At 53.1% G+C, this 115,671-nt stretch overlaps 39 protein-coding genes across 39 annotated transcripts; 23 read left to right on the forward strand and 16 right to left on the reverse strand.

The window, feature by feature from the left end:
- Positions 1–391: 391 nt before the first annotated feature.
- CONPUDRAFT_156110 (uncharacterized protein) lies at positions 392–968 on the reverse strand (the record flags this gene model as incomplete). The annotated part of the gene is made up of 2 exons (XM_007773001.1): positions 392–649; positions 699–968. 2 exons carry the CDS (start codon positions 966–968, stop codon positions 392–394), a joined length of 528 nt encoding a protein of 175 aa, XP_007771191.1.
- Positions 969–1,250: 282 nt separating this feature from the next.
- On the forward strand, positions 1,251–1,659 carry CONPUDRAFT_156111 (uncharacterized protein; the record flags this gene model as incomplete). Its single annotated transcript, XM_007773002.1, has 2 exons — positions 1,251–1,362; positions 1,493–1,659. 2 exons carry the CDS (start codon positions 1,251–1,253, stop codon positions 1,657–1,659), a joined length of 279 nt encoding a protein of 92 aa, XP_007771192.1.
- Positions 1,660–4,612: 2,953 nt separating this feature from the next.
- CONPUDRAFT_60560 (uncharacterized protein) lies at positions 4,613–5,856 on the forward strand (the record flags this gene model as incomplete). The annotated part of the gene is made up of 3 exons (XM_007772918.1): positions 4,613–5,273; positions 5,352–5,570; positions 5,618–5,856. 3 exons carry the CDS (start codon positions 4,613–4,615, stop codon positions 5,854–5,856), a joined length of 1,119 nt encoding a protein of 372 aa, XP_007771108.1.
- Positions 5,857–6,689: 833 nt separating this feature from the next.
- On the forward strand, positions 6,690–8,419 carry CONPUDRAFT_156114 (uncharacterized protein; the record flags this gene model as incomplete). The annotated part of the gene is made up of 10 exons (XM_007773003.1): positions 6,690–6,826; positions 6,987–7,065; positions 7,171–7,222; positions 7,298–7,427; positions 7,501–7,586; positions 7,659–7,702; positions 7,761–7,814; positions 7,874–8,054; positions 8,113–8,174; positions 8,231–8,419. 10 exons carry the CDS (start codon positions 6,690–6,692, stop codon positions 8,417–8,419), a joined length of 1,014 nt encoding a protein of 337 aa, XP_007771193.1.
- Positions 8,420–9,165: 746 nt separating this feature from the next.
- On the forward strand, positions 9,166–10,935 carry CONPUDRAFT_74873 (uncharacterized protein; the record flags this gene model as incomplete). The annotated part of the gene is made up of 5 exons (XM_007772964.1): positions 9,166–9,213; positions 9,271–9,366; positions 9,405–9,598; positions 10,267–10,321; positions 10,603–10,935. The coding sequence occupies 5 exons, from the start codon at positions 9,166–9,168 to the stop codon at positions 10,933–10,935; spliced, it is 726 nt and encodes a 241-aa protein (XP_007771154.1).
- A 5,914-nt stretch (positions 10,936–16,849) lies between these two features.
- Positions 16,850–17,788, reverse strand: CONPUDRAFT_138540 (uncharacterized protein). The gene is made up of 3 exons (XM_007773004.1): positions 17,735–17,788; positions 17,564–17,675; positions 16,850–17,505 (listed from the first exon to the last, which is right to left on the reverse strand). The coding sequence occupies exons 2-3, from the start codon at positions 17,650–17,652 to the stop codon at positions 16,938–16,940; spliced, it is 657 nt and encodes a 218-aa protein (XP_007771194.1). The 5' UTR covers positions 17,653–17,675; positions 17,735–17,788; the 3' UTR covers positions 16,850–16,937.
- Positions 17,789–18,828: 1,040 nt separating this feature from the next.
- Positions 18,829–19,206, reverse strand: CONPUDRAFT_36415 (uncharacterized protein; the record flags this gene model as incomplete). Its single annotated transcript, XM_007772897.1, has 1 exon — positions 18,829–19,206. A coding segment is annotated over one exon (378 nt), but the record flags the coding sequence as incomplete, so codon positions are not given.
- Positions 19,207–22,494: 3,288 nt separating this feature from the next.
- On the reverse strand, positions 22,495–23,966 carry CONPUDRAFT_83654 (uncharacterized protein). Its single transcript, XM_007773005.1, has 3 exons — positions 23,617–23,966; positions 23,451–23,555; positions 22,495–23,388 (listed from the first exon to the last, which is right to left on the reverse strand). Exons 1-3 carry the CDS (start codon positions 23,852–23,854, stop codon positions 22,646–22,648), a joined length of 1,086 nt encoding a protein of 361 aa, XP_007771195.1. The 5' UTR covers positions 23,855–23,966; the 3' UTR covers positions 22,495–22,645.
- Positions 23,967–24,410: 444 nt separating this feature from the next.
- Positions 24,411–26,664, reverse strand: CONPUDRAFT_107826 (uncharacterized protein). The gene is made up of 4 exons (XM_007773006.1): positions 26,409–26,664; positions 25,359–26,344; positions 24,796–25,304; positions 24,411–24,727 (listed from the first exon to the last, which is right to left on the reverse strand). The coding sequence occupies exons 1-4, from the start codon at positions 26,626–26,628 to the stop codon at positions 24,709–24,711; spliced, it is 1,734 nt and encodes a 577-aa protein (XP_007771196.1). The 5' UTR covers positions 26,629–26,664; the 3' UTR covers positions 24,411–24,708.
- A 1,598-nt stretch (positions 26,665–28,262) lies between these two features.
- Positions 28,263–29,199, forward strand: CONPUDRAFT_167186 (uncharacterized protein; the record flags this gene model as incomplete). The annotated part of the gene is made up of 2 exons (XM_007773007.1): positions 28,263–28,279; positions 28,333–29,199. Coding segments are annotated over exons 1-2 (867 nt in total), but the record flags the coding sequence as incomplete, so codon positions are not given.
- A 3,099-nt stretch (positions 29,200–32,298) lies between these two features.
- Positions 32,299–32,655, forward strand: CONPUDRAFT_42611 (uncharacterized protein; the record flags this gene model as incomplete). Its single annotated transcript, XM_007772900.1, has 1 exon — positions 32,299–32,655. A coding segment is annotated over one exon (357 nt), but the record flags the coding sequence as incomplete, so codon positions are not given.
- Positions 32,656–33,942: 1,287 nt separating this feature from the next.
- On the forward strand, positions 33,943–35,144 carry CONPUDRAFT_156121 (uncharacterized protein; the record flags this gene model as incomplete). The annotated part of the gene is made up of 3 exons (XM_007773008.1): positions 33,943–34,078; positions 34,128–34,205; positions 34,261–35,144. The coding sequence occupies 3 exons, from the start codon at positions 33,943–33,945 to the stop codon at positions 35,142–35,144; spliced, it is 1,098 nt and encodes a 365-aa protein (XP_007771198.1).
- Positions 35,145–35,453: 309 nt separating this feature from the next.
- On the forward strand, positions 35,454–36,719 carry CONPUDRAFT_127572 (acyl-CoA N-acyltransferase). The gene is made up of 7 exons (XM_007773009.1): positions 35,454–35,530; positions 35,644–35,713; positions 35,788–35,875; positions 35,960–36,135; positions 36,205–36,330; positions 36,382–36,574; positions 36,639–36,719. Exons 1-7 carry the CDS (start codon positions 35,510–35,512, stop codon positions 36,685–36,687), a joined length of 723 nt encoding a protein of 240 aa, XP_007771199.1. The 5' UTR covers positions 35,454–35,509; the 3' UTR covers positions 36,688–36,719.
- Positions 36,720–36,950: 231 nt separating this feature from the next.
- CONPUDRAFT_156122 (FAD-binding domain-containing protein) lies at positions 36,951–38,944 on the reverse strand (the record flags this gene model as incomplete). Its single annotated transcript, XM_007773010.1, has 11 exons — positions 36,951–37,343; positions 37,397–37,469; positions 37,524–37,681; positions 37,736–37,861; positions 37,918–37,968; positions 38,018–38,035; positions 38,089–38,219; positions 38,276–38,504; positions 38,558–38,593; positions 38,646–38,749; positions 38,812–38,944. 11 exons carry the CDS (start codon positions 38,942–38,944, stop codon positions 36,951–36,953), a joined length of 1,452 nt encoding a protein of 483 aa, XP_007771200.1.
- Positions 38,945–40,724: 1,780 nt separating this feature from the next.
- Positions 40,725–42,496, forward strand: CONPUDRAFT_107839 (uncharacterized protein). Its single transcript, XM_007773011.1, has 3 exons — positions 40,725–41,033; positions 41,106–41,213; positions 41,281–42,496. The coding sequence occupies exon 3, from the start codon at positions 41,290–41,292 to the stop codon at positions 42,316–42,318; it is 1,029 nt and encodes a 342-aa protein (XP_007771201.1). The 5' UTR covers positions 40,725–41,033; positions 41,106–41,213; positions 41,281–41,289; the 3' UTR covers positions 42,319–42,496.
- A 130-nt stretch (positions 42,497–42,626) lies between these two features.
- Positions 42,627–43,993, reverse strand: CONPUDRAFT_156124 (PHP domain-like protein; the record flags this gene model as incomplete). The annotated part of the gene is made up of 5 exons (XM_007773012.1): positions 42,627–42,937; positions 42,992–43,071; positions 43,130–43,536; positions 43,600–43,772; positions 43,831–43,993. 5 exons carry the CDS (start codon positions 43,991–43,993, stop codon positions 42,627–42,629), a joined length of 1,134 nt encoding a protein of 377 aa, XP_007771202.1.
- A 507-nt stretch (positions 43,994–44,500) lies between these two features.
- On the forward strand, positions 44,501–45,249 carry CONPUDRAFT_145467 (uncharacterized protein). Its single transcript, XM_007773013.1, has 2 exons — positions 44,501–44,973; positions 45,030–45,249. Exons 1-2 carry the CDS (start codon positions 44,692–44,694, stop codon positions 45,081–45,083), a joined length of 336 nt encoding a protein of 111 aa, XP_007771203.1. The 5' UTR covers positions 44,501–44,691; the 3' UTR covers positions 45,084–45,249.
- A 448-nt stretch (positions 45,250–45,697) lies between these two features.
- CONPUDRAFT_127584 (glycoside hydrolase family 5 protein) lies at positions 45,698–48,028 on the reverse strand. The gene is made up of 6 exons (XM_007773014.1): positions 47,632–48,028; positions 47,384–47,577; positions 47,178–47,325; positions 46,299–47,111; positions 46,022–46,243; positions 45,698–45,971 (listed from the first exon to the last, which is right to left on the reverse strand). The coding sequence occupies exons 1-6, from the start codon at positions 47,783–47,785 to the stop codon at positions 45,910–45,912; spliced, it is 1,593 nt and encodes a 530-aa protein (XP_007771204.1). The 5' UTR covers positions 47,786–48,028; the 3' UTR covers positions 45,698–45,909.
- A 1,745-nt stretch (positions 48,029–49,773) lies between these two features.
- CONPUDRAFT_127585 (uncharacterized protein) lies at positions 49,774–51,356 on the forward strand. Its single transcript, XM_007773015.1, has 3 exons — positions 49,774–49,998; positions 50,054–50,260; positions 50,321–51,356. The coding sequence occupies exon 3, from the start codon at positions 50,377–50,379 to the stop codon at positions 50,971–50,973; it is 597 nt and encodes a 198-aa protein (XP_007771205.1). The 5' UTR covers positions 49,774–49,998; positions 50,054–50,260; positions 50,321–50,376; the 3' UTR covers positions 50,974–51,356.
- A 95-nt stretch (positions 51,357–51,451) lies between these two features.
- Positions 51,452–52,713, reverse strand: CONPUDRAFT_138551 (uncharacterized protein). Its single transcript, XM_007773016.1, has 4 exons — positions 52,280–52,713; positions 52,085–52,221; positions 51,889–52,016; positions 51,452–51,732 (listed from the first exon to the last, which is right to left on the reverse strand). The coding sequence occupies exons 1-4, from the start codon at positions 52,659–52,661 to the stop codon at positions 51,588–51,590; spliced, it is 792 nt and encodes a 263-aa protein (XP_007771206.1). The 5' UTR covers positions 52,662–52,713; the 3' UTR covers positions 51,452–51,587.
- A 340-nt stretch (positions 52,714–53,053) lies between these two features.
- On the reverse strand, positions 53,054–54,238 carry CONPUDRAFT_138552 (uncharacterized protein). The gene is made up of 2 exons (XM_007773017.1): positions 53,833–54,238; positions 53,054–53,768 (listed from the first exon to the last, which is right to left on the reverse strand). Exons 1-2 carry the CDS (start codon positions 53,954–53,956, stop codon positions 53,275–53,277), a joined length of 618 nt encoding a protein of 205 aa, XP_007771207.1. The 5' UTR covers positions 53,957–54,238; the 3' UTR covers positions 53,054–53,274.
- A 4,258-nt stretch (positions 54,239–58,496) lies between these two features.
- On the forward strand, positions 58,497–59,807 carry CONPUDRAFT_156131 (uncharacterized protein; the record flags this gene model as incomplete). Its single annotated transcript, XM_007773018.1, has 2 exons — positions 58,497–58,721; positions 58,776–59,807. The coding sequence occupies 2 exons, from the start codon at positions 58,497–58,499 to the stop codon at positions 59,805–59,807; spliced, it is 1,257 nt and encodes a 418-aa protein (XP_007771208.1).
- Positions 59,808–59,879: 72 nt separating this feature from the next.
- On the forward strand, positions 59,880–60,242 carry CONPUDRAFT_156132 (uncharacterized protein; the record flags this gene model as incomplete). Its single annotated transcript, XM_007773019.1, has 1 exon — positions 59,880–60,242. One exon carries the CDS (start codon positions 59,880–59,882, stop codon positions 60,240–60,242), a length of 363 nt encoding a protein of 120 aa, XP_007771209.1.
- Positions 60,243–61,259: 1,017 nt separating this feature from the next.
- CONPUDRAFT_167198 (uncharacterized protein) lies at positions 61,260–63,211 on the forward strand. Its single transcript, XM_007773020.1, has 2 exons — positions 61,260–61,528; positions 61,581–63,211. Exons 1-2 carry the CDS (start codon positions 61,301–61,303, stop codon positions 63,102–63,104), a joined length of 1,752 nt encoding a protein of 583 aa, XP_007771210.1. The 5' UTR covers positions 61,260–61,300; the 3' UTR covers positions 63,105–63,211.
- A 510-nt stretch (positions 63,212–63,721) lies between these two features.
- On the forward strand, positions 63,722–64,549 carry CONPUDRAFT_36261 (DNA glycosylase; the record flags this gene model as incomplete). Its single annotated transcript, XM_007772896.1, has 1 exon — positions 63,722–64,549. A coding segment is annotated over one exon (828 nt), but the record flags the coding sequence as incomplete, so codon positions are not given.
- A 385-nt stretch (positions 64,550–64,934) lies between these two features.
- On the reverse strand, positions 64,935–66,632 carry CONPUDRAFT_167200 (uncharacterized protein; the record flags this gene model as incomplete). The annotated part of the gene is made up of 2 exons (XM_007773021.1): positions 66,378–66,632; positions 64,935–66,299 (listed from the first exon to the last, which is right to left on the reverse strand). The coding sequence occupies exons 1-2, from the start codon at positions 66,624–66,626 to the stop codon at positions 64,935–64,937; spliced, it is 1,614 nt and encodes a 537-aa protein (XP_007771211.1). The 5' UTR covers positions 66,627–66,632.
- Positions 66,633–68,258: 1,626 nt separating this feature from the next.
- Positions 68,259–68,408, forward strand: CONPUDRAFT_20324 (uncharacterized protein; the record flags this gene model as incomplete). The annotated part of the gene is made up of 1 exon (XM_007772885.1): positions 68,259–68,408. A coding segment is annotated over one exon (150 nt), but the record flags the coding sequence as incomplete, so codon positions are not given.
- A 483-nt stretch (positions 68,409–68,891) lies between these two features.
- On the reverse strand, positions 68,892–69,857 carry CONPUDRAFT_156137 (uncharacterized protein; the record flags this gene model as incomplete). The annotated part of the gene is made up of 2 exons (XM_007773022.1): positions 68,892–69,566; positions 69,624–69,857. 2 exons carry the CDS (start codon positions 69,855–69,857, stop codon positions 68,892–68,894), a joined length of 909 nt encoding a protein of 302 aa, XP_007771212.1.
- A 1,169-nt stretch (positions 69,858–71,026) lies between these two features.
- Positions 71,027–72,162, forward strand: CONPUDRAFT_74890 (uncharacterized protein; the record flags this gene model as incomplete). The annotated part of the gene is made up of 4 exons (XM_007772965.1): positions 71,027–71,515; positions 71,688–71,919; positions 71,966–72,063; positions 72,127–72,162. The coding sequence occupies 4 exons, from the start codon at positions 71,027–71,029 to the stop codon at positions 72,160–72,162; spliced, it is 855 nt and encodes a 284-aa protein (XP_007771155.1).
- A 1,253-nt stretch (positions 72,163–73,415) lies between these two features.
- CONPUDRAFT_145475 (alpha beta-hydrolase) lies at positions 73,416–83,984 on the forward strand (the record flags this gene model as incomplete). Its single annotated transcript, XM_007773023.1, has 29 exons — positions 73,416–73,587; positions 73,654–73,858; positions 73,929–74,164; positions 74,233–74,270; positions 74,322–74,376; positions 74,439–74,566; positions 74,625–74,656; positions 74,724–74,907; positions 74,968–75,187; positions 75,248–75,374; positions 75,440–75,676; positions 75,733–75,765; positions 76,176–76,321; positions 76,381–77,972; positions 78,039–80,630; positions 80,745–80,759; positions 80,828–81,254; positions 81,308–81,512; positions 81,576–81,659; positions 81,725–81,900; positions 81,967–82,004; positions 82,063–82,117; positions 82,169–82,331; positions 82,390–82,588; positions 82,655–82,862; positions 82,916–82,974; positions 83,034–83,092; positions 83,163–83,380; positions 83,472–83,984. The coding sequence occupies 29 exons, from the start codon at positions 73,416–73,418 to the stop codon at positions 83,528–83,530; spliced, it is 7,962 nt and encodes a 2,653-aa protein (XP_007771213.1). The 3' UTR covers positions 83,531–83,984.
- A 63-nt stretch (positions 83,985–84,047) lies between these two features.
- On the reverse strand, positions 84,048–85,075 carry CONPUDRAFT_156140 (uncharacterized protein; the record flags this gene model as incomplete). The annotated part of the gene is made up of 8 exons (XM_007773024.1): positions 84,048–84,216; positions 84,272–84,297; positions 84,351–84,391; positions 84,461–84,574; positions 84,637–84,717; positions 84,780–84,837; positions 84,893–84,969; positions 85,030–85,075. The coding sequence occupies 8 exons, from the start codon at positions 85,073–85,075 to the stop codon at positions 84,048–84,050; spliced, it is 612 nt and encodes a 203-aa protein (XP_007771214.1).
- A 1,874-nt stretch (positions 85,076–86,949) lies between these two features.
- On the reverse strand, positions 86,950–89,395 carry CONPUDRAFT_145476 (uncharacterized protein; the record flags this gene model as incomplete). The annotated part of the gene is made up of 15 exons (XM_007773025.1): positions 89,018–89,395; positions 88,860–88,969; positions 88,625–88,784; positions 88,552–88,561; positions 88,477–88,496; positions 88,393–88,425; positions 88,234–88,330; positions 87,937–87,969; positions 87,808–87,884; positions 87,704–87,716; positions 87,555–87,635; positions 87,390–87,503; positions 87,285–87,325; positions 87,206–87,260; positions 86,950–87,179 (listed from the first exon to the last, which is right to left on the reverse strand). The coding sequence occupies exons 3-15, from the start codon at positions 88,661–88,663 to the stop codon at positions 86,950–86,952; spliced, it is 843 nt and encodes a 280-aa protein (XP_007771215.1). The 5' UTR covers positions 88,664–88,784; positions 88,860–88,969; positions 89,018–89,395.
- A 430-nt stretch (positions 89,396–89,825) lies between these two features.
- Positions 89,826–90,451, forward strand: CONPUDRAFT_145477 (uncharacterized protein; the record flags this gene model as incomplete). The annotated part of the gene is made up of 2 exons (XM_007773026.1): positions 89,826–90,024; positions 90,079–90,451. A coding segment is annotated over exon 2 (366 nt), but the record flags the coding sequence as incomplete, so codon positions are not given.
- An 817-nt stretch (positions 90,452–91,268) lies between these two features.
- On the forward strand, positions 91,269–94,900 carry CONPUDRAFT_107862 (8-amino-7-oxononanoate synthase). Its single transcript, XM_007773027.1, has 4 exons — positions 91,269–91,820; positions 91,873–92,869; positions 92,925–93,067; positions 93,121–94,900. The coding sequence occupies exons 2-4, from the start codon at positions 92,101–92,103 to the stop codon at positions 93,484–93,486; spliced, it is 1,278 nt and encodes a 425-aa protein (XP_007771217.1). The 5' UTR covers positions 91,269–91,820; positions 91,873–92,100; the 3' UTR covers positions 93,487–94,900.
- Positions 94,901–97,081: 2,181 nt separating this feature from the next.
- CONPUDRAFT_145480 (uncharacterized protein) lies at positions 97,082–98,852 on the forward strand (the record flags this gene model as incomplete). Its single annotated transcript, XM_007773028.1, has 16 exons — positions 97,082–97,150; positions 97,203–97,281; positions 97,338–97,351; positions 97,399–97,497; positions 97,546–97,555; positions 97,602–97,619; positions 97,678–97,703; positions 97,759–97,784; positions 97,831–97,890; positions 97,940–97,951; positions 98,011–98,026; positions 98,079–98,124; positions 98,179–98,279; positions 98,339–98,398; positions 98,566–98,589; positions 98,720–98,852. The coding sequence occupies exons 1-16, from the start codon at positions 97,086–97,088 to the stop codon at positions 98,850–98,852; spliced, it is 789 nt and encodes a 262-aa protein (XP_007771218.1). The 5' UTR covers positions 97,082–97,085.
- A 4,124-nt stretch (positions 98,853–102,976) lies between these two features.
- Positions 102,977–103,175, reverse strand: CONPUDRAFT_156144 (uncharacterized protein; the record flags this gene model as incomplete). Its single annotated transcript, XM_007773029.1, has 2 exons — positions 102,977–103,104; positions 103,151–103,175. 2 exons carry the CDS (start codon positions 103,173–103,175, stop codon positions 102,977–102,979), a joined length of 153 nt encoding a protein of 50 aa, XP_007771219.1.
- Positions 103,176–103,609: 434 nt separating this feature from the next.
- CONPUDRAFT_107865 (uncharacterized protein) lies at positions 103,610–106,256 on the forward strand. The gene is made up of 4 exons (XM_007773030.1): positions 103,610–103,865; positions 103,991–104,063; positions 104,136–105,034; positions 105,087–106,256. The coding sequence occupies exons 2-4, from the start codon at positions 104,018–104,020 to the stop codon at positions 105,609–105,611; spliced, it is 1,470 nt and encodes a 489-aa protein (XP_007771220.1). The 5' UTR covers positions 103,610–103,865; positions 103,991–104,017; the 3' UTR covers positions 105,612–106,256.
- Positions 106,257–109,828: 3,572 nt separating this feature from the next.
- On the forward strand, positions 109,829–111,669 carry CONPUDRAFT_83667 (uncharacterized protein). The gene is made up of 2 exons (XM_007773031.1): positions 109,829–110,700; positions 110,754–111,669. The coding sequence occupies exons 1-2, from the start codon at positions 109,968–109,970 to the stop codon at positions 111,233–111,235; spliced, it is 1,215 nt and encodes a 404-aa protein (XP_007771221.1). The 5' UTR covers positions 109,829–109,967; the 3' UTR covers positions 111,236–111,669.
- Positions 111,670–111,753: 84 nt separating this feature from the next.
- CONPUDRAFT_145483 (uncharacterized protein) lies at positions 111,754–114,509 on the reverse strand. The gene is made up of 5 exons (XM_007773032.1): positions 114,290–114,509; positions 113,917–114,226; positions 113,210–113,864; positions 112,503–113,155; positions 111,754–112,450 (listed from the first exon to the last, which is right to left on the reverse strand). The coding sequence occupies exons 3-5, from the start codon at positions 113,596–113,598 to the stop codon at positions 111,822–111,824; spliced, it is 1,671 nt and encodes a 556-aa protein (XP_007771222.1). The 5' UTR covers positions 113,599–113,864; positions 113,917–114,226; positions 114,290–114,509; the 3' UTR covers positions 111,754–111,821.
- Positions 114,510–115,671: the final 1,162 nt, after the last annotated feature.

Consider the following 115,671-nt stretch of genomic DNA (forward strand, 5'->3'; position numbering starts at 1 on the left):
GGGGGGGTGGTAGCTCAAAAACGGAACCGCCGATTTCCCTTTAAACTTGGGCATTGGGGTACACCCATAGGGTACTATAAGACCCCCAAGTTTCAGAATTTTTGGACATGCCCGACTTTCAATAATATATCAAAATATGGGTATAGTACGGGCATTTTCGTATGAACAGGACGAGATTGAAGCACCGGGGGTGCTTATATACAAGCGAAGGCGCTTGCTGGCGTCAAGCAAGAAAACAATACGGACAGACAACACAATTGAAGAGTATCCTAGCAGCCTGCCCCCCCATAGTACAATCATCCATTTCTCGGTATTGTATAACGGCAATTGTGTGTAAGCTATTGTAACGTGGGTGGTAACATCACGACCGTATCTCCTTCAGCCGATTCTCTTATCTGCCTGCCTTCTTTCTAGCCTTGGAGTTTTTGAGGTAAATGCGGAGAAAGTCAGATACGACCCAATCACCCTCATATTGATCAAGCTCAGCATACACTTCCTTGGCCTGCAGGTGCGAAGTATCGGCTAAGAACCGGTTGATTATGGGAAAATGATCCACCTCAGCGAACACTTTGGCCAAGTCCTCCGTCTTTTGGGTGCTGAAGGTTTCATGCACATTGAGGTGTTTCTTGGTGAGCTGCTGTACATGTTTCTGGACTACCGTCAATAGGACGACAATGGCAGTCAGATGAAGAACGTACCTTTACGCCCTCATATTGATCGCTAGACCAAGTGAGTGCCTCCCGGAGGGTATATCCACCACAACCGATATGTGTTGCTTCGCCCTTGGGCTTCGGGATACGGGAAGCTACGGGTGGCAAAATGCCAGCGGAGGATTTCGGTTCGTCGAGGGGGAACACTCTCTCGTATGTAAGGCTGGGGAAAAAGAGTAGATGTTCAACAAGAAAGGATTGGGTCGAGGTGAGAGGTGGGTACTGTCTGCGAACGGGTGGGTCGCCGCCTTCAGCCATGGCAAAGGTTCAGCTTAAACGAACGGTCAGCTCGAGTAACACTTCGTCAGAGAAAGGAAGACAACATACAAAGGGTGGGCAACTGCAAAAGCAGGGGTAGCGTCCACCTTTTGAGGGCAGACAACAGAATAGTTCAATCTATGGTTATTGTTCTGTTATTGTGCGGATTGGTACCGTATTGGTGGATTGCTTACAGAAAAGCAGCTGACCGTCCCCATGGTAACTTTGTTGTGCTGATGGGTGTTGTAGTCGGAGAGCGTGCATCCTGGACGTTGTAGCCCCATGGATGCTATAATCCGATGGGGGGGACGACACGAGGGAGGCCCCCAGCGCGTCGGTGAGGGAGGCGGCGCCGGCACCAGGGGCAATGAGCGGGTTGAGGTGCGGGATGGTGGTGAGATGGTCGGAAAGAAGGGGCGTGGGAACCCACTTGAGAGTTTGATATAGTAAATCGTGATGAGGTACAGCCACTCACCCAATATGGGGGGTAGCTGTACCCACTCACAATTTACTATATCAATCAGTCGAGTGGGTTCCCACGCCCCTTCTTTCCGACCATCTCACCACCATTCCACACCTCAACCCGCTCATTGCCCCTGGTGCCGGCGCCCCCTCCCTCGCTGACGCGCTGGGGGCCTCCCTCGCGTCGTCTCCCCCCATCGTCGATCGTCGTTCTCCAGCGTCGAGGTAAGATCTTTTGCACCCCTTAGCCCATTACCTAGCTAATTGTCTCCATACTTGCATTCTCACTACCCCCGCTGCCGCATCCTGTTCCTTTCAACGATCCCGTCCTTCTCGCAATCCCTTCTCGCAATCTAACCGCCATGCATTGTCATTTCAAGACATTCGCCGATCCCGGCGCCGCCCTCGTTTGGATCTCCTCGCGCGTCACACGAGCGCGTCATGTCGGGCTCCTCAGGTGAGTATGCGCCACATACTCATCCCCCATCCGTACTAACACATCCTTATCTTCACGATTGTAGCCTTACCCAGATCATCAAGATCGTCGCCTCCTCCTCAGCATAGCTGGACAGCTCCGGGTTTAGCTAGACTTTGTTCGGCACCTGGTATGTTTTCTTTTCAATTTGTTTTCAGCCGTTGTTGCTCATGGCCCAGCAGATTTGCTATGTCCTTCTGCTCCTCCCTCTTGCCTCCCCATGAGTATGCCCTCCCTCGTCCCGTCCTCGTCCCTGTCACCTCAGCTTTCACGTTCGGAGCGGCGCATCCTCTTGGACTACAACATTCGGAAGGCCTTTCCTTGCATATGTCCCCATGCTCGTCACATCTAGCCTCCGCTTTTGTTCATGTCGCTCTTCTACGATACAAGTACTATGTAATCACGCTGTGGGATAAAAATGAACTTCTTCTACAATACAAGTACTATGTAAAAACGCTGCAGGATTGCTCAGTCAATCCACGTCGGCCTTGTACTGCATCGTCACTAAGATACCACTCAAGCTGTTCAATTGGAGCGTGTCCTGATAACGAAACCGGTATGTCTTGTTCCTGCATTTGTTTCCCTTGTACCTATGCTGACTTTCTGAGGCAAAAGCCTTATATCGCATCGTTACCGAGATACCGCCCAAGCTGTGCAGTTGCATGTCTTGATTACAACGTCGGTATGTCTTGTTTCTACGTTTCCTTCCCTTGTACCCATACTGATCGTCTACGGCAACAGTGGACTTGACTTACACCTATAAGAAGACCGTAACTCATGTGTAAATGGCCTCTCATCCGCCCTCGTTTCAATGTATCACTCCTCCACGAATTTATCCGACATCTCGGAGTCGGACACCTTGCACCCGGACAACGACCCGTCCTCGCTTGTAAGCGCCCTAGACGCCGCCAACCTTGACGAGACACCTTCAGAAGATGGTTCTCTCATTGAGGCTGTACACCATCTCGTCCTTGATGACCCTCGAAGTCAATATCCGGGCTCGCCTTCGCTCCAATCGCTCCGGGACCCTCATACGGATGCGGATCACTCGTACCTGGATGTACTGCCTCAAACCTTTGGGGAGAATGCCACCTTATCCAACACCTACGCCGAACTTGTTTGCCTACATCATCAACTCTTTTGATGGATGGGCAGTACAGAAGCGATACTCCAGGGGCTAGACAAGGAGTCTGTCCACAGCAGAGCATTATCCCATCTCGCGGCTGATGACATGTGGGCGATGGATGTCCTACAGTCTCAACTTCTTTGCTCGCCGTCAGACAACCCTACCGTTGATGCCTTGCATCTTTCCATCTCAGCAAACATCAAGGAATATATTGGTTTGCTTTGCAATAATCATCACATTCTCGAGTCACAGTCCGATGAAGTAGTTTCCCCAAGCGTCATCGTCAACACTAGTACGTCTTTTTTCTTGGTCAACCAAGCGCTTGGTAAAATATTTTGTATAGAATGATGGTACACCGAGAAACTACCGGGCATCAACCCTCTGGTCCTCCTCTCCATGTTTCTTGTCCTCGTCTTAAATCTCTTCGAACACGCTACCCGCACATGGTGCAATGTGACACTTGCACTACAGCGCTTTCAGATCCGAACCACCTTCACCAACCCATTTGCAGGCCAAACCCCTCGCAAACTAAGCTATTGCGAGTCTCAAGTTCTTCAAACACTGCCGACTGACTTGCGCACGGTTCACGCCCTCTTCGATCTCAAGCCTCGCCTTCGCCAATACGCTGCATGCCCCGAATGCTCCTTCCTTCACCCACCCACTGACAACAAAGGCCTACGTTACCCTGAAACATGTCAGCAGATGCACCAATTTTGACGTGAAACTCGTCAGTGCGGAGTACCTCTTCTCCGTACGGCTGGGCACGGCTCGCACTCCGCAGCCAATCTACCGATCCGCCCTTTCTGCGTCAACAATTTCAACCAGTTTGTCAGCAATCTTCTCAGCAGGAAGGGCATAGAGGGTGTGGATAAAGGGACCGTGTTCAGCGTGCAGGAGGAGTTGCGAGACATCAAAGACAGGTCGTGTCTTAGCAAGCTCCCTGGGCCGGATGGCAAGCCGTTCTTAGACAGATTCAAGCGGCCCGAGCTTCGTCTCATGTGGAGTCTCTCCATCAACTGGTTCAATCCGTACATGAACAAGACCTCGGGCAAGACTGTGTCTGTCAGTGCCATTTCACTCGCTTGTCTCAATCTCCCCCCTAGCCTACGATATAAAGCCAAGAACATGTTCCTCGCAGGAATTATCCCCGGCCCAAGGGAGACTACCGTGGAGGAGATCAACCACTTTGTATCACCTGTCATTGACCAGTTGTTGCCCGCATGGGAGCGTGGTACCTGGTACTCCGCAATGGAAGTGCATCCGGATGGGCATTTAGCTCGGTCCGCGCTCGCAGTCTCTGTGAACAACTTGCATGCCAGCAGGAAAGTCAGCGGTTTCGCAGGCATTGCAGGTCATCACACCTGTGCGTTTTGCTGGATTTGTAAACATCAGCTCGGGGATTTCAACATCTCCGGTTGGACGCAACGTACATGTCTGGATCATATCGCAGCCGCGGAGGGGTGGAGAGATGCTAGCACGAAGACCAATCAATCAAAACTCTTTGCGAAGACCGGTGTACGTTGGAGCAAGCTTTTACGGCTGCCGTACTGGGATCCCACCAAGTTGATGGTCGTCGATGGCATGCATAACCTCTTCCTTGGCGTAGTGCACGTCCATTTTCGCGATATCATGGGGATCCACGAGAACGAGGGCGCTGGTGCAGGGGACGTTGTTCCGCTCGAGCCTCTTGACGTGAAGAAAATGCAGAAGTGCAGGAAGATCCTTCAAAGTAACCCGACGCATGCCCAACTGGCAAGATTTTGTATACGTGAACTGGCTGAGGTGGCAGACCAGCGGGGGTTAGTTGTCGAAGGAGAAGGCGGTAAGAAGCCAAAAAAAAAAGTGTTCATTGAAGTGTTACTCGTGCGTAGTCTTAAAGCTCCCTCACACTTTTTCTTACTACATTTGCATCTACAGAACAAAGGTGTTCCGCATAGCTTGCACTCTTTGCCACAACTCGACTATACGCCTCTCGAGGATGTGTTAGGAGAAGAGCTGGTCGAAGAATATGCATTACCTTCCGAGGATGAGGGCGTGGTGCTGCGGTTGACTCGAGCTGAGCTGGCGGGGATCTGGTCGGTTATACAAGACGTCGTCGCCCCGCCATGGTGTCGTGGTCCCCCGAAGAACCTGGGGTGTCCCGGCCACGGCAAGCTGAAGGCTGATCAATGGCAATCATGCCTTGAGTTCAAACTGCCCGTCGCTCTCATGTGGACATGGACTCACACTCTCCCAGATGCTAGTACGGACAGAAAGGAGCTGCTGCTCCACGCAACCTTCCTCTTAGCCATCGCCGTATGCTATGCAACATCCCACTGAGTTACTGCCGAGCATGCATGCAACTACACCCACCACATGCAAGCCTACCTGCGCTTCATCGCGCAAGCCCTCCCGCGTTACTCCTGGCGACCCAACCACCATGCTTCCCTTCATATTGGCGAGTTCTTGCTAAGATACGGGCCCATGCATGGCTGGTGGATGTTCCCCTTTGAACGGTTGATAGGTATCTTGCAACAGGTGAACACCAATCACAAAATAGGTACGCTTTCGCGTCTCTCCATTTCTTGTTTCTCAAGACGGCTGCAGGGATGCTCGAGAAAATGATGCTCGAGACATTCTGTACAGCATCAAACGCCAAAGCGTTCCTACAACAGCCGTGCTGCCCTGCACTTCTGCAGCAGTGCTCACCGGTTCTGGAGCGCTGCTGGGGCCTTTATCAGGGCGGGACGCTCATGACCGACATACGCACCATCATGAGCAGCGACTCCATTGAGCGCTCCAAGTCCCAAGTCGCATCAGGGTGTTCCATCGTCTCTCCCGCATGATTGAGGCAAGCATGGAGTGACGCTGACACTTATCTTGACTTCCCAGCGCACCTCAAAGCGCTCCCGGAAAAGATTCTGGTCCATTCCAGGTACACCCTCAACGGATTCAGTTTCGCAACTGCGAGCTCTTCGCATTCGAATAGTCAGATTTTCTTTACGGTTGGTTTAGGTGATCAAGTGCCCACGGCGATCAAGGAGATCCTATGTGTTGGCTCCAATAAGCAATCCGCCCCCAGCCTTTGAGACATTTTTTTCATTGTGCAACAGTTCATGCCTCTCAACGAAGGCAAGTTGGACCCTTTTGCGCCTTATGCTGCGTTTGGTGCTTCCCTCTGGAAGGAGGACCTAGCCAAGTTGTTAACCGTTGTGCCTGCTTCAAATCCTCTGTGCCATGCTATCGGCAAGAGGTGGACAAGTGGAAGGATCATCCTCAAACCGCTCTCGAAGGTATGTATACTCAACGCAATGCATCAACGTAAACTTACATATGCCAACAGGATTTCTAACTTCACCTCGGGCATGGGATTTGTGTACTGAAAAGACTGCACCATATTATGTGCCTGCTATGCGTGTACTTTGTATCTTACACCTATCCTCGCTTGATCCTCCTTTGCTCTCTATACATGTACTTTGTACTACCACGATACAAATGACATTGTGACGAACCCCTACCAGGTTCCCCAGCTCCTGTTGTCAAATTCTCGTCAACCCCCTGTGATCTGATCAGTGGGTGGCTGTGCCTCACCTCGCGTGGAGGTACAGCCACTCACCCAATTGGGTGAGTGGCTGTACCTCATCGCAATTTACTATATCAAACTCTCAAGTGGGTTCCCATGCCCCTTCTTTCCGACCATCTCACCACCATCCCGCACCTCAACCCGCTCATTGCCCCTGGTGCCGGTGCCACCTCCCTCGCCGACGCGCTGGGGGCCTCCCTCACGTTGTCTCCCCCCATCGTCAATGGCCGCTTGTTCGCTTCGTCGGGGTAGACAATCTCGCTGAAGCTCTCTTGTTTGAGGTAAGATCTTACCCACCCCTCAGCCCATTTACTAGCTAATCGTCTCCATACTGGCTTAGGTCTTTCACCACCTCCGCTGCATGCTGTTCCTTTCAACGATCCCATCTTGCAGTCTAACCGCTCTGCATTGTTATCTCAAGACATTTGCCAATCTCGGCGCTGCCCTCATTTGGATCCCCCTTGCACGTCGCGTGAGTGCAAGCGCGTCACATCGGACTTCTCGGATGAGTACATGCTGTGTATCCATCCTCCATCCGTACTGACGCATCCTTATCCTTGTGATCATAGCCTTACAGATCATCAAGGTCATCGCCTCCTCCTCAGCATCGCTCAATAGCTCCGGGTTTAGTTAGATGTTGTTCAGCACTAGGTGTGTTTTCTTTTCAATTTGTGTTTGGCCGTTGTTTGCTCATGGTCCAGCAGTTTCCTCACTTCCTTCCACCTCACTCAACGGCAATGCCATTTCCATCGCCGCCCCCTCTCTCTTGCCTCCCCATGAGTATGCCCTCCCTGGTCCTGTCATCATCCCCGTCACCTCCACCTCAGCTTTCACGTTCGGATCAGCGCACTCTCTCGGACTACAACATCCATTCGCACACCCTTACTGACTATCCACATTACCACAGAAATCCCCCTGACCAGCAGCGCCTGATCTTCGCTGGGAAACAGCTTGGCCGAATGTCCCTCAGGCAGCCCAGGAAGCTGGTCAAGAGTACGTGGATATCATCTGTACGCAACCCATGATCATATTCGCGTTATCACTTGACTCATAACTACGCCCTAGCTCTCCAGATGTCTGTCCTGAAGCCGCCTAGGCTTGCGCCTTCCGTTGGATTGGATCCAACGTCATCAGCAGAGTAGCACGCGGAAGCTGAACGTTGCTCAGGCAGCCAAGGAAGCCGGTCACAAGTACGCGGAGCTCAGCGCTGCAGAGAAAGAGGTAAGCCTATCATCAGTACTAATTGTCTATCGACATGGCTAATTGTTGATACCCTAAAGCCTTACAAACACAAGTCTGCAGCACTGAAGCAGGAGCGCGAGCGCCAGAACACCGAATACATGAAGACGCTCACTCCAGACAATATCAAGCGAGAGAATGCCTATCGCACTGCTCAGCGCAAGGCCAGCAAGTCTCGCAAGAGCAACCTCAAGGACCCAAACACGCCCAAGAAACCTCTGAGTGCATATTTCATGTTCTTGCAAACACATCCGCTCGGATCCTGCACTCGTCCGCGAAGTCTTCGGCAACAAGCAAGAGATGATGAAGCAGAGTGTTCTCACGGCTGGCGATGAGCATAAGGTGAGGGTCGATGTCTTGTCCTTTTGTGAATGTGATCTAATACCCATTTCTTGCAGCCGCTTTTGGCTCGAGCCGAACAGGAGAAGCTCAAATACGAGGCAGCGCGTAGACTCTACGAGGAAGGTACTCCTGCTCTTGGCACCAATATCAACTTCAGTATCCTGCCTCAGTCGACCGACAGTCCTTTCTCCACAATACAACCAATCAAGACTGAGTCGTTTGGCTCCTTCACCTCAGATGGCTAAGGTGAATGGAACCATTGGTGTGGCGAGTTATGAATTATGAACTTGTATATCGGCCAATACCCTTCTTTCTTTCTTTCTTTGTTTCTGGATCTCTTCTGGCGGATACCACATTGCGTCTCATTCCCAGTTCCTCGGTTATCCCATTGTCACGACACCGGACTTGTTCATGATTACGACCCCCCGATTTTTGTATTGATAGCTCTCCCCATCCCCCCTCATGTTTCTATACATGTATATGACTTGATATCCTGTTAATGACCAAGTGTTGGTGACGCATATGATACCCCACCACACCATCCACATTCCCCGGTGCCGAGGTCCGAAGTCCCGGGCACAGCGGGGATCCACTGCGGTGAGTTCACTCCACCCCTGTAATTGTATCGTGTCCTGACATGGTTGCACAATAGAACATTTTCTCCATTTTGTTATGTCTAGAGCAACTGTCCTTGCACCCGTCGCTGGCGGCGTAGATACTCCTCTGATGGCCTCTGTTCGGTCACGATGGAATAGGCGCCGAAGATACTCGAACAAATATGAATAGTTACCCGTGCAAACCGAGAAACAAAAGACGCACCGTGGCATACGTTCCATCAATACACTATTGTGAACCCGTAATCATCACGCTGTGCTCACTACACATATTTAAAGACTTCTCCCTTCTTTGATCTTTGTACAACCCGACCTTCTTTCCACATGCGAAACATCAAACTTCTCGTCTCTGAACGTTTCTCAACCTCTCCAAAACAATGTCCTTTTTCTCCAAGATTGTGAAGACATCAACTGATGCAATTAGGGTATAGTTATCACTGCATATGCGCACTGTATCCCATAGAAACTAACCCCGCTTGCAGTTCTTCCACTCACTTGCCCTAGGCACGCCCGTCAGCACGCCCATCAATGACGATATCTTACAACCTGGAGGGACTTCTGACAAGGCAGCCCCTGCCGTAAGTCTGGTTACATCTCTTTCAACTCATGCTCATAGCACCGCCTGCAGAGGAAGCGCAGGGCCAGCTTTCATGATGGTGATCAAACCCCGAAACAGATGAAGCTCAAGCAGGAACTTAAACATACAAGCAAGAGCCCTTCCAAAAGCCCTTCTCAACGACCCAAGCTCAACAGGACGAGCCCCCCAAAGCAACAGAACAATGAGTTCCTTCTCAGCGATGGAGTCCTTCGGTGGGCAACCAAGCAACAGGTATGTCAGAATTATGTCTAGTATTCGACCCTTTGCGGCTTTATTGGTTCATCCAGAAGCCCTCGCACTACGCGGTATTCCTTCTCTGTAAGGTCTACAAGTAAATACCGCTGCACACGTCTACATGGCGCTAGGTATCCTATGGGTAGTATTAGCGCCTTCATTGCATCCGTGTGACTCCGTGTTCATCGCATGAGTCACGTCATGTAGCTTACGTAGCCGTCCTACATTACCGTGGGACTCGGACTATATAGCTTTACAAATATGGTAGTGACTTCACACGCTCCTGTCATATATATACAGTCGCTACCATGAATATCATCTAAGTCTTCTCTCTCCACCGAACGACTACCATCATCAGCATACCAGCTACCAAGCTACTCACTCAACCTTCAACACTAACAGCCCGGTGAGTTCGCGCTCTTATAGACTTCCTAGCTATACTCGCGTTCATCCTTTGTCAAGGTAAGCCGCTAACGATTCGATATCACTTGCTTGCTCTTACCGAGAGATTTGAGTTCCCCAATAGTAATGATGTTCAAAAGTGCACACATAACTGGGTAGTTCAACAGCACGTACATCTGCAGGCTGTAGATATCGTTCCGCGCTAACTATTATCACAGGTTCAACGCGCTCTTAGCCTTGATAGTCTGGTGTGCACTCAGCTGCCGGCCCAAACTCATTCTAGCGGCAAGGAGACGCTGGTAAGTAGCCACAATCTAAGGAATTGTATCCTTTTTTTCACTGAATGCACTTATGCAGACGAAATGTACACGTCCTATCAACGAAGTTATGCTGCTGCCACGCAAACGATCATGGCCCAGTACCATCTTACAATCAGCCTCTTTCTCGTTAGCGCGCCTCCTTGGGCAACAGAACATGTATGCACTCATCCCAACGCAACGGCGTCAGTTTCAGACCTTACCCCCGGAAGTCTTGCTGTGTATCTTCGACGCCAATAGTGTGTCCATACAGCAACCAATAGAATGGTGCTGTGGACTTTGACGGCGGCGTGAAGTATGTCACCGAGGCGCAATTTGGCAATACTACCTCGCACTTTGGGAGACGGGAGATCAGCCTACACATTGTCAGGTTGACATTACAGTTGATGATCCTGCCGGGGATGACACCCATAGGGCAACAGGTGGAGTTCATTGTACCCAAGTGCATCAGTTTGATGCCTTTGAGAGAACTCATTGATGAGATGTTTCCAAGAGGCATCTCCTCTAAAGGTACTGGTAACCCACAGTGGGCTCAGCAAAACGAGGAGCTTGTGCACCTCTGCTACAGAGAATATAAGTCAATGGAACCCAAGTGAGAGTCCATAAACTCACAGCTGCCAGTGTGAAAGAACCTAAGGAAAACATGAAGTTAGCACAGTCGTAAAAGCAGTGGTAGTAAAGTCATGTGCGTGATGAAGGTATTGTCCTTGTAGATATCATTCACTTCATTGCTGACAGCGAGAGCAACAAAAGCCTGGAACTCCTTCCTCCATGTACTTGAGCCAGCAGCGCACAAGCATGTGGTTACAGAACCTAGCTCAAACAGACAGGGCTCATCTATTGGGGTATGCCTGTGTTCATCATTATTTGCACGGTGATTTGATGTTGAAAACTATACAGGATGCACCTCTTAGAGCCTGGGCAGGATATGGACAGCTGGAAGGTTACCACCAAGAGTATCTGAATGAAGACATTAGGCTTGAAGGCTGCGGGGTGACTGCAGTGGACACACCTATATCTGCAAACAAGATGCTCTGCATGTCATGTCAAAGATCGAACGCGAGTATAGCATAGAAGTCTATAACAGCACAGACTCACCGGGTGTTAGTTAAAGGTTGAGTTAGTAGCGGGTTAGGCTGGTTGCTGACAATGATAGTTGTTCGGGATAGAAAGACACTAAGGTTGATATTCATGGTAGTGACTGTATATATATGACAGGAGCATGTGAAGTCACTACCGTATTTGTGATGCTATATAGTCCGAGTGACAAAGGATCAACGCGAGTATAGCTAGGAAGTCTATGAAAGCGCGAACTCACCGGGCAGTTAGTGTTGAAGGTTGAGTAGGTAGCTGGTTAGGCTGATAGCTGACAATGGTAGTTGTTCGGTGGAGAGAGAAGACTTAGATGATATTCATGGTAGCAACTGTATATATATGACAGGAGCGTGTGAAGTCACTACCGTATTCGTAACTACTATACAGTCCAAATCCCGCGGTAATGCAGGACGGCTACGTAAGCAGAACGTGGCCCTATGCGATGAACGCGGAGCCACACGAGTGCATAAGCGCTTAAAGTACCAACGGGATACTAAGCGCCTGAATAGACGTATGAGGGCGATGTTTACTTGTAGACCTCTAGGAGGAACATCGCCGTATAGGAGGCTTCTGGATGAACCAATAAAGCCGTAAAGGGTCGAATACTAGACGTAAATCTGACACCGAGTCCCATGGTAATGTAGAACGGCTATGTAAGCTATGTACATGGCTCAGTGCGATGGACGCGGAGCCACATGAGTGCGTGAATGTGTAAGACACTGATACTACCTACTGAGGTACCTAGCGCCTGTGTAGATGTGTGAAGGCGGTGTTTACTTGTAGACCTTGTAGAGGAACATCACCGTAAAGGAGGCTTCTGGTTGAACCAATAAAGCCATAAAGGGTCAAATACTAGTTGTAGTTCTGACATGTCAGAGGGAAGGGACATGTGTTGTGCCACTCTCCTACCCAGATGGATGGTTGTGTAGCATCGCACTAATCCCAGTCACTAGTACTATTATTAATTCTAATTACTATATAAGGTTTAATCTCCGACCCAATCACAAACTTTTGAGCGCCAACTACACAACTGACCCTCTGGGGGAAATTGCAGGGGCTGGCATGCTCAGCTGGCTCAGCTATGTCCAAATTGTGCACTCTGAGCTGGCTGCTTGGCCACTGATACAACAATGCTATGTACTTCACAGACAAATACATGTGAATAATCAAAATTAGAGAACAAAAATGAAGGAGGAAGTGCGAGGACTCATCAACAAAAGACATAACTGCTGGAAGACTTGGTCATGTTGGCCGGCTCAGGATTCTTTATATAGATATAGCCAGAGCCTGCTGAGCATGCCGGCCCCTGCAATTTCCCCCAGAGGGTCAGTTGTGTAGTCATTGCTCAAAAGTTTTCATAATCGGGTCAGAGATTAACCTTATATAGTAATTAGAATTAATAATAGTACTAGTGACTGGGATTAGTGCGACACTACACGACCGTCCATCTGGGTAGGAGAGTGGTGTTGTGCTAGCGTAAAGCCATTTTCCTTCTTGTTCAGCTAAATCTCGAAAGACTTCTGTACAATGATGGCAATGCTGAAGCCTTTGGACCTGCACAACCTCCCCCAAAATGACACACTGACATTTTGGGGAGCCCACTTGCAAACAAGCAGTGTTGTTTCTGTTGAAGCTAAACAAACAACAGCTCAGTAGAGTGAATGGAGTACAACTGATAATCTAAGCGAGTGGCAAATTGTAACAGTTTCACCCCCCAAAATGTCATCATGTCATTTTGGGGGAGGTAAACAGAAGTAAAATGTGTTTTGCAAATTTTGTCTCCCCTCAAAATGACACCTTGACATTTTGAGGGGTGAAAGGTGTCTAAAGGCGCCCTCAAAATGTCATCGTGTCATTTTGGGGGCATTAAACACACAAACTGTGTTTTGCAAATTTTGTCTCCCCTCAAAATGACACCTTGACATTTTGAGGGGGTGAAAGGTGTCTAAAGGCGCCCTCAAAAATGTCATCATGTCATTTTGAGGGGGTCAAATGCGTGTAAAGGTGCCCTCAAAATGTCATCATGTCATTTTGAGGGCATTAGGCACACCCAAACTGTGTTTTGCGAAGTTTGTCTCCCCCCAAAATGTCATCATGTCATTTTGAGGGCATTAAACACACTCAAACTGTGTTTTGTATCTTTTTGCTGTCCCTCAAAATGACACCTTGACATTTTGAGGGGGTGAAAGGTGTGTAAAAGTGTCCTCAAAACGTCACGACATCATTTTGAGTGGGTCAAATGTGTGTAAAGGCACCCTCAAAATGCCATCATGTCATTTTGAGGGAGTGAAAGGTGTGTAAGGGCGCCTTCAAAATGTCATCATGTTGTTTTGAGGGGTCAAAGGTGTGTAAAGGCACCCTCAAAATGTCATCATGTCATTTTGAGGGAGGTCATTGTGCCAAAATCACACAGATCCTGTGAAATTGTTCACCCACACCCTAATCTAACCCTAATACCCTTAGCTGTTTGCTTATAATGTCCACAATTACATTCAATACGACCCACGTGGGATACAGGCGAGCAGAGAGGGGATTGGCAGCCAAACAACCACACACAAAAGCATCACTAAAAGTGCGCTGGGCTTACATGTCGACAATAAGGCCCACAATTGCTTACAGGGGTCACAGCAGCCGGAGTGACTTAGGGTATCTCACAAGTCAAACAAAGTAGCTTCAGCTTTGACAAGACAAGGAGGATTTGACAAGAGTTGAAGTGACCGTGTCAAGACCCGAGTGATGTTACAAGGCTGGGTCTGCTTACAGGCACTATGGCCTTTGTAGGTGGCACAGTGACTGTGTCCAGTGCAACGTCATGAGTACAGTGGCCATATATTAATCACACCTCTTACAAGCCAAAATTTACGATTATAATTTATAGCACACTTCTTATTGTCCTGCATTGTCATATTATTTTTGAACCCAACTAATGTACAACAGAAATAAATTAATAATACATGATTAAGAGAAGTGTAGGCGCTGACAATGCAAGGGAGTACACAAAATGCAGGCGAGCATAAGGCACATACAAAGCGAGGTGTACATGACTAGGCGCGCGAGAAATGCACATACCATAATAAGAATAATAATAGGTTACATGACAGGCGCGTTAGACTCGGAAACACGACAGAAGAAACGCACGAGAGGGTGTGGGGACTGTGTTTGAGGGCCAGGATGCACATCTGTTGCCTTGGTAGGCAGTCTGTCCTTGTCAGCAGCCTTGGCGCTGATGTCGTTGTGATGGGGAGACGACAGGTGGCGAGAGGGGGGGTGCTTCATGACGGGGAGAAGGTTGGCGGCGAGAGGAATTCAGGCAAGAGACACCCGTTTCTTAAGTACCAGAAGCTCTGGCATTCCAAAGTCATTTTGCTTCTTCTACGCCCTTCTGTCCTTTCACCCGTTCCCGCTTCTCTGCTTCTCTTGCTTCTCCCGAACCTCCCGAACCGTCATCGGAGCAGTTTACTTCCGCATTCCGACATTATGGGGTCATCAATCTGTGCTATGTTGGCTTTTGGTATGTATAATCAATTTCGAAGAACGCGATGGTCACGAACACAGCCAAGGAGAACATAGGAGAGTTTCCGCATATGTCATCGGAGTCTGAAAATGAATTCGCGGCGGTGTCAATGTTCTCTTTCGAGTCCATGTTGTTTTCTTCACCGCTCCACATGCGTTGTCACATACAGGAAATCGCTCTTGGGCAGAACACTTGTTCTGGGCGGCTTCCCTTTGACAGCACATGTTGGATTCGGCCCCAAAAACTAAAGCCCACCTAACTCACTGCCGCGAACATGAGCTGTACACGCGTGAGTTACTAACCCTAACCTTATCCCGGCGTAGTGCGCCAGCGTGTACAAGCCCGTTGTCAGAGTGTGAGTAGTCTTGTACTTGCGTATCAAACAAATGCGAATCTGGCAAGGTAGCGACATAAATAGAATGACAATGACAAGCTAATTTGATGTTTTGTCAAATGACACCCCATTTAGACAAATCTCGCATTGCTTTACAATTCGAGCATGAACTTCACAGCGCCTTGCAGACACGATTCGAGTTCTGCAGACCTCCGATATATTTTACAAGAGCTCGTATATGAATGTAATCTCTCAGAATGCATGATAAGGTCAACCCTGTTCTGACAACGGCCACAGTGGTCGATTGTCCGGCCGCACTTTCTGTGATGAAGCCGACCATCTGCTTGAAGATACGATTAATAGTCCATAGGCATACACGGCACCTATTCTCGTCCATACAAAGTCTAGGTTTCAGCCTTTTTCGATTCGGGTGGATGCTCGTTGACGTCCCTCTAATCGGTGTTTCGGGGTAGAGCCTTACGAACTCAAACGGCACGGGCAGCCTAAGAGCTAGGGCTAAACCAAAGATGGGCCAGCACGAACGATAACGCGCGTTCGCTGCCAAACATCGTCGAATCACTCCCATCCAATACCATCTTTTCGAATGTCGGATAGCTCTTTTCGTTCAGCTTGCCTCACTAGTCTCCGCACGAGATATCAAGAGGTGCATGTTCCTCGCTGCCATGGTCCCAGCAAAGGCGTTGGACGTGATTTGAGGGGCCTCGGACCGCCTTTTTGGCCAAGACGCTCTGTTTGATCAAAGCAGCTCCGCGCAGAGCCTCGAGTAACCACGTAGCTAAGCCTGAGCAACGCCAAAGCGATGGACAAGACGCTTACACGTGTCGGTGCGTGAGATCATCAGCTGTAAAGGGATACTGGAATTCTGAGTCGCGATGCAAGCATCAAGTATGGGCGAAGAGGTACACGGAGAAGAGCATTGACATACAGTGGCGATTACTCGAATGATCGTCGTCGCAGCCTAGCTATGAGTCGGATAGGTCGGACGCGTGGAAGATGTCTGAGCATTTCGACAGTACCAATAGAACTAGAACAAGGGCAGTGCACACCACAACTGCGGATAGCCTAGTGTTGCCATTCTGTAACGGCGCAGAGATGTTCAAGTATCAGCAAAGCAGTGAATGATATCCTTGGACGGGAAGCTCAATATGCAAGATATACCTCAAGAAGATCGGTAATCAAGCTGTGGCCGAGGATGGCTATTGTTCCGAATCTGGAGCTAGTGTATGAGGCGCAGTACTAATAGTGTGGTGTCGAGGACGCAGTGGCAATACTTACTTTGCGCAAGTGATGCGGAGCCCCAAAGATGCGTTGCCATCGCGTGAGCTAAGACGATAGGTAACAAGGGTCGCGCCAGCGAGAGTGGACTTGAGCATGCGTTTATCGTGATGAAGAGTAGCTATGCAGGCTTGAAGCTGACAAGAGGAGTGAAGGTAAAGAACAAGTGATTCGGAGACGCACGACGCGCTACTTCAAGTTACTAATGCGAAATAACGTCACTTAGGCTTTACATGCAGATCGCAGTGTATCTCGACAGCGTTATGATTGAAGTCTACATACGAGAGGTATTATTCGTCTAGGATTACACTTGGGTTATAATATCGCTACAAATGTTATGCACGTCTACCATCACACGCTCAGATCGTCGAAGGGTCGCGCGAGCTCTTGTCAAAGTTCTGCTGCTCGGCGGGGTACCTTCCTGCGTTCGAGGCATCGCCATATCCCGTCCCACCCTGCTGAGCGGGGTTAACACCCGTACTTGCCATCGTCTGCGCAGCTGGACCCGTGCCCGTGCCGCTCACGCCAGCGCCGGTGTTGACGCCCGTGCCCGTACTGTCGCCTGCTGGACCCGCACCCGCCGCACCTACGTTGCCCGTACCGTGCCCGTAACCGGCACCCTGACCCACGCCTGCGCTGTTGAAGCCAGCGTTCGGGTCCGCAGTCGACGAGTTGAAGGCGTTGGTGGAGTTGGTGGGGTTCGCCGGAGGGTTATAGGTTGAACCAGTGGTGCCCGTGTTGGCGGGCTGTTGGCTGGCGCCGGTGCCGCGTATGCGATTCATGCCCTCGGCGTACTGGGACTGGCCCTTGGCCGCAATGTCGCTGTTCCTCGCCTGGGCGTCGCCGTGTCCCATGGACGAGTCGGCAGCGCCGAGGACAGTGCCGCGGAGGCTCTCGCCGACGCCTTGAGCAACCTGGAAGGCACCCCTATAAGATGAATCAACGATCAGCCTACGAGCAAGCGACACCACGGAAGAAGACGAACTTGATCTTGCCACCAACTCCTGAGCCGGCACCGCCAGAGGTATTCGTGGTGGGGTTCGTATTCGTATTCGTGTTCGTCGGGTTAGACATAATGTATTTTTGAGAAGAGTAAACTGGATAAAGTGGTGGTTGTGTTCGTGAATGTGAGATGAATTGTAACGCATTTACACACCTCATCCCGGCTTATATGCCTCTTGAGAAGCCTATGACGCAAATATGAGTTCAGTCCAACTGCGGGGTCGAGTGGATCCAATCCATGCGCCGGACCGTCATTCCAGTGGCTCCAGCCCCGAGGTGGAGTTGAATTTATTTTCGTACTCCGAGGCCTGGGAAACAATTTATGTGCCTTGGTGGCTATACGATAAGATTAGATTTTTAGCTCGCACCCACAAGTCTAGGCTCGGCACTTGATCAACACGCCAGTGCCCATCCATATGCCTCCATCTGCCTCCGCTACCAACGCTGTTTGGACTGGACCAACGCAGCTAACAACGAGGGTACACAACAAGTCAATCAGTGGCTGTCGTCAACAACGACGTTGGCCAAAACAACAGAGATAGACGGGAGACAACAACAAACATCAGGGATGGTTACCTAGTACCCCACACTACAATAGCGCATCGAGCACCATGTGCAGCGACGCCCACAACTCTGACGTTTGGACAAGTGATTCGCGATTTGGATAGATCACGCATTGTATTCCGTGTGATGCATCATGGGCATTGTAATTCTCATCAGAAAGGCGTAGCTCTATCATCTACATCTCGATCGTCGTAAGTGGTATACGCTACGTAAAGCATTGCAATGCGTGAAGGACGACGACTACGCTGCCAAAGGATTAGGGCAGGAACAAGAAAACCAAGGAAAGGCCGAAAGGTACACTAATCTATCTATACATGGTATGGGTTGAATGGGACGATGGGGTAACTGCGTTGACTGGGGTTTATGCTTTTATGGGATGGTGATGGCGGCGTGATTGGATCAGAAACTCGTGAAAAACACTAACGTAAGGAGGAATCATGGAGAGAGTATGGGGTATGCAGATGGGGAAGCGACATGAGAAATGCTACAGTAAAAGAGGTCCATGGGTTCGATGTTTGCTTTTCTGGTTGTATGCGTGCGGGTCCGTATGCGAGAGGTCGATAATACAATATTTATATGATATGGGCAGTGCAAGGCACGGCGAGGCTGGGGTATCGGGGGTATCTTGAGAAGCGGGGCCGAAGACGACGACGACGTCGCCTATGGGAACGAGCGGCCAAAGTGGAGTGCCCACACGTTCGGGCCCAGCTTGGTGCAGATAAGCCCAAGAAACTTGGTGTGCCCGACGAGGAAATCGACGCGCTTGAGCCCCTTGCGCCGTTCGATTTCGAACGACGCGGCGCCGGCGCGCATGCAGCGCGCGCGGTATGCCTCTGCGACAGCGTCACGGTGTGCCTGCGACGGCAGGGCTTTGTACTCCTCGGCGGTGGCGCCGAGGCGGAGGAAGCGGTATAGCTGCTCGAGGACGTCGCTCACGGTGACGACCGAAGCGCCACCCGAGGGCCAGATGGTGAGCTGCCATGGTAGCATCTCGCACTTGAGCGTCAGAGCCGCCATAGGTGGATTCGTGGCGGGCTCGCGGAGGGCATGTGCGGGGATAGCAGAGGGTGACGAGTGCGAGTTGAGTGATGCAGTGGAAGGGAAGGCAGACGCGTCGTAGTTGAGTGATGGTCGCTGGTTATGGTACGCGAGCATGGGGTGGATGTATACGGGGCCGGATGGGAGAGGAACATAGGTGTTCTGGGGAGGAGTGATGGGCCCGGTGGTGGATGGGAGGGACAGCTCCGAGAAGGTGGGCGACGGCGTGGACGGGGCCGGGGAGTAGATGATGTCCTCCTCGGCGAAGCGGACGTGCTTTCCTGGCATTGTAATGGGTGGTGTGGGGTAAGTGGTGATGATGAAGAGAGGTGGGCTGGGTCTTGAGGAACCTTGTGGGTTCGAGGGTGGTTGGTTATATGCGGTCTGGAGAGCTGTGTGCGAGTGGATGGGAGCGGTTGCCCTGGTTGGTTGGATTGGGATGGGGAGGAGGGGACCTAGGGGCTTTATAGAACGCGATACCACGTCGGGCTAGGTGACAGATATGGGCAGACATAGCCGCAGCCGAAGTCGGTCAACGTTGACAGGATGGAGAGGAAATGACTAGGATTTGTGGATTTACCGTTCCGCCGCAGATCGCTGACTCGAACTGCCTTGCAACAAAGCTAGGGCGTGAACCGCCGCCCTAATTAGGCACCCGGTCTGGCTGAAGAGAAGGGACGGGCGCTACTCGTCGAGGGGAAAGCACAGCAAGTTACAGCACAAGATGCGCTTTTTTCCCAGTCTTTGTTGGCTTTGCAGTTGTTATCCATGACGACACTACCCGATAAGGCATCCACGGCACCGCCCATCCCGACCTTTCCCCTGGCGCCCGTCGTCTAGAACAGCCTCCCGCCCTCCCGCTCCACGCCATACCGCATGTGTCGTCGACCAGCCCCCTCTTTTTCGTCCTCCGCCCCCTCTCAGGCCGGCTTCTGGAATGCCCCGTCTATGTATCTCATAAGCGCCCACATTTATTTGGCGACTTGGCGCACAGGATCAGTTCTTGCAAAGGTGACAAGCGGCCAACAAGACCGTGGAACTCCCTCCCTTGTTGCATATGCTTGCCCCTAAAGCTCGTTCTCGCTATGTTTGTCTCTACGCCTGTGCCTACCAATGTGGGGGCGAATAGGATCATGAGCTCCCCGCATCTTGTTGGATCTTGTTCACTCGTATGGCTGCCGCGTTGTTCCGAAGAAACGCGTACATCCCACCCAATCTATCCCTCTGGAGGTGCTGTATTCGAACAATCGAGAAACTACGATACACCGAAAGAGCAACCGATAACGTCGCAATGGATGGGCTACGGACAAGATGGGGTGCCGCGTCCGTCGCGTCCGACTAGCGTACGATGCTGCGCGACGCGACGTCACTTGGCGCCCTTAGAAGCTCGCCGTTCTGCCACGTCTTCCCTGTTGGCTGCCCCCTTCTTGTTTCAGTCATCGGCTGCGCATTCCCGCAGACCCTGCCGAGAGTGCGCGAGTCATTTAAACGCCAGTACCGCCCCGCAGCTTCGCATTTACCGTAGGCGCTGAGGAACAATACGATCTATCTTTGGCCGTCACCCCACATTCTCTCGTAACTTCCCCATCCCGCTTTCCACAACCCGAGTCCAGAATATACAATTGCTATACGAAGTCAATCGCGATGCACTTCCGGTTCACCCCCGAGCGCCACTGGCCGAGAAGGTGCGGGCGATGGGCCCCTCGACCTGGTCATGGCGAATGTCAGCTTGTTTTTCTCATACTTTGTAGGGCGCTTGATGGCACTAACACCTTATTCGGGAAGGAGCAAGCCCGCACTGCGGGTGCTTCTGGCTCCTCAGCCAAGGAACTGCGTCCTACATTCCATCCTGTCTGCGGCATCATACTGCGGCTAGGCTCACCCGTGTCGTACGTTGAATATGGTCTGATTGTTGCATTTGACCACCTTCAGTATCCTATGAGGGTGACGCGCGCAGCAGTCTGCGTCGTGTAATTATGTTTGGCGGAAATGAATGAGTACGCGGATCAAATGGCCAGCGCAAACGCCACAGTCAATCGATATAGCAGGACCTTCCTATTCGGATTCATGCAGTTCAAGAATCAAACGCCGTATGAAGACGGCATGAGTATCTAGGCCAGATCAACTCCCATCCCCACAAATGGTTTCCGGTATCCCAAGTCTTGTTGGCCGGTCACGGCCCTCGGCACCCTTTGTGCTGACGGACACATTGATGCATAATTCATGCACATGTTTCCGACTCATCGACGCCGCCATCTAGCCATAGTTAAGCTTTTGGGTGCAGAGTTGCCTACACAGGTAATGCTCCGCATTCGTCTTTGTGGGCTAGTCTAACTAGTAGCCCAGGGATGCAAAGGCTCGCCCTCCTTCCAAGGCTATCGGCGGGCGACAGGACAGATTCGTCCTGCTTCTCCAGTCCGTGCCTTGGAGCCGCTTGAGAACAGATCTACGGGGGATCTTTGGAGAGGATCCCTGCGACGCTGCCCAAAAGCAGCGCCTCCAAAGGCTGTAGTGTAACACTGATGTTCCGATCTCTTTTCCGAGCTTCTGTTGTTCGATGTTCAGGCGCCTGCATACGACTCGGCGCTAACGAGCAATGTTTTGCGAACAAGCGCCTTGTGGAAAACAAAGCAAGCACCGCACATACACAGAAGCTCATCCAGTGCTGCTGTTGTCTTACAAAGCGATGCACATTGCATATGCTGTACAACATACCGCGGCAGCAGTATGAATAGAACGGTTAAGTCCGAGCGCCTAAAACGCTCTAAGCGCCCGGAGCCTGAGAACACCATATGTAGACTTCCTGTGCATGAGTCATTGTGAGCCATACATTGTCTTTACGCCCTCACGCAAGAAGTAACAAAGAGTCGCATGACCTACGAGGAAGCACAACTCACTGTCCTAGACGCACGGGCATGAGTTACGGTCTCGATTCTCCGATCCATGGAAGATACATGTCCCTTAGCGCTAGACTTCCGCATTCTAATTGCGGTGAACCCACGAAAGTAAGAGTCTAGCGCTGGAGGACACTCATATAGCAGTATCGTTATCTAGACGGGACGGTGATGCGTTCCCATTCCTCTCGATGACCCATCCCTGGCAGCTCCACCTCCGTGGAGGCAGGGAGAAGTTTGAGTGCTGGGGCTGCGGAAGCCGTTCGCCGAACGACGGTGCAGAACTTGGCCAGCGAGCGCTCCATCGACAGTGGCAGATTCTGTCTCGCCATCTGACATAACCACTTGTTTGGCAGTCGAACGTTCTGCTAGGCAGTGTCAGTCAACGCTATGCTGACGGAGGCTGTATATGACGAGTGCTTTTAGTATTCCATCCTTATGATAAGATACATGCAAACAAGACATGAGAATCCGATACCGATGACTGTCCAAAGTGCCCAGAAAGAAACGAGACGAATCGAGAACAAAGTACATGATCGCACCACGCACCACAGCTCCGCCCTCCCCACTCACGCAGGCCCAAGAAACAGCATCCACGTCCCATCCCTGGCAGGCGACGGCTCCAGCCCGCGGAACATGCATTTATCCGCCATACAATCCGCCCGCCGTATACCAGGCTGCGCCGCCGACCCATCGATCTGGTCCCAGTCGCAGTCCTTGTTCGCCATCCGCGTGCGCATACGGTGCCAGTACGCGCGCGCGACCATGTCCCGCCGGCGCCCGCTCCACGCGTTGAACTCGGCGTGCGTGATGAGCGCGTGGAACGTCGTGCTGATCGCGGTGAGCACGTCGCCGAGCGTGACGCCGCACGGGTTGTGCGCGTCGACGGGCCAGGGCAGGTGCGGCGACGAGTCGTCGGCGACGCTGGTGATGCGGAAGCGCGTCACGCGCGGCCATGTTGCGAGCTGGGCGAAGTCGCTTGGGGAGAGGGCGACTTCATAGGGGAGGGCAGCGGTGTAGGTGACTCCGTAGGGTGGGAGGTTGATGTCAAATATGACGGGCGCTGGGCCAGCGGGGTTGTGTCGCAGATAGGGATTCAACGTGACTTCATGAGGGAGTGGGTCAAGTACACTTGAGCCAATGTTTTCTGACAACGACAAAGGGCTTGGTTCCGGGGTGTACCATTGGACAGGAACCGGAGAGAACATGTTATAGTCTCGCATGGGGCGGTCACTGGCAATGCTGGACGATTTGGAGAGGCTGTTTGCAGAGCTTTGTGCAGCGAACGACATGGCCGAAGCTGGCCTTGGTGCTTGACGCAGAGAAAACAGCGTCAGCACCGCGCAGAGAAGGACAAGATAAGCATATACTCACGAGGCCAAGACGTAGGACTCGAATGCCGCCATTCGCTTCGCGGCAAAACAGGAAGCGAAGCTCCAATTGTGTCTCCATAGCTTACACGACCATCGTCGTCTCCATCTATGACAGCCACATTCCACGATCAGAGCACATCTCGCACGCACAGTAAAACCACACTTACTCAACAAGCCCTTGATGGACGTCCACACCGCACTCCGCCTCCTCTTCCTGCTCTCCGACCGCGCGAGCTTATCCGCCGCCTTCTCCTTCCTCTCCCGCTTCTTGCGCTCTTCCGTCGACTCTGGATGGACGAGACCCTCGTCGTACGGGAAACCATCGAACTTGGCCGAGGGAAAGTAGGATACCGCGTGGGATCGTGCGAGGGGGTCGTTGAGGTCGACGAGGCTGCGTTGGCCCATGCTGGTCCAGGAGCCTGACATCATCCGAGTAGAATGTGTTGAGTGGTTTGTTTCACGTAGATTGCGGAAGTTACGATTCGACGGGGATTGGGAATCGATACAAGAGGGGAAGGGAAAAGCAGCTGTTAAGCGCGCAGATGGCCATGGGTGGCATCTTTTGTATGAAACATGTCTGATCAAGAACAGAAATGCTGTCACCCGCGCCACACGGTCACCGGTGTGCTGTACAAGACATGAGGCAACGGTTGTTTTCGCTTTTTGAGCATCGTTGTAGGTCCCTGTAGACACGGTTGTCACCGCAAGAACAAAGGAAAGGAAGAGCGTACACAGCGACACCACGTGATTGCTTTAGCGCGCTAACGTCCATCGTCTTATCATCGCGACGCCGCCTCAACAACACTCCATCCTGTTTGGCTGAAAGATCCAACAGCAGTTCCATGCATCATTTTTATTCCATAGAGATACATACATGATGGGAGGGGCATAATTCCGATACAGACACAGGGGCTAGTGTACAACAAGAAGCAAGGAAAGCGATGATCGAGATACAGTGGGAGCATATATGTACAATGGAGAGCATGGATATCGACTGAGATGGGATGTGTTCCGCGATGATGGTTATACAGGGTGAGATGATGGGGGTAAACATATGAGCAAGCGGGACAGCATAGTGAGACAGTAGAGGATATGGAAACAGACAGCCGAGTGGAGATGGGGAATCGAGAGCCAGAGCAAGAAGACAAGAGAGAAGACGATAATATGAGGTGGCTTTAGCGAGTTTGACTTGTTTAAACACTTTTCGTTAGAGGTGGAACAAAGAGACAACATGTTCTTGACGGTCTACGCCAACGGAGTCAGGCCGATAAATAGCCCCTGAGTGCAATCGCGAAGTGAGGCACCGTTAGTAACATAGACCATACGCCTCGTTGGCAGGCTGATACCTCATCCCCTGCATGCTCGTCGCGTCTTGGCAGACGTCGGCGAGGGAATAGATATCGTGGCAGCGCATGGAGTCCTCGAATGGCGACCACTCGTAGATCGCCGGCTGAGGGGCCGGCGACGCGGACTCGGCCGCGTACTGGTGCTGCTGATTGAGCACCGGGACGCCGCCATCCGCATAGGCATCATACGGCTGCGTCTTCTGAAGCGGGACGGAGTTGTCCCATCCCTTGTAGGCGACCTGGTCCGGCTGATACTGTTGCCCGACACAGTGTCCGTCGCCGCCGTACATGATCGAATAATCGTACTCGAACGCATGCATGAACGTGGGCGGCTCGTCGGAAGTACCGTCATTGAAGTCGAGAGGCGTGGCAGGGGACGAGTAGCTGCTGAACGTGTCCCCGTAGCTGGGCGTGTTCGGGGAGTTGATCGGGCTCGTGAGCGAGTCGTACGTGAGCGCGGGGCAGTCGGCTCCGTTGGCGGGGAGAGAGGTCTCGAGCAGATTGTATGGCTGCCCGTGCGTCGAATCAGCACGACGGGTATAGAACGAAGGTAAGATACGCACGTCATTCCACCTGGCAGGCCTCCCGTCGAAAGCGGAGGGCAGCATGAGCGGGGAAAGCTGGCCCCCGGCATCGTCGGCGCCTGCGCCGTAAAATTCGTTGCTGATATGGTTGTCCGCGGGGTAAGCTGCATTCGCAGACATAGGCCCGCAATCAAGACTGCCTCCCGAAGAAAATGTGAAAACGGGGACATGGGACTGCGTAGTCGGTCCGGCAACGGGAGGCGCAACGTGGGCTCGAGCGTCATCGATGCCGCCATCGGCAGCATGTGCATGACTATAATCGTTGCCTGCAGGCGCTGAGAAGGAGCGCCGAAACATGGACGTTAGCGGCACGTCGAAACGTGCATCAGGTGCTCCCTCGGGTGTCTTGCAACGTGTCGGGAGATAGGATGCAACCCCGGCGCCGCCCGATCCATGTGCGGCTCCCCCGAATGCGTCCTGCAGGGTACCTTCGCAAGCTGGACCTTGGAGATGAGTCGTGCTGGCAATGACGGTGGGCGGAGGAACGACAGAATTGTTGGAGGGGTTGATAACGCCATGGTCTTCATCAGCAGCGAGCCTGCCGCCATCTTCCCACTTCTTCATCGCATCCGCAAGATCGACCCCGGTCTTGCCCTCCATCAGCAGATCCGCAATCTTGGCACATCGCTCGTCCTTGAGCTTGTGTTTCTTTTTCGTCACGCCCGCGTCGCTCTTCCCCCTTGCCTTTTTCCCGACTCCCTTTGCGCCTCCCCCTCCTCCAGACCCGTTCTTGTTTCGACCTTTTGCGCCAGTCCCGCCTCCACCTCGACTTCCTATCCCTCCCACAGCTCCTATGCCTCCATTGAACGCGACTCCTCCATCCTTGATCTTGAGCTTTGCGAGCGCGTTGGAACCGGGTCTGAAGCGCCAGTCCGGGTATCGCTGCCTGTGTTCGACCTGGGCGTTGACAGCCTTGGCCTCCCAGACCTCGCGCTCCTCCTTTGAGAGCGTCTTCCAGTATTTCCCTATACAATCCCACGAATCCGTCAGTGACCGTAGATATAGAAGAGGATAAAGATGATGGCGCACCAATGATTTTAGAAAGAGTACTATGATTCCCCTCGACCTTCTCCGGAACCTGCTGGCTCTTGATGAACGAAGAGCGGAAGAGGATGAATGCGTTGGGCGGGCGCGGGATGTAGGACGCGTCGCGCTTCGAGACATTCTTGGGCTTGGCGCCCGCACCGAGATGGCCGTTCGAATTAGCTTCGCGCATCTCCGGACCATCAGCGGAAACAAGCGGGGGCATGTCGTCGAAGGCGGACGGAGGGCCGTTGATGCTGAAACAGTGGGAAGAGTACGGTGCTGCGGTGGGGTCGGTGGTGTCAGCGGTGATGGGGCTCATGTCGGTGAAGAAAGTGAAGGTCATGGACGGGTTGGGGTTGTCTACGAGCGGGGGCATGTCGTCTGGGGATCATGTAAATCGTCAAGGCGCCTGTACGTCAGCAAGAAAAGCGAAAGTAGGGGAGGCAAGGACGGACCATCGTCGTCGACATTATCGACAATTGGATCGATTGTGTGGAATGAGATCATCGTGAGGTGTTTAGTTTGTGTTTGAGGGTTTGACAGAGCGAGGAAGACGAGAGGAAGACGAGAGTCGAGGACAATAGAGGATGGACACGCTTTGAGTACTGCCTTATTCTCTGTTTGGCAATGAACGCCCTGGGACGTGCTTATGACGGCCGCGTTTCCCACCGGGCCGAGTTCAACGTGTTCGCTGAGCTTGGGTGAACGAGAGCGTTGAGATGTGTCTCGTAGCAATTTATTGGTGTGGACGACGTCGACCCTGGATGTTGCTCGTCGATGTCTCTCTCCGCCAAAGGGTCCGCCCCGACGCGCACCTCTCCGACAGCCGACAGCCGACGGCACACCACAACAACTGCACAGATCAGGAAATAGACAATTTGACGTCCCGTGACGACCCTCCTTCCCTTCCTCATCGTCATTAACGTCCTTACTACAGCACACTGTTCTCTGACGCCCTTCAGTTTTGGCGCCTACTATCCAATCCGTCCTCTGCCTCAAAAGTGCTTTCTACACGACCCACCACCATCCTGCTGCGTCGCTTACTGGCATCCAAGGACCCTTTCTCTCACCTTCGTCACCTCAAGGATGCCGCACTGTATGACGTCTTCCCAGCTTCCAGGGAACCATCGCCACCTGTCTTGCTGGCTGGCATCTTGAACATGCGTGTGTGCGTTCCCGCACACTGAGTGAACGTCCCATCTGCATCCGTTAGCCACTTGGTTCATCGAACCCTCTCCAGCCTCATCTCAATTCGATTCCGGATCTGTATAATTGACTTAACTCACACTCCTGAGGAACATATGGTATGGCTATACATGTTGTTCCGTAGATAGTACCTAACAACCAGCTGATACGTACCCGTCTGTATAATGAACTATCACTTACTAAACAAGCATCATGTATTATTGCTCTAAACCTCTTGGGTCGAACAGAGCGCCTCAGCACAAGAGATCTGTGACGCGTTGAGTGATTTCGAGGCTCTCTGCAGGGACCGTGACCCTGAGGTAACTACTAAAGCATACGTCTTATTGTCCTCTGTGTAAAGAATGACCATGGTGGATACGCGACAAGTTGTCCGTGTTAAGGAGTCCTCATCTTGCTAATGCTAGTCACTAACAAGGTCACTAAACGAATAAAGTTCGTCGTAGAATAGGGTTTCGCTGATAACATAAATGTTATATCTGGACTGCATATGGCGATGAGCTTCAGATGAATCCAATCATGCTGTGTCGGGTCCAGGCTTATCGATATCAATCGGGTTTACAGCATTTATCTGTATCCCCGCTATAAAACACTGGCCCGCCCTCAACGGGAGCGCTGTCAGGTTCCGTCGCTTCTTGAACCTTTGCCTCCAGAACTCACTTCGCGTACAAGTGGGTGAATGACCTCTATCGACGACACGCCCAGACTCACCCACCCTTTGCAGTGAGCAACTCCCGTGATCGCAACAACGATATCGATATTTGGTGGAAGCAGCTATCTGAAAATATAGCTATCAAAGCTTTTAACAGCTACCCTGCCGCCTTGCGTCTTGACGACGACCACAAGGGCTGTCTCCAGGCTATAATGACTCTCATGGGGGAACGCCGCCGAAGCATCATCTGGCTTCACAGCACTAAAGAGCTGACCCCCCCTGATAAAGCAGTGACGATTTCCTTGGCCAATGTGCTGAAGAAGGAGGACCGTCTGGGTGGAAAGTTCGTATGCCATTCACCTAACACTTCCGGGCGCAATTACCTGGATGGTATCTTTCCGGCTGTTGCCTATCAGCTCGGAGTTCCGCGCAATCATTTCTCTGCGAGATGTTCGGTCGTTCAGGCCCTCAGACAAGACCCTGCTCTCCTGCATGAACAGTCCTCTTTTGTGGATCAAATTCGCCCTCTTTTCCACGAACCTCTCAAGTGTCTCCGGAACCCGTGGAAGGAAGGCTGTGCTGCTAATGCCGACCGTTCCGTCCCGAAGACGCGAGCTTTCATCTTTGACAGAATCGACAACTGCTGTCCTCCCGCAGCATACGAGAACGTGGCCTACTTCCTCGAACTTTTGCTGCAGATCGTTCAAGAGGATTCCAGCATTCCAGAAGCTCACTTGTTCTTTGCTAGTGGACCTAACTTCTCGTTGGAGCAGGTCTTTGGGCTGTTTAATGATCCGTCAGCAGCGGGCCCATTGCAAGTCCTCAAACTTCCTACGCAGTCGCATATAACTATCATATCTCTACCACTCGAAAAACACGATTCCTTGTCATCGTCTTTCTCAGGCGTTCCTACCGATGATGGTGGGGACGACAAGGAAGGTGGGGAAAACAGAGGGGGGGAAAGCGGAGGAGAAGGCGGAGGGGGGGAAAGCGGAGGTGGGGAAAGCGGAGGTGGGGGGGAAAGCGGAGATGGGGCAGGCAAAGCAGGCGATAACGGAGGCACCATGGTCTTCGCCCACGGATTCCCATGGTTGGTTAAGAAAAGAAAACAGCTCGCGCCCAGGGCTGTTGCACATCCCAGCGAAAACTCATCTTTTTCTCAGGAAACTCACAACCATGTCTTGCGTGCTACCAAAACTGAACAACCTCACCGCACTATGCCGTCCCCAACACTTGCCCAGGACAGTGGATCAGGTCGTTTGCTTTCACCCATATCCGTCCGCGGGAGAGGGCGTGGCAGGCCACTGATGGGCACTAGTAAAGAAAACGCGGCTGACCACCAACCTCGTAGCGGTTGTTTATTTTGCCGAGGACGGAAGATCAAATGCAATGGGCCACCTGCTGACAGTCCTGATCGGACTTGCAAGTGAGTGAACTTGGGAGCTGGTTTGAAACGCTATCAACTTCGTTATTCATCTGCTTGACTTTCAGCCAATGTGCTCGTCGGGGCCTGAAATGCGAATACCCCAAAGATAGTCGGAGAACAAAAAGTGCCCTCGGAGAATCCGCGCCACAGGCATCATCAATCCTCTCCTCTCCTGAAGCACCCAGCGAGCCCCGCCACACACCATGGTGGGAGCTCTTCTCAGCCGGCGAAGATCCATCCATCAACCCAAACTTTCATGAGGCGTTGGCCTTACGATACCTAAACTCTATGAACCGCAAGCTCAAGAGAAATCCATTCTGCTCCCAAGATCCCAGTGAAGGTACTCGTCGTCTCGAGATGGTGAATGATGCAGAATTATGCGAAGCCTGCATTCGCTGGGCGGACCACTTATCTTTAGCAGATTGGACTCGCTCAAAAGATTTCCACCCAGCAGCAGGAGTGTTTCTCAGATACCGTCTTGTTTACTGGATTGAGTTTATGGTGTCCGCAGACCTCTTGTCAGTCGTCCCAATAATGCTTCGTAGCGCTTCTAAGTCGATCGAGGTGAGAGCCGGAAACTTTCGTACATACGTAACAGTTGCCTGATGACGCGACAGCGTTCGTACTGGAGTGAAAAGGGGCGTTACCGGCTCCAGCAGCTTTGTTATGATCTCGAAAGGGTCGTAATAGGACTTTGTTCTTCCAACAGACCGTTGCCACGGGACCTTCATCGTGAAGTGCTTCCCTTTGCTCCTTTCAACAGCGAACTTCGCATATCATTCCAGGTTGCGATTTCACACTACGAGCCAAGGATACCACATGATGTCGGAGCAAATTGGTCATCTCATTTACTTACCGTCGATGTTGCTACGTCGTTTCCCTCTCAAGATCCACGCCGCCCTCTTCTCGTAGGCGCCCTTCTCTCTCCTGACGGCGTTCGTATGGTCTCTTGGGAGCAAAATGGGCTCTTGCATCTATGGGATATTCCCTCTGGTCGCTGGATTGCATCGTCCCATTTTACAGCCCCTTTCACCTCCGCATGTCACAAGAAACTCTTACGTTTCGACGACGCCATGACGTTCTCACGCGATGGGACACATGTCCTCGTGAGCTCTGGTCGAAAAGTCTTCCTGTGGAATATCGTCACCCTTGAGGAGGATCAACCTCTGATTATGGGACGCAGCGCCGGTCACGCTCTTTCTGTCTCCTTCAGCTCAAGTACAGCGGAGGGTATGGTGGCGGTTATAGGAAGCAACTTTGCGATCTCGAGCTGGCGACGAACACCGGGAGTACCATGGGAACTGCTTCATAAACAACTCACCCCTGGCTGCACAACCGCAGTATCCGCTTCACCGTGCGGGAGATGGATCATGTCCTCTGAATGTAACAGCAAAGCTGTGTATCTCCGGAACTCGAGCGACCTATCCATCATTGGGAGGCTTCCCGTTCGCCCTCCGAATCCACAGCTGAGCACGCCCCTCTGTCATGTGTTCGTGGGCGACTTTGCCATTGCACTGTGGTCATCTCGCCAGGACCACTGTCTTGCTGTGTCATCTATGACGTCCTCTCAGACCTTTGCAGGGAGATTGATAAACTCGTTGTATGTCGATAGCGGGTCATCTGGGGCTGAGCTTCCATTCAGTGTCCAACCGACCTACGTCGACAGTGTTCTTGTGGCTCTCGAGATCAACAAACAGTTCTACTCTCGTAGTACCGGGCAGCCTCTCAGCGCATGGTCACCCACAAAGACACTCGCAACTGGCTCTTACGCACGCGTCGCAACTGTCTCTTACAATAAGCGTCATATTTATATATGGGATCCGTCAATCCCTTCTGACTTGGTTTCTGGATCAAATTATGCACGACGTTTCCGCAATCCAAGTTCTTCAAAATCATCGATACCTCCGCGTTCGCTAACACCGGATTTGCCAACGTCGGTCGCCGAGCTACAAATACCAAGGCCAAGTAGTGTTGTACAATCATCAGTCTCGGAATCTTCATCACCTTTGCTCTCACCAATATCACTATCCCAATCCCAGATCCAGTCAGAGGTCCCGTTGATGGCGTTGTCTCCTGTTGCTCTCCCTTACAGCCATCTAGAAAACCTGTCCTCACCGGTACCCCGTCCGCCATCTTCCTTTCAGCAGGCGTTCCAGTCCTATCCACCCTCAGAAATTTCTTCGCCGCCTCCTTCTTATGATTCGATCTTTCTGCCAGAGGTGCTTGACTGGGACAAGTCTCCGGTGTCTTCTTCGCCACTGAAGATGTCTATACTCTTGGATGCGCCTCAAGAGGGGTCCGCAGAGGTGCCCGCATATGCGCCCGCAGACGCGCCTTCCGATATCTCCACAGATATACTCTCAGATGCGTCTGAAGCTGCGCCGGCACAAATGACCGTAGATGTCTCTGTAGATACTCCCGCAGACGCTTGCGCAGACTCTATGAGAGGTCATACAACGCCAGAAGCGTCCGCGCCGATGAAAGCCTACGTTCCCCAGCTGCCCAACTCCGTCTTGATCCACGACATGCTCGCGTACCACAGTAGACGACCACCGATCAACTATGACGTGTCCGCATCTCCCTCCACAGCAACCGTCACCTCACCATCGCCAACAGCTCTCCCCGCAGCAGCTCTCAGTCAGCCCGCCACGAATCCACCGATAGCGGCTCTGATGATTAGGTGCGAAACACTCCCATGGCGGCTCACCATCCATCCCTCAGAAAACACCACGTCCGTCGTCACCGTGAGCGACGTCCTCGAGCAGCTATACCGCTTTTTCCGCCGCGGTGCCACCGCCGAGGAATACAAGGCTCTGCCATCGCAGGCACACCGCGACAGCGTCGCGGAGGCATACCGTGTCCGCTGCATGCGCGCTGGCGCCGCGTCGTTCGAAGGGGAACGTCGAAAGGGTTTGAAGCGCGTCGATTTCTTGGTCGGGCACACCAAGTTCCTTGGGTTTGTCCCCACCAAGCTTGGCTCGGATGTGTGGTCGCTCTGCTTAGGCCGCGCTGAGTACGACGCAAGTGAGAGCACATCCCTCGGTGTTGCCGGCTCGTCCAGGAGACATCGCACAGCCTAGAACACTCGTAAGAACAACAGCAACAACGAAACCAAGAACCAGCCTGAGCACGCTTGGAGTATGAGCGATCTGCGGTGCATCGGCGCCCAGGTGATGGGATGGGTATGAGTTTTGTACTCATGGTGGTAGGTGCGGACGCGAGGCCTACTCAGCAGGGTGCCATTCGGTATGGAGAAACCTAGAATTTCTGGTCATGAAAGCTCGTATAACACCTGTGTTTATCTCACTGTCCATATGCAATAACGATCGTTCAACGCCCACATTGCACAGCGTATGCTGCGATGCTGGATCTCTGGAGTTTCCGCATACAAGCCGTAGTCATTGAAAGAGATCATGCATCTTGATTTTGGCATCTGAACCTGCTGTATGAAATGTCATGACGAACCTGTCGGGCACCTCGTTCAGCTTTGCTGAGGATACAATGCTGTGTTCCGGACGTCAACCAGGGGCCGTGTTTCTCTGTAAGTCGACACTTGCCTACTGTAAAGACTATCCAGGAACTGTTATCTTCCTCCGAATCCATAAGAGGAGACAAGCACAGCGTTGACAAGTCCAAAACGTCGAGGGTTGAGAAGAGCAAGGATCCGGATGAGGAAGGCGGTACCCGAGCTCAGGTGACCGCGCGTTGTGCCTGCTTCCCCTTTGTTGTTCTCCTCCCTCCTTGTACCACTGGACCTACACCGTTTCATATTCTGTCACCGATACAACAACGCTGACCCAAATGCTGGAAACGACACGAGCAACCCCATCACGGGCGCTTACTCAAAACCATTGTGCTAGCCAGGCACCCGGCGCCAGATGTCAGCGGGACCTACAAGCTGCCCTGCGTTTGGCATCCGCTCCTTGGAGACACTGGATCAATCGATGATTCTTCTGCCATACTGCTACCAAGAGGCGTCCGTAGTCGTCCATCTCTGGATCGCTGTCATCGAGGAGGAGGAGGTTTGTTGTTGTCGGGCGAAATGGGCAATACCGCACCGTCTGAGGGAGCCATTCTGGCGGGGATGAGGCACTGCATGCGAGGAGGATATAAAGGTGCGCTACCACTCCGTGAACGGGCCCCGTAACTGCTGTCGCTTCCTTCCTTGCTCATCGTTTTGATTCTCCTTCCTTAGTTTCCTCACTCGCTTACCCGCGTGCTCTTCCGCTCTCCCCTCTACTCTCGACAAACCAGTCATGCCTGGTCTCACTTCATCTCCGTACCACGGCTCCTACTGCGAATGGGCTGACATCTCATTCGAGTGTCCTCGGTCACCATACTATCGTCCCCATACGCAGCCTCAGCGACGTCGAACGAGGTCTCATAGTCAAGGTGTGCTACTTTCAATCGCGATCGAGCTGTGGTTAATAACCTTTTTTAGTTGACCAGCCCCCGTCATGGTACCACGGGTCGCCCAATCCCTTCTGTCAGCCAGCGACATCATTTACGCCTTTTTCTGGTTCGTTAGTTTCACATCTTATCATCCCAAGATTCTGGCTGACGGGGGTTCGCAGCGGCCACTACTTTACCAGTCACACCGAACGTTTTCCAGACAACTCCGAAGAAGATGACTTGGGAGGTGCCCAATGGAGAGATATCGTTCAAGCACAAGAGCCACGGACAACAACCCGTCAATGCCTTCGTTCCGACCCCGAGCCTCACGCCTTGGAGTGTCGCGACGCCTCTTCCTGCGCTGTCCCCTTGCCCTCCTGTGATGACCCCTTGTACACCCATCCGCACCTTGAACCTCAGCCCACGGGGTCCAATCGGCACGCCCTTGCCCCCTGTTGACACGCCCATGACTCCTGGTACCTGGCCTCCGCTAGCGTGGCCAGCTCGACTCCCAGTGCAGCTGTTCCCCTCGCTGGTGCCGAACCCGATCAATACCTATCTCCCGCTGATCAAATGGGACCTGCGCCATTACCCGAGTACTGCCACGCGCATATCCGGCGCGCATGTCGAGCTCGCCGTCAAGAGCATCTGGGGCGAGTCTGCGACGTACCCCGACGCGAAGCAGGCGCTCGTCCATGTCGAGTTCAACTCGCCGCAGATCGGTGCGCTCTGGGGGCCACTCGTCATCGAGAAGCAGAAGAAGATCACGGTCGGTGACGTGTTCACGGCGGTCCACGACTATCTGCAGACGCCGCTGTCGAGAGCCGAGTATGAGCAAATCTGCGATATGGGGATGGACAACGAGGGGATCATGAACGACGCATTTCACGCGCGGTGTGCACGCAAGGTATCGAATGCATTGCCCGGTTGGGAGCGCAAGTACGGAGTGAGGCGTGTCGACTGCTTGGGGCACAGGTTTTACTGGTGCGGCATGCATGTGTCGTTCAACTCGGACAACACTTGGCAGCTTCACCTCCATACGATTGACATGAACAGGAAGCGCTGACACAAGGCGCAGCTTTTACGATACCCTTGATACCCTTTACTCTGGGCTTTTTTTGTGGCTGTTGCCGATGACAAATTATGACAAGCTGTAAACGAATAGATACGAAGAACTGCATGTAGCTCATAGGAATCAAGTGCACAATAACACGATACCCTAGTCTTATTTGTTTCAAGCGTGCTATTGTTTGGGTAGCACGAGGGGGGCCAATTAGCCCCTGATTGGTGCGGTATTCGGAAGAGGAGAAGCGCTGGCTGGAGCGGGGACCCACAATACAGCATTTTATAAGAGAACGCTATTGATGTCTCGTGGTGTCGATCACGCCTCTTCCACTCCGACACCCAGCAGCTCGCTCGACGGTATAGCTGATGAACATTAGGTTGGCCGAGGTGAGTGCCTGCACCCCTACCCCTCCCTCTGGGGTCAGTGTCGCCCGCGCGTGACACAGGGCTGACGCGTTGGTTCGACTCGCGCGCGTCTGTTTTGGCGGTTTGCTGTACAGCCGAAGGACTTGCTGGGTATTCAAGCATGCGGATTTCACAACCTGCCAGAGACATATGGGTCCAAGTACTGTGCGTCTGGAGAGGCCCATGCGTCCGAGCCTGTCTGTGTTCGCGCTGACGCGCCCGACGTGGGATATTGGCAGGGCTCACGACCCTCGTTAGGTGGCCTCAGCTCTCGTTCGTCGCGGAGGACCAGAGGGGGAAGATAGTAGGATACGTGTTCACCATCATGTACGTGGATTCCTTGCCGGTGGACGTCGCTGGATGCGTGCGGAGTCAACTCACGGGGTCCTGTTTCTGTTTGGCCGTCTGCAGAGAGGACCTGCCCATCATATACGAACCGTCGACTCAGCTTGGGAAGCTCTTCGATAGATGGCACGTCCGGCCGCGACGACCGACGAACTACAAGCGGATAGGGTATGTTAACTCCATTAGCGTGCTTCGGAGTCATAGGCGGATGGGTATCGCGCGGAAGCTCATGGGCCTTTCGAGTACGTCCACGCATTCTACTACTCAAGCCCTCTTTGATCCCAGGCGTTTCTTTTCTCCTTCCCTCTCAGTCAAAGCAGTTGTGGAGTCGTATGGCCTTAGAGAAGTCTACCTAACAGTTCGGAAATCAAACAGAGCAGCACGATCGCTATATCAGAGTCTAGGTTTTGTCGCCTATGACGAAGAGCTCAGATACTGTGCGTCTTCTTTTGCTCTTCTCGTAGCAGAACCTAACCAGAGTGAGGCAGACAACGATGGTGAAACTGGTATTCACATGAAGGTTACACGGAAAGTGCCTCCAGAAAGACGGAGTACCCTGCCTTTGCCAGAACCTACGCCACGTAAATCATGGCAGAGCAAAATGATACCTAACTTTCATTGGAAGACACGTATAGGACCGCCCAAGCCTGGCCTTATAAAGAGAAGGGCCACAACAATACAGTAAGTGAGACGGACAATGCTCTCGACCGAGTAGTGCTTATACTTGACGCTTTACAGCAGCGTCCCAGGCTGAGTGGATGGGGGGCACGGTGAAGATTGGTCCTCTTTCTTGACATCGCATCACGCAGATTGGCTACGTTTCGGGATACGTTCAATTGGCAAGCAGAGTCCAGATGTCTAAATTCCTGTGCAGCTCGTCCTAGGACAAGGCGCTCACACGTAATCTGACGATCAGGCGCTCGATTCACACAGCACATTACGGAACAGATTAGCTACGGACACATAATATATATACCCAAAGTCCGAGAATCCCAAGAAAACACTCTCGAAAAGAGAGATGGTCCAACCCGTGCCAGGTCTTTGAGATAACGATAACTTAGAACTTGAACCCTCCAGCAAGACCCATAACGTTGTTCGGATCAATTTGGGCTTTGAGCGCCTGTAACCTGGGCACGTTGTCCCCATAGATCTCCTCAATCGTCGTATCGTACACCGCATAGTTGTTATACAAGGCCGCATTGCTGATGTTCTGGCCGAGCGCCTCCGCTTTGGCCTTGAGCGTGGCCTGCGACTGGATGATGGCCGTGTGCATGTCCGCGTCTGCGGTTGGGAGCTCCCATGCGTAGTAGATGTTGAGCGGGAGGAGGCCCTGCGAGCGGTCGGGAGGGTAGGCGGAGTTGGAGCCGTGTGAGAAGAGGGAGGGGAGGAAGGCTTCGACGTCGTAGGAGATGAAGACGCCCGAGATCCATTGGAGGGTCGAGCCGTAGTACTGGCGCGTGATGTCAGTGGACGCGCTGACAACGGTATGGGGTTGGCACGTACGATCGTTTCGTTCAGGACGTCCTGAACCAGCTCAAGCGGATATCCTGTCACGGAGACAGTGTTGAAGAAAGCGCTGGACAGGAGGGTCAATTATGAAGACAAAGTAAGATAAAGGTAAAGTGCATACCGAGTTGAAGCAGTGACATTAGCAGGCGAGGCCTGAACGAGAGAGAGGAAGGATCGAGTCGAGATATCTTTGGTGAGGTAAGGAATGGCAAGGAACTCGTCAAAGAGTCCAGTGGGAGGGGATGGGCCGTCGTAGAACAGGATCTGAGAAACTCCAGGCTGCTCCATGCGTTAGCTCTACTCTGTAGCGTCCTCTCCGGTATAATCGCTCACCTCGCCCAGGAGGAAGTTGTAGGTGGTGATGAGCGTAGCCTTGGGGTCGGTGTTATTTCCTTGGAAGTCCGCGGTCGCCTGGTTGACCTGGTCAAGCACGTTCTCGGTGAAGGTGATCAAACCCCCCTGAAAATATCATGATGATGAGAAATGTCGCCTGTAATGAGCATTTCGTCACGTACCCAGACTTGACCTTGAGGGACGGTCTTGAGCGTGAAGCTGGTCACTATGCCCTGGGATTCAGTCAGTACTTCAGCCAAACCGAACATCTCGAAAACCTACAAAGTTGTTCAGACCGCCCTATGGGTGTATTCAGTTTACAAACATTGCAATGCGAGTGAACAAAAACGTACTCTGAGACCAAAGAACAGTTCTGGGTTTGATGCTTCGGTCACAGTGGTGACAGTCCCGTTCGGCATAACCAGCTCATATGACACAACAGTGTCGATGGTCAATCCATATTGGTTCGTCAGCCACGAGTAGCCTTGACATCCCCCGTGAGCGAAGCGCACAAACAAAACGCGTCCAGCCCGTACTCACCTCCACCGAGGGTGAACCCAGCCACACCGACACCCGTCACTCTGCCTCCGACAACGTTCACATTGTATGGCTCCAAAGCGGTGTACACATCGTCCCAGATGAGGCCCGTGCCGATGACCGCAGTCTCGGAGCTCGCATCGTATGTTACTTGGCTAAAGCGGTACATCGCGATGGTAACGCCAGTCGACGAGGAGAAGCCAGGGTTCGAAGCATGACCACCGCCTTTGACCTAAATATAAACATCAGCGGAGGCTCTTTGTGTGAGGAACAACGGAGGCTTACCGCGAACGGTGTGCTGGTGTTCGCAATGATCTGGAGCTGTTCGGATGCGTCAATGAAAAGCTCACGCGACTCATGGACGGGGACGTACTGCGATGCCTACATCCTCAGGTGTACCGGGCTCGAAAGAGCAAGCGGAGTTCTGAGAGCTTGAACTGGCCCAGTGATAGACGTCCTTAGCGTAGTGCAGCGAGCCTAAGACGCGGTGAATGTGAACACATTATGCGAAGAATGCATATCAACAACCGACAACTCACCCAAGTAGTACACGTCAGAAGCAGAAGAGACCGCCGCTGCGATCTGTGTGCATGCACTTGCCGCGGTCACGCTCGACGCCGTAACAGACGCAACAGCGTAGGCCGCCGCCGACACCAAGGAGAGGAGGCGCATCAATATGATTGATGGGGACTTTGCAGGTAAGGGAGGAGAAATTGATGGACCTGTTGGGTATCATCAACTCGGGTTTTTATGAGACGCAAATTCGTATGACATGATCATTTCGGAACAACCTAGCCGCGGACGTTGAGAGGCGTCCGGAAAGAGACGCGTTCCTGCAGGCTCGAGCTCAGAGTGGTCCCGACGGAAGTTGGGCTTGGGGGGTGTATCATGCGTTCTTGTTGCTAAGTAAGGCGTCTCGCGAAGAATGAACTCGGGTTCCTGTGGACGAGGGAAACGTAAGTCCAAGATTAGACTAGATGCATTCCCGAAAAACGAAAAGTATTGAGTTAATGTCATGCACAAAGCGAAGAAGAAAACAAAGATTTCGAGAGCTGTCAGACGGTAATGGTGCCATGCCAAAGAGTAGTGATCCATGTGGCAGTGCCCATCAGCGTTCAACCGAGAATTCCGGTACCGAGGCCAAATACTGAGCAACCCCCTGGCATCTCTCATGAGCTCCATAAGCACATAACCGACGGCATGACTGAGTCCCACGGCGAGATGGCGCATTCAATTCTTCGATGATGGGGACCTCAGCGCTTCGGATGCAGACCGCATGATCTCTACCACAAGGAGCAGACTCTTGGGAGAAGCTACCATCCACTAGAATGGTGGCAGTTGAGACCTCAGATGGTTAGCTATAAGGCACAGAGCGGTGCAAGCCACAAAACTAGCCAAGTGTAGCGCCGACAATTGGCAGTGAGGCACCGTCTGTGGTCTATACTACAGCGCTTTGAGTGATCTTCGACTCGGAATTGACGAACACCGACGAACACCGGGTGAAGATCGATCATCGTAGTGTTCCTGCGAAAATCGCAACTCTTGGTGACGCCATTAGAGCGATAAAGTTGTCTGAATGGGTTGGTGCCAAAGACAACTATCCTTCCGGATACCAGGGAACGAGGATGTTGGCCGGTAGCCGTCTATCAAGTATACACGCTCTTGCAGAAGACGAAGGTATTTTGAGCAATGATGACTGCGACCAGTCCAGTTAGACCCTAAAGGACGGTGTTCAGGAAATATAGGATTCATCGGTTTATCATTACCAAACAGAATGTGCGAATGAACGCGGACTCGCCTATTCAACGCCCCCGATCATATAGCAGCGCGTGGTCTGACAGAGGCGAGTGGTCGCAAAAGAAGATTTGAAGGAATCGTCCGAAAGCCAGGGGGATGGCGTCGTCCACGCTGCCATGTTAAAACCGATGAGCCGCTTCTTGTCGCAAGGATGTCTTCCGTTTCCCATACCTCCACGTTCCACAACATTCTGCGACTCCACAGGTTTCCCCATGCTATCCAGAGGGCCTGATATAGACCTGGAAGCAACGTAAGCGGCCAGTCATCGTGCAGCATCAGCCAGGCATGTTGGAGAGCATCATTGAGAGCATCATAGGCACGGTTCGAGGAACGTAGCCACTATCACAGCCACGGTGGGCCCAGTAGCAGAACCTGCCGGAAGATGATCAAGGAAGATGATCAAGTTGGAGTAGCGATTGCTGGAGGTGTCTGAGCTGGACGAGTCGAGGAGGGCCGTGACGGTGAACTAAAGCCAGAATCGGCGAGGAGTGAACGTCCCCGAGTGTAAGTCGAAGCGCGCAAAGAACCGCTCGGGTTGCACCGAAGTTCACGGAGGGGCGTTTGTCGGTGTCAATATGTTTACCCCTGAACAGCCAAGAGTCTATGTCAAGCTCCGTCGGCACGGTCCTTCCGTTCCTCCGACATCGACGCGTCAGCAGCTCGTCATCGCATCCAGTCCTCAGCTTTATTGCTATAATTCTTGGAGATAAAAAAGACGAAAACATGAGGGAGACTTCAAAGGTTCACCTCTGGTAAGTTGCCTACCTTATAATACACACGATCTCCCCAGTTTCCTAGTGACGTTACCACGGACCTTGTCTTCACGTCATGAGCAAAGTTCAATGCGCAGACCTGGGCCTGATGACTCCTTGGGCGTCGGCGTCTAAGTAAACTCAGCTCTGATAAAGTCAAAATCTTGATGGGCCCAAGTCGCTGCTATCTTCCCCCCACTAACTGACGCTAGGTGAGGTCTCGCCTCTGCAAATGATTTCTGTCGTCCAAGTGGCATCAAAACTGACCTGTATGCGTGCTTGAGATAGATCGGCCTAATCAGTCGATATCAGAGTTATCGAGGACCGACTGTCCATTAATCTGAAGGCCTCCACTGGAAACCTTAAACTTATTCTAATCCGACGTCTGCGCAGTAAGTATCCACGACATACAGCATTTGAATGCATATTAAAGGCTCGCTTTCTTGATCTTCTCTACAGATACGAATCATGTCAGGCCCCTACGTGTACACACCACCGGCTTTCCAGCCTACGCCATACACCGGGACATATGGAGGCTACGATCAGCAACAACATTCTCCCTTCATTCCTCCTGCCAACCTCTTCTCGCAGTCACCGTATCCTCCTTCATCGCCCTATCAGCGTCCAAAATCGCCCTATGCACGCCCTCCATCCCCCTACACCCGACCTTCAGGCTCACCGTACACAGGTGCTGCGCCCTGGCAAGACGGCTATGGCCAGCAGCCAAACTATTATAACCAGCCTCCCGCCCAACCTCGCAGCCGTCCTCCATCGTGGCATGGCATGGGCCATCCTCCCAGCCCAAATACTCTCGGTATCCCGCTGCCATCGCCCACGCATGGCCGCCGCCGCTCGTTCGGAAACAGCCCCGTCCGCTCCCCATGGGACACCTACGACATGCCGTGGAACTACAACACCGCCGCCCTCTCCGTCCAGCTGCACCCGCTCCTGAACGGCGAGTCCTTCCCGCGCGACTTCGTCCTCGACCTCGCCCAGCCGCGCTTCGCCCCCGTCAGAGTGTTCGGCCCCGGCCAGACGCAGGTCCTCCCGTACGAGTCGCTCCAGGTCCCGGGCACCCACCCGTCCGTGACGCGCATGCGGATCACACACGACCGCATCCCGATGTGGCCGATCGACCTCGAGTTCCAGGCCGACTACACCTCCGGTGGCGGTTATGGCGGCGGCGGCGGCGGTGCGCTCTTCGGAGGCGGGCAGGACGATCCCCCGCCGATCACGGTGTACGACGTGCTGTTTGCAGCGCACCAGAGCCTGCACACGCCGATCCGCCAGGTCGACTGGGCGCAGCTCAACTTGACGGAGGAGACGGACATCGCGCGGGCGTACACCAGGAGGTGCAAGCTCGTGCCTTCTGAGGCGGCCTTCCAGTCGAGCCAGGGCGTCAAACGCGTTGACTATCTGCTGGATAGGACGCACTTCCGCGGCCTCATCAAGGCGCCCGACGTGGACGGGTTCTATCACTTCAGATTACTTACGTGATTCAAGTCATCGTTCGGCTTGTCATCCCTCTTATGCGTCCCTTCGACATATACCTTCACGTCTTATGTCAATAGAGAATTTGTAAAATCATGTAACCTGGATATGCGACATGTACTATGTAATCGCGCGTTTTGATTTCTGTACGATCTTATACTTGTATGATGATTACGCTTTTCACCATGGATGTATTTTCTGACACTCAACAAGTTATAATGTGCGCATGGCGGGCGATTGTAATGGTCGCGAGAGCGAGTGAATACACATCGAGGCAGAACACATTATGGACAGGGTGCACATACTGACACACATCACACTTTCTCCTTGTTCTTCCCTTTCTTTTTCTTCCGAGCGCCCTCTCCGTCCGTCTGAGGAGCGTCGACACCTGGTTTGCTAGATATCTGGTTTGGCTGATCTTCGTCCCTCGTGCGCTTTTTGGAGGGTTTTTGAGGTAGGGTCAATGTGGCAGCTGAAGGGGCCACTGGAGTCGATGGTGCCTGTGCAGGGTCAGGAACCGTGCCCGGTGCAGATGTCTCTGCGCTGGCGAGATCACCCTGTGTTGTCTGACCAGGTATGACTACTGTGGGCTCTGAGAAGACGGCACGATACGTACGTCTCGTCCCTAGCAACAGTTTGTCAGATCTGCCCCTATTGAAAAGTGAAGGTGCATACTCACCTGCGCGCAGAACGAGAGACTTAGGGGAGGTGGTCGAACAGTCATGGGCAACGTTCTGAGCGAGCCCCAACAGGGCAACTCTGCGAGCGTGCCAGCTGAGCATTCCGGGTTTACGTTGAAGAGGGAAATACTACTCACAGATTCGCAACATCGCGCGGTGCCCGGAAATCTGCATCGTCCACAACGCCTCCGCTCACGATCAGCCCTTTCCCTTTCGTCACGCGGACGATCTCTCGAGCCGCAGCCCACCAGTTGCGCTTGCTGCTCGCGCCAGACGCATCTGCAGATGAAGATCCATCCCCATCGCTACCCAGTGCGCCAGCGTAGTTGATCTCGAAGACAGCACCGTTCTTGATGGCTGTGCGCACGAGCGTATGCTTGAGATGAAATGGAAGCCGGGGGGCTGTGAGCGGGAGGGAGATTACGTGTGCGGTGAGAGCCGAGGGGAGACTGTGGGTGAGGCATGCGAGCGAGAAGGTGGAGGCTGTTGTTGGCGTAAGGGAGATTAGGTCATATGGCTCGACGAGCGAGAGGTTCGCGTTGGTCTAAAGCAGGAGCAGCGAGAGTGTTCAGTGCTAGACCGGAGATGAAGGTGAAGAGGTGCGCACCAGCCCAAACCCTTTTTCGCTATCTGCATCCAAGATGATGTTGAGACGTTTCAGGAAGACTATGCCGGGGCGTTTTGCGAGTTGTGAAACGAGTGAGTCGAGTACGTTCGCGTGTGTCTTCTGGTCGAGTTTTGAGTAAACGGTTTGAGAGAAGGCGATGACATTGTATCCTACTTTCCCATGAGTTACGAGAGCTCTCCACTTGGAGCAAAAGTGGGCGTGAGGACTCACAGTGAATGAGGAGATCTACGCGTGTTTCGACAGCGCGGATCTGAGCTGGTGAGTGGGCGGGAGCACTGGGAGCAGTCTGAGGCTGTTTCCCTTTGTTCTTCTTGGAGGTTTGTGTGGGCTTGAACCCTGAGTCTGGGACGGGAATGTTCAAGTCGAAAAACATGGTGCTACGACCACTTCAACATCCCGACGGACATTGACCAATCGCAGGGCCTCGTGGCTGTGTATACCACAAGCCCCTGTGGCGGCATATCACGGTCCGGTCCGAACCGCACAACACAACGCGTCCAGAGTCCAGACATCGTTGACGACGTGACGTTGCAGCATATCCATGCGCTCGCAACCTTCTACCACACACACACCGTACTATACTTCTCTTGACTTCTCGGAGCGACATATTAATATCGGGGCCTTGACGACCGAACTCAGCTTGTAAAATTCGTGTATGTTTCTGTGACATGCACGGTCAGCTTTCCTGATAGCTAGTCTACTCAGAAAAATCCCCGCTGTGTTGTATATGAGCCCAGAAGCTCTCAGGGTGCGCCCCAACCTCAAGCCCAAAATTCTGGCCTACCGACGACTCTGTTAAACTGTCAAACAGTCCCACGTTACGGCCTCCCCTGACCGACGCTTGCTAATTTACTCTCCCGGTTCATATTATTAGACAAAACGCATAAATAGTGCCCTGCTAGCGACATTTCGAGCCCCCTCGCACCATTGTCCGCCTCTCGATCGCGACGCCTCCCTTAGTTCCTTAGTTCTTCAACATGAAGCTCTCCATCGCCACCGCGTCTCTCTCCTCATAATGGCAATCCCAGCTAAAACAACATCCTTCGGTTCTCTTGCACTCTTCGACATATAATGCCGGCTTTTAAGCCCGTAACGGCCCAGCAAAGACGCCGATTCGGACAGGTTGCCGACCCGGTTGGGATCGTGCTCGGGATGAGCACATGCGTGACGCCGGCGGGTGTAGACTGCCCATCGCCTAGCAAGGATATCGGCATCGTCCTCTACAACGGTCCTTTCGCCGTCCACGGTGAGCCTGGCAGCCAGCTGCCGGACCAGATCTTTACGGTCACAGTCCCGGCCTCTATGCGCGAGGGCAAGGCCGTCATCGGGCTCGCGCAGTTTGCTCTTCTCGGGGTGGGTGCATGTGTCTTGTCATTTACATCCGGCGATCTGACCTTGCGATAAAACAGGGTGGTCGGCCTTGGGTCCAGACCGACAGCTTCACTGTCAATGTCGAGCACTAAGCGGCATAAGCCACTTGTTATCATTATTCTTTGTCACCTACGTAGTTCATTTCCGCGGCCTTTGTATCGCTGGTTCAGCATTGGGCTATTATTTATCACACCCAGACCACGTTCTTTACACTGCTACATTCGTGAATCGAAGTGGTGGAAGGATGTATGGTAACTTATAAAATTTATATTTTTAGCACTTAAGGAGCCTAGTGACATAGTGGCTGATCCACAACAAGGTCAATGTTGCGGGAAAATCAACATGCTCTTCCAGAAGGCTTCCTGCTGTCCTGCTAAGCTGCAATGTCCTGTGAATTTTACAAGCGAATGGGTGTGTGAGCACGAAGAAGGGAACAGTAGAAGGGGCTTCGCTGGCTTGAGCACGTTTGCGGCGTTTCGACTTACAGCTATCATCCACTCAATGGCCATTGATCAGTAAGACAACCTAGGTCCTAGGTCATGGAACGCATAAGTCAACACCGTCACCTCGTGTGGGGGCGAGGGCGTAGGCAGTGCCTGAAGGACGTCCGGAAGGCGCAACAAAAACAAGATCTTTGTCACCGCCGGTGCGGTCTGGCCATCGCCCGCGAGCGCGGTTCATCAAATACATCCTCGTTAAGCGGTAGAAGAACCCTCGGCATTTGAATAGTCCTCGCGGGATGTGCGTTTTGAATTAAGAGGCCGCAGCAGTTCGCAAAGAAGATTCTGATACGACACAGAGAGCAAGGATATCCAACCTACAGATACATGCGTGCTTCTCCGCAAGCACTGATACGTAGAAGTCCGAACTTGAGTATGGCGGACCGGGACCGAAGGAATATTCCCGCGAGCATTGGTTTCACTCGCACAGCGTTTCAAAGTCCTTTCTTGCAGCATCCACCCCCTGATTGTAGCCATGCTCTGTGTGGCCGTCAGTCACTGCCGTTTGCATGATGATGACAGCCACGCACCAAACTCCCAAATGCTCTTCGACTTTCCCGACGCGTGGACATGATCGCTGACCCTCCGTGTTAGCCAGTGGCCTCGGAATCCCATCTCGGAGACCGAGGTCAAACTCTCATCGTCAAAAGAGAAGAAAGGGTAGGCGTCGTCCCAGCCTTGACGAAACCCGTGCTCAAACCGCCAGTGCTCGTAATGTCCGGGATACTGATCCCAGTAGGACGAGTGTTGGCCTGCATCGACTCTATTGATTACACAGGCGAAATGCTGTCGACGGCCTAAACTCACCTAGCGAATCGCGTAAAACCGCCTCTCGTCGCTGATCTGCAGCCTCTCTGTCCAAGCGCAGCCCAGGACGCCGTCTGACGCCCACGTGGTCCGGGAACACGCCACTCTGAACCGCGTCTCGATAAGACCAGCCCGTATCGCCCGGGCTCTCCTTCTTGTACGTCCAGAAGAACCAGCCCGCGCAGCACCGCTCGAACAGAGCCAGCTGCGCCGCGACGTAGTTCTTCCTCTGTTCATCGTGGCTCCTGCCGTTCTGCAACGAGCCGGGGTTGAGCGCCCCGGACCACTCGCCGACAACGAGGCCGGCACCGGCGCTCGCGAGCTTCTCTGCGGTAGCGGCGAACATCTTCGGCGCCCACGCGTTCGGGTCCCAGAGCGCACCCGCATGCTGATCGGCGGAGGTGCTGATGTCCTCGGATGTGAAGCAGCGATAGAGGTGGTGGTCCAGACCGACGATGGTGGATGGAGGCGCATTGAGGGCCTGGATGTATGCGGCGTACTGGTCCGTTTGCCAGCAGTCGGATATGTAGATCGGCATGCCCGGGTCGATGGGGGCGAGGGTGTGGACGACCTGGGTGTACCACTTTTGTAAATCATCGTGCGAGTTGGGCTGTGGCTCGTTGAGAAGTTCTAGACCGACGACATTGAAGATGGGAGGAGTGTTGCTCTGTCTGAGCTCGACGAGTTTTGAGACAAGGATTCGCAGGACGTGGACAGTACGTGCCCTATGCCGAGCATTCGAGAAAAACGCAGGATCGAGGGAGGTCCCCGAGTGCGAATCACGGTTCTGCTTTCCGGGGGCGGCGTGCAGATCTACAAATAGATACGCATGAGGTCAGAGAAGCTACACGTAGATTTTAACGCTTAGGTTGAGCGGACCGATCAGGACGCCTACGCCATGCTTCTGCGCAGTCGTCAAGGCTGTGACAATCCTGGGCCATGCTCCCTCGAACGTGGTTTGGTACGACTGAAAATCGGTTCCAGGAAATACGGATGGGTCTGCACCACAGAGGTGATAATACCCTATCTGCAGACCGTGAACGTTAAACCAGTTGGATGTACATCTGCATCGGGAGAGGTTTTACCGGTAACCGAACTGTATTCACTCCTCGTTGAGCGAGCCATTCAAAGTCGCTTTCTGTAATCCATGTGTCCCAATGACGTTCGAGAATAGCCTTTGCGTTGCTTCCTCTCGCCACGTCCAAATCACTCTGTCCAGGAGGAGCGGCAGATGCGAAGGGGGAGTCTGAGATCCACCGTTCCAAGACGAACCATGAGCCTGTTACGGCATGAGAGAATGTTTCGAAAGAAATGTGTAGATAAGATAACACACCAAGATTGACCCCACGTTGTTTTCGCGAACGGTAAAACTCGAGCCTGGGATCCTGCACGACCCCAACCTGGGGTAGTTCTGGGCCCGTGCTGCGTGAGGTTAGCGTATCTTTGACATGGTGTACTTTGTCCAGGAACTCGGAGACCTTCTTCATGGCTTATGATGAGAGATATGCGGCGCCCGTGGGGTGTTGGAGAGACCAAGGACTGGAGTACATTGAGGCGCTCGAGAGAGTGGGGCATCGACGTCAACACGCCCCCCTAACCAGTGCACCAGCCGAAGTTCACACGGTCATTATCTTTCTTCCCCTCCATCCCCTCCTCCGGACGGTCCGCACCTTGCACGGTCTCGAGCTCTTGAAGCTCGAACGATGATGCACCCATGATGGTCCACAGACTGTCACCCCAATTGATGAGCCACTCTCTCTCCGGTGCCACCGGCTTTGTCCGTCGCTCAGCTTTTGGACTGCCCAACAGCCATCACAGGCAAGCTCAACCATCTCAATGACCTGCATATCCCAAGATGAATCCATATGCATTATGAGTCATCCTCATGCCTCGTTTCCTTTCCCGAATCTAGACTTCTTGGATGATCAACCTACGGCGTGTACACGCATCACCTGATAATTCAATCTACCCTCTCCTTGGGTTACCTTGCGATCAAGGTCCCGACACGGTAAAAGACAAACATGACATGGAATCTGAATACATCGGCAGCAAGGTTCGCAGCTGTTCGCAGCCGCATCCCACAAGGCGACCATATTGCGATAAATGAGAACCCTGAGCCTGCTAGTGCTCTTGGACCTTCGTCACTTAGCCGAGTATGTGTCCTTTTCTGTAACTGTTCTTGAACCTTGAGCTGTTATCATCTTTTGACTTCGATATCGTGCCTGTATCTCAGATGATTTCGAGGGTGGCCCCGCGGGATACGGCATCCTAAGCTTGCGTAGCTCCTCTGATGCGAGCACTGTCCAATTCGTCATCGGTGCTGGTGGCACTGGACCCCCTAAGTGCTGGCGCTGTTTACTCGTCTGACGTCCACAGGATGTCTATAGGCTTGCTTGTGGGTGACACGCGATCCACTCGCTATCAAATTGAGAAGCTGCGATCGACGCAAAGGTGTGTTCTTGCTGTGTGACATGATGGAGGGGTACGCGCCTTTTGTATGTGATTCCCTCTTGTCTGTCACGGCGCGCGCTCTCAGAATCTTCTTTCGATGAACCCTGAGCAAATGGACTGCAGCCTTGTCATAGCATTCGGGGCACTCCGTTGTTCCACTTCCAGTGGCGAATCTCATGGCAATCGCGTTGCTTTCTTTGTGGTGCGAGTTGCATTTTTTCCTCGACGTTGTGTGCGGGCGTACCTGTCTACGCCATGTCTGGTGCAGTGTCGAACCACTTTCAAGCTGTGCGCGCCTCGCCCGCCAAGGGAGGAAGCCATCAGTCGGTCAGAGCGCAGTGCGCCCTCACCGACGCGCGAGAGCGAACCTGCCATAAAGAGGGAACACGCGTGCCCCACGCGCCGCCCAACCGAGCTTGCCAGCCTCGAGGCCGGATAGACGAGGGTTCGATTCCCATTGATACGAGACTCGCGCCGCAGATGACACCCGTTTTACATCAATGCCCTCTTTGCTCTCGCTTAGCAACCTGCCTGCTTGTCCGCCGGTGCGTCCATTGGCTCGCGGCACTGTTCATCACGGAGATTCCGGTCTTCAGATCACACTGCCGCGTTTTCGCGTTTTCTTTCTATTTCTTTCTATGAATCCCTGTTCGGAAATGCCTCCTGCAGTTCTTCACATTCACGTCGGTGGAGCGTCAGGCGATGATGGGACCACGATTTCCGGGGGATCTCTTACACGAACCCGGCTCTCCATTGTCTGGAACGCGCGATCCATGACCGACGCAAGTTCTAGACCATGGCCGACGCCGCCTCGTCTGTCGTATAAGAATCAACGTCGCAGTCCTCGATAGTCGTCTCGCTCTCAGCCTTAAGCACTCACCAGCTTGGCCACCCACCACCGCTACCATCATGACTTCGTTTATGCGCTACATCTTTGGCGGAAGCCACTCCAGTACACCCAGTCGCTCCCGAGAAACCTCCTCCAAGGCTACCCCGCGTAGCAATGCCTCCTCTTCTGCCGCTTCTAACTACGTATACGTGAAGACCCCCTCGAGTGGCAATCCCCCCCAACGCCTCAAGACCAAGCGAAGCAACAGCTACTGTGCGCGCACCGCGACACCCTCTCCCCTTCGCTATGCCACCTTTGATGCCGCTGGCCACGGAACGAACGTACCACCGCACGCATCTGCCTCCCACAGCAGCCGCCCGTCAACGTATAGGCGCGCCAGCTACAAATCTGCGGATAAGTGTATGTGTTTCACCTGTCATCCCATGAGGTATTCAATTGACCACGTTGTACACAGCGAAGACGTATCCGCTATACACGCCTTCTTTCGGCTCTTCGTCCCGGAACAACTCAAACACCTCTCTGGGGCAAGGATACTTCCCTCCTGCGCCGCCATCTTCGGCGGGCAGCCATCACAGTGTGCGCTATACCGAGCGCCGCCCTCCTCTGAACAAGACGCACACCTGGCAAAGTAGCGTCTCCTCCGCTGGATCTTCGCGCTCCTGTACGTCTCCCCTCCTGTCGGTGTTAGAAGTACGTCCATCTGACATAATACCCGGTACAGATGGAAGTGTGGAGCTTCCGCCGCACGCACGGCCTCTCCAGACCGGTGCCAGCCTTATGCACATGCACCCCCTCTTTGCCTCCTCGCGGCTGCACAGCGCTCCGCTATCGTACGATGTGACCTTTACGCCCTCGGCGAGAACCGTGCTCGACCGCACGACGCACCAGGCCGTGCCCTCTCACACGCTCAACCAGCCCTGCACGGACCCGCCGACATCGAGCATGTCGCGCATCGTCCTCCGCTCAGACAAGTTCCCCTGGCCCGTCGTCGTCGCGCCCTCCAAAGGCGGCCACCCGCCCCCGCACTCACAACCACAACACTCGCCCGCGGGATTCCAGCCCGGCCCCTCCCCGCCCAAGAACGGCGCGGGCCGCTCGTCGTACATCACGAACCTCGACCTGCTTTACGCCGTGCACACGACGCTCCTCCAGCGCGTCACGCCCGCCGAGTGGGACGCGCTCGGGCACGGCAGCCGCGCACAGCGCAAGGTGACGCGCGCATACGAGAGCCGGTGCACCAAGATGGGCGGCGGCTGGGAGGGCGGCGTGCGCCGGATCGATTGGCTGCACGGCAAGACGCGCCTCGTCGGCGTCGAGGTCGAGAAGGGCTCTGCGGGCACAAGCACCGGCAAGCTGCTGTTCGGGAAGCCATGAAGTTGCGGCCCTTGACTTCTTCGATATCCCCCAGAGGAATCACACACTCGTTTCTGGCTCTGTTTCTCTTTCCTATACCTTCTTTTCTTTTTGGTCTTTTGTTTGGTATTCTCAACTCCGGAATTATCTCTCATTATAGCTCATGTTGGTCACACCTCATCTCATCTTCTCATCTCTCGCTATTGCGTTGCCTTTCAAAACCCCGAAAAGTCTTGCGTCCGCTACGTCAGACAACCGCATTCATCCTCGCTCTGTCATTGCTATCTGTGTTTTATTTGGGACTCGCATTCTGTAACCTTATGCATTTTTCTCTATGTTATACTATGGACGGACGGTCTCTCGTGCTATGTACCATGTAATATAACATAACGAAATGCGACGACTTTATGACTTCCTCTCACGGCTTCCCAGCGGCGCGTGCACAACTCTACTCTTTACATCTGAAACGCCATACAACGCAAATCAAATTCAGGAACAATACAAATCAGGGTCGCGCTACAAAACGTTGTGCATAGAATGTACCTCAACAACTCGAAATGAAGAAACAACGGTCCATAATACAAGTTAGAATGCAATCACCACGCCACGCCACACCGCCCCGCAACGACGCCAGCTCACGAGCAGTCCGCGTTTGGAAACGTGTACGTCCCAGGGACCGCGTTCGGACAGCCGGCCCTGTCCTGGTGCGAGTTGCAGTTCTCCTGATCGTTCTCGTGTGCGCAGCAGCGGAGACAGAAGCGTCCCGACGAGGGTTCAACCCTGCAACGTGGGGCGTCTGTCAGCTTCTGCGATACAAGGGACGATCAAGCTCATTTTGGTCGAGGGAAAAGAAGTCCTCGGAGATGTGCGAGCGAGGAGTGGGTATATGCGGTGTAGAAGCAAGAAAGAGCATTGAGAAAGGGACGGGGACTCAACTGCTCGATGAAGCTTGCGCCGTACCCACCGAACGAGCACTGCGCGCCGTTGGGGAAGCGGACGTCGAATTGTCCGCCGGCATCACCCTGTGCAAAAGCGAATTTGCTGACATCGAAACAGCCCGTCACCTGCGTGAACACTGCGTTAGCATTGTCTACACCTGACGTTTTTCAAAGCGGAAAAAGAGGTACATTACCTGGATGTAGGATCCGTCAGGCGCGGTAGAGACGGCGGCACCTGTGATGAATCCATCCGGAAGGGACTGACCACAGGTACCATTGGAGCCAGGTGTGCAGAACGAGACGCCATCAGCCTCCGCGTCCGATATCAGAGCTGAAAATCGAAGCTCGGTTTCAGCTACAAGAACAACATAAACGAGGAGACCACGTACTATAAGATGTCCCAGGAAGCAAAAGCGCAAAATCACCCTCCGACCCGATATGAACCGTCGTCGAAGGCGAAGACTGCCCCGTCGGCGCAGGCGTCGGCGCCGTGTTCAGGTCTGCGCTCCGCCGGGTGGGCGTGCCAGTGCCAGCGGTGAAGTTGAGATCGCGCGGGAAGAGCGACGACGATGCATCGAGCCCGGCAGGTGCGAGATGGAAGCTGGCATCCGCGAAGCTGAATCCTGATGCAGGGATGTAGACTACATCCGAGAAGAGGATGTCGGCGAGCGAGCGTGAGGGTGATGTTGGGTCGTAGCGGACTCGGAGCGCTGCGCCATCCGCTAATGCTGAGATGAGACCGAGAACAAACATAGCAGTGAGAGTGGTCATCTTGACAGGTAGAGTTTTAAATGAAGGGTTGGTGAAGGAATGAGCTCGAAGTTTAATGAATGTGAGCGTGTTAGTCAAGGAGGTTGCTCCAGTAGGGAACGTTCTGGGACGAGGAGTGGACGCGTACGCATCACGTGTCAGTTGATATTAGTACTCCCTGGCTTACCCATCGCAATGCCGCCAGTTGACGCCAACCCCACGAAGCCAAAGAATGTTATGGTAACAAATAGCATTCTTCGAGTAGCGATATGGATACACAAGTGAAGACAAAAGAATAAGGGTGAAGCTACAGCGAGTCCATTGATACAAACCTAGTGTTCCGTGCGTTAGTCTAGACAAATTGATATGGTAGTAGATGAGGTGTCCATGAGGGAGATAGAATCGACAGCGTCAACAGTGAGAGCAATATCAGATAAAAAAGATGAGGTGGGGCGGGGGGACTAATTGGGTGAGTGGAACAGAGCAGAGTTGTGGCGACGAGGTCAGACGGGAGAGAGAGTAAGGGTTTAAGTCGACAAGATGAGTGGGGAGAGACAAATACTAGATAAATATGCTGGAGAGCGCGAATATGGAGGAAGCGAGACCGCGACAAGGCAGGTGGGCATAACAGGACTCAGATACGGGGAGCAAAGTGAGCTTCCCAGCGATCCGAGCCGTCGCGAGCTCTCGTTAAGCCAACAAAGAAGAACTTCATGCCGAGAAAATCGAAGCGTTTCATGCCCTGGGCACGGACACGGGAGTCGCTCCCGCACCGAGCGTTGAACGAGGCACTCGCAGCCTGGATGCCCGCTGCAAGCGCAGCAGCTTCCTGCGTATTGACCGTAGTGGATAGGACCTGGCTGAGTCTAGTAAGGACGTCCCAGACGGTAACGCCTTGAGGGTTCGACACGTCGATCTGCCAGTATGGAGCATTGGGAACAGTGATCGCCATACGCGTCGACGCTGGGCCCACAGCTTGTTCGCGATACTGGTCTGGTGTGAATGGGGGACGAAGGCAGAGGAGACGGAGGTCTTGTCTGATGTCGAACATCATCCGGCCCGAGGGATCATAGGACAGAAGAGGGTGCAGGCTAATGATAGACGCATGGTTGGCATGAGGGGCGGAGTCTATTGACAGGGATTGGGATTAGTACACGGTGGAAGGAGCGAGTGAACATGATGCAGAGCTTACAGGGCAACTTACAGGGAGTCACTTGCGGGGTAGTGGAGCCTGGTGGGGGAAGGGGGACACTGCCCATGTGGGGAGCATTGGGGTAACCAGCGGTCGACCATGGGGAGTTGGTTGGGTAGGCCATGTGAGAGTTTGGTGGGGGAACGTGTAGAGAGGGGCAAAGATACGGGTGCAGAGGGGTGAGTCAGAGGAGGCGGGAGCGCTGCGTGGGCTGCGTGGGCTGCGAAGAGCGGGGTGCTGTTGGATGACTCACTGCGCGACGGGCACGCTTTATACCCCGACGTGTGCGTCGGCTTGTTTGGATGCAGCTCGTTGATTGCGCGTCGGCTGTTTGTACGCGCTCCAGTGATTATCGAGCACGAACGCGCCATGATTGGCCGATGCATGGGGCGGTTGTCGGGAGGGGCGGGTGACAGCAAACAGAAGGGAAAGCGACGCGCTTCTCGCCTGTGGTGGCGGAGGCGGGATTACCCGATTAGAACTGCGGAGACTGAAATTAGACCGGATTTGGCAGGCGTCGGGATCACAAGGCGCGTCGCGTCTCACGGGGTGCGTTGATGGCGGCGCCGCCGTTCTATATCAAGCGCCAAATCAGCTCCCTTATCGCGCTCTAGACCGTTCCCGCCCTTCAGCTCAACACATCACAGGCGCTGGCACTCGCGCCCCAGCTCTCCCTTTGGACTACAATGTCTCTCCAAGACGCGTCTGACCTTCCTCATGACTCCTCATAGGCTTTGCAGCACATAGCCTCCTCCCGGACGCGCACCGAACGCGCACCCAAGCTCTCGCACAAACAACCCAGCCTCAACCTTTACATTCGCGCTGATGTGCAAACAGAACCTGATATAGATTGCACCTATGATGTATCAATGGCTCCCAAGTGCTGTGAACCTCAAGCCGAGTCAACTCCCAGTGACTCACCGGTGCCTTCCGACATGTGCTATACTTTAACAGGACGCGGAGGTGGACCTACACGGCTGACGCATTTAGATGAGTGTTGTGAGTCTAGGGCCTCATTTTATCCTTGTTCGCATCCGACCATCAAGTAAGCTGTGGATTATCTACAGCACCTTTACTCTGTCACCCTCTTCAGCTCGAGCGCCGCCTGTCAGATCCAACACTGATGTGCATTCTATCATCGACCCTATCCTCTCTATAGCCAACAGATTTTCTCTATCCCGAGCTACTTCGATGCGTTGATGTCGCATGCACTGGAAGCCATGCCTCTGTCCTAGCGTCAGCCTAAACTGGCGACATCAACTTACGGCGCAACGTCGAGTCATTCCGCCCTATCTTCTCTGACAAGCCTGACTTGTAATCCTTCACCATGAGGCGCTTTCTTCCATCGACGTCTCTGCATACAAGAAGACGTTGGCGTTAAGGGCTCAAAGATTAGGCTGTATGTCGAAAGAAGCTGGTGGATGGGTGGGATCTGAGTCGGAGCCCAGTGTGCGCAGAGATGAAATTCGGTTCGGAGCATACCTTGTTGGAGAGGCTGCGCCAACATGTTGAACTGCGCTCTCAAAGGTGCTGTAAGTTCTGTCGCAGCTGGGCGTCGTTGCCTACCCATTTGCGGCAGCACCGTCATGGATCTGCATTCGCCGCCGGGGTGAGCGCATACGCTGCGTCATCAACTTTTTGTGACCCATTCATAAAGTCTCATTCTGCCTCTCCGAGAACACGACGAATCTCACAACGAAACACCATCATGTCCAACCCCGCAGATAACCCCAACAACGCTAAAACAAGCGCCGCCAAACCTTCTGGTGGCGGCTCTGGCATTGCTAGCAAAATCAAGTACGTTTGGTTCTTTCATGGAGTCGATCAGTATTAACGGGATTTTAAAGAGGTGCCTTCCAAGTCGCCCACGGCATCGGCGAAGGCATTCGCGGCGCCGCCCTGGGCTCCGTCGACTCAACCATGGCTCACCAAGATGCCCGGGACAAGAACAGTGCCATCGCAAGTAAGGGCAAGGCAGAGTACGCGGAAGGCATGAGTCGCCTGCGTGGTACCGGCGCAGCTCATCAGCCTACCACCACGGGCGCCGCCGGGGCGACATCGGACACCAGCACCACCCACCCCGCGAACGCCTCAGACAATACCAAAGCACCTACGTCCAATAACGATCCCAACGTCAGCTCAGCGGCTGAAGACGCTCGTTCAGGACCCGGATACGGCCATGCAACCGGAAATGTTGGCGCAGCAGGAACTCGCCCTGCCGGCGCCGGCGCCTTGAACGCTCGCTCTGACGCGGCCAAGAGCGGCGTGAGCGCTGGTCCTGCCCCGCATCCTCTGCCAGGCAAAGATACAGACGTCTCCGCCGGCGGGACTTCCCAACCAACGGACAAGCCGACTGGTCCCACCGACACCAGCATCCCCGACGCGGCCACCCGCGCCGGTCGCGGTACGGGCTCCAGTCCTCGTCCTGGCCGCGACACCTCTGGCATCCGCCCTGACGCAGGTGCGGGTCGCGTCGGTGGCGCCACCGGCTCCGCCCCACAGCCTACATCAGACAAAGATACTGGTCCTCGTTCCAACACGGCTACTGACGCCATGGCTAGGTCGACTGGCCCTAGCGACACTAGCGTCCACGACACCAACGTTACCGATACGGGAGCTGATGCTCGTGGTACGGGCACCACTCCACGTCCTACCAGCGACACTGTTGGCGCCCGCACTGACGCAGACATGGGCGACGCCGGTAATACCACCACCTCTGCCCCCCAGCCTACGTCAGGCAAAGACACCGGTCCTCCTCCTGACACGTCTGCCGCCGCGGCCAGGTCGCCGGGCCCCAGCGATATCAACGTTCGGGACACCAACTCCACCAATACGGATACGGGTGCAGGTCGTGGTACCGATACCGACACTGGTGGCGTTTCGAGCACCACTCCATGCCCTACTGGCGACACCTCTAGTCCCCACGCTGACGCATCTATGAGCGGCATGGGCGCTAGTCCCACCCCTCCGCCTTCGTCTGGCAAAGGCACATATCCTCCCCCTGGTGCAGCTGCCGACCGCGCCGCCACATCGACCGGCCCTAGCGATACCAGCATCCCCGACACTAATGTCACCAATACGGATGTAGATGCCAACCACGACTCAGGTCAACTTGAAGGTGGTGAGACGGGCACAGGTCCACGTCCTACAGGCGACGCTTCTGGCGCGAACGACAGTGGTCCTGATCCCACTTTACAGTCTCAGCCAAGTAACGACACAGACGCCCGTAGTGGTGCGCAATCGGCTCAGTCGGCGGGACCTACCGACACTAACATCGCCGATACCAACGTGGGCGCTCGAAAAGACATCAACACCCGTGGTGCATCTGGCACCAGCCCAGGTGGCCCCGGCTCACGCTCAGACGTCCAGCCAGGTTCGGCTGTAGGCGCAACAGCGGGCTGCGAATATACAGGAGAATCTGCGCACCACAAAGCCGGCTCAGGTGTCGGCTTTGATCAACAGAAACGAGGCGAAGCGGCTGGCGCGGCTGGGGAGAGTCCTGCGGAGCGTCAGGAACAGAGCTCGCGTGGTCGCTCAGCGTACACGGCGTCGCACCCAGATGTCGGCGACGAAGGGATGGGCACTAGACCCACCCAGGACCCTGTGATGGGTACTGGCGCTGGCGTATCTCGGTCAGGAACGCAGGGAGACATTGGGCCGTCGGAGACGGACAAGGGTCCGATCAAGGAACAGTCTGAGCAGGATGCGAGATCGCGGTTCACCGCAACACCCCAAGCTGTTTGAGCGGAAGAGTTGACGTTGACGGATGATTTTTAAATTTGGTCCCATTTATTGTACAACATTGTAATCTAGATTACCTTTGTACCAACACTAGTCTTGAACTCGTATTCGTCTGCTGCTCAGCTTTTCCGCGGCTTACTCAGATAAGGGCAGATACCACGCATCATGTTGCCATATGTTCCCTAGGCGCTTCGGTTTCTTGTTGAGTGACCAAGGTAAATTGATCTTGCTGTATCCTAGTGGCGTTCAGGTATGCATATAGCATAGACACAGCGAGAGCTCTGGTCTCTCATATCACCTCCACCACTACTGTTAGACCAATGCCCGTGCCCTCGTTCATGACTCGACATACCACGTCCGCCGCCCACGGATAAATCGTCTTCTGGGCCTGGCTTCGGGATTGGAGAGAAACTAAAGTATGATCACATTAATTTCCTGCCTATTATTTTAATCAGATGACTCGAATTGACGTATTGCCTTATACTCAAGGGGACTCGCGCAGGTTATTCATGGATGGGTTGTCGAGATCGGGGCTCTGCAGAGTGGTGCGAGAAATATGGGCGCCCAAGATAATTATTGTGCACAAAGGGACGGGAACGCCGTACTCAAAGGACAGGCGGAGCGCGCTGTGGGCATGGATCGCCTTCGTGGTACCAACAAGACTGGCTTTAGGGATAAGGCGAGATGTGACTGAGGTATATCATATAAACGTAGATGAATAAAGTATACTATATTAGTGTGCCTGCACTTCTCATGTCGAGTTCGTGCCAGTCAAAAACGTGAGTGTTGGAGGCAAGGTTGTGTCACGTCAGTGTCACAGCATGAAGTCTCGATGTTACGGATCGCGACATCGCGTTACGCGTAGTCACTGTCACCAAGCGCGTCGCTATCCTTTCCTCCTCCTTACAGGTCTCTCCTCTAGGATGCACAGATGTCTCCTCATTCTAGAGGTCCTCTCTGAGATCTGCTCACATCTTAGTCTTCAAGGCGAAGACTCCTCTCTCGTATCGTTCGCCCGAACGTGTCAGGCCCTTCACGGTCCCGCGCTCAACCAGCTATGGAGTTGTCTTACCGATTTCACGCCCCTCGTCAAGTGTCTTCCGGAGGATGTTTGGAGAGAGACGGCACATGGGAGTAAGAAAGTGCTCGTGCGTGTGCATCAACCACTCCTTACTGGTCCGCGGTTACTCATCGTTGTGTAGAGCATAAAACGCTCGTTGCGCGTCGCAGACTGGGAGCGCTTCCGAGTGTACTCAACACGCGTTCATCACCTCTGCCATAGCCAAAATAACCTCCCATCTATAACTCAGGTTCCGTCATCTGTCTTTGTTGCTCTCAGCTCTCCAACCCTCGCAGGCCCACTATTTCCCAACTTGCGGTGTCTACACTGGGATGATGGAAGTGAGGACGCATTCAGGTTCTTGAACGTCGCCATAGGCGAGAAGATACATCATGTCGATATCGTGCTCCCCCATCCAATCAAAGCTCGGCAGTTGTACGAATCCAACACTCCTGCCAATCGTTTCCTGCCGACGCTCGTGCACTGTGCAGGGATCAAATGTTTGGATATCAAGTTTACGTCGTCTGTTCCCGAGGTTATCCAGAGAGCCTACTGTGACGCAGTTTCCGACGTCGTCCTCCAGATGAATCATCTTGTTTCCTTGACTTGTGGTTATCTCACACACGACGCTCTGGTTCATCTCGGGAGCCTCGCATCGCTGCGCTCGCTATCGTTCACTCTGTCCCCCGGTCAACCTCTTGCAGATTTGACCATGCTTCGCGACGGTTTATTTCAGAATCTTGACACAATTACCGTTCAATCCTTCTCCAATCTTGAAGAATCATCTGCATTTCTAAACGTACTGGCCAAACGTCCTAAGGAGCTGTTGTTCACAGCGCCAAAAATTGGGCATTCTGAGCTAGTTGGCTTGATTGGCAAGCTGACGGCAGGCGGTGAAGCCGATAACCCCAACGAGGCTGCAGACATCCCCGAGTGCACAACACTTGTTTTCGCTGCAGATGATGCCCAGGACGAGGAAGACGAACTTATACCGCCCCATTTTTACGAAGACAGCTTCCTCAAGCTCAGCGATCTTATACCTCTGTTCAAGTTTCGCTCCTTGCAGAACCTTGCCATCGAAGGCTCCATGCCCGTATCTCTAACTGACTCAGAAGTCGCTGACCTGGCCTCTGCGTGGCCGAACATAATCACGTTGAACATCGGCGGCAAGTGAGGCTGGCCCGGTGGAACCGAAGTCACGTTTTCAGGGGTATTGTCTGTGCTTCGTCTTTGTCCTAAGCTGCAGATGCTCGGGATCGTATTTGACGTCCGTGGGAGCGAGCCTAGTCAACACGCAGGCGGATCTGGACAAGCGCTAACTCGCACGCGACCGGGGCGGGGCGTGTGTAATAAAAGCGTGGAGATGCTTCTGGTGGGCAACTCGCCGATCGAGGATGCGACCCGCGTTGCTGGCATTCTCTCGGATGTCGCCCCAAATGTGAAGAGTATTGATTCCTGGAACGAGATCACGTTCAGGCTTTCCGACGAGGCGTATCAGATGCGGGCGAAGTGGAAGACTGTTCAGGAATGGATCGGCACATTCGCTAGTATCAGAGAGGAAGAACGTTCATGGAAGTCCGTAGATGAATCTTCGCAGCCCGTCGTCTGAATGAAAACTTCTGCTTTTCGTGCGCTTGACATATCTATTATCAATGCTAATAGCTAGGCTCCCAACTCAATACTCTGCCAAGCCGGAAGGCCAGCCCTCTTTAGGGTAGTACTTGATCGTAATGTGAACGACAGTCTTAAGGCAAGAGGACCTGTGCGAGAGTGCACTCTCACTGTCGGCTGTCAACGAATTAATCAATTCAATGTAATGACGCGTGACGCAATGAGTGGATCGTGAGATGCCGCGTCGGAGCCAAGGTCAATCCATCTTGATCCTCCTCGACTTAAACCACCCCGGAAACCGCGGGCTGCGAGTACACAGGAGAATATGCGCAGCGCAAGGCGGCCTCGGGTGGCTTGGATCAACAAACCCGAGGCGAAGCGTCTGACGAGCACTTCGTGGCTGCAGAAAGCCCTGCGGAGCGTCAGAAACAGAGCTCGCATGGTCCCTCAGTGTACACGACGTCACTCCCAAATTTTGGCGTTGAAGGGACAGGCACTAGATCCGCCCAGGAACCTACTATGGGCGCTGGTGCCGGTATAATTCAGGATGGAACGGCGGGAGGTGTTGGACCGTCGGAGACGGACAAGGGTCCGGTCAAGGAGCAGGACGCGAGGTCACAGTTCACCGCAACGCCCCAAGCTGTCTGAGCAGACGAGTAGACATTAATGGATTATATGTTTGTCTCATTACTGCACAGTCTTGTAAACTAAATTACCATTGTTCACTTATGTTAACAACTGAACGCGCTACTGGTCACATCTTGTGTGCAATTCTCTCACTTTGACTCAGGTAATTCGTGTAAGCATAGCCCTGTACAGCTTTGAGAGTCACTTGCTCCTCCCGGGCGCTTCCCTGTCATTTCTGGTGGGGTTGTGGTCGAGGAAAAGGCGAGTGTTGGATCTAAGCTGCTGTGTGACGCAAGTGTCACGGCGTAAGTAGCGCGTGATGTTACGAGTCGCGACATTGCATCACGCGTCTGAGTCACGGTCACCAACCGCGTCGCTATTATTGCTGCCCTCTCCTGCGCCATTCCCTCGAAAAGTTTCGCCATCAGGATGCACCGATGTCTGCTCATCCTCGAGGTCATCTCTGAAATATGCTTATACCTCAGTGATCAAGACAGTCATCGTTCGCTTGCATCGCTCGCCCAAACGTGTCACGCTCTCCAGGATCCCGCACTCGACCACCTATGGCGCACTCTCGTTGGTTTTGCACCCCTCGTCAAGTGTCTTCCAAATGATATGTGGATAGAGGTGGATAAAGGTTCAGGGACAAAATCACTCGTACACTCCTTCCCCACCCTTGTTCATGCTGTCTCGGCTGACCGTCTTTCAGACAATTTCGCGTCCGCTGCGCAGCGCAGAATGGACACGTTTCCGAACTTATGCAAGGCGTGTCCATGGACTAGTTCACCATGACAAGATAGACCCAGACAGCTACACCCATATCCATTCATCTGTCTTTATCGCGCTCGGCTCCCCTGTCATACCAGGTCCACTGTTTCCCGAATTGCGATGCCTGGTCTGGAACGACATCGAGAATGAAGAGGCGTTCAGGTTTCTGAACGTCGCCCTGGGTGAGAAGACACAAGTCGTGCAGATCGCTCTCCCCGACCCGAACAAGAACTCAACGAGTTCAACGTATTCCTACTCAACGAAACGACCCACCATTACCCCTGCGCTCCGCTTCTTGCCCTCCATAGCAAGGTGTGCTCAGCTCGAGGTCCTGGAGCTCGGTTATCCGCGCTTCACTTCGCAGGATAACCCATACAGCGATGCCACAACTGAGCTCGTCTTGCAGTTACAGAGCCTTGATGACCTCTCCTGTGGCAGTCTAAACGAGGACGCGCTGGTGCATCTCGGGCGACTCCCGTCGCTGACTTCGTTGTCCTTCACCCTGCCAGCTGGGAACGTTGCAGAACGTCTTATGGGACAGAACATGTTCCCGAATCTCGATTCAGTTGACATTCAGTCCGGGTCGTCGCTCGACGAGGCATGTGCCTTCCTCGCCGTGCTCGCAAAGCGCCCAAAGTCACTGACTTTCACGGTGCCGAAACTTATACACCACATGCTGCGCAAACTGATCAACCAACTGGCCCCTGGCGACGTAGACGAAAGCGGCAGTTCAAAAAGCGACGAAATTCAGGCCAACACACACACGGAGCTCACTTTTGACGCTTACACCATCGTCATCGACCGTAACTTCCCCGCCGTCATTCCGCTTGAAGAAGAGGCTCTCCGGCTTAGCGACCTCGCGCCCTTGTTTAAATTTCGTTCCCTGGAACACCTCGAGATTGAAGACTGGATGGCGATTGTACTGTCCGACTCGGACCTGGGCGAACTGGCCGCGGCCTGGCCAAACATCATCACACTCAGTATCTGCGGCAAGTATGGCTGGCCAGCGGAGCCTCAGGTCACATTTGCGGGCGTACTCTCCGTCTTGCGGCTATGTCCCAAGCTGGAGGCGCTCGGCATTGTGTTTGACGCACGGAAAACCGAAGGTCTCTTCCGGGCTACTAACAACGATGACTCTGCACTCGAGTCCGGTTCCGGTGCTCACCAGGGGCAAGGCTACACGCGCCCAGGCGCAGGCGTATGTAACACGAGTGTGGAGACGCTCCTGCTGGGCAATTCACCGATCGATGATGCGAAGCGTATAGCGGCGATCCTCTCGGATGTGGCGCCGAATGTCAAGTCCATCAACTCGTGGGACGAGACTGCGCACGGAAATGTTCACGATGCGTCTCGGATGCGGGCTATGTGGAAGACAGCGGAAGAATGGATAAGCACGTTCGCGAGTATCAGAAAGGAGGAGCGAGCGTGGAAGGCGTTGGAGGGGCCTCAGCTACCAACTAGTTGATCGCTGTCTCCTGTTTTTTTTCTGATAGTTTTCGTCTGCTGCGGGTTGACATATTTAAAGCGTCAGGAAGGAAGAGCGTTCTTGGAAGCTGGCAGACGAACCTTCGCAGACCTTCGTCTGATGTCTCCTTTTTCTTGCGCTTGATGTATCACTGCTAGTTTCACGATAATTTCTTATTATGTTTGTCTTGGCTCCCACTTTTTGCTCAATCTTCCCGAAGGGGAGAACCAGTCGCCATTAAAGTACTTAGGATTAGAGTAGGTAATATGATTTGAACGTTATATGTTCAAGAGCCTAATGTTTGCTATCAATGTCTTATAAGCTGCTCGGTTTCAGGACTTGTGCACGGGCATAGATGTGCCACGATTGTCAGGGCTGTAAGTTGTAACCTTGACGCGTGACACAATGAGTCGATCGTGACATGCCGCCGTCGGAGCCAAGGTCCGTCCATCTCAGTGGTCCTCCTCAAGCTGAATCCACCCCACGTTAGCAACTTGAAGTCATCTCGATCCTCCCTCATGCCTCGCAAGAAAATCGACAAACACGCCCTCTCGCCTGTTCCAGTCTCGCCCTCGGCTTCACCTAGGAAGGCGTCTAAACGTCCGTCGTCTCCCACCTCTCCCTCCGCTTCCCAGGCAACGAAGAAACTCAAGTTGCTTTCTGACTTCAGCTCCACCTCGCCCTTCCCCAACTTCACCGCCCCTTCCACAGAAGACGTGAATGCCATATATGATCTTCTAGCCTCCACGTTTCCCAACGGTGCCGCTCCAAAGCACCGCAAACCCCTAGACTCGGCCAACTCCGGCGCGACGTGCGGCGCGACGCCCAACGTGCTCGACTCGCTCATCGGCACTATCCTCTCGCAGAACACGTCTAACGCCAACAGCTCCTCCGCTAAGAATTCTCTCGATGCCGCCTTCGGCCGTGGCGAAAAAGCGTTTGCCAAGATGGCAACTGCCCCCGCTGCAGACGTCGTCGAAGCCATCAAGCACGGCGGACTAGCAAACCGCAAAGCGCGCATCATCCAGAACCTCCTCGTCTCCGTCAAAGAAGCCCATCCGGAAGGCCGGTACGACCTCCAACATCTGCTAGCCGGAGACGTGTCCGACGAGGAAGTCATGCGCTCCCTGGTGCAGTACAACGGAGTCGGCCCGAAGACCGCCGCGTGCGTGCTCGCGTTCTGCATGGGCCGCGACGCGTTCGCCGTCGACACGCACGTCTTTCGGATCACGCGTATGCTTGGCTGGGTGCCCCGCCATGCAGACCGTGTCAGCACGCAGGCGCACCTCGAGCTGCGCGTCCCGCCGGAGCTCAAGTATGGCCTGCACGTCATGTTCGTGAAGCATGGCCGGGCCTGTAAAGGATGCAAGAACGGGAGTAGGGGCGAGTGTCCGCTGAAGACGTGGATGAAGGAGAAGGGCATCAAGGTGGAGGAGGTGGAAGAGCGCATCGATGAGGCCGAAGAAGACATTGTGAAGATGGAACCGAAGGAGGAGGAGGAGTAGGGTCAACTCTGGATCACGAATACAAACTGTACGTCATTCACGTCCTGTCTCGTTCTCTCGTGTTTTCATCTTGACTTTGTAGGCGATGGGATCTCTCACTGCTTACGATGCATGTACACTAATAGCATATGAACGTTGGAATTTGTCTATACCGTAGCGATTGCCCTTTTAATCCTTTTCTCTAGCTAACTTTCAGTACACATACACGACCAGTTTCACCCTTATCTTGCTGCTCTCACTTTCAAGTTACGTTCATTCATGCTCGTAGATGCTCGGAAACATATTGCATTGACTCAGTATTTTCTGTTGAATTCAGGCTATAGAACTACACATTGTTAGCTAGCTTCCCCTTCACCTCCATACGAGCCCATAACCGTTCTTGCTTCCTAATAGCAGTATACGCCGCCAGTAAGCTCTCAACCTCTTTCCACTTCGCCCGCTGCTCCTCAACATGCGCTGCATCATATCCCCACGTCGTTTCCGACCACCCTCCCAACCGCTCGATGCGAGGGCACACGTCGGACAAGACCATAGCGACCGCCGTCGGGTCGTCGATCGGCGAGTCTCCGACATCGAGCATCGCAAGCCCATTGATCACGCCTCCCCCCGGACGGCCACGGGAAAGGCCTTCTCTAGGCCGCGGGTCGAACGCGATCCAAAGAAAGTGCAGATACTGGCAGTATTTGAGAAGCGCAAGCAACCCTTTGAGCGTGACCCTAGAGAGGCCACCGCAGCCTGTGAGGCCACACAAGTTCAGAACCCGCAGTCGCGGCCAGTAGGAGGCAATGGCCATAACGTCGCCGTCGTCGAGAGAAATGGGTACACCAGCAGCAACGACGAGTATCTCGAGGTTCTTGAACTTTGATAGCGGCTGGATGTCGCGAAACGACAGGAATAAGTGTTGGCCGTGCCAATCCATATCACCGCCCTGCACGTCGATGGTAATGCCTGAGCGTTCAGAGTTGCTGACGTTTACGAGATACGCTAAGAAACGTCGCGCCTCGGCAACGGTGCACCTCCTGGCGCAGAACATGGAGAAAGGCGGGTGACGAGGGAAACGCTGGAGTAAAGGCATGAGATCTTCGAGGGAACCAAACGTACGCAGCGAAAGCTCGAGCATGTCACTGAAAACGGAGAATTCCGGAAGGGCACTGTAATCCTGCCCTCGAGACGCGATGACGGAGAGAATGCTCAGACTTTGCAAGGAGTTGAGATGAGAGAACGCAACAAGGTTCAGGAAACCGCAGCGGAGCTCCGTTAGCTGGCCAAGACTAAGGACAAGGTCAGATACAGCATCCTCATAGTCCGGGTGGTCGTGTGGCCCATTGATACAGAGAATTCTGAGAGATGGACACAGAGTTCCAATAGAGTGTAAAAATGACCGTGCGACCTTGGAACTGCTAGGATTGTCGATGAGGGGAAGATCCATGTGGAGCTCCCGCAGGCTAGGACCGAGCATAACGCGCAAAAACGAATATACCTCTTCACGAGTGTCCTTCCATTGCAGGCGAACCAAGTTAGGAAACAGTGAAGAAGGGTGAGGAGGGAAGCTAAGCGAAGTAAAGGCCGACGATGAAATCCGCTCGAAAAACTTGTGCTGGACCCGGTCGTTATGTTCAAGACTCTGTACTCGAGCAGAGTAGTACCGGATGCGATCCCATTGTTTTCTGCCCAAAGGGCGACGGATAATCTGATAGGTTGAGCGATCGAATCATCGCAGGGACTTCTTGAGTCAATAAGCTCGTGAACCGAAAGGTAGATGACGTACGAGTAGTCTTTCTTCATCTCCTTCGTCGTCAAGATCCCATTCCATCTCCCACCAATCTTCCGGAAGCGCCATTATCAGAGGTCCCAGATGATCGAGTTCGGCCCAGAGCACGTCCAGTGCGGGCTCTTTGAAGTCGCGACATGTAGCGGCAAGTGCTACTAATGCTCCGCTTTCGGCCGAAGGACCTGACGAGGACAGGTGTTCGCAGACGACGCAGAAGATTTCGTTGATGGAAAGGCACTTATGCATCGCTTCTTGCAGGTTAGATAAAAGCAACGCTAGGACGCGCGGTAACGCAGCTTCAGTCGCTTAGTAAGTGGATCTCACGCTCACTGCCATGGCCAAGTTGGTTCTCGATTCACAAAGACCCATCCTGATCCATCTTGTCGTGAAGCCGCCCCGTCACCATCCAATGAGGCTACAAACGCTCCGCCAGGCGATACGCACGCGTGGAGATGTCACCGTAAAGTCCCTTGAACGGATGGGAACCATCTATGAGAGTTGGAATGATCTTGTGTACAACTACGTTGTGGGCAAGAAGATTCCTGGTAAGACACCCGGACACAAAGTAGTACCGTATCGACTTTTCAGAAACTTCATTGACTTGCAGTTCGTTTATCAAATCGTGCTTTGTATCCATGCTCTCTCCTGCCTCCTGATGCTGGTGAACATCATCAACAGCTTCGTTGCCTCCTCCCACTTCTCTCGCTGTTCCTCTACTACATCGTCATCATGACCCCAGGTCGTGTCCTCCCAAGCCTGCAACGTTTCCACGTTGGGAAACAAATCCGACAATATCATCGCCACCTCCGCGGGATTATCTATCAGTGAATCTCCTACCATCAAGATAGAAAGAGCACTCGATATGCCCCCGCCTGGCCGTCCAGATGCCAATCCCCGGCGTGAGCGTGCATCAAACACGATCCCGAGGTTGCGCAAGTACCTGCAGTTCTCCACTATCGAAAGGATACCTTTGAACGTGATCCTCGTGACGCCGCCCCAGCCTGTCGTTCCGCTGATGTTGAACGTGTCCATCTTCGGCCAGTACGACGAGAGCATCTTGACATCGTCGTCGTCTAAACAGAACGGCTGGCCCGTGCATAAAATCAAGGTGCGGATGTTATTGAATCTTGAAAGAGGCTGGATGTCGTCGAAGATGAGACACTCGGGCGGATCGTCCCACTCGGGAATGCCACGCTGCACATCGATGTTGACATCGTCAATGTCACCGTTTCCGGCGCGTACGATGTGGGCTATGACGTTGCGAATCTCGCTTACGGTGGAGCTAGTGTTGTGCAGGGCCAGGCCTGAAGCCCTAAAGCCCTCAGGCCAAGCCCTGTATAGGCCAAGCCCTGCCCGAGCCCTGGCTAGGGCTTTTGAGGGCCTAAGGCCTGGCCTGGGTTGTTGCAAAGCCCGAGCCCAGGGCCTAAGCCAGGGCTTGTAGCTAAAATTTTGAAAAATGTTGATATGACTGTACAATTACTCTAGTAACAGAAAGTTGTATAGCTTGAACTTAAGTATTAGATAGTGTACAATGTTTCTATTGACTGTGGGAAATTCTAATCAAAAGTGCGCTGTGTCCTAATCTAGCTATGGCATTATCTGACCCACTTGCCCTATTATTAGAATATAGCCTTGAGAGTTATGTTAGTGATTATGTGATGTTGGACTCAGCAGGTTACTAATGTCCTGAAGACAGTTTTGGTGCAAACAGTGAAGCTGAAAATGCCTCAGCACCTTGGGCTCAAGAGTTTCATGCTTGCCTTGGCTCTGTGACGCCTCTTCCAAAAGAGATATCTATTGTCCATTGGTGGGGTGTAAGTCATCTTGTTGTGTCATATTTTATGACTCTAATCAGTGCTACAGTTGAATTTTCCTTTGTACCCTATTTGGGGATCATTTGCAAGCAGCTGCTTGTCTATTATGGCCTCTTCAGTGTCCAGTGAGCGTGCTTTTTCTGCAGCTGCTGAAATAATCACAAAAAGGTGCAATCACATTGGTGGAGATGTTGTTGAAGCTATTCAGGTGTTGATGACACTCAGCTGCCAGGAATTAATTTCCCATGAGCCAGGGCCATCCTCAGCAACTGAGTTATCCTTAGAGAAAGCTGAGGACAATGGTATTGATGAAATGACTGTTGAGAAGCATGATGATGGACTTGGAGACTTAATGTTAGGTATTTCAGACAATGAGAACCATTGGGATTTGGATGAATAAGTGTCTTTTACTACAGTAATTGTTGCGACACAATAAAAAGTCGATTTTGTCACTGTTTTTTACTGTCTGATCAATCCTGATAGCTTCATTGAGTAGAAAACTGACTGCTCCAATTTTTTATGTACATAGGAAGCAAAATACACGATTTTATAGTGAAAGCCCTGGCCTAGGCCAAAGCCAAGCCCAGGCCAAGCCCTGGCCCTACATCAGGGCCTGGCCTGGGTTTTTGCAAAGCCCGAGCCCTCAAAAGCCAGGCCAAAGCCAGGGCTTTCAGGCCAAGCCCGGCCCTGCACAACACTAGGTGGAGCGGAGGGCGGAGAAGATGAAGAATGGCGGGAGACGAGGGATGTACTGGAGCAGAGGTAAAATGATTCCAAGGCTATCAGCCGAGGCGAGGCCGAGATAGGAGAGGCGTCCGAACAAGAAAGGATGGTGAAGATCCTGATAGCTGTATTTCGGAGAGACGGTGAAAGACAGCTCGCGCAGGCTCTCCAACTGATCGAGGTGAGCTATCGCGCCATACTCGAGAAGTCCGCAGTTGAGGACCTCCAGCTTAGGAAGGCTCGAAACGACTTCCGAGATGGCATCCTCATAGTCAGGGTTGACATCCTCTTCCCGGATCTCTAGGCTTTTGAGCGTTGCGCAGCGGCCGACAATCGAATGCAAGAAAGAGCGCGCGATCATGGAATCAGCATCGCTGTAAGTATCAATTTCGGGAAGGTTCATGGACAACTCTTTCAGATGAGAGCCGCAGACGACATCCAGGAAAGGATATGCTTCACTTCGATTGTCTGTCCAGCATACACGGTGTAAGTTGGGGAATAAGGGGGCGGTGCGATTAGGGAAGCCGAGTAGGGCGAGAGTGTTTGGTGCAATGCGGTCGGAGGCATGCTCATGGGTAAGAACTCGGACTCGATTAGAGTAGTACCGGAAGAGGTCCCAGTCAGATGCCCGCAGTGGACGACGAATGACCTAGCATAAAACCTGATCATGAGAAACGCAACGTTTTGAGAGGCAATCAAGGCATACAAGGCATCGGTCGGGGGAGTCTGGTAACTCCCAACGCCACAACGCCTCTGGAAGACATCTGATCAAAGGCTCGAGCTTATCGAGCTCAGCCCACAGAGCGTCAAGTGCAGGTTCTTTGAAGACGCGACATGTCCTCGCGACTGCAGATAGCGCTGCGTGATGCTCGGTCGAAGATGACGCTAGCTGCTCGCAGATGACGCGAAAGATTTCGATGACCAAAAGGCAGTCGTGCATCGTCGTAGCTGGCTATGGCATAGATGCGTAGGTGCCTTGACTGGCCTTGAAACGGTCTTGGAAGGAGTCAAGCTGTTTAGCCGAGTTGACGCGGCCGTTTGGCAGATGCGTGGTAGTCACATGGAACAAAAAATAGTGGCGTGGGAACAGCCACGCCATCCCGAGCGCCTGAATTTGTCAGACTCAACCCATCCTCGCCAACTTGCGCAAGTAGTATTCTCCTTGTTTTTAGGTCAGCAAAGTCCTGGTATTTGCCGGTTCTCTTCATGAAGCTGACCGACATGTTTGTTTGCCTGTGCTGATGCTGCTCTTCTCAGCACGTCCGGCAGCATGCATCCCACTGGAGGCTCCTTCAAGCAATAGTGTAAATGCGCACTTCTTGTGTCCCATTGTATAGATTCCCTTCCAGCTGGTGTGTACTCCATGCATGTATCGCCTCCCTTTCCTCCTTGACAGACTCCAGCCCGCAGAAAGAAGGATGTTCCCAAGCATGACGGCCATCAGCAGGCCCCTGCCCCAAGCCAACGTATTGATAAGCTAAACATAGGTTCGTGGCTCACCAATATGTTGTTAATAAACACAGGTGAAACTACTATATATTCTCTAGCAGAATGCTCGACAACGTTCTTCGGCCTCTTACTCAGCACCAGGGTTTCTGTTCAAAATATGGACGTTCTTGCTTATACACCATGCAGGAAGCCGTGTGATACCGCCGGAAAAGGATAACAGTTAAAGTCAAAGGTTCCGACCCCCCACACTGACCCTGGATCCTCAAGGGCGATGCACGGTAGTGCACGGTTGACCAGGGTAAAAATAGAAGACCGTAATGGGCAGCTCTCATCAATGACGATGGTGTCAACGTTCCTTCATGCTCCAGCTCTGCGGCGAGACACTCCACACATATGCATAACCCTTGGCTCATTCCTGTCGATAAATGTCATGATTGTGACTCTATGGGCGTTCAACGAGGGGTCTTTATTTGATTCAAATATTCTGACACTGAACAGATTCGTTCTCGCCGGCGTCTATAAGAAGCAAGGTTGATAACTTCGGACGGCACGCTTGCCTTCGCAAGCAGCTGGGGCACGTATGGGCGTCAACAAGTGCTTCTCGACGCAGGCTCGCGCTTGCACGCATGCACGGGCAATGTGAATGCAATGTGCTCCATTATGCCAGCTCTGTATTTCATCGCCAACCGTGGACAAGTTTTGAGAAATACGCTTCCGTTTCGCAACTTGTGTCGGCCAGGTTTCCTGCACCGAGAGCTCACTATGTTCTTCATATCCCCTTTCCTCATCACCGCGACATCAGCCGCGCCCATCTATGCCAAGGTCGTCTGCAAGACCACCACGTACTCCGACATCATTGTCTTCTTCTTCACAAACTATTTCACTCACTCACGCCGCTACCGTACCCTCTACAATACAATTGGTACCAAGTGGTATTTGCTCAAGTGGTACTCGACGGCCACTTGGGCAATATTCTGTATATTCCTCCCCTTTGCAGGTCTAGGCAGGTCCCTCGGGCTCTTCTTCCGCTACATCCAATGTCGGCGGAACAATATGGAGAAAGCGCTGGCTCGAGGGGCCCTCATTATGGTTAAGAGGTCGAAGGACTGGAAGCCAAATGAGACGTCTCCAGAGCATGTGTACGTCCAGGTAAGACAGAATGGCCGATTTCTCACGTAAGCCTTACCAACTCCATATCTACATATGCTTACAACCATTTTTAAATAGAGAGACAGAGTTTGGATCGATCAAAGGTTCCACCAGCGTCCGTATAACTATTGAAGATGACGACAGAATCCACGCTCGAGTGGATCCCTCCTAGGTCCGAATTTACGGCGGGATGGCGAAGCTCCCCGCAGGATACGTGGTCGAATTTGTCGACTTTTGGGATCGCTGGCGCCTGAAACTCGACTATGATAAACAGATAGGCTCCTCCCACAGCTGGGGCAAGATGATCACGTCCATTGCACAACTTCTATATACGTCCCTGACGATATATGAGACAGCTAGGCCTCAGCTCGATGTCTACGGTTATGCAGCGTACGGCTTGACCGGTATTCCCCTATTTGCTCCAGTCCCTCATCAATATAGCCGCCGTAGGGATTGTTGGCGACTACTCGTGCGCGTATCTCATCAACACCGCTATCCTCACCGAAGCCAACGGCAGGGCGTTGGCACAGTTTGACAATGCGTTCCGTGTTTGTCTTTCATGTTCTATGGTTTCCTTCTTGCCATGTCATGTAACATAGTTCCTTCTGTAGAATCTGAGCAGAACATGGATATGGATGATGGAGTGATGTCCTTGGGAATCACATATAGCAAATCACCCGGAACTCGCCTGATGAAGTTGCGAAAAGTGAAAACATAAACTCTGAACAATAACCCCTATCACAACCTTCCCGACATTGTTCTTGTCATGCGAAGATGCAAGAAAGGGATGTTCGCAACAATCGGCGTCCAAAAATTTCTGCTGGCTTACGAGTGGGTTCGACTTCTTCCAGTGCGGGTAGAATATCTCCTGAAACCGTATTGCGATCAAGGATCTAGATAAGATTGGTCAAGAACGGGAAGAATTCACGGGAACGATGAACAAGGGCGCCGCCTCAGGTGACGATCTTGCTACCAATACACCTCAAAGCTAAGAAATCATGTGCTCGCAACGCTCGGCTGGGGAGCAATGGTGATATTGGCTACTCAACACCGGAATGGGCAGACGTGCTTGCCCTCAGAAGAAATTTGGGGTAAAGCATCACGATATCGTACTTTGTTACTTATTACCATCTATGAACTCACGGTAGCGACGACTTTCACCAGTGCATGGCGAAGGAAAAGGTGAGACAACCTGGGTAGGGCATTCAGCGTGACTGCAGAAGGCGGACCAGAATCCAACCAGAATCGTCAACGCCTTGTGATCAATAAGTCCAGGCACCTCGGACGCTATGCATTGCCATGATATTCTGTGCCTGAAATATCCTGCCCTCCGCGGTGTCCAGACGAATCGTCCTCATAATCCGGTACAGTTTGACCGTCAGCGGACCGCTGAAAGGTAAACGGAGTCAACCTTAACCCTAGGCTGGGGTCAGAGTCGCGGCAGCTGACAACGAGCGTGTGGGTCCTCGGCCTCGTGACGGAGGGACCATGCATTCTTGCTCTCGTTCCACCATGCTACGCCCGTCATTCTCGCAGAGCCTCCATCTTAGTTATTGGATAGAATTGCAGCGCACCGCTGACGACCCACGGACTGCCGCTGATGCTGTAACGTGATCATCACGAAGAGGATCACCCGCCTGTGAATGCGTCTTTGCATAACCAATCCCGGTCTTCCCTTGGTCCATCCACCCTGTGCAAGACCCTGCGCGTACCCCACAGATCCCATTTATATCGACGTCCTGCGAACCTGTGCCGTCGGTGTCAGGTTTGGGATGCAGGTTTCACGATATTGCCTAAGTCATATATAATTCTCGATGCTCACACCCACTTCCCCGTTCATCTCCCACCTTTAATAGCGCGTTCGTCACTCAGCCCGTTAACAAGTTTCCAAGTCTGGGCGATGTACTGGCGATCTTTTTCTCTCGCGGCGTTACTCCCCGCTTTGGCGACTGTCAGAGCCCAAAGCTCGGGCCCAACGGTCGACCTCGACTATGCGACCTACCAAGGAGCGACAAACAGCAGCACGAACATCAGCTCGTTCCTCGGAATTTCATACGCTGCGCCTCCGACTGGTCAGTTTATCCTCCCGTCCTCCGTCTTGGTGCACGTGCTAACCAGACCGTGTTCGTGGCTTACAGGTGATCTGAGGTTCCAGGCACCGCAAGCGCCTGCCGTCGTCAGCGGCGTGCAGCAAGCAACAGCGCAGCCCAACGAGTGTTATCAGGCTCCGACGGGGAACGCGAGCACGAGCGCGTTCCCGTACGGGTACGCCGACTCGAGTGCGGTTGGCGCGTCGATGAGGAGGCGGGACGTGGTCCAGTCTGAAGACTGTCTGTATCTCAAGTGCGTTGGTGCTGGCGCTCTGTGTCCCAGGCATGGATTGCATCGGATCATATGCTTACCTTCTTTTCAGCGTCTACACGCCGGCGGACCTGAGCTCGTTCACGAGCGCAAGTCTGCCTGTGCTGGTGTGGATCCACGGAGGCGGTTACATAGCCGGCGGCGCATCGTCGTTCGATGGCGCGGACATCGTTCAAGAGTCCGCGAACGGGCTGGTCGTCGTTATCATTCAGTACCGGCTTGGTGTGTTCGGGTTCTTGTCGGGCAACGAGGTTGTCAGTGGTGGAGGGGCGCTCAATGCCGGGTTACGTGCGTATCCATCTGTTGTTCCTCGAAAGTGGTGCCTTGGTCTTGAGGTCTAACATTTGATTCTGCAGTTGATCAGACCTATGCTTTGCAGTGGGTACAGAGCCAAGTGAGCCTTTTCTCCTTGCCATACTGTGAATGTTTCTGACAAATGTTGCAGATCAGCAAGTTTGGTGGTGATCCTTCGCAGGTGACTATTTGGGGAGAGTCGGCAGGTATGTCTTCTGTCTCCCTCCTTTGAGTTGCTGCATTTGTGTACTCATTGTGCTATTTATAGGTGCAGGCTCTGTGCTACAGCATATCATCGCAAATGGTGGAAACACGCAGCCCCCGCTGTTCCATGCGGCAATGACAAGTTCGACATTCTTGCCGTCGCAGTACGCGTACAACGATACTGTTCCTGAGGTGCGACTTTTCCTCTGGGCATAATGTATTTGCTGAGTAGTGCCCTCGCCCTTCTTAGGCTCTCTTTGCCTTTTTCGCTAATGGGACTGGGTAAGTGCGCTTCTATTAACCCTTGCCTTTCCCGGGGTGTAAGCCGATCGAATGCTATCAAAAATAGATGTTCTACATCTTCAACCCCGCTCGCGTGCATCCGCAATGCACCTGTGGATACCCTCGAGAGCCTCAACAACCAAGCTAACGTGAATGGATTCTACGGCACATTTGTGACGGTGCCTGTCATCGACTATAAGTTGATCGTCGAGCGCCCAATCGTGACGCTGCAGCGTGGTAGCGTGAACGGGGTGTGTACCTCCTGACCTTTGGAAAAGATGGACTGCTGATTCACCTGTGGATGTGCTTAGGACGTTCTCCTAGCGATAACCAACTCGCACGAGGGAAACGTCTTTGTCAACTACGCTGAGACGCTCAACACTACGGCTTATGTCGAGAATCTCTTCCCGCTGCTGCCAGAGTCTGGCGTGCAGCAGGTCGTGAGCGCGTATGCGAACTACACGGTCGGGCCCGGCGGCGGTGCTGATGTTGGAGATGTCCTTGGCCAGGCTATTGGAATTATGGGCGAATGTACGTTCTGATCGGTCCTCCGTGGAGAACCCCCCCTGTTTGTTGACGAATTTGCGATAGCCATCTTCTACTGTCCATCGTACTATCTTCTCGCCGCGTTCTCAAAATCCAACAAGAGCGCATGGAAGGGCACGTTTGCCATTCCGGATGGGTTCCATGGATCCGATATTCCGTATTACTTCGTGAAGTGAGTATTTATTGGCTTAAACTAGGGGCTCTCTCGCTCATCAAAGCGTTTGCGACCTCGCACAGCCAAGGTCCGGCGGTTGACAATGCGACGTTCATCGCGTCGTTCTCTGGGGCGTTCACCGGAGTCGCGCTCGCGGGGACGCCGGATGATCACCCCACGGACGCGTCAATTACGCCTGAGTGGTCTACGTGGTCTACGGGTGAGATGGAGGTTGTGTTCAATACGACGGAGACGGGCGACGCGAATGTTTATGCGTCGACTACGGATGCTGTTTATCCGGGTATCGTTGAGCGGTGCAAGTGAGTTTTGTTCGTGATGCGATTATACTTGCGACGGGTGCTTATGGTTTTTGTAGTGTCTGGCAAGGTCTGGGGCAGTATACGGGACAGTGAGCTCGAGGCGAGCTGGGGAGATTGGTTATTAGATAGTTGACCGCTCTTGAATGCAATTTGTCATTGTCACATTTCGGAATAAGGGGTCTGGACTGATGCCTTGAGGAGGGCACGATGCATGAGTACTTGACTTCAGCCGTTCAGGGCCGGTGCGGCTCAGTCGTCAATACACAGCGTGTTTGAGCTCACTCATCGAGTATTCATCCATACCATACAAACTCACTCATCCCCGCTATACGAGTTCTCTTGTCGTCTCCGGAGTGGTGCAAGAATTGTTCAGTGATGGAAGACAGGGGTAATATGGGTGTGACGCAGAATCGCGGTTGGGTTAGGGGTTGACAATTTGCATGACCCCTGTGTTTCTCACTTTCTTATGTTTCTAACAACGAATGTCTCGACTCCCGAGGCAGACACAACGATGGATTCACAACTCACAACCTGTTCGAGCACAAAAACAACTCCTTCCTCAGCCCATTCCTGTTCGTATCAGACAGCCTACACCTCATAACGACGTCGTGGTACCAAAGCCTGAGCGCAAGCCCACGCGACATGGTCTGTCTACCTCTCCTACCTCTCCTGCTAACACAATCTAACGTGCAAGACCACACCAGTCAAACGCAACCAACTCGGCGTGCAAATGCTCTCGCGTGAACTGCACGCCCAGATCTTCCCGCACAAGCCCTTCTCCGCCCCCTCTCCCGCCTTCGTGCGCATCGCCGAGGAGCACCTCCAGATGCACGGCCTCGACCCGGACCAGGGCTCCGTCCTCCCCGACACCGGATTCCAGCTCCCGCCGCTCCAGGGTACATCCATCGACGAGCACTTCTTCGCTATCGGCGCGCGCGCCGCTCAGCCGTGGATGGACATGGCGCACGACCTCGCGCGCGCTGAGCTTGCGCCGCGCCCCGCGCCGGAGCAGTGGGCGGTTCAGGCTGGGTGGACGCGGTATACGCGCAGGGGCGACGGGGAGGAGGGGTTCGAGGCGGAGCGCGTTCCGTTTCCCCAGCGCGCGGACGGGACGGCGGAGACGGCGCTCGTGTTCGATGTGGAGACGATGCCCAAGTATCATCCGTATGCGGTCATGGCGTGTGCTGCGTCTCCGCACGCGTGGTACGCCTGGATATCCCCGTGGCTGCTCGCGCAGTCCTCCTCGTCGTCCGATGCGGTGTCTATCGAAGATGAGAAGCATCTTATTCCGTTCGGCGACCCGGCTGTCCCGCGTGTTATCGTCGGCCACAACGTCTCGTATGACCGCGCGCGCATGCGCGAGGAGTACAGTCTCGACGGCACGGAGACGCGCTTCTTGGACACGATGTCGTTGCACGTCGCAACGAGCGGCATATCTTCGCACCAGCGCCCCGCGTGGATGAAGTACCGCAAGGACAAGGCCCACGCGCGCGAGCTCGAGCGCAAGGCCGAGGCGTTGGAGGCGATCCAGGACGTGCTGCGAGATCTGGGGGTGGACGAGGAGGAGTGGGAGGGGAATGAAGAAGACCATATCGTTGCGGAGGAGGGGCGCAAGCACCCCAGGCGGAAGCTCGACGATGATAAGCGCCGCGAGCTCGAGCGCATCCGGGATGAAATCCAGGCGAGCCTTCCGCAGCTGAGCTCTGCAGAGCTCGACGAGGGCGAAGCAGCCGCCATCGTGGACGCCGACGCCGACGCCGACGAGGGCGAGGGCAGCGAGAAGGTCTCGAAGCGGTGGGAGGACATCACGTCCGCGAACTCGCTCGCGGACGTCGCGAAGCTGCACTGCGGCATCGCGGTCGACAAGGAGCTTCGGAGCGACTTCATGACGCACGCGCCGGCGCAGATCCGCGCGGACGTCCGGCGCTATCTCGGGTACTGCGCGAACGACGTCGGCGTCACGCACGCGGTGTACGCGCGCGTGCTCCCCACGTTCCGCCAGCGGTGCCCGAGTCCGGTGTCGTTTGCGGGTGTGCTCACGATGGGCTCGAGCTTTCTGACGGTGAATGAGAGTTGGGAGGCGTATATTGCAGATGCGGAGAGGGCGTATAGGGAGCTGGAGCGCGGGATCAAGAAGCGGCTTGTGGAGCTTGCGGAGGAGGCGAGGGAGCTGTTTGGGCGGGAGGGAGAAGGGGAGAGGTGGAGGGAGGATCCGTGGTTGGCGCAGTTGGATTGGACGCCGAAGGTCGCAGGCAAGTCGAGAGGTGTTGGGGTGGTTGTGTCCAGTGAGGGAGAGGTGCGTGCACGTATACTCACATTTATCGTGGATACTAACACATGTCCTGGGTACGTGTATACACAGTCCGTCAAAGATTTGCGGGTATCACAGTCCCAGCCCGACGCTAGCTCAAAGGGACACCTCAAAACCACCACCACCACCCAGCCACGATGGTACCGTGACCTCCTTCGCTCTGGCCCCTTTTCACCTGCATCTGTCAACCGCGTAATACCCTACCTCCTCGAAATGACACTCGACGGCCATCCCCTGATCTACACAAAAGACGAAAAGTGGCACTACCTCGACGACGCAGGAGAGATGCAACGTCTTCCAACGGCGAAGCAGAAGGTTCTCTGCGTGCTCAGCGCATCGCATGGGACGCCGTCGCTCAAGACCGGACAGATGAGCGCGTCGGACGTGGACCTCGCGAAGGCGATCAGCGCCGGGGACCGGTCGGAGGCGGTGGAGAGGAAGGTGTTGGCGCTCGCGAAGGCGAAGGCGGAGGGCGGCGCAAAGTGGAGGCGCGATCGAGGGCCGTGGCTGGGGCAGCTAGACTGGAAGCCTGTCGATGTTGCCGTCGCCGAGGGCAAGTCCGCTTCCGCTTTCGCGGTCGCCTCGTCGACGAAGAAGTCGGGCGCAAAGTCCGCAGAGTCGAAGGTGTACTGGCCGAAATGGTATTGGGACCTTGCGAAGCCGAAGAAGGACATGCTGCCGGGCACGCTCGATATCACGGTGCGCAACCGGCTTGCGCCGCTGCTGCTGAGGCTGTCGTGGTTGGGCTTTCCGCTGTTCCACTCGAGGGAGCATGGGTGGATGTTCCGCGTGCCTACTGGGGCATCGGCCGCGAACGGCGACGGGAAGGGGTTCGAGACGAGGCTCACGCCGCTCGAGTTCTTCGATCCTGCGGACGAGCATCTCAAGGCTCAGACTGCGCCGCGATTTGGCGGCACCGGGGATGCGACTGACGCCGAGTCCAGCTCATCCGTCGCGAACCCAGCAGGGGGCAGGTTCAGGTTCTACAAGCTCCCGCACAAAGACGGCGAGAAAGCCAATGTCGGCAGTCCTCTTGCGAAGACGTTTGGCAAGTACGCCCGCGATGGGACGCTCGCAAGTCCATGGGAGGCAGCCAAGGACGCGCTCGACATGAACGCGCGGTGTAGCTACTGGATCAGCGCCCGGGACCGGATTATCAACCAGATGGTGGTCTGGGATGACAAGAAGACGACGATGGGGTTCGACTCTGCCTCGCCAACATCAGCGGCTGCCGAAGGCGCGACGGAGGAGGGACAGAAGTGGGGCATGATTCTGCCCCAGGTCGTCGCCATGGGCACCGTCACGCGCCGCGCGATCGAGAAGACGTGGCTGACGGCGTCGAACGCGAAGAAGGACCGTGTCGGGTCCGAGCTCAAGGCGATGGTGCGCGCGCCGCCGGGGTACTCGATCGTGGGCGCGGACGTGGACTCGGAGGAGCTCTGGATCTCGAGCTGCATGGGCGACGCGCAGTTCGGGTTGCACGGCGCGACGGCGCTGGGGTGGATGACGCTCGAGGGGACGAAGGCGGCGGGGACGGATCTGCACTCGAAGACGGCAAGCATCCTGGGAATCTCGCGCGACCAGGCGAAGGTGTTTAATTACTCGAGAATCTACGGCGCGGGCATGCGGCATGCGGTGCTGTCCCTGCTGCAGGCGAACGCGGGGATGAGCCAGGAGGAGGCGCAGCGGCTCGCGGAGAATCTGTACGCGAGCACGAAGGGGAAGAACACGCACCGCGGGGACCTGTTCGGGCGCAAGTTCTGGTTTGGCGGGACGGAGAGCTTCGTGTTCAACAAGCTGGAGGAGATCGCGCTCTCGGAGCGGCCGACGACGCCCGCGCTGGGGTGCGGGATCACGCATGCGCTCAGCAGGGAGTATCTGCCCGAGACGTTTGGGGGCGACTATATGACGTCGCGGATTAACTGGGTCGTGCAGTCGTCGGGCGTGGACTATCTGCACCTCCTGATCGTCGCGATGGACTACCTCGTGCGGGCGTACGGGATCAAGGCGCGGTACCTCCTCTCGGTGCATGACGAACTGCGGTACCTCGTCGCGGACCGGGACAGGTACAGGGCGGCACTGGCGCTGCAGATCGCGAACGTGTGGACGCGGAGCCTGTTCGCGTACAAGCTCGGCATGGACGATCTGCCGCAGGGCGTCGCGTTCTTCTCGTCTGTGGACGTGGATCGGGTGCTCAGGAAGGAGGTGGACATGCCGTGCGTGACGCCGAGTCAGCTGAGCCCCATCCCGCCTGGGGAGAGCCTCAATATTATTCAGACGCTCGAGAAGACGCACGGCGGGTCGCTCTGGCCTGTCGACACGTCTGGGGCCGAGCGGCGGACCGGTGGGGCGCAGAGTGTCGCTCGGGCGGAGGGATATGTGCCGCCGGACTGTATGAAGCACCGCGCGGAGAGCGCTGGATTCCTCCGTGCGCAGGCGACGAACGATTTTTCGGAGCTGAAGCATCACGCGGAGCAGGCTGCCAGCAAGACGTTCGAGGGCGGTATCGGTGGTCCGAGGGCGTCTTCACGGTTCGGCAACTCGAAGCGCACGTCAGCCAAGAGTGGAGGAGGGAAGTCGAGGTCTACTGCGCCTGTCGTTGATCAGCATTGGGATGTTGTGCAGGAGGTTCTGCGGTCGGGGGTGCGGTGATGGAGGTGTCTGTGTTTCAGGATTTCTTGCTTGTTCTTCGCTGTTTATCTGTTTGCTCTGCTTTCCGTTTGGGACTCCCGTTTATTTTGATGTTTAGTTTCATAGTGTTATAATTGTAGAGTACGTACATTAAGTCAGCTCCCATAGCTACAGCCTATTTTGCTACTTTACGAACATACTGTAATTAGAGCCTTGGTGCACAAATAGGGGCTATTTGTTGGGACGGCTTCATCGGACCGCTGGCGCCAAGTTGTCTCATCCCCATGTCAAGCAAGACGCGCCAACGAGCAGAGGACGAGGAGACACTCCTCCCCTCACCCCAACAACAGTCTTCTAGTGGGTGGCACGAGTACCCACCTGCAGATTCAGCAGACTCTTATGGTCCAGCTCCTGGTGCGACCAAGGTACCCCGATGGTTCCGAAAGCGAGCGTTCGTCGTCGCTGCCGTACTTGTCCTTGTCCTTCTTTTGGGATCGTTCAATGCAAGGAGAGCGAGGAAGAGTAAGCTGAAGACTGCGGTCGTCGATGTGGGGTACACCAAGTACGAGGGTATGGTGCATTCGTCATCTGGGGTCGCTTCGTTCATAGGGATGCGGTATGCTGCCCCTCCCGTTGGTGTGTCATATACTTCTCCGCCCTGTGAATGATCTCTAACAGTAACGTGGTAGGTGAGCTCAGATGGGCACCACCCCAACCACCGCCACGCCAGCTGCCTGTCAAGGTGACCCCAGCTACAGCCCCGGGGAACGAGTGCTTCCAGGGATCCAAGGCGAACGGACGCGTGAATCCGGTCTTGAACGCATCCGAGATACCCCTGCCTCCTTTGAGTCCAGTTAACGAGAACTCGATGTCCGAAGACTGTCTTTTCCTCAAGTGCGCTACTTCTTGCCTCATACCACTACGCTGGTGTTGACCAAACCTGCTCGTTTCGATAAGCGTGTTCTCCCCGGCGCTTCCTGGCTACACAAACGACGTTGTTGGCAACGGTCTTCCCGTGATTGTGTGGATACACGGCGGTGGGTGCGTCTATAACAGCCCATCCTAGTCATTCATATTTTCCTCAGGCTAATCCCAAATCTATTCAGCTACGTCGCAGGCTCGACGCGTGGGTACCCAGGGACGGACATCGTCGCTCTCACAGAGGGGCGTCCGACCAACGAGAAGGTGGTGGTAGTCACGGTCCAATATCGGCTTGGACTGTTCGGGTTCCTCGCGGGGGCGCGTGTACGCGAGGGCGGAGGAGAGTATAACGTCGGCCTGTGTGAGTCCCAGCGGTTGCCACCATGGCGATGTTTCCATGGTTTACTCACGGGGTTCGTGTTGTCAGTGGATCAGAGGTATGCGCTCGAGTGGGTCCAAAGTCATGTGGGTAGACCTGTGTCTTGCGATGTCTCATGCTCGCGTTGAAGTTGACCCCAATCAGATCGCAAAGTTCGGGGGCGATCCAGGCAAAGTGACGATCTGGGGAGAGTCCGCAGGTACGGCTTGCTGCCTATGTGCTTGGCATTACCTGTACTCATCACGCTCAGGTGCCGGCTCGGTCCTTCAACAGGTGCTCGTGGGCCCAGCGGGGGAATCCGGGAAACAGCTCTTCCGTGGGGCGATCACAAGTTCGACGTTCCTCCCATCTCAGTACGAGCATGACCACCAGATCCCCGAGATGTGGCTCGATGTAGTTCTGCGTGGTGCTGGGTACGTTTCGTACGCATATTGTGCAACAACAATGATCGATAAATCTCACTTTACTTAGATGCGCGCAGGCATCGAAGACGGCAGCGCTCGCGTGCCTCCGCAAGGCGCCGTCGTCGACGCTGGCAGAATTGAACGCAGCGCTGTGCGATGTCGGGTTCTCAGGGACTTTTGTCTTCGTTCCGGTCGTTGACGGCACTCTCATCCCCGATCGCCCCAGTGCCATAATCAAGGCTCAACGGGAGAATAGTGCAGCACAGGTAGGCCTTTCTCATCACCCTGGGACCACGATCCTTGCTTAGAGCTAGCGCACGCCATTTTAAAAGGTCCCGCTTCTCGTAATAACGAACACGCATGATGGCGACAACTTTGTTGACGATGGATTGGTGTCATCACTAGGAAATTTGAATGCTTATGTCGAAAACCTGTTTCCGACGCTCCCACAAGCTGAGCTTGCGAAAGCCGTGGGGATGTATACGAGGGCCGATCCGAAAGCGGGCGACCTGTACAGGGCAAGAAGGCTGCACGGTGACGGTGAGTGCGCTCTTCGTTGACCGGCCAAGCTCTGATTGACCGCGCACGCACAGCCATCTTTATTTGTCCGTCGTATGCTCTCTTGACCGGATGGAAGGAAAGGGCATGGAAGGTACCCGTCCTTGTCAGCCGCGCTTTCCAGCACCCGCTAACCAGATCCAAACATGCCAGGGCGAGTTCGCGGTTCCTCCCGCGAGACACGCAGACGATATCCGCTACTACTTCACCTCGTACGCAGCTCCACGCCTCTCCTACCTTTTCTCTCCAGCTTCCCGCTCACCACCCCGCCCCGCGCAACAGGTGGGGCAACCCGAACAAAGCCTTCAGCGAGATCTTCTCTGGCGCGTTCATCGCGCATGCGCGGGCGCTGGACCCCAACGTGCGGCCCGACCGCAAGTACGTGCCGCTGTGGGCGCCGTGGACGGAGGGCGGGCGGTCCGAGATGGTGTTCAACGTGACGGGCGAGGGGACACCGGATGTGTGTGAGGGGAAGAGCGATGCGGGCCTGCTTGAGCGGTGTAGGTGAGTGCATTCCTGTTGATGCATTGATGAGATGGGTTGGGTGCTGTGCTTTGGCTGTGTGGGGCTGATTGTGGTGGTGTTTTGTAGGTTCTGGGAAAGAGTTGGAAAGTATACCAGCCAGTGAGGGTGTCTCCGTCAAAAAGTAGTTGGACCGCTTGGACATGGTCTTTTCTCTCCTTCGTCATGGATATGTAAGATACACCGCCGCGCTCATTCAACTTCATGATCATCGGTTACGTAGCGCCCTGATTTACAGGCCTGGCAGTAGATCTCTATCTGCGCCTTGCGTTCTAGCCGTGGCAAAGATAGAACATTCCCAAATAGCTTATTATATCGCAGTCCTACAGGCGGTAGTCATGGAAGCACTGCCTTAACTCTCGACTTACAATATGAAGGGTGTTATATCATACAGGTTCGACTCGGAGCTGAAACCCATGCCCAAGGTCGAGAAGCTTGTGGAGTCTCAGATACGGGTCCACCTGCTTCGTCTCGTTAACACTACCTCCCGTTCATTCTTCCCGGGGGACTATATTCCAAATTACAGCTTTCACGACAGTCACTACAGGGAGCTGATAGATCTTGTTCTCACTACAAATGCCCCTTTCGTATGAATATCTGGGAACTCCACGTCATGTCGGCCGGCGACCATTGCACATCCTCGCATCATGCAGTAGACTCGGGTAAGCCTGAAGGCTGAGGGGCGGCGAAAGCCATGTCCCCAAGATCTTCCTCCTCTTCCTCTTTTACTGTCGGGTCTTGGATACCTTTTTCGTTCTTCACAAGGTTCAGCATGATTCGACAGGCCATGTTACTGTGCATTGCAACCTGAAAGCTGCTTCATGTGTTAGAGGTGTGTCATGGTCCAATAAACGGGTAAGGGCACAGACGTTTCAAACATGGCGCTGTACTCTGGCTGCGATTATAGTGATCAGCATTGCGATTTTGTGATGCACAATTTTGGCATACAGAGAAACCAAAGCCAACGATGAGAATGGTTGCTGAGATTGCTGACCACAAAATAACAATAAACATAAGAATCTCAACTCGTTCCATCATCACACCCGACAACCACTTACCGACGATTCCCAAGATGTACAGCACGCCGTCCCTTACAAGTACGCTTACAATGGTTTCTACACCGATATTGCCCCTTAGCTGTCGCCATCTGAATAAAACTATGAAAAGCAATGCTGGGGGTGTCGAATGCGAGTGATTATTAACCGTGACATAGCTGAAGGTCGTATCTACTCACCTAGCTCGTAAGCCAAGATGACTGCGGCAACGGCGGCAGCTCCGAGGGAGGCTTGGTCTGCAAAGAAGTGCCACTCAGACCCTGGTAAAAACACAAAGGCACCGGTCAGGAGACCCAGGTTGGCTCATAATATGGCAGCATACCGCTGAGCCCAAATGCTGTAGGTTGGAGATTAAAAAGTAGAGTTGCTGTTAGGGCGGCCTTTGATACAGATCAATTAGTATTATCAGGCCTCTACTTCCATGTAAACGCCTACTGTTGCAGCGGCAAGTAGGGTAAAAAGAATTCGCCTGCTCTTCTCCCATAGGATCCAGATACGTATGCATAGAAGGACTGGAGGATAGATCAAGTTAACAAAAAAGATGGGGAAGAACCTATCGTCAAATAACTCACTTTCTGCAGCCAAAACACTGGATATGCGAATTACTGCCACAGCCATGCTACTAAGCATCTCGTGTTACTACGAGCTCTGCGGTGTACTCAACTGTTTCCTTTGCTGCTAATAGACACCAATACGTCGTTCTAGCGTGGTAATCATTGGCATGAGCCCTAGCCACTCTGCCGATGAAAGTAGTAAGCAACTTACGCTGACGCGCGGAGTTGGATCAACGAATGGAGACGACAGAATGGCCTCTGTGATACTCGTCAAAACGGCTGAGGATGGTTAGTGTAGTGGAAATTACCTTGGGCTGCCAATGCAACACCAGCATAAGGGAGGTATCTACAAAAGATGAAGACTACTTTTGCAACACCCCAACGACGTTGGGAATAGTAGTAAACCTGAATGGATATACGTTCAACCACAAAGGACACACACTCTAGCTATCACAGTACCTCGTATTTTGACGTAAGAAGGTGGTCATAAAACTGGTCCGTATCCCGTTAGCTTCGCATTGACAATCGCTAATGAGTATTGAAATATTGTACCAGCAGTATGGCGCCAGCGACTTCGAATGAATTGCTGTCAGCTTTAACGCGAGACCCAAGTACACGATTTGCTTTTACCATTGAAATACTACAGACGAAACTGCTGGTTAACAATTGCAAAGTATAGCACCCCAACTGCAAAATGAAACCTACTCTTTCGAGCTGAAGTGCCTCGTACGGGCCGGCCGTCATATCTATTGGTGGTAGGGGAGGGAGTAAACGCCTGCGTTACCATCCATCATTCACTAAGCGGCATTTAAGTATGGATAACTCTGGCACAGCCCATATGTTATTCCAGTTGACAAAAATGGTCACATCATGAAAGAGCTATGAATGATGAAAAATGATCATCAAACACGAGCGTTTGTCTCCAAGTTTGCGAGCCCCAAGGGTACACATCAGAGATTCCTCCACATGCGAGCTACACGTGAATGATGAGGGAACTGAGGGAGCCGAGCATTTTGGAAATTTGGAGCTGGACGAAGATACACATATCAAGATCCATCCACGCATAATCCGGGTGCTGATCCAAATCCCTGAAGAGGACGTATAACTGACTTGAAATGCGGTTTCCAAGTTGAAGTGTGTTAATCGCTGTGATTGACACTATGGATGCTGCGAGCGTTATCCATATCGCCAACTACGAACGCCAAGAACTGAATATTTGCCACACTGTTTAGACGCATAGCACATTGGACGTCGTGCGATTATCTTTTACGACTCGTCTTTGATAGATCAACCCGCAGGGCTGACTTACATGACAAGAACAACAAGATATCAACAAGCTTGGATGAAGTAGAATAGCCTGTTGCTAATGTCAATGAACAGACTGGACTGCACAAGTATGTTGGAGGGGTATGTTAAATCTCCACTGATTGAAAAGTATGGCAACGGTCTGATCATTTACATCAGTGGCTTGTAGAGATGGCTGAATCGCCTTGTTGTGCCTCTGTACGGAGCATCGGATGATCCTGTGTTTTCATCATGGGTAGTCATGGTCTCCCGTCCTATATCTGGAATGGGCAATGCATCAGCTGAGTCAGATGTTGCAGCTAACAGCCCGAAAGCGTCCTTCGCATGCGACGTCAGCCAGGATGAAAGTAATACCAATCTCTACTGTCAGTTTCAGAAGATGATAGAATGATGAAGCAAAGAAGAAACAGATAAGCAAATCCAAGTTATTGTATTCGGTACTTTCAGGGATCGAATTTTGTTTTCTGTTCGTTTGTATAATTGTATTAAAATGGCCATTGATGTTCATCATGGCTGTCAAGGTAATTTCGTTTCGTGACATACAACACTGATGAATATTTGAATCGGGCCCCACCCCCTCATCAAGCGGGTATGTGGCTCAACAAGCGGGTGCGAAATGCCGACTCATCAACATCAAACAGCGCATGCGGACAAGTCACTCGAGCTCGAGTGCCGGCTCGTAGCTTGAGGTCCTGCGAATACTACGCTATTGAAATCATCTCCCTTGGCCGTCGTGCTATGAGTCTCTCTATCATTCTTCACCAAGTTAAGCATGATGCGACATGCCATGGCACTGTGTATGGATACTTGAATGCTGTTATAGGTATCAGTATCTTTACCCACTGGATCCCCTATTGCGAAACCTGAGAATTTAAGAGAGCACGCATACCTTTCAAACATGGTGCTGTATTCTGGCTACAGTCTCGGAAGTAAGCTTCGGGTGTCTTGAAAATGATTTAATGACGTACCGAAAATGTAAATCCAATTATCACGATCGTCAGGGATATGGCTAAGCATTATATACATTGTGTTAACTATCTCGGTGTTCCTTGCAGATAAGATCTTTAACGTACCAATGACGCCAACAATATAAAGGACCCCGTCCTTCACAAGGAGGCTAGTGAGGGTACCCACACTGTTACACTTCCGCAGATATCTCCATCTCAAAAGGACCAGCAATAATAATACTAGGGCAAATAGGCGTAAGGCTCTGATATAAAGTGACTGGGGATCCTTACCTATCTCATAAGAGGCAACGATGGCAGCAACTATGGAGGCGTTAAGAGACACCTGGTCGGCGCAGAAATGATATGCCGGTCCTGAAGATTGTCGTGTCGTTGATAAAGAGAGATGTATCACATTCAAAGTGTGTCCATATTAAACGTACCGAAAGATAGAGGCTTGATATTTAGAATTAAGGCAACAATTAGAGCAGTCTTTAAATCTCCAACCGTTAGCATACAGCCGTTTGATTTTTAAGGACACGCATACCGTTGCAACACCCACGAGCGTATATAGCATGCGTTTGCTCCTCTCCCACAGGATCCATATTCGTATGCATAAGAGGACTGAGGCGAATAAAGAGTCAGAGAGGGGTGAAGCTAGCCTAGATAGGCTTACATTCTGCGAGAAGGATGCTGACTACACGCAAGACTAGTTAAATACAGACGCGTCAGACTATTCATTTCAGCAGAGGTTTTTTGATTATTTTAACTCAACCATTTCCTCGGGCAGAGATACCATCCAATACGGCTGCGCACTTGAAAAATCGCGATCAGGGTGGGTAGATTAACGAATGTACGTATTTCCTCACATTTACTAGGGGTGTCGGATCGTCATGAGGAGAGGACAAAATTGCCTCTTGCAACCCAATGAGTACATGACCTGAAAGTGTACTCCGTAACGAGGAAAGCTCACGTTGCACTGCCATGGCCACTCCAGGGTAAGCCAAGTATCTGCAAACAATGAAGATAATCTTCGCAAAACCCAGCCGGCCTTGCAGGTAATACTGAGCCTATGTAAAGTTGCGTGAGTCGGGCGGGAAGGGCGGCTAGCATCCGAAGATCATGTCATTACCTCCCATTTGGATGTAAGGAGATGGTCGTAAAGCTGTCGGGGACTACTATTAGCTACGCAATGCTTCTATGAGACTGGTCTCACCAGTATGATGGCGCCTGCGACTTCGAGAAGTGTATCAGTCAACTGCTTGTTCAGCATGAACTGAGAGATCCTCACGATTGAAGTACTGCCAGTGGGGCAACGTCAGAGAGGAGGCTTCAAAGGGACCTCGGGGTCAAGAGGAACTCACACGAACGAGCTGAAGACCTTCAGCCGGACCAGCCGACATGATCAAGGAAGGGAAACTAGGGTACAAGGAGAGAAAGAAACGACCTGCGTTACCGAATACTTGTCCTCGGTGTATCAGTTTATAAACTGTACGGACGTCCGGTAAAAGCTGCGATCAGTGGCTGGAATAGCAATGTCTTCGGGTTAGGGATAAAGCCAACTATCTGTCATTGAGAGGGTATCCGACTCCAACTAACTGTATCTGGACACTCGATGTTGATGCAAGAGCCTATGAGAGCTGTGGGCGCCGCCTTCGGCTATATTCGTTTGATCCCGTCAACTAAAATGTACACCAAACTGAAGAGAGCTCGGTATCTTTGAGATAAATATGCATGTGCTAGGATAAACAAGATACCGAGTATGAGTTTCTGCGCATTGGCTGTGGCTTTTGGAACAGCCGATTGTTTGATTGCTCCCACACATAGTAGGCGCTCGATGAAGATCATAATAATTTGAAGCAGTGGAAGGATGAAAAATGTTGACTTTGCGATGAGATTGACTTCTAAAACTTGCACAAGTACTTTCGATATGTACGAGTTCTGAAGACGGAGTTCTTGTACCTGCCAGTGGGTGCGCTTAGGTGCGTCGAGTCCCTCGAGGTCCCTTGTGCGATATGCCGCCAGCACACCGGATTATAGCTCCGTGATGTAAACTGCATGGAAGAGGTGATCGAGGTGTAAGTCCAAGCCACCATACACATCCGGTCGAGTGCTCGGTTTACTTGTGGTTTGCGATGGTGAGCGGGGCAACATTGGGGCAACATCAAAATGGCGTGCGTCATTCGGAACGCAGAGGTTTTCGGCAACTCCCGCTTGGACACCCCCCTCGTCCTCGAGAACACCCGGGAAATGGGAAAGGCGGCACATGCCGCCGTGGCGGCGCGGCGGCGCGGCGGCAGTGGCGGTGTGCACACGTGCCACATTTCTTTGGACTCGCACACACACTCTCCTTCCCGACTTCTTCTATGCAACGAGCTCCTCAAGATCGTAAGAAATGTATCGCTGCATCCAAAAACCCCCAGCAGTAGGCGCCACCGCAAAAAGGGCGAAAAAGAAAGTGGGTACTCACTCGACTTTGATTCTCGGCCCCTCACAGCGGAGCAACTCAACGCCATATGCTCAACAGTTCCTCAACGTTCAACACGTAGACGCGCTTGCAAGCCTATCATGAGGCTGCGCATATCTGCAAAGAAGATCATACACATTCCGGTTCAGCCGATCGAGGACGCCATACCCTTTCCTTTGTTTCAGCTAAGTGCATCCGGGGACTGTTTCCGACGAGCTACCCAACGTGCTCGACAGTGATTCCGACGACTATCTTGCGGACAAGGTCAGTAGCGATAGAGAGGACCCCAAGGACGAGGTAAACGGCATACCCTAAGCTGGTGTTTGTGCTCACGAGTTATCTACCATGCAGGCAGTTATGGAGATAGCCCAGTACCCTGCCCTCAGGACGGCGGACGCTGACAGCACAGAAGAAGAGCTCAATTCTCTTCGGCTTGATGGCTTCGACGTCTACCGGTCAGCCCTAACTCCTCCAATGACATCTACGTTCTCGCAGCCCATGTTTGTTGCTCCTGACGCGCTCGAGAGCTTCATTTTTGACGAAAACGGTACACTATTCGTCGGTAGAATGCGCAAGGTGGCACCTCAGCATGCTTCTCAACTGCTGCATTTTCGGGAAGCAGATTCTGCCACATTCAAAGTGCCCAAAAAGGGTTGCCAGATTCGCTGGAGAGGAGCAGTCAATGACACTCGCAAGATTCTGTTAGAAAAGGGGCATTTTGATCGTGTGTTGCATTGTCCACTCGATGCTGACTTAGCTGATTGAACTTAGAGCTACCTCAACTCGCTATCCGCGATTTAAACAGTTTATTCACGCTGGAGCGAGGAGGCTTCCTAATCATACAGACTCAGTTAAGGCTCTACATTGGCGAGATCCTAGACTTGTTTAAGAAGGGCCAAATGAGCGGCCGACATGATACAACGGGATAATGCAGATACAGCAGCAGTTATTTAGCGTTGCGGTACAATACTACCATGCACTTGACCATGCATACCAGAAATACAAAGTTAGGGTAGTAACTCCATAACTGCCATAGCCCCGTGACTGACGTTATTGTGAAAGCCTGTATCAGTGATTTGAACGAAAGTATTCACCCGAGATAGTACTTACGACACTTGGTCCACATGCGCGTGAGTGTGGAACTTTGGTGGAACTCGCATGTTTTGCGCAACGGAGTGCGCGTGAACCAGAGACCTTTGGAGAAGCCTACATCGTTGTCTGACTCGACATCCGAGCTGCTTCCCGAGCGGCCGAGAATCGTTGTTTTTAGTGATCTTTACAAGTTAATGAATCAGCGATAGTGTGACAACACAACCCGAAGAAAAAACGTACTTAAAAACAAGAAAGGTGATCCAGATAGGGGCTCTGGCTATTTAGGCAAATACTGCCACAGCCACCAGCCTCGCCGCCACACCGCGCCGCCTTTCCCAATTCCCGGGTTTTCTGTCGTCCTCGACGTCCACCATGCTACGCTGGTGGTTGCAGGCAATACACCCATCGCCAGCCTCGCTTCTTTGCCCTATGCCAGCACTTTCTGAGTACCTGGAGGTCCCCTCTTCACGCGTTAAGTGTCCAATACCGAGCTTGGGTCTGATGGTAGAATGCGATGCTGCGAGCGTGCGATCTCCAGCAAGTATAGGTACCATGCAGGTGCGTATTATTCACTGCTTTGGATCAGTCCCTGGATCACTTAGTACATCGAACTTCATGGCTTTCTGGGCGTCTATACCTAAGTATGGACTTAGCTGTCAAGGCCAACATTCTTCCCGCCAGCCGTATCTCCGAAATCTCCCGCCGTCGCTCGAGAGCCGAAACCAGGATACCGCCAAGAAAGACAGCTTCACTCGCACTTTGACCTGGCATTCCAGATTTCGCCTTGTGTCGACTGCATCGCCCTCCGCTCACGCAAAGCAGCGTGTAGACGTCACCAAATTGCGACTCGCCAAATGCCGATTATAGCCGAAAAGTCCTTCCGGCGTCTATTCGAGCATTCATCCTGTTGAGCCATGCGTACAGAAGCAATCTACGAAAATCGGATGCGAGATGATGAATGGACAAAACCGGACGCTTTCATTCCTTTCATCGAGCAACTGGTGGGTTCGTAGCGTGCAAGACGTCCCCATTCCTGACAACCGTCCGATTTAGGTATGTTGCATACGTCGAGGACCGAGTATGCTCTGTGCGTAGCGAAGGGACGTCGATAATGAACGATGCTTGAATCCCGGCCGCTGGGAACATCGTCGCTCCGTAGTGAGTCGTGGTCCTCAAATAGACGTGCGGCAACAACATCAATGCTCCACCGTCTTACTCTCTCTAGAGCCTCCTCTGTCATCCCCTTTACTCTCAGATCTCCGTCTTGCTCTTCCAATAACCATGGCACGGGAAAGCGCACTTGATCGGTCTCTTCGTCAAGCCCTTGAAGACCGCGCCGAATCTGGCATGACCATCATCGACCTGTACAAGCGTCCGTTCCCCTTTGCCCCCGACCTCTTCTCCAACGACTACCTCTCCCTGGGCAAAGACCCCATCCTGCGCAAAAACTTCCTCAATAGGCTCGAGACCAGTCCCAACCTCTTCGGTTCGACTGGCTCACGGTACGCCAACGGTGACTCGGCGGGCCATCAGGCGCTCGAGCGGCGTCTGGAGGACCACTACCGTGCCGGCTGTACGCTCCTCTTCAACTCGGGGTTCAACGCGAACCTCGGTTTCTTCGGATCTGTCCCGCAACCGGAGGATGTGCTCCTCATTGACGAGCTTATCCATGCCTCGACGAGGGAGGGTATCCGCCTCTCTGCCGCACGGGACAATATGTACCGCTTCCCCCATAACTCAATCGACGGCTTCCGCGAGACGCTCAACAAGGTCCTGAAGAACCATTCGAAGATCGGCGCAGGCGAGGCAACCGTGTTCGTCGCAGTAGAGAGCCTCTACAGTGTCGATGGGGACTTCGCGCCACTGAAGGAGATCGTCGAGATCGTCGAAGAGCTTGTGCCGGCTGATAGTGCGCACATCATTGTCGATGAGGCGCATACCACCGGTATTTGCGGCCCACACGGAGAGGGTTACGTCTCGCTCCTTGGTCTCAACAACCGTGTTCACACTACCCTGCACACCTTTGGCAAGGCGGTGAACATGATGGGCGGTACGTCTGCCATTTTGTTCGTAAATTGGGTCTGTCTGATCTATTCGGCTTCTAGGTGTTATCATCACCACGCCTGCCGTTCGGCTCCATCTCACCAACTTCGCGAACAACATCATCTTTTCTACTGCCCTCCCTCACGCCCTCATCCACGCCATTAATGCCATCTTCGACGTTATTGCCAGTCCACGCGGAGACGAGGTCAGCTACTCATGACTTCTCGTATTCACCAATTAACCCCTATCTACTTATAGGCACGACGAAACCTCGTCGAGAACTGCAAATATGGCCACGCAGCGCTGAGCGCAGCGCTCAAGGACATCCCAGATGACATCCTCGCCGTCGACGACAGCCCCAATGCGCATGTCGGCGAGCTTTACTCACCCATCATCCCCGTCTTCGTAACCAAAGCTCAGGAGCTCGCCGCGTTCCTGATCGAGCGCGGGTACGCACCCACGCCGCTCACCTTCCCTGTCGTACGTCGACCGCGCATTCGCACGCTTATGCATGGAGGGAACACTAAGGACGAGATTGACGGGTTCATTGCGTGTCTAAGGGAGTGGGCACTCGCGCAGCTTGCGACGACGACGGATATGCTTACACCGCGGGCGAGACTGTGAGGTTGTGTGCGATCCTTTGAGAGGGCTCGACATGCCTGGTCTGGACTTTTTATCTTGGTAAAGCCATGGCTGATCGATTGGTTTCTCGTTTATTATACAATTATTGTGCACTAGATTGCGTTCTCTGTTACTTTGCTATATTCGCCATTTGAGCTTGGACCTCACTTCTTTGCGTCTCTCGCTCTCTTCCGCAACACCGCGTTCATATATTCTCGCTCCTGCAGCCTGACCCTTGTGAAGGCGGTACTCAACTTTGCAACCTCCTGCCATCTCTCTCGTCGTTCCTCGAAGTGTTCATCACCGTGCCCCCACGGTGCTAGGTCGCAGGCCATTATCGTCTTCACGGTAGGACATACGTCTGACAAGACTAGAGCCACCTCCGTAGGGTCGTCAATCGGCGAATCCCCCACCAGCAAGAATGTGAGCTTGCTGTATACGCCTCGGCCCGGCCGTTTTGGCGACAAGCCCCCACGGGCGCGTGCATCGAATACGATGCCCAGATCTGTCAAAAAGCGACAGTTCTGCAGGATTGACAGGAACCCCTTGAAGGTCACCCGTGATAAACCCCCCCAGCCAGTCATGCCGCACAAGTTGAGATTAGTCATTGCGGGCCAGTATTCCGAGAGCATCTTAACGTCGTTGTCATCGAGCGAGAACGGGACGCCGACAGCGAGGATCAGCCTCTGGAGGTCCTTGAACTTCGACAGCGGTTGGATGTCGGCGAATGTGAGGGTCTGAGGTGGGTCATCCCATTCGGGATCGCTTCCTTGGACGTCGACACAGATCTCAAGCGCGCTATCATCGCCAGCGCGAAGTATATGGGAAAGAACGTCGCGGACATCGTCGACAGTCGAACGGGTCGCTGAGATTATGCAGATAGGTGGAAAACGTGGGATGTATGGGAGTAAGTGCGATACGTCCCCTAACCAATCGTTAGAAGTGACGGCGAGGCACTTGAGGTTCTGGAACAAGGAATGGCTTTGTAGCTGCTCGTACCGTTGGTCACTGTGCACGACGAACGCTAGATCTTCGAGGCTCTCCAATTTGTTGAGGTAATTCAGAGCGTTGATGTTGATGAATCCGCAGTTGAGCTCTAGTAGCTTAGGCAGACCCAGGACCATCTCGGAGACTGCGTGTTCGTACAAATCGTCCAGGTCGTCACCTCGGACTCGGAGATGAGTTATGCCCGTGCAGCGGTTCGTGATGCCATACAAGAATGACTTGGCGACAAATTGTTCGTCGTCATCATCGGTATCGGGAAGGTGCATGGACAGGCTCGTGAGTTGAGGCCCACATATGGCACTCAAGAAAGTGTACCCCTCGCATCGATCGTCCGCCCAGTCAAGGCACTGCAAGTTAGGGAAGAGAGGCGAGGAGCCACTCGGAAAGCTGAGTAACGTGAAGGCCAAATTGCGGATAGGGTTAGAGGAGTTATCGTGTTTCAGGCTTCGAACGCGGTGGGAGTAGTATCGGAGGCGGTCCCAGTGTATGCGCTGCAACGGGAAGATCCCCTGCGAGCGCGAAACAGCGTGTACAGGTCTTCAATGAGTTATAAGTACTTGGCCAATCAGATGAAACACGCACTAGAGTTCTGTGGGATGAGGGCTCTATATACCATGCATCCCCGGGTAGACATCTAATCAGAGGTCCAAACTGGTCAAGTTCCGCCCATAACACGTCGAGCGCCGGTTCTTTGAAGACATGGCATGTTCTGGCGAGTGCGGCTAGTGCGCGTCGCTCCTCAGAATTTGAAGCTGAGGGGGTAGATAGTAGAGATTCGCAGATTACGCTGAAGATTTCGTTGAGTGCTAGACACTTGTGCATGATCTGGCTGTTGACCGATTAGCTCGAAGGGAAACGGCAAAAACTGTCGACGACCTTTGACGATTATCCGTAATAGGGGTTTCATGTGCTTAATCAGCAAGTCTCACGCTATGTCGCCACGGAAGCAAGCCAAAACTCTTCGTGACGCTCTTTGACGCTCTCGTATCGGCACCTCCCTGACTAGAATCATGCGTCCTTTGACTCATTCAAGTGGCTCACGTATTTTTATATGTGTAAATTCAGGTATGGTGCTTGCTCCCTCCAGCTTCCTGTTCCTACCCGTTTGCAGCTAAAGAGTCGCTCCAAAGGTGCAATAGGAGGACTGACAGTGTAGTCAGATTTGGACAACACAGCAGAGCATTACCGCTGCTGCTGAATGCCGGAGCAATCTCAAATGTGAGTAGCGATGAGACCTCATAATATGTTGTAATGTTGCTCAGGCGGGGACCCAAGCGGCGACCCAAGCGGCGACAAGGTGGCTTGCGGATAGCCAAATCTACCCATTGTAAAGACACGATGGGACGGACAATGCTGGCTTCTGGTGGGAGGCAAGTTTTTTTGTGACAGTAGCTCTTGATACTGATCAGGTTTCTTAGCCTTAGACGGAACGAAGCTACCTTGCATTCTCTTCAGTGTACCTAGATGTACCTGCGGGGAACAGTTCCCTGTCTCAAAGCGTCGAAGATACACAGTCCCGTGTGAGGAACTCTCCTTCTACCACTTTGGAGGAACCCTAAAAGTGCACTGTTGAGCTCTGACCTCATCATCAGGTCTAGGGCCCTGAACCTCAATATCTAATATGTGGTGACAATCAACACATCACGGATTCACAAGATTACGCCCACGTTTGTTAAGGCAAATGATATTGTGCGTGGCCCCGAACGAGCCACTGAAGTAAGCAGCTACGCCTCGAAGGCATCTATCCAGTCTACCGGCTCATGATGGTATACGTATGCTGATATGTTTTTTATTGTCAACGGAAGGCGCGACCGCTCACACTCGGAGTTGCACCTCTCCCTAAAAGGACAGCACGCGTGTCGGCATAGAATCTATTGTTAGCTCTATCAATAAACTCAAAGTTTCTAGCTTTTCCATTCTCACCCCACATGGCTCTATCACAGTGGCCGCTGCCCCCACGTCTTCACCCACCTCTGCTTCTCGCAGAGCTTGTTTCTCAATGCCTTGCCCACGCAACCGATGTACGTCCACACGCGAAATAGACTAAATGTCTTAGCACTCGGTATCCTGAGAATCAGCCACTTGCTTGCTTCCCTGCGCTAGAGGGTCCGAGTGGTCTGGATAGTCACTTGGTAGTCCCCTGTAGGCTGATCTACATCAACGTCTATTCCTCTTTGAATCTTCCATTCTCTATTTTCACAGCTGGTAGTTTCCGAAAGCGCATCATTCAATAATGCGATCTGATCGTTTAGCCCGCGACGAAATCTTTTGAATACATTCACCTGCTAGTTCCAGCGAAGGCGCGTCGTCCCGTGCACACGGCCGGTGCCCATTGCGCTAATTTCCCATGGCGAGCCCGTCGGACTGTTTCTAGTGGTGGCCAAAGTGGTGATAAGGTTCCCGACCATCTATCGTGACCATCGGTGCGTTCTCACCCCGTAGCGCTTGTTGCTCTTGGATATGTACTTAAGCCGCCTCATCGGAGGATGAGGAAAGGTTCGGTTACCTCGCTCTATCTGCTCACATTCATCACACCTTGGGCTTTAGCCCTGCCTCTCATACCGACGCTCCCCCTTTCCTCTGCAACCTGAGTGAAAATGTCCTTCGAGAATGTCAATGGTGACTACGGATCTCTTTTAGTGGGCGGTTTCGTAGCATTCGCGTGAGTTTAGTATCTGCTGTCAGCTTAACCAGATAACACCAATGCGAAATAGCCTCTCGGGGTGCGTGAGCATGCAATACGCAGTATACTTGAGGCTATACCCAGAGGAGGAAAGGTTCACGAAATCTCTAGTATGCGTCAAAGAACTTCGCTTCATTTCACTTGAAAAGTGCTGATCTCATTGAAGGTGGCTTTGATATGGTCCGTGAATCGGATCACTGTTTCATTCGCATCTCATTTATTGAAAGGATCCTGGATATCGTCCACTCAGTGTTCATCTGTATTGCAGTTTGGGATTCCTTAATCACCAACTACGGCGATCCATCCATGATTGATATCATACCCTGGTACGTATATCAATTGTTTCTATGACACGCAATTTAACTGTTTCCCAGGAGTATTAGTGTGAGTAGTCTGCTCAGAGGAAGTAGGCTTTCTGACATTCTTTCAGCCAACAGTCGAACTTACGGTATGTTACCAATGCCATCCGCTTAGAGTTGTTGCTTACTGCGATTTGCAAACTAAAGGCCGTCGTAACGTTTCTTGTTCAAAGGTTCGGTCACTCCTTTATCCTGCTTATACGTCGTTGCCTGACAAATGCATGCTAGTTTCTATGCTTTCCGCATGTATAAATGTGCGATATTCCTCCCATCACTGTTACCTTTTCTAACAGATTTTAGTGAGCCGGAGGAAGCTTTGGCTAGGAGCACCCGTCGCTGTACTCGCACTGTTTCGGTTAGGTAAGCGTAGCCAAGACCTCTTCTGTGCATCTATTAAACGCCTTCGTAGTTGCTGCGAGCAGTACGTCGAAAAGCATGGCATACGCGACTTTGTACTAATCATACGATTGAAACTGATAGTATCGACCGCGGAGATGTGAGTGCTGAAACGTTTAGGCCGTACTATATATCCAACTAGTTGTGCTTAGGGCGCATCTGAGATCATACGAGAAGTTTCGACGTCCGTGGCCGTCGGTTAGTATCAAGCTACTCTGTTGGTGTGGGTTTGACTCATCTCGCATTGCGTAGTGGATGTTCACTCTGGGGCTATCGCTTTCCGCGGGGGTAGACGTGATCATTACCTCTTCCTTATATTATTTCCTCCGGCGAAGTCGAAGTCAAATTTCGGAGTAAGCATGGCCGGTACAATTGTATTTTCAGTTGCGCTGACTACGTTGCTATCATACAGCACAAACCACGTCATTGATACTCTCACCCGATACGCGCTGGAAACTGGCACAGCTACCTGGTGAGGTCCCATTTCATAACAACGGTTTCAGGGGACCTGACCACGAGCGGTAGCGCTATCGCATTTGTAACACTTATAGTGGTATGGTTTTATGCAGGCATCTTCGAAACTTTCACTCATAAATGCTAAACAGTGGGTCGCTGTACCTGAGAATCGCATCTTTTTAGGCCTTCACTTTATAATTGGAAAACGTCAGTAACAGTACTTTCACCCCCCATTCTGCCACTGACGCACTAAACATAGTCTATGCTAATTCGCTTCTTGCCACGTGAGACAGCTGTTGATCATAACTCGTGCCTTGGAACCTAATGCATGTAACAGGCTGAACACGCGACACGAGCTCAGAAAGTTCCGTGGTTCCACCTCAAACAGTGGGAACCGGCTCCCTGTGATATTCCCAACAGAGTATGACGCTGACGCACGGTCACCCGGAGTAAATAACCCCGTGAGATGAACCAACTTCTTGTTGTTGTACGTCTATTGACTAGTCGTAGATCCCACTGAGCCCACTTAGCCCTGGCCTCAGGTCTCCGGGATCGGACAGTAAAACAGTAAGGCTTGGATATGATGTGTATGAGCAGCAGGTGATTTAGCTGGCACAGATTAATCTTACCGTCAATGTCGAGAGGACTGTGGAGTCGAAGCTAGACTTCGCAGTTCCAGGGCAGGCACTATGAGGGCCATGAATGGCTAAAGATTAGGCTTATACCCCACATAGGGATACACGTAGTATAACTATTGTATAATGACGCTAGCTTAAGCTACTTACATGTTATATAGGATGCCATCCTTTAACTTACGTGTCCATGATAGACTGCCAGTGATATAACCACAATATTGTGATATCTTCATTTTATGGTGTCAGCTAACGATAAACTTTGCCGAGGCTGTTCGTCACAGTCACCTCCGGAATGCCGATCCCAGCGGTTTCTCCGAGTAATAGAGGCGGAGAACATAGGGCAGTTCATTGCCTTCGCTTGACCAGGGGTGAACCAGCGTAAAGATCTCCACTCTAAATCGGCTACTTTCTGAAGGTAGGTGGAGCAGAAAGTGCCCGGTAAAACCGAGACTACAAGTTAGATTCCTTTTGATTATCTGGTGCATTGACTCTGGATCTCTTTATTGCATATCTATTCGTCCATCTCTTCGCCCACATTGAGCCGCACGACAGCTCACCTTCAGAGGGAGCGTGGGTGATGGCGTAGTCATCATTCAACAACCTAAATATGTTACTATTTACGCCCTTGCGCTGTCGATGTACGGCTTCGTAGACTCATGCGAAGTGCTTTACATTTCGCCCAGCATTTACATGTTTATTGTACCGGCAATTGAGGGTTTAGTCAACGTCGTTAAAATGTGGTCATGTATACAAACTTGTTCATTAGACTAGTATCAAAGTGTACGTAGCCAGTAAGTTGAAAGTCATGCTAGCCGTAGATGCCATTACTTGTTATTTCTCTCATTTTTCGCATAATTGTTCATTGAAATCGTACAAAATGTTATAGTTTGATCTTTCACTAGTTGTGAGTATTGCACGTGCATAAAGTTGCTTTACTGACTGATTTACTAGCGCTTTTCTTTAGATAAGATGATATCAGTCGCCGCCGTGACATTCATCCTATGGAAACGTTTCTCTCATGTACGACCGGTCGCTTGGGTTTCGGCGAGGATTTTCCGGCATACGACCCCCTCCACGAAGGACTTCTAAAAGTACTACCAGGAAGTCCATTTTCCTGACACTAATAGAAGCATTTTAAAAGCCGGCATCGAGGGGGTAAACGCAACCCACCTTCACCACATGTGCCAGCAGTGTATCAGCGGAGAGGAGAGAAAGGCAGGAGAAAGCGTTGCAGTAGTTTACGTTGGAAGAAATGCTCACTTAATCCTGGTTGGAATTTGGCCATGTATTAGACGCATTGTGCAGTCGCAGAGACACCATACACGACGCACGGCACTATGTTTCAGATGCAGGGTTATAGTGATAGACCCCGTTCAAGCTAAGTGACAAGACTCGCCGTATCCTTCCATATGAATCCTTCTGCCCCATTTTCCGGCAGCGCCGAGACGCCTCGCAGCTCAAGTGTTTTATGAAAAACTGGTTTTCAAAGGCAGCTGCTTCAATATGTTTTTCCCTCTCTCCCAAATCACCATATAGATGTGATTGTCCTGTAGAACCAACCATGTGTCTGATACAGCCACCAGTGTGCACCGTACCGCATAGTCGATCCTAGACCCTGTCTGCGGCCCGGAATGCGCTCACAACACCTCATGGCGCTCATTCCGCCCCTCGGAGATGAACTGCAGCGCCCACATGAGAAATATGGATCCCGGAACCCTCGAAACGTTGTTCTTCCGTATGAACGCGAGATGAACAGGTGCAGCAGCTTACGCGGGATGAATGACACACGGCCGTCGAAAACTGGGCGCATCGAAGCAGCTTGTCAACGCATCCACCGCCATCAGTCAGTCGTTGGTTTCGGCTCCTCGAGGTAAGCGACTGAGCCCGGAGTCTCTGGCACTTGGGAGGAGAGCTGGGCAGAGGGCTCGCGGACCTAGGGCGGCGCGGCGATCGGTGCGCTCCGAGATTGATGAACTATGGACCCAACGTCGGTGACGTAGAACGTCGGAGGCGTATTAGACATATTGGTCAACGAGCTAGGATTTTGAATGGGATGGATGTTTGACTCGACCCTGCTTTTGATGCCTTTGACATCCCTGAATCCCTGAATACGAAAGATGGAGAAGCATAACATGTCAGTACTCGTACTCAGTGGCCAACCGAGAATCTAAGCTCGCTGACTAAGACTCGAACTCAGCTACTGAATGAACTTCCGATTCACGGAAGACACTAAGAGTCGCTCGGCGGGGCAAGCGCGACAGCACCGGGACAAGGCTCGGAGTCATTGCAAGTGTCAGCCACCGACGATTTGAATCGTATGCCATCGTACAGGCAAAAACTATATTGCGCTTCTAATTAGTTACGAACAAGGATATATGTCGTCGCATAGATTCTTGTGCTAAGCAAAATTAGACAGTAACGGCAACGAGCCACATTCAAAATCGCACGAGCAGAGTAGACAAGGGTGGACGTTACATACAAAGGTGCCAATGTGAAAAAGTCGAGAGGGAGAATTAGTCGATCGTTAAGAATGATACGGCGACAGCGACGGGTACGCGCCACATGATGGAAATACACTTCAACTGCATCGCTTCCTGTCGAGAGATAGACCACCGTCGGAATTAGATTCCAAAGACTTCCGCCTGGTCTGTAGACCTGTAAAGAACAACGTACTGTTTCTGAGAAGATTCGTTACATATACCACGAGAGAGAGAAGCGCGAGCGAGTGAGCGCGCGAATCACTACCACGCTTGGTGGTCGCCGAGGAAGAACAAGAATGTCGCTTCTATCACGTTAGACATAGCTCAGCGTCTATTGATACGCGCCATCCCATAAGCAGCCAAGTCAGCACGCGGAGAAGTGGCCCTAGGAGAAACCCTGTGTATCGTTACGATAGTATTGAGGGTGACCAGGAGATATCAGAGGATATCAGTCAAGGAGCGATGCCGAATTGGTGGGACGATTCAAAAAAGTCACCAGGATCTTATCGACTCAGAGATCCACCGAAGTTAGCCTCGCAACCTGGGGTATCGGTGAACAAAGAAAATGTGACAAATGAAGGAAGGAAGGGTGATTAGGCTTTCGTCATCCAAAAGAAAGAGACGAAAAAAAGACCGTGGATACTAAGGAGACCAGACCTTGCAGTAGAACAAGAGACAGTAGTCCTTGGAGACATGCCACACACCCTTCACATGTAGTGGCGTCCGCAACTGTTTGCGGTCCCTGGAATGTCAGCTAAGCTCGGCGATCAAGATCGATTTAATCGGACCAACGTAGTCAGAGCCATGAGATGTAACCCGAGAACAAGACTCGAATCGGAGAGCGATAAATCGGGGTGAAGACAAAGATTACTGTGAGCAGGACCATGAGGGTACAGGTTTGCGCAGGCGGTGCCTGTTGCTTATTTCCAGCTCGAGCCATCGTGAACGGTAAATCTACCGTCGAAAAAAATCAGGTGGACCATCAGCACCAAGCCGTTCCACTTCGGCTCCATACCGAGCACAGAAAAGAGGGAGGTAATCTGTTCGATTTTATAACACGTCAGCTTTACCCCGTTTCTAGCGAGAAAAACAGGGAGAAAAAGAAGACAGAGCTTGATGTACGGCCCCGAGTCAAGGGTTGGCAATGGAAGCTAGTGACTGTCATTCATCTGTCGTAAACAGTCGACGAGCAGTCCGAGCACATTAAGGGCATCAACTGAGGCGAAGTCCAGGAGCGCAAAATCACAACATTCTTCGGTCGCGGGGGAGGTATTATTCAGGACCATATGGCGTTATGATTTTTAGGTCGGTGCGATGAAGGGACCGGCGTGACAGATACAGTGATTCGGTGCTTACACCCATCGGTGGCTTTTCATCCTACTCACCAGGTGCCTTCGTACGAATGGGCCTCTCTCTAGGACGACGACGGAGGGACGAAGGTTTAATGGACGAATGAACGGGATCTGAAGGAGGCGTACGTTACAAGGGAGTGACGGTGGGACGAGCCGAGGGGCTGAGGTACTTCGAAGAAGCGAGACGGATATGGGGAGCAATAGGATCTGTGCTAATCTGAGCGAGGCCGTGGTCCGGTGGACTGATTAGGAACTCTGGAGACGGTCAACTGTCACGACAGTTCATATGATAGACTCTTACGGCGTTGAGCGCCGAGGGTGGCCATGACGAGTCTGACGACGCGACGTGGACCTCGAACAACACGCACCAAACGTGGCTGTGGAAAGCTGAAACGTGGAAGGCTGAAAGAGCATGTGTCTGGTAGCCAATGGGACCTGCTGAGAGATCTTTCCAGAGAATGTGAACGAGACGACGATGAACGAAGAGAGGGTAGGCGACGGTGGTGTCTCGGTGTCGCTGTCAGTGGACGGACAGGGCTCCATTACTGGAGATGAGATGAGCTTTTGACAGAGGGAAAGAGAGGCACGGACGAGATCTGAGAGTCTAGCCGAGAGACTAGCCAATCTCCGGAGCGGATGCATTTCCTTTTCTGGAGATTCAGATTGGGCGATAACGAGAGGCACGTGACGCGGACGCACACAATTTCTGATGTCCGACGGCAGCCCATGGGAGCATTCGCTGTTCCTTGGATCCCAACTTCCTATTCGACATATGTTCTTGTGTGAAAACAACACTCCGCCATGTTTTTCTCTCCCTCGCATGCTGACATGATGGCTGACATGGATTTAGGACGAGCCAATCTGGCACCGGCCCACCCGGGTTCACCCAGTTGTCATGATCACCGTGCGGGAGGGAGGGCCTTGTCTAAATAATAAATACATCCCTTGCCGCCCAGCTCAACTTTGATTGAACTTTCTTCTGTTAGTGCCCCCCGTCCCTGCAGTTTGGTCATTCGGTGCGTATTATTCCCTCTTATAAAATATAAAGTCCCCGACTTATCCCATCGCCTCGTGTCCCCTCCCTATCCTTTCTGGGTCCTCCCTCTGCGCTCATCGCCCGCCTCCTTCCGCTCCCCTTCAGCGAAACCCCATCTCGTTCTCGCCAACCATGCCAGCAGACAGAACGCGAGGGATAAAACGCACAGTCTCAGAGGGTGCGTAATTTGTCTCCGTTCCATCTCGAGCCTCCCAGCGGCGGTATGAACTCATCTGCATCGCATTTTTAGGCGCTCAACCCCTCACTTGGGCAACGCCAGTCGAGGCGACCAAGGCTGCTCAGAGCATCGCATTCGCTCCCAATCTCACTCCCGTCACCTTCAACGACCCTCCTCCGACCGTCGACGCCTCTGGTGAACCCAGTCTTTTCCCTACCCAGTCCTCAACCGAGTCGTCGACCGGCCGCCGACCTGGCCACGGCAAGAAGAAACCCGAAGACCACATTCCCCGCCCTCCCAATGCCTTCATCCTCTTCCGATCCTCTTTCATAAAGAGCCAGCACGTCTCCACCGAGGTCGAGACGAACCACAGCACGCTCTCCAAGATCATCGGTCTCACCTGGCAAAACATGCCGCACGACGAGCGACAGGTGTGGCACGCAAAGGCGAAGAAGGCCCAGGAGGACCACCGACGCAAGTTCCCGCAGTACGCCTTCCGCCCAACGCACGCCAAGAACAAGGGCGGCACTGCCGAGAAGCGCAAGGTGCGCGAGGTCGAGCCCAAAGACCTCAAGCGGTGCGCGAAGATAGCAGAGCTTCTTGTCGAGGGGAAGAAAGGGAAAGAACTCGACGAGGCGATCTTGGAGTTCGACAAGCACCATATTCGCGAGGTAGTCACCCGCTTCGAGGCACCCATCACCGCACGCGCGTACCGCCGGTCGTCGTCCGCGCCCGTTGACGACGCCCAGTCGAAGTTGCCGTTCCTCTCCTCGGCACCGTCGCACCATCGGAAACGATCATCGAGTACGCAGCCTCAGCTTCTGCAGCAGCTTTCTCCGGTTCCGTCGTCGTTGCCAGAGCACCCCGTCCCGGTTCCCAGCCCGGCTTCGTTGGATTTCTACGGCGAATCGCCTTCTCCCTCGGCTTCGTCACATTCGGAGTATTCGATGTCCATGCATTCACACCAACATGTACGTTCAACCTCTTCTTCGTCCCTTCATCGTTCTCATTCGCCCGCTGCAGGATCTCGATCCCTACATGTTCAGCATGCCCTTCGAGCACGCCGTCTCTCCGGCACCGTCGGATTACCAGAACATCCACTACCCTCAGCACCAGCAGAACGACGCTCGCGTCTGCACACCCAGTCTTTCTGTCGACACCTCCTTCTGCAGCGCTGGCGCTGGCGACTGGACACGCTCGTCCTCTCCTTACTCGAGCCTTCCCGCGACGCCACAGGCCTACTCGGCCCCGGCCAACTTCGCTCACGGGCATCACGAGGACCCCTTCGGGTTCAACTCCTTCTCGCTCGACGCCTACTCCCACCAGGCTCAAGAATCTCAGACAACGTACGGCTCTCATTGCGGCGGCGCCTACGCTGCCTCGATGCACGGATACGCTGACAGCAGCGTCGGCCCCTTGGATCCCTCACTTTTCGCCCAGGGCAACCAAGGACAGCAAGAATTTGACTTCGATCCGGCGAGAGCGGGACTGGCGCCCACGGACGAGGACCTCTCCGCGTTCATGGTGTCGTTGGGGCGGTCTTTCTGATCCCGGTCTCCTTGTTCTACCCAAAATCTCCGCTCTCCCCTCCATCCAGTTCCTCCCTGCGTCACGCGCCCCATTCACACCCACGGTCTCTTTTGTTTGCTGTTGCTGCGTTTCGCGTTTCTTATTCCGCCGTCGATTCCGCCGTCGAATTTGTCCGCTTTAGGCCTTCATTCTCAGCGTTATCTGTTCTCGACCCGTCTCTCCGCCCTACCGGCCCTCAATTTCCGCTCGGTCTTTTCCTGAAACGAAACAACATCTTACTGCCTACGCGTTTTATTTAAAACGACCTATTCAAGATCTCAATCAAGCCCCCGCGATGTATTTCTATCTCTGTCATTCCAACGGAAGCCCCAGCCCAACCCTAAGCCCAGCAAATCACTCTATCTCATCATCTCCACGCATGCGTCTCCATTCTGTTGTACCATATATCCCACCACTATCTTCGCGCGCGCTCCGCGCCTCCTTCCCGTTTTCCTTTTTTCATCTTGTTTACTCACGTGTGGTGACAGTTTACTTCATTATCAGTGGTTCGCGACACCTTCATCGACCAAATGGATTAATAGTATCCTTTCCTGTCTTTTCTCTTGCTTCCATCGAATCAATACCCCACTTTTTATTCGGTTTTTATAGCTGTACATAACCCCCATTATATGCTTTTCCCTCCCCGATTCGTAATGGGGAGGTTATATTTCTTGCATTTTTTAGGTTACACTTTCATACATACATACAAACTCATGATCAGGTACTCGTACGTGCTCTATCTCGTTGATGTACATACCGTTTCTGCGAAACGGGGACTTGAATCGAATCAGTGTACCCGGCGATGGGCAGAAGCTGACCATTGCCTTGGCCTTCCTCTTCCTTGCTCTTCCTCTTCCTCGCTGCGGTGGCTCGATCACGATGATCGGCGAACTCGCCGAGGACGGTGGACAGTGACAGGCACGATCTCGCTCGCTTGTCGTGTTGACAGATGACACTGACACTGACATGACACCGCCAAAGCGGAAGAATCGCATCTTTTTCAGATCCTTTTGCATGTCATGTCAGCACTTGTCAGCAGCATATTTGATCCCGCTCGATCCCGGATTGTCGTCTTGATGCTTTGGCGTCGGCGTGTGCGTGTCACGGGCTGTCACGAGACGGACGCGAGCGATTGCGCGAGAGGGTGATGGGCCCCGAAAAGGGAAGTCGGGAATGGAGGGGTGCCCGCGAGAACGCTGGGAGAACGTAGAGATGGGTCAACACGTGCGGGCGAGGGTAATAAGCTTTTCGTGGCATGAGGAGCGCTGCGCTGCAGGTGATGTGGCACGATAAGTAAGTAGCGGCGAGCGCCGCACTGGCATGAGGAGTAGAACAGGCTGCATATGCGGTACAAGGTCACCGGTGGACACCGATGGACTGTATGATACTGGACTGTATGCGCCATCTGACGGCGATGTCAGCGATGATGGCATGAATGGCACCTGCGAGTGGTTAGCGCTTTAGCGTCCCGCGATGTGTAGGCGATGTTAAGCGATGAGACGTATGAGAACTCGGAATATCGAAATGAAGGCCCCGATGGCTCAGGTGATGCGCGGATGATGAACAGATGTCGAGCGATATGTTGACGCAAGCGAGCGGATGTAGATTTCTCGAGCGCTTCGACATGCAGGGCATTCAGTTCACCCGTCAGACAGGCTCTCGATAAGACAAGCGACGACTCGGAGGCGGAGGCGGAGGAGAATATGTCGCATGACGTCGATGTGGTGGCGAGGTCTTCACCATTTGCGTCCGAGGAGGCTCGGATCCTCGATTGGGTGAGAGCCAGGTTGCCACTTCAGGTTGATGTGCCGGCTCGCTCGCGTTCGTCTCAATTCGAACCAAGACTCGGACATGCCCAAAAATATGCGCCATAGCCACTGTACAACACCAACGCTGCCATTGTTACAGTGCGATGTGGTCAAGTCGTTGTCGTATCTGAAGCTGAAAACTGGGGTGATGCCGCAAACCCGTGCAACGTGTACCGCCCATCGATAGCCACGAAACCCTTTTGGATTCCGAATGAAAGGCAAGTATGGTGCAAAAGGAAACTGAAAACATGTAAGCAGATAGACAGTCTGTACCTGCAATCCACGCTGACGGAGCGCCAAGGGATTCTTGAATGAACAGACGGGCCGCCCCGAATTCTGCTCACTGAGCAATGAGAGTTTCGCCGTGCTGCGTGAACCCCAGGCCGCCGTTCGCTGCCCGCCCGTCTGAGCGGATGACCGGTCTTCAGAATACAAGACGATCTTCTCGTCTCTACGACACCATATGATGCTGGAGTTAGTTGTCCACCCATCCAGCGGTAACTTTAATCACCGGTGGCGTGCTCAGTGCCAGTTCTCTTCGAGCTCATCGGAAATAGGCCATTCAATACCCTGGGCTTGGTAAACGGCCCCGGATACTGCGGTGAAGTGCTCGGAGATGTGACAAGGATGATATGTGCGGTCCCTGAAGAGAGTTCGGGGCCTCAGTAGGTATGCTGGTTACCATCGCACCGACTGTGGTCTCCGCGTCTACCGTGCTCAACGAACCTTCAGCGCGTTCAAACCATCGGTGTGCGGAGCCTAAACCCGCAGCGCTCTCAGCGGATATCGCAAGGCACAGAACTGTGTTCGCGGAACCTGGAAGATACCCAAGGAGTCGCTACGACGATGACGAGAGTCTTAACCGCGCCGTCTTGAAAGCGTTCGAGAGTAGAACGCGAAGCAGTCGTTGTGCTCGATATGGCTTAAGTGACGATAAACTCTGTTTTGACAGGCCTGCGATTGGGCGAATCGTGTCTATTCCTGCGTGCGGATGAGAAAGAAGAACGAAACAGAGAATCGAAGGACGCCCTCTCGCTGAGGCTCGCCGCAGCGTGTCGCGGCAGAGAATAGTCGTGGATATGACGAATGCGCCACCCCGTGAGGCACTCGTGGGTGAGAACCACGCGTTTCCCTGGTAGCCGAGACACGAGGCAGCACCATGTCCCAGGCCGAGGAGCACGACGCAAGCCAGCCCCGAGGAGAGAACTTTGCCATGGAATAAAGCGGTGCCACTGCCTGAAAACGAGGCGCGATCCATGTGCAACGCCGGGTCTCCTGCTGGTGCATGGGACGCGCCCGCGTTGTGGGTATGAAAGCACGCAACGTGGAACAACGAGAAGTGCGAAGACCAAAACACGCAGACGAGATGCCAGATACTTGCCCGACGGCGTCCGATGGGCGTCGATTGGGCGGAAAACGAGAGGGGAAGAGCACGGGAGAATACGGAAGAGTCGAGTCATGGTGTTCTGCCTGCTGATTGCGCCTGGCAGCTGCGAACACGAGGTGATGCGCGCGGATATAACACGAGTGCCTGCGATGGCAAGCCGCTGATAGGTGCAAGCGCGTCCGCGTCGCTGAAACGCCTAAGCTACGTTTGCCAGACGTCGATCTCTTCGCAGGTGTTCTGAAGCGGTGGAACGAACAAGAAGACATGATATGGTTCTTGCGGGCTCGGGAGCGATGAGAGCGGCGGCTGACGCGCTCGGGCTAGAAGCTCAGCAAGAATACCCGGGTTCTCACTGGACCTACTTATCAAGCTGAACCCTGTTCCATAAAGCGTCTACATCAAGATCAGAAGAGAAACGACGAAGCCTGACGGGATCATCAAGACAGTTGTCAAATACCGACACGGTCAGAAGTGAGATGACCGAAAGTATTCGCAGGATGAACCAACAGACGATGTTGGTAAGTTTGGCGAGAGGCAAAAAGATAGTACGGAAACTTTGTTCGTTGAGGCGAAGAGAAGGTGGGTATAATGGTCAGTGGATCAGGGTGACGTATGCAGAGCAGGTCGGCGGACTTGTAGGAGTAAGAAAAGCGAAAGGTGCTGGGCAGCACCACGGAGTCGAGCGGGAGGTCGAGAGAGGAAAGGCTACGAAGAACTCGTCCACGAAGATGGGAGTCGGCTAATGGCAAGCAACGCGTCGCGAAGGACATCATATTACTACGCACTTGTTGTCCGTCGACCATCATCACTCCTCAACCCCACTCGCATCACCTAACAGTGCGACGCTTCAGCGTTAGGTAGAGCAGGGATGAAAAGCTTTAGACTGAAAGGAGGCCCAGACGTCGGACACGAGGCCGAGCGGGGTCTGGATGGCTGAAAGAGGCAGCCATTCCCACTCCCTCCAGGACTGCACAGTGCGCGCCGTGAACCCGGTGCAGTGCGATGACCATCCATCTCTTCCTGTACTGACCGTTACATCCCATCTTTTGTCCTCCTCTGCCCTTTCTGTCTGCTTGAGTCTCCTTTGGACGTGAGGGCGAGGCTACACTGGTCTTATCGCCCATCTTTTATCCTCTCATGATGAACAGCGTGTACGAAGACATGCCCCCCTTGGTTGACCCCAGTGCGGGCCCTCCCGGTGGTCACATCCCTCCTCCACCTGGTGCCACGTTCCAACGCGCATCCATGCGCGCATCGCGAGGAGGAGGAGGAGGAGGAGGATTTGTTCCTCCAGGCTGGAACCAGGGCTTCACTCCAGGCGGCCTCTCCAATCTGACTTTGGCCTCTCCTAACCATCCGATCAACAACTTCTCCTTCTCGGCAGCACCCTCCACGACTCAACCCAACACATCCGCCTTTCCGACACCTGCCGCAAACCAAGACTTCTTCAGCTTTCAGCAGCACCAGCGCCAGGCGCCACCCAGCCCGTATATCCCTAAGATGACCCAGGATCCCATGGACACGCCAAGCGGCGGCTACGTCCCTCCTCGGCGCGCTCAGCCCGTTGGCGAACGCACCCCTCTACACACTGGTCAGCCACTACGTCGATCGATGTCAGCGCGATCAAACAATGGCACGCCCTGGCAGAACACGCTCCCCGCCAATAAACACTCACCCGGCAGCGGTCGCAGATCGATATCGAGCAGCAAGACGCCGACCCCTCCTACCACTCTCACTCGCACGCTCTCCAACGGAGGGGTCATGCAGACCATGCAGCCCACCGTACCTCGAGATCCGCCCATGTCGTGGAGGCGAGACTTCAGGTTCCGCACCGGCTTCGCTTCGCTCTTCCGTAGACGCGAGTCCGCAGCGAGTAAGTGACGACTGCTTATCACTATTTTCAGCGCTCACGCTACCCCTCCAAAGGCCTCTACACCAAGGTGGACCTACACCGCGCCCTCAAGTACCACGCCGACGCGATCTACGATCTCCGCAGATACATCGACAACGTCCGCCTCACCTACCTCGATCGCGAGCCGCTCTTCCCCGACATGATCCAAGCCGCGAGTGAGCCGCCTGTGAACTTCATGCGAGTATACAACTCGCGTCTGCCGTGGTACCTCGACGTCCTGCCGACGAGCAACGGCTCCTTTGTCTGCCTCGCCGACGTCTTCATCGCGCTGCACCAGGCGCTCTCGTACCCGATCGTGCAGTCTGACTTCTACAACGACGAGCTGGACGATGCCGATCGGGATCTGCTGACGCAGGCTTGGGACGAGCGGTGCGAGACGGACGAGGAGCGGAACGCGGGCGTGCTCAGGGTCGACTTTTTGCGTGGCAAGTACATGTTCGCGGGCCTCGTGAAGGGACGGAACGGGATGTGGCAGCTCAAGACGGCTTACCCGTGAAATGGACACGTTATCCTGTGGATATCAGCATTCTTTCTCTGCTTTCTATTTATTGGCTTTCCACGATCCCTGTTACGACTCCGACGTCTTGGTCTTTTGATTCTGTCCTTGTATACTCTATGTTCTCTCGTTTGGGTCTTGCGAATGTATCATACCCCAGGAAACTCCATATTGCGCTTTCATCTCCGATCCCTCTACATTAACACAACTACCACTCAAACCAGTGCTATTCTTGACTCCACACGTACATCAAACCTCATACTACCACATAAGCCTCTTGATTATTGGTCTGAACCGTCTATACGTTTTGTATTCGGTGTACCCCTACATTCTCCCTACCACCGGGCGGCGAATCACAGTCTGAGGCCTTCGCGATTCCACGCTCATAGATACAGTACGTCGCACGCAGACAGGCGAGCTTTGGTAGACTTGCCGTACGTGATCTCATCTAAGGGTATCGTAGTATGCACATTCACGTTTTACTTGTATTCGAAGATACTATTTTACGCAACATGGTAAGAAACATGACCAGAGCATTGAAGACATGAAAACAGTGCATGAGTAGCATCATAGCCTTGAATATACCCTAATCAGAATCGAGAGAACAGGTCTTGGACGCTGCCTGCATCCGCGCTACCATCACAAACCCGCCCATCGCAGGTACGATCAACGTGACCACCGCCGGGATGAGCCACACGAGATTCGCCAGATCCGCGAACCCGTACGGCGTGAGGAACTGCGGTGCGAAGATAAGGAACGCGAGGTCGTTCGCGCTCGACCACGCCATGAGCCAGGCGCGCTCGGCGGGCGTGCTGGACCGCTTGTGGAAGCCGGTGAGGAGGTAGATGACGAGGTACGGGAGGAAGAGGACGATGATCACTGCGGCGACGAGGCCGCAGTAGGCGAGGCAGGCGTCCCACCAGGAGCTGTTCGACGCTATCTTCGCTACCCAGTGGTTGGTTGCCGCTGGGAGAATCAGCTCGATGTCTGCTGGCTGCCGGCCCTCTACGAGGTTAAGACGCATCTCGGTGGTCTCATATTCATCATTGTTGGTACTCTTGGTGTCATTGGTGTTGTTGGTAGCTCTAGTAATTAACAGCACGCGCGTCTTGGTGTAGTCATCGCGCGTTTTCCGGCGCTGAGGTCGGGGCATAGTGAGGGCACGTTTAGGAGGTGCGACGTGCTTCTCAGAGATAGGGCTAAGCACGCTGTCATCTATCAAGCAAGACGTTAACGGCTTCAATGTACAATATAAATGTTACAGTACCTCTGGCTGGTTGCGTCAGACTTATGGGGCTTTCTGCCGCGGTGCCGATGTCTACCGCACGAATACGCGTTTCGGGCCCTCCTTGCGTGTTCACTTCGTCTTCAGGCTCCAGCTTCATCTCCACCCCAAATGAATTTGGTATGACCGTGGCACCTTCCGGCTTTCCCGGACGCCCAACCATGCCGGTGAACGCGTTGTCACACTGTGCCAACGCCCTGCCGTTGGCTTCGGTGAGGATGGCGGTGTTGATGAGGTACGCGCACGAGTAGTCGCCAGCAATCCCTACGGCGGCCAGATTGACGAGGGACTGGAGCAAGTAGGGGAATACAGTCAAGCCGTACGCGGCATAGCCGTAGACATCGAGCTGAGGCCCGGCTGTCTCGTATATCGTCAGGGACGTATACAGAAGTTGCGCAATAGACGTAACCATCTTGACCCAGCTCTGAGATGAGCTTAGCTGGCTGCCATTGTCGAGGTTGAGGTGCCAGCGATCCCAGAAATCGGCAAAATCGAGCTCGTATCCTGCAGGAAGCTTCGCCATCCCACCGTGAATTCGGACCTGGGCGGGGTCCACTCTAGCATTGATTCTGTCGTCATCTTCAATGGTTATACGGACGGTGGTGGAAACTTTGATAGAACCAAACTCTTTCTCGCTGTTCAAATCTGTTGTGAGCATACGTAAATATTGGAGAGTTGGTAAGGCTTACGTGAGAAATCGGTCATTCTGCCTTACCCTGACGTACACCTGCTCCGCAGATATCTCATTCGGCTTCCAGTCCTTCGACCTCTTGACCAAGATGAGGGCTCCCCGGGCAAGCGCCTTCTCCATATCGTTCTGCCGGCATTGGACATAGCGGAAGAAAAGACCGAGGGACTTGCCAAGGCCTGCAAAGGGGAGGAAGATACAGACGATCGTCCAAGTGGCCGTTGAGTACCACTTGGTACCGGCTGTAGAGGGTACGGTAGCGGCATGGGTGATATAGTTTGTGACAAAGAAAACGACGATATCGAGGTACGTGGTCGTCTTGCAGATGACCTTGGCATAGATGGGCGCGGCTGATGCCGCAGTGATGAGAAAAGGGACAATGAAGAACATACCAAGTTCTTGGTATGCGCAAGAACTGTCCGACACTAGACACTAAACAGAAGGCGTAGTTCTCGAGACTTGTTCGCGGCTGGGATAAAATAGAGGGCTGGCATGATGAAGCACATTGCACTCGCGCTGCGTGTGCATGCGTGTGGAGGGGAGTCTGGGTCGAGAAGTACCCATTGACGCCCATACGTGCTTCAGCTGCTTGCGAAGGCAAGCGTGCCGTCCCGTGTTATCAATCCCACTTCTTATAGACGCTCACAAAAACGGATCTGTTCAACGTCAGCATACTTGAAGCAAGTACAGAGCCCTCGTTTGACGCACGGTGTCAAGTTATAATGCTCATCAACAAAAATGAACCAAATGTGTGTGGAGTGTCTCGGCGCAGATGATGGAGCTTGGAGACGTTGGCACCATCGTCATTGGTGAGAGCTGCCCAATACGGTCTTCTATTTTTACCCAGGCCAACCGTACATCACCCTCGAGGACCCAGGGTCAGTGTGAGGGGTCGGAACCTTTGATCTTCACTGCTATCTTTTTCCAGTGGTGCCGCACGGCTTCCTGCATGGCGTGTAAGCAAGAACGTATAGAACCCCGGTGCCGAATAAGAGACCGAACAACGTGATTGAACATTCTGTCATAAAAGATACAGCAGTGTCATATGTGCTCATGAACAACGTATCGGTGAGTGACGAACCTAAGTTTAGCGTATCAGTGCATTAGCAAGGGCAGGGCCCACTAATGGCTGTCATGCCCGGGAACATCCCTCTGTTCTGCTAGCTGGAGTCCATCAAGGAAGAGGGAGAGGCGGTGCATTCATGTAGAACGCACTGGCACCAATCTGGGGGAAATGTACACAAAGGTACACGTGAAGTGCGCGTTTACATTGTTGTTGCCAAAATGCATAAGGACTCTCCAGGGGGATGGATGCTGACGGGAGTGCTAAGAGCAGCATTGACATATGCAAAGAAGCGTACGTAAGTTAGTCTTTTTGTTGAAAACAGTGCTGACTTACGAACAAGGAAACTGCTTGTACAAGTTGACAAGAATGGGTTGCAGATGGGTTGCGGAGGCGAGTCACGACAAGTTCAGACTCTCGGGGGATGGCGAGCTCGTTCCCACGCCGCTGCTTTTTGGCAAATTTTGAGCCACGTGACTACCACGCGTCTGCCAAACGTCAACGCGGCTAAACGTTAACACCCAGTGAAACTTAGTCCATATTGGATTATTCTTTGAGGTTTTGAATAAAAGTGATTATTAATCTTTAAACGCTCTTCGGATTCTTTAAAACACGTACTATTCATTAAAACGACTTGAGCTTGTGCCCCAATAGGTGTTTAAAACAATTCCTCAAAAGACTTTAAAGACTGGCAAAAAACGGTCATCGACCATTTGATTTCTCGGTAGGGACAGTACAGGTTCTTTAAAATGACATAGAATGTTTTAAAAGCGACCCGAAATCAATAAAAACAGCGGGAGTTTGCGCAAAGAATAAGGCAAGCGTGCAAAGAATAGCAAATGATGGCAATGAAAGCAGTGAATCGGTAAAAACAGCGAAGAGAAGCGAATGTCGGCTTAGCAAGCGGGAGAGCTGATGTTGGCGTGGCGTATGTCAGACTGACAGCATAGTGCGCGAATGACCTGTAAGCAAGCAAAATCATTAGTAAAAAGCCCAAGTTTGATGAACATGTTAAGTACGTGCACTGTCGGATCAAGCAAGAGGTGTCGTTCTCTCTTCATCGGAAGTATCCTGTCATTTCTGCATTAAAGGTGTTAGTTTCAGCGTAGATATCCGGCAGACAGAGTCACCTTTAACTCTACAGCGCTCTCCCTCACCGACTTCCAAGCCTTGTTGAAGCGTGCCTCCATGTATGGCACGTTTGTTGGGTCATTGATCCAGGCGCGAGTGAACTCCCATCTATACATTGTAGGGTTAGATAGGTAGATAACGAATAGACATATGTACTTGGGGGAGAGATCGTCTTCGGAATGACAAGGAGCTTGCCGCTCTGCCCAGTCGTCGACGTCCGTGCAGTGTCCGTGGCATCTGCAGCCCCCACAGGAGAGCACGGTGTCGAA

The sequence above is a fragment of the Coniophora puteana genome (genome assembly GCF_000271625.1).
Source record: "Coniophora puteana RWD-64-598 SS2 unplaced genomic scaffold CONPUscaffold_10, whole genome shotgun sequence".
NCBI lineage: Eukaryota > Fungi > Basidiomycota > Agaricomycetes > Boletales > Coniophoraceae > Coniophora > Coniophora puteana.

Excerpts from the sequence above, each read along its gene's own strand:
- CONPUDRAFT_138540 (XM_007773004.1), bottom strand. The coding sequence starts at position 17,652 with ATGTCTAACCCGACGAACACGAATACGAATACGAACCCCACCACGAAT. Across the intron at positions 17,506-17,563 it reads GGAGTTGGTGGCAAGATCAA|GGGTGCCTTCCAGGTTGCTC; the intron begins GTTCGTCTTCTT and ends TTCATCTTATAG.
- CONPUDRAFT_83654 (XM_007773005.1), bottom strand. The coding sequence starts at position 23,854 with ATGGGCCAACGCAGCCTCGTCGACCTCAACGACCCCCTCGCACGATCC. Across the intron at positions 23,556-23,616 it reads GTCCATCAAGGGCTTGTTGA|ATGGAGACGACGATGGTCGT; the intron begins GTAAGTGTGGTT and ends TGGCTGTCATAG. Across the intron at positions 23,389-23,450 it reads GAGTCCTACGTCTTGGCCTC|CACCAAGGCCAGCTTCGGCC; the intron begins GTGAGTATATGC and ends CTCTGCGTCAAG.
- CONPUDRAFT_107826 (XM_007773006.1), bottom strand. The coding sequence starts at position 26,628 with ATGCCCCCGCTTGTTTCCGCTGATGGTCCGGAGATGCGCGAAGCTAAT. Across the intron at positions 26,345-26,408 it reads TACTCTTTCTAAAATCATTG|GGAAATACTGGAAGACGCTC; the intron begins GTGCGCCATCAT and ends GGGATTGTATAG. Across the intron at positions 25,305-25,358 it reads GGCCTGCCAGGTGGAATGAC|CCATACAATCTGCTCGAGAC; the intron begins GTGCGTATCTTA and ends ACGCACGGGCAG.
- CONPUDRAFT_127572 (XM_007773009.1), top strand. The coding sequence starts at position 35,510 with ATGAACATTAGGTTGGCCGAG. Across the intron at positions 35,531-35,643 it reads TGAACATTAGGTTGGCCGAG|CCGAAGGACTTGCTGGGTAT; the intron begins GTGAGTGCCTGC and ends TTTGCTGTACAG. Across the intron at positions 36,575-36,638 it reads AGAAGGGCCACAACAATACA|CCAGGCTGAGTGGATGGGGG; the intron begins GTAAGTGAGACG and ends TACAGCAGCGTC.
- CONPUDRAFT_107839 (XM_007773011.1), top strand. The coding sequence starts at position 41,290 with ATGTCAGGCCCCTACGTGTACACACCACCGGCTTTCCAGCCTACGCCA.
- CONPUDRAFT_145467 (XM_007773013.1), top strand. The coding sequence starts at position 44,692 with ATGCCGGCTTTTAAGCCCGTAACGGCCCAGCAAAGACGCCGATTCGGA. Across the intron at positions 44,974-45,029 it reads CGCAGTTTGCTCTTCTCGGG|GGTGGTCGGCCTTGGGTCCA; the intron begins GTGGGTGCATGT and ends GCGATAAAACAG.
- CONPUDRAFT_127584 (XM_007773014.1), bottom strand. The coding sequence starts at position 47,785 with ATGAAGAAGGTCTCCGAGTTCCTGGACAAAGTACACCATGTCAAAGAT. Across the intron at positions 47,112-47,177 it reads TGGCGTAGGCGTCCTGATCG|ATCTGCACGCCGCCCCCGGA; the intron begins GTCCGCTCAACC and ends ATCTATTTGTAG. Across the intron at positions 46,244-46,298 it reads GGTTTTACGCGATTCGCTAG|GCCAACACTCGTCCTACTGG; the intron begins GTGAGTTTAGGC and ends GAGTCGATGCAG.
- CONPUDRAFT_127585 (XM_007773015.1), top strand. The coding sequence starts at position 50,377 with ATGCACATGCACCCCCTCTTTGCCTCCTCGCGGCTGCACAGCGCTCCG.
- CONPUDRAFT_138551 (XM_007773016.1), bottom strand. The coding sequence starts at position 52,661 with ATGACCACTCTCACTGCTATGTTTGTTCTCGGTCTCATCTCAGCATTA. Across the intron at positions 52,222-52,279 it reads GCTTCCTGGGACATCTTATA|CTCTGATATCGGACGCGGAG; the intron begins GTACGTGGTCTC and ends TTCGATTTTCAG. Across the intron at positions 52,017-52,084 it reads CTGACGGATCCTACATCCAG|GTGACGGGCTGTTTCGATGT; the intron begins GTAATGTACCTC and ends GTGTTCACGCAG.
- CONPUDRAFT_138552 (XM_007773017.1), bottom strand. The coding sequence starts at position 53,956 with ATGGCCTACCCAACCAACTCCCCATGGTCGACCGCTGGTTACCCCAAT. Across the intron at positions 53,769-53,832 it reads GACTCCCTGTAAGTTGCCCT|ACTCCGCCCCTCATGCCAAC; the intron begins GTAAGCTCTGCA and ends CCCTGTCAATAG.
- CONPUDRAFT_167198 (XM_007773020.1), top strand. The coding sequence starts at position 61,301 with ATGCACCGATGTCTGCTCATCCTCGAGGTCATCTCTGAAATATGCTTA. Across the intron at positions 61,529-61,580 it reads GTTCAGGGACAAAATCACTC|ACAATTTCGCGTCCGCTGCG; the intron begins GTACACTCCTTC and ends ACCGTCTTTCAG.
- CONPUDRAFT_107862 (XM_007773027.1), top strand. The coding sequence starts at position 92,101 with ATGGCACGGGAAAGCGCACTTGATCGGTCTCTTCGTCAAGCCCTTGAA. Across the intron at positions 92,870-92,924 it reads GGCGGTGAACATGATGGGCG|GTGTTATCATCACCACGCCT; the intron begins GTACGTCTGCCA and ends TTCGGCTTCTAG. Across the intron at positions 93,068-93,120 it reads CCAGTCCACGCGGAGACGAG|GCACGACGAAACCTCGTCGA; the intron begins GTCAGCTACTCA and ends ATCTACTTATAG.
- CONPUDRAFT_107865 (XM_007773030.1), top strand. The coding sequence starts at position 104,018 with ATGCCAGCAGACAGAACGCGAGGGATAAAACGCACAGTCTCAGAGG. Across the intron at positions 104,064-104,135 it reads AAAACGCACAGTCTCAGAGG|GCGCTCAACCCCTCACTTGG; the intron begins GTGCGTAATTTG and ends TCGCATTTTTAG. Across the intron at positions 105,035-105,086 it reads CCATGCATTCACACCAACAT|GATCTCGATCCCTACATGTT; the intron begins GTACGTTCAACC and ends CGCCCGCTGCAG.
- CONPUDRAFT_83667 (XM_007773031.1), top strand. The coding sequence starts at position 109,968 with ATGAACAGCGTGTACGAAGACATGCCCCCCTTGGTTGACCCCAGTGCG. Across the intron at positions 110,701-110,753 it reads TAGACGCGAGTCCGCAGCGA|GCCTCTACACCAAGGTGGAC; the intron begins GTAAGTGACGAC and ends ACCCCTCCAAAG.
- CONPUDRAFT_145483 (XM_007773032.1), bottom strand. The coding sequence starts at position 113,598 with ATGTTCTTCATTGTCCCTTTTCTCATCACTGCGGCATCAGCCGCGCCC. Across the intron at positions 113,156-113,209 it reads CAGAATGACCGATTTCTCAC|CGAGAAAGAGTTTGGTTCTA; the intron begins GTAAGCCTTACC and ends AGATTTGAACAG. Across the intron at positions 112,451-112,502 it reads TCTGACGCAACCAGCCAGAG|ATGACAGCGTGCTTAGCCCT; the intron begins GTACTGTAACAT and ends CTTGCTTGATAG.